The sequence below is a fragment of the Mytilus trossulus genome, chromosome 9, assembly GCF_036588685.1.
Source record: "Mytilus trossulus isolate FHL-02 chromosome 9, PNRI_Mtr1.1.1.hap1, whole genome shotgun sequence".
Lineage (NCBI taxonomy): Eukaryota > Metazoa > Mollusca > Bivalvia > Mytilida > Mytilidae > Mytilus > Mytilus trossulus.
Genome location: NC_086381.1, coordinates 47,460,050 through 47,595,390, shown reverse-complemented (window position 1 = coordinate 47,595,390; position 135,341 = coordinate 47,460,050). Strand labels below are relative to the sequence as shown.

At 31.0% G+C, this 135,341-nt stretch overlaps 2 protein-coding genes and 2 long non-coding RNA genes across 4 annotated transcripts; all 4 read right to left on the bottom strand.

Annotated features, from left to right (window-relative positions):
• Window positions 1-52,509: 52,509 nt before the first annotated feature.
• Window positions 52,510-65,643, bottom strand: LOC134684685 (uncharacterized). The gene is made up of 6 exons (XM_063543989.1): window positions 65,557-65,643; window positions 64,742-64,984; window positions 63,938-64,120; window positions 63,231-63,446; window positions 55,051-55,233; window positions 52,510-52,742 (listed from the first exon to the last, which is right to left on the bottom strand). The coding sequence occupies exons 1-6, from the start codon at window positions 65,633-65,635 to the stop codon at window positions 52,510-52,512; spliced, it is 1,137 nt and encodes a 378-aa protein (XP_063400059.1). The 5' UTR covers window positions 65,636-65,643.
• An 11,306-nt stretch (window positions 65,644-76,949) lies between these two features.
• On the bottom strand, window positions 76,950-81,499 carry LOC134684684 (protein crumbs homolog 1-like). The gene is made up of 4 exons (XM_063543988.1): window positions 81,346-81,499; window positions 79,484-79,579; window positions 78,411-78,590; window positions 76,950-77,208 (listed from the first exon to the last, which is right to left on the bottom strand). Exons 1-4 carry the CDS (start codon window positions 81,497-81,499, stop codon window positions 76,976-76,978), a joined length of 663 nt encoding a protein of 220 aa, XP_063400058.1. The 3' UTR covers window positions 76,950-76,975.
• A 3,914-nt stretch (window positions 81,500-85,413) lies between these two features.
• Window positions 85,414-89,735, bottom strand: LOC134683952 (uncharacterized). The gene is made up of 4 exons (XR_010101123.1): window positions 89,632-89,735; window positions 88,843-88,938; window positions 87,259-87,354; window positions 85,414-85,492 (listed from the first exon to the last, which is right to left on the bottom strand). It is a non-coding gene; the product is annotated as an uncharacterized LOC134683952 (long non-coding RNA).
• A 574-nt stretch (window positions 89,736-90,309) lies between these two features.
• LOC134683951 (uncharacterized) lies at window positions 90,310-114,440 on the bottom strand. Its single transcript, XR_010101122.1, has 3 exons — window positions 114,272-114,440; window positions 96,739-96,993; window positions 90,310-90,352 (listed from the first exon to the last, which is right to left on the bottom strand). It is a non-coding gene; the product is annotated as an uncharacterized LOC134683951 (long non-coding RNA).
• Between the last annotated feature and the right edge of the window lie 20,901 nt (window positions 114,441-135,341).

The following is a 135,341-nucleotide window of genomic DNA, read 5'->3' as shown; positions in this document are numbered from 1 at the left end:
GACAGGCACAATGAAGAATTTGGTCAGGCTTGGTCTTTGACAATCGGGATCATTGAGTTGATCTATTCGGCAGTGTGAATTTCGCTTTATATCTGAGTTATCTTTCATTATATGGCATAGCTGAAAGGAGGAATCAAATTAAAATATTCTATTTTTTTGGTAAACATTCAATCAACATAAACATATTTGTTTATACTACATGAAAAGTGTTGCTGCTGTTGCACCTTAGTTATATTCTTCTCTCGAAATTTTCCAAGATAGAGAAAAACACCCCATCGCAGCTGCTTGCTTAACTGGCTACTTATTTTAAAGCATTTTATTATGATTTCATCAGATGAAATGATTAATTTCTATTTAATATGATACCTTTTACTAAACATCTTAATTGTTTTTGATGTTTTTATATTAAACTGAATGTCTTATAACTGTAATATTTGTTACACAACAAGAAGTAAAAATTAAAACTGTTACAATAGTTTCAAATAAAGTATATAAATATCTACATGAGCTCTACAAGGATAATGGTAAAGTGCAATCAATGTAGGAAAACCAAAAGGAGTCTAATCTGAAAGTCAGTATTTGTTTATATGTACATGCTGTACTAGAAGTCATATCCAATTTGTTGTAAAAACAGATGCATGAATGATAACACCATGGAAATCAGATGAAGTTGAGATGTACATCTATCAAATAACATTTTAATTCAGATTATATGTTTGAATTTGCAAAATTATCCGTTGAAAATTTTACTTTAATAGATCTTTATCTGATTATTTATTCTAATTAAAAGTAAAATCATAAAAAAATACTGAATTATGTGTAAATATCATGTTTAAATAAAAAATTTTTTTTTTACATTAGTCAATAAATTAAAGCAGCTATTCTAATTGCGAAACTGTATATATGCAACAAAAAATATTGAAGAATCGAATAAAAATTGTTATCTACATATTAAATTCGTAAAAATTGCCAATCAAAGAGGAATAAATCCAATTGACATTGTCAGCTGTGATGGATATCATTTTGTAAATGCTTGCTGTATCAATAAATGTTTGTGATACGATATATTTATCTTTAGGTAATTCTGTATTAAAACAATACAAATTATTGACAATTATGTGAATAATTTAATCTCTTGTATATGTTGTGTACACGTTGTAATATTGTACAAATTATCATTTGTACAGATATTTTGTACAAGTTATCAGTGTTTTATGAACTGCCTAACACAAATGGATGATTCAAGCACACAGTCTTTTGTTTTGCATATTTCTGTCATATTTTCACACCTGCATGCTACAATCTAATACTGAGCTTAGATACAAAAAAACAGTATAAGACCACAACAAGACTGTTTATGGATATGAATATGGTACCAGAAGAAAAATAAAATTTGAATTTAAACCATTCAGGTATCCTCATTTCCAGTTGGACGACAAGTAGAATAGCACTAAATTTTATGTTGAAGTATATAAGTTTGAATTTAAAACATTAAACTAGTTCATTTTAGAAGATAAAACTGTATCATCTGGTGCAAGAAGGAATGTGCCAAAAGTCATATAACTTGTATAAAAAACTCTGTACACAATATAATTTGTACAAACTTACATCTTGTACACAACATATATATCAAATAAAACATATTCATTGAATTGACCTCATATACCGAAGTGTAGGTAATTTACCACTTTACCTTGACAACTTTCATCATATATGATAGAAAAGACAAACTGATAAATAGTTGTAACGGAAATATAGATCAGTTTTGCCAATATTCCATTTATTTCAATTTAAAATAAAGTCTTCAATGTCCTTTTACATTTGATGATTTTTAAGTGACATATTCTAACTTTAAATATTTATACTACATGAAAAGTCTGGACATTAATTACATACAACTCTCGAAATTTGCACATTTCATTTAAAAATGAAGACCGATTGTGATCTGATATTGTAAAATCCAAGAAAGAGTAAGACACCCCACCCAATTTGATTGCTTAAATGGTTACATAGATTTATGCATACAAAGTATCACTACAAGGTTTAACACCCTTACAGTTCTGAATTGAAGCGTTACAGATGAAATGATGAATTTGTAATCAATGTTTTATATTAAATTGAATATTTCATAACTGTGTGGTAGTATTTGATAAATTAAAACACTACAAGTTGTTCACACGAAAACAATTCAGTCATTTATAGAATATTAAGTAAGCTTTGATCATTTGTCGATTTCCATTATCGTTTTAGAAATTCTGATCACAATTGCCAATTGAACCATTTCATCTTTTCAAATGCATTCAATAATACGTGTGATATACAGTGTCTTTGTTTTGTTCAATTAATTTCCATCGTGTCTTTCTAACAATATTTCCTACCGAATGTCGGTTATTTTAGACGTTGACTCCGGCTTCGTCCACCAAATAAAAATCTACCATCATGACATGGCACAATAGTTTTGAAAGTGGCGTTTCAAACTTATCAGTAAAAAAAAGCACAAATAGCACCGTGAGAGATAAATATCTACATAGGCTCTACAATGATAATGATAACGAGTCATCAAAGTAGGAAAACCGAAATGAATATGTATATCTAAAAGTCGGTATCTGCTTACATGTACTTCAAGTCGTATCCAATGAGCCGTAACACAGATGTATGTAACGGACAGAATACATATTGTCCTCACTAACAATATCAATGATAACACCAAGCAAATCAGAAGAAGTTTAGATGTGCATATATCAAATGACATTTTAATTGAGATTCTGTGTTTTAACATGCACAATTATCCATTGAAAAGATAAATTTAATAGATATTCTGATATTCTAATTTAAAGCAAAAACATAGAAATTCTTAATTATGTTTCAATAACATGGTTTAATGAAAAATTCAAACTTAGATTAATCAATAAATTAAAACAGCTATCATAATTACAAAACTATATAAATGCTTAAAAAAATAACATGAATAATGTAGATTCGAATAAAATTTACATTAAAATTCTCGAAAATTGCCAATCAAAGAGGAATAAATCAAATTGACACACTCAGCTTTGATGCGTTTTATATATTAAATGCTCGCTGTATCAATAAATATGATACGGTATATTAATCGTCAGGTATTTCTGTATTAAAAATCAATTATTGAAAATTTTATGAAGAATTTAATCATGTTAATCGCTATTTAAGTATATATTAAATAAATATATTCGTTGATTTTTTCTCATATACACCGACGTATCGGTGATTTACCACTCTACATTGACAACTATCATCATGTATAATAGTTAAAAAAACTGTTGAATATTAAATTTAGATCATGTTTGAAATATTCTATTTATTTCAAATTAAAATAATGTCTTGAATTTTTTTTACAATTTATGACTTTTAATGTTAAACTACTTTTGCTGGAAAAAACTGGTTAATTAATTTGATGTTTGAAAACAAAATTTAGATTTCTTAATTAACCTTGACTATGATCAGTAAGAAGAAATCTTATAATGAAATATCTTTTTATCACCTTCGATCAGAAACAGGAAAACTAAAAGAAAAAATTTAAAAAAAATATTAACTTGAATTATAATGTTAATTTCTAAACAGGATTTTAATCATGAAATATATTTTGCATGGTCCATTACAAAGTAAAAACAAAATCTCATTAAACATAAAATTCTTTGTGTTGCATTGTAGCTTTATTCACGCTTGGATATATTTATAATATGTTGCGGTGCACTGGTAAAAGTTAAGTGATCAGTGTTAGGTGCAATCCGATTTTGATATCTTTTGTATTCCCAAATGTATAAGTGTAATTGCATAATCAAACAAACTGTCACAACTGCAAAGTTATATTGTAAAAAGGAAAAATCAAAGTCAAATTAAATTTCCGATCAACAAATATTCTATTTGTAAAGTTTGCTGATCCAAGACAAATAAATCAAATTTGCAGTGTCAGCTGTAATTAATTTATTCCTCTTCAAAACAAACTAGTGATTACACATCGAAAAAGAGAATCCATGCATGATTCATTGTATTCAATGAAAAATGCTTGCTGTACAAATATTTCTTTAGAATAAAATATCTTTATAGTTAGTTTGTATTAAAGTCAACAATAATTGACCACACATTTATGAAGAATTAAATCTCATGAAAATTAAAAATATATTGCTGTAAAAAGGGTATATTAGGACTTATTCGTAATTGCTGAAATTCAGGAATCCCTGACGCACTCGGTAAATACAAGTTATTGCCGAACTGTCCAGTTATAACCAGTAATTGCTAATTTTTAAATGACTTTTATGAGTATTTACTAACTATCAAAAAAAAATGTTGTAATATTAAAAAGTTATCATCCTAAAATATAACTGATGATAATTTTTCTAAAACTTATTTGGTTAAAATGGACGACAAACAAACTATTTATTGCGATTTTTTGGAAAGCGTGAGAGCTGAACAATATTATCAGCCGATTCAGCATTTGTGTTTGTAATTGAAATAACCATTTTCAAGAATAACCTAATAATACAGTTCCAAGAATTTTTCCAAAATAGTTTTTCATTTAGTTGATGTTGAATTATGTGGAATCACATATATTGAGTTCAGTTCTTTGGCATATATATTTGTTTAAATGGTTAAGAAACAGATTTCTAACTTACTTTATAGTTAACAGAAATTTTGCTCTCGTCATTCACGCTATATCATTTTAACTTTTTAACAAACATCAATCTAGAAAACTTATTTTTCTCATTAGGCACGTATCTCCATGTGGGTTTTAATGAAATTCAAATTCAACAAATTAAGACGCAATAGCGTGGCCAATTAAGGGTATTTGCGACCATCAAATCACCAATGGATGCCGTCGGAACTTAAAATCCAATACGTTTATCTCAATCTAATGAAACTGACAGAACACAAAAATAAATCATACATTTAAAATCTGGCAAGTATCGGCTGCAGACGTACTTTTAATAGTATTACATTTATGTAATTGTTAATCGATGCCATAAAAATTGGCGACATTATCCAATCAGAATGAGCATTACAACCGATTCTGTATTCTAATTCAAAATATAATTCATAGTTAAGACACTTAAAAGATACCACACGTAAAATATACATCAAGTTTTATCCTTAAAAGACTCAATCATGAATCTCGGCTTTAGAACGTTGGATGGACAATTCGTCCTTATGACATGTTTTTTTTAATCATAGACGGATGTTTGGTATTTTTTCATATTTTGTTTATTTTTTGGTTTGATTTTTTTATACTTCTATCCGCCCAAAAGATAATACATCTTTATCTTTTTACCTTTTTAGATTCTAGCGTTATTAATGAGTCTTTTGAAGACGAAACGCGCGTCTGGCGCAAACACATTTTTTTTTATCCTGGAATCTACGATGAGTATATTTATGCATTTGACGGTGTTTTTTTCGCTGACAAGTGACGTTTGTTTTATGTTCTCATTTTCAAAACGATTACATATTGTGGTAATAATTTTTCAAGTATAACTTAGAGATTTAATTAGAAACAGGGAACCTACCGGGACACTTGTAGACACACTCAATACGTCAAAGAAGTATAATAAATTCAGTCCCGTAATGGCCCCAGTTTTTAGTTCATTTGCTAAAAGTTAATTTGTCAATTTTAGTTGTAATTTGTTTGTTATTCAAAACAATATGATTTTGATTCTGACATGATTAGAACATTAATTATTCATCGGTTGCACTTAGACCTATTATGATTCAGATCATTTTAAATTAAATTCTCTTTACATGCATCTCCAAGGCTTTGATAAAAAAAAAAACAGTTTTCGTAATAAGCAATATAATTTTTACCGCCTCCAATAATATAAATTTGAAATTGTAAATATTTAATCGTGCACTTTTGTATCACCAGCCCAGTAGCCAGTACTTCGGTACTGGCATGAAAATACGGATTTTTTGTGTTATTAAAATTTGCTGTTACAAAATATTAGAAATTTATTATAAATTAAGGAATGTATCTCCCTCATGCAAAGCTCTGATTCCTTTCACGAATTTGGCTATACTTTTTGGACCTTTTGGATTATAGCTCTTCATCTTTTATATATACTTTGGATTTCAAATATTTTGGCCACGAGCATCACTGAAGAGACATGTATTGTCGAAATGCGCATCTGGTGCAACAAAATTGGTACCGTTGATTTTATTTCGACAAGGTTAATATGATATAATGATTATTTCAATTGAAAAATCAAGAAATATGACTAACTTTTTAATAAAAACTTCTACTTTAAACCAATGTAACGAAGAATATTTATTTAAATTTCAGTTTATAAATTATGTTCATCCTAATGCTTGTGTTGTGTTATCATAATTCGGATAACTGAAAAATACATGTATGAACCTTAAATCATCAACACTATCTAAATTGATCAGTAAGTACAATTTGCGTAGTGTTTGCACTTTGTTTTTCGTTGTTCGTCAAATCTGAAATACGTGCTGCTGAATAATCAAAAGACACAAACATACAGCTTTGTAAGGCTAATTTGTTTTAGCTTCGTGATCTAAAATGATGGTATTCAATAAATAGACATGCCTTTTATTCTTCAAGTTTTTTGGTTAAGTTGTGTTCTTCTCTCTCTCTCTCTCTCTCTCTCTCTCTCTCTCTCTCTCTCTCTCTCTCTCTCTCTCTCTCTGTACATTAGTGGGAGTGTAGTTGTGGGTGTGTCTAAGACATTTCTATCTTTCAGAACATATTAAGATATTTGGATTATCATGACTATGCAGTTATGATTTATCTATTATAGAATCTTACAATGGCGTACAAGGGCAGTAAGAAAATATTTAACATTTACAAGGCAATATAATTTGGGTCTCTATTAATGGTTTATTTTTTTTATTTGAAGAAACAAAAATAGTTTGTTCTATTCCAGTCATTACCAACAGTTTTACCATCTGCATATGTGAAATAAAGGTCAATTTCTTTTAATCAATTCTTACAAGATAAAATAATTAATCAAAAGTTAAGTATAAAAATTAAAACAAAGGCTTATATTTATATATAAAAAGTCGATGTCTGTTTTCAAGTATTACAATCCAAACCAGAGTACATTATTTGTGTTACGACAGATTAATTTTTACGACATTGCTATCATTTTAACGTCTTAACCCCATAAACATAATCAATGTCTAGAACATGCAATACAACTGAAACATCAGAGTAAATCTCTTAAATGATATTTTACATGCGATTATGTGTTTTAGTTTAGAATAATGTTTAGACTTATATATCGTTGATTTTATTCCTAACAACCTTTGGTGTTCTTATAGGATTGACGCAATAAAAAAATGTAAGGCTGAGTTTATACACTGCTAATCAATCTTATTTATTTGTTATATTTTGTAGACTGTTGTCAAAATAAAATATACCTTCCATTTCACATATAAATAAGTTGATTAACTGTTATTGTAATTCTGTTTTACAAAAGAACATGGATATATTTCAACTTATGAGTGCTATATCACTCAATTAGACTAATCACCAAAGTTGCTTTTTACCGGGTACTATTTATGTAACAGGATTTGCAAATATTTCATTAAATCATGAAATAACCTCCTAATTTGGGTCTTAGTATTGTTGTTTTGTCTTTGCGTTTTGGATTTGATCTTCAGTGGACCAACATAATTCAAACTCATAAAAATTCGCACTTTATAAAAAGAGAAACAAAACACTTTTAATTAGGGGTGGTATATAAACGTACGCATATAAATCTATATTAATGTATTAAGTCGGATATTTCGTTTGCTCAAATCGCATATATCTTTATTAAATTGTTTTATATATGCAACGATTTAGACATTTAGTTCGGCTTTATTGGTGAAATCTTCGGGCAAAATATCCTTTTTTCAGTTATGTTGGTTAAAGAGTTCGCAGGTTTCAATGCAATCCGTGTGAGCTTGTCGATCCGTCATTTAATCTTATACAAAAAGGGTGGAAAATTAATATTAATATTATAACAACTTTAAGGTATTGAAATATTGTTTTAAAACAAATAACTAACTAGTATTTTGCAACACCTATACACATTTCGTCGATACATTGTCATTGTACATGTACAATAGTATATCCCTGACTGTTTATGACTTCTCTACTTTTTATTTACTTGAAGTGAAGTGATTATATCTTAGTTGTGGAAACATGTTGTTCTTTTTAAAAAAATTATCAATTGTTTTTGGCATTTATCTAGCTTCTGTAAACCGCGAGTACTCTAGAATCTATACTGTTTAAAACTTTTTGTCAGTTTGCTTGTGGGCCTTTTGTCGATCAGATGAGTAAAGCCTTTTCTGTGAATTTCATTTTATTTGTTCTTTTGTTGCATTGGTCGTCACTGAAAATGCCTGTACCAAGTCAGGAATATGAAATTTGTTGTCCAATGATGTGTTTTATCATTTGGTTTTGCCATTTGCTTATGGACTTTCCGTTTTGAATTTTCTTCAGAGTTTAGTATTTTTTTTCTTTTTCTTTTTCGTAGCAGATAGTTCATCAACCCAGTATTTAGCGCTCCTTTGTTTACTCTGTACTATTGTTGAACATCATTTCAAGAACCAAATGAGTCAAGACAGATTTGAGAGAGGTGCATTTTTATTGTAAATACTTTTAATCTTTTTTTATTGATTTGGCTTCGTAGAGTGCAACTGATGTAAACGAATTGTCCGGCTACTGAACCAATGTCTCATTCATTTAACTTTAATTGGTCCTTTTTTATTTCAAATTATTTTGATATAACCATGCCTTTCGAAAAACAAATAACCAAACACAAATTACATTTGATTTGAGGACAACCTTTTAACATACTGATTACTCACTGTTCTGTAAGTTTGAACTTTATTTCGACTTAACTTTAGTGATTCAAACATCACTGGTTATTTTATATAGACATGATAGAGGATCCATCTGTTTTTTGTTAATATTTACAGTCTACTTCCTTCTTGTTTTATATTGAAATATATACATATATAATGTATATGGGATTGGTGTGTATATCTGTAGATGCTGGTTGAACGGTGTGTGTGTGTATAATAATAATAATAATAATAATAATAATAATAATTCTTTATTTTAAGAGGGTTACACATTTAGCTATAAAGCTAATCTTCCCTGAGGCCCTCACGAATTACAATGAAATATGACAAACAATTACAAAATATCAAACAGACACCCATACATGAATAATGAAATAAAAAATGAAGTATACAATTTTCAAAACAGGTAAAAATTACAAATTAACATATGACATATACATCAAATTCACATATGACATATGACATCATAATCATGTATGTGTGTGTTTTGACGTGTATGTTGGATTGGCTAGTGTGAGCGTCTAAATAACTTTAGAATACATTGTTATATGGTCATTTGCATTTGGTGAAATCAATACCAAACATTTGAACATAAATTAATAGTGATACAGTCAAAATTAAATCGTTTGTAAAATGATCATGCTCAAATTTGTATTCATTCAAATTTTAAAAGATAACTGTTTTTAAAGTGTCTTTTCTTCAGCATACTCTAAACAAAAATGTTATGGTTGATCCTACTATATTATCAAACAGATCAAATCACAAAATGCTGTATATGCAGTTATATATAACGTTTACAAGAATACAAGGTCATTAATGTCACGTAAAATTGACTTGTTTAATCACACAAATGAATGATTCTAACATGCAACGCAAATGGTATGTTGATGTAAATCTCTTGGAAAGCTTTTCAAACTTGTTTACTGATATACACTATTTACCAATGTATTGCCATGATTGTATGTGTTAATTAAGGTCATGAAATAATCCACTTATGAAACATACTGTGAATATTTATTCAATGTGTTCTAGTATTGATGACATTATTTAATGTATGCACTTATTTTTTTCAATTTGAACAGGACCATTGTGTAATCGTGTCAATTGAAATGTCATTTAAGACAACCGTGGAGAAATTTGTTATGAAACAATTGGTTTGTATTGCTCTTCAACGTCATACGAAGAAGTGCGAAAGTGTTTTAGATTATAAACATGTTAAACAGACACCGTACGTAATGCAACTACGTGAGTCGCATAATGCAGAAATGTCTAATTAGGGAATATGACAAACCAAGCAACGTCGGAAAAGTGTGGGGTTCATGCAGATGCTTTTTTATCTAGCCAATGCACCATTGATTCATTCGACGTATCGTCTTCTATGGCTACATACTTGGTGAGAGTATTTATTTTTCGACATACAATATAAAATGAGCAGAAAAAGTACCCCAATTATAACGACGACTTTGTGCATGATAAGCAAGAATTTTATCTAGATAACTGTAAAAATCATTTCATTAAGTTTCAATTATGACAATAGGGTCTTATTACATAGGTAAATATTTATTAAAAGCGATTTTGTACCAACTCAAATTAATTTGATAACATGCATATATGTCTGTCGTAGGGAAACTATTAATATTTCAGCCTTTTCTATTGTATCGTCTATATGGAGTCATGAAGCTCCTTTTCTAAAAAAAATAAAATTGATACATCAACTATAATATTATGATGAAAGAGATATACGACTCCCAAAGTGCCATGTGTATTACTAAGTCACGGGGTAATAGCTTTTACCAAAAATATGTTTGCCTGATATAAACCAATATGTACATGTATATGGAATGTTGTTACACAACACTATTTCTATTGTAAGATGTTGTAAAGACTGGAGTTCATAACTGAATTGTATTCTAGATCACAAGTGTGTATAGTATTTCTAAATTTGTTAACGTTTGAAAGCTGAAGGCAATAATCGCATCATAGATACCAGGATAACATGTGTTCAAGGTATTTCAGATCCTAAGTTTTACGGTATTATTGTACTAAAATTGCGGAAATCATTACGTGATTTGTGTAAACTCATCGAACCTTTAAACAAACTTATCAGTAAAGGTAATCTTACCAATGATGTAATTATATCTTTTAATAAAGTTTACATTGGCAATTACATCAATGCTGTTTATTATTTATTTGGGTTGTGGTCCTGTTGTGTTGTGTTGTCATTTCAGTGTTTATATTTGCCATTGCCATTAAAGTGCGATGTTGGGCATTCCACAAAATCAGGTTCAACCCACAATTTTTATCTTTAAAAATGTCCTGTACCAAGTCAGGAAAATGGCCATTGTTATATCATAGTTATTTTCTGTGTGTTTAACATTCTAACACTGTGTTTCCGTTGTGTCATTTTCTCCTATATTTGAGTGTGGGTTCACATTACTATCACTATAGACGTGTCACGGTACTTTTCTATCCCAAATTCATGTATTTGGTTTTGATTTTATATTTGTTATTCTCATCGGATTTTGTCTGATGCTTAGTCCGTTTCTGCGTGTGTTACATTTTGATGTTGTGTCGTTGTTCCCTTATATTAAATGCGTTGCCCACAGTTTTAGTTTGTTATCCCAATTTTGTTTTTGTCCATAGATTTACGAGTTTTGAGCAGCGGTATACTACTGTTGCCTTTATTTGTCATCATCAAATTGAAATTTAACTAATATTGTATTGTTTTCAAACAGGATGTATATAGACACACGCACGTTAATTTATATATATAAGTTTACTTCTAACAATCCTTCTGTCTGTCGATACAGTTATATTTTGGCGTTGCACAAATCATGTCTTCTTTGATTTTCCATGACGTTAAAATACTTATTTCCTGTGATGTGTTTTAGTGGATTTTAGTATTTCATGCATTATATACAATAACGTAAAACACTTGTGGTTGTCGTTGATGATTGGATGAATTTAAGGGTTATTATTTCTATCAGCACACATGATGTATCAGAATATGCCAACAGGTGTTAATGAAATTAGCAACGTGGGGGAGTGTGGAAGGCACTCAAAGGGATATTCATTTATAAAAAAAATATTTAATCCTTATAGAAACAGGCTATGACATAGTCACTTGTTGATTATCGGATTTATCTAATCTCTATATAGCAACTAATTTTCTAAATTCAATATTGATAATTTTTATTCCTCAATTGGATAAATCCGATAATTCACCGGTATCAATGCAACAGTCTATGGGTCGATGCCACTGCTGGGGGATATTTGTTTCCCCGAGGGTATCACAAGCCCAGTAGTCAGCACTTTTTGTGCTGACATGAATTATTATTGATATAGTTATATTTATATCACTGGTGAGTCTTTTGTAGACGAAACGCGTGACAGGCGAATTTATAAAAAATAGTCCTGTATCTATGATGAGTTTATCTATATTTCTCTCTTAAGAGGCAGAAATGAGGCTCTATCTTGCATTTACAAAATAAAGTCAAAATTGTGGTATGTTAGAATAAAACATTTGAACAAAAAAACTTTACCACTCAAATGTGTTGGCATCATATATGATATCATGTCATTCATTACTTCCTGAATATAGCTGAATTCTCCTTCCTCTGCTAATAAAGTATAAAACATATGGGTAATGTATAAAAAATAAGAGCGCGTTTTAATGATGATCCACTATGCTCAAAGGGAATATCTAAACGAATTTTAAGTCCAGAATATTTAAATATCGGCAATAACTATTCATGAAGTCTGTTTTTAAAATACGTTTGGTGATAAAAACATGGAAAAGGTAGCTACACTGAGTTTGAATGCTTATTCATACTAAGTATTTAGAAGTGATATTATATTCCGAAGAACAATAAATATACAATTGAATTGCATTAACGTTTCAATTAAACACTATAATTACGTACATTTTCATTCTTTATCTTCAGGAATATACTGCTACTAAATTTTTGTTATCATTACAGGAAGTACCTTGACATAACAAAACAGAGGGGGAGTAACGCGATAAACAAGGAAAGGTGATCAAACGAAGAAGTGCGAATGTGTTAACTGATGATATACATATAACAATATGCATATTTTTATTGATACCTATAACTGAATATATGACAATTAAAATGCTACGGAGGTCATCTGGAAGGATAATGAGATAGTGTTTAGTCCAAACAGGAGTCAAAAGATAAAAAAGGACATTCAAACACGGAAATAGACAATGATATGACAACGTCATTTTTTAAAAAGATAAAGATTGGTATTCAAAACACAGTACAGGAACCATAGAATGAACAATCCGATCCCCAAAAATACGAGTACTGATCCATGGAACTATTACAGGGTACACATATCCTATTCCAAATGTCAGCCTATGTTATGCTTATGTAAAATTTAATTTAGCACGTTATGTAATTTATGACACATAATGAATTAAATTGATTTTTTATGTTTAGTTGTTGAATATTTAAATCATGTATTGTTTACATTCGATATTTAATATTAAGTTTGGCTTGTATCGAATGTCAAATGCAAACTAATAAGGAAGTTAATTTTGTATTCATGGAAAAACTTGTATGTGAAGAATTTAACAAAGGCTTACGCTACTTCCTCTAACTGTTTTCTTTTCTTTGCCGAATTAATGTAAACAGAAATTAAATATTCTATTTTAGTTAAATCTCCAACAATATGTTAAAGATAGTATGTCTTTTTGAAGAAAAAAAAAATAGTGCAATGGAAGGCATGAAATTACACATCTATTTGCCAAAGCACTGCACTGATTTACAATAACATAAATGCAAAAATAGCTGCATTACATATACGTGCACTTACTTGGACAAATATAATGCATTACCATGCATTACCATGCATAACACTTACTTTGCATGACCAGATGTCTGATATTTTACGTATAATTTCATGCAAGAGTTAGTTAACTAATGAGACATATCGTTATATCAGTAACACGATACGAGTTAGATGTGTAACAACTCTGTTTTTATCCAGTTGACGGTGGATTAATTGATACGCAAATCAGAGTATTAACCTGTATTTTGTGTTTGCCGTTTATTTTTTAGTCGTGTTTTTTTTAAAACAAAAATGTTTCTTTATAAAACAGAAGATGTGGTATGATTGCCAATGAGACAACTATCCACAAAAGACCAACATGACAGACATTTAAAACAACTATAGGTCACCGTACGGCCTTCGGCAATGAGCAAACCCATACCTTATAGTCAGCTTTACAAGGCCCCGATAAAATAATGTAAAACAATTCAAACGGCCTTATTAATATAAAAAAAAATGAACGACAAACAAATATGTAACAGATTAACAAACGACAACCACTGAATTACAGATCCTGTTTTATCTATGTGTCATCTTAACGTAATAGTTCACATGCAGTCATCAAAACATGTCACAAAGATTATCTTGTAACATTTAAGGAATAACTGTAATATTTTTTCTGTCTGTGAAGAAATAACATGAAAAATTTGGTGCACACTGAATAATGCGCGTAGCGGGTTTTTTAACAGTGTGCACCACATTTTTTATTTTATTTCGAATAGACAGAACAAATATTACAGTCATATCTTATCAATTAATTCCAAATTCAATTTAAACCGTAGAAAAACCATGAAAAAACGTTGATGACGTCACAGTCAAATGACTATATTATGTCTATGGGCTCATAACAAAATAACATCAGCCAATCAGAAGACGCGTAACATCCAAAATTAAATAATAACCAAATATAGAAAAAATCGATAATACAGAATATCATGTCGAACAAAACCAAAGTGGAGTATTTTAACTCAAGCACATTAATAGCCACTGTTATACTGTGAGAGGTTAAGCAAGCTGTAATCTCAGGTTTAATCCACCAATTTCCACAAGAGAAAAATGTCTGTACAACGTCAGGAACATACAAGTTGTTATACATTCATTAGATGTGATTGGCCGTTTGATTTCGTAATTTGATATTGGAATTTCTGTTTTAAATTTTTCTAGGAGTTAGATGTTTTAGTGATTTTATTTTTTAATATTAAATTCAGAAGATATGATTTAAAGGTAATAACAGGAATAAAAAAAACATAAAAAATATAAAAAAATATTTTAAAATACAAACAATAAAATGATTTGAAATTCTTTTATTGTAGTTAGTTAATATGATTTTGCTATGATACCGAAAACCCAATATGTTACATTACCTGATGAAACGTTAACACTATTGACTCTACAATATTCATGATATGCTTCGAGAATGCAATGTTCATACTGCATTGTAATTAATTCAGTTGAAATGAACCCATAACTGTGTGGTTCTACACATGTATCCATATGTTGCAAAATGTGTCTCTATACAATTTAAAACTTACACTCTACACTTTTGATGCAGATAAGAAGTCTCGCTATTCAATCACTACATGATAACTAAACGATATGCATTGCAAATATAAATATATCCCTGTGATATATTTCACCTCTCGTTATGGCTTTCACACATGTGTTGCCTCTTTTAATTGCATTGCCTTTGATTAGTCGAATGTTAATGAAAAGTCTATTTGGCGAACATAATAATGACCCGTGGAATCTCTTTTTTTTAAATATCCATAGAGAATTTATATACAATTAAATGTATGCAAAATAAACATCAACAAATTAAACATACTGTTTGAAATAAAATGTGTGTTAAAAGCATTGTTTAAATTGCTTCTATATCATTACATTTTCACAGCCTAGGCATGTTTTTCATTCAAATCGGTATGACTAAATTTTAAAACAATCCGCTGTAGATTTGTCCTATAATTTCACCATGCAAACCCTTAATGCCCAATTTTCGCACCCAGCATCATCAAGTCTGTATTCAGATGTATTACACCATGCTTCTGATGTACCGGCCAGGAACAAACACACATCTGATGTATTAAGTTGGTCTGGAGTGTATTGGCAGAATTTGGATATATTGACTTCTTCTCCAGTCTCCCAATATGCCACATTGTTTAAAAGTTTACCATTAACTGCAAATCTATCAGCTGAAAAAAAAGAAATAATGTCGTAAAATTTATAGGTTTAGCGCTATGAAACCAGGTTAATTCCTCTATTTTCTACATGTACAAATGCCTTTACCAAGTCAGGAATATGATAGTCGTTGTCTATTCGTTTGCTGTGTTTTGTAATTTGATGTTGCCATGTAATTAGGGACGTTCCGATTGAATTTTCCTCGGAGTTCAGTATTTTTGGGATTTCACCTTTCACTTAAAATCAGATATGCACAGAATAATTAAACTATTATATTGAACATGCGGATAGATGATTTGTATTTGATACTCGAAAAACAATCGGACATTAGGCACATATATGTCATTATTGGAGGTTTGCATAGGATTTTCAATTATAGAAAAGATTGCATGAATTATTGTAAATTGTCTTTTATAAATCTCCTAAAAGCATATTGATATATCAACCTAGAGTTCCAAAGTGTTTCAACAATAAATAGTATTATCGCTATTTTGTGCATTTTTCCTTTGATGTTTTTTTGTGATAATTTTAATATCATGCTTCTCGCTTGAGATGGAAAAATTATCACTAGAAACTAAGGAGGCCACGTGGCGTTGTCAATGAAATTGACATGAAATTGACAACGTCGTCATAGGAAAAATAGCGATAAACAGATTATCATTGGTCATCTCAACTCGATTGATTTTCTCACTTTCGCTGTACCAGCTCAAGCGAGAAAATCAATCTCGTTGAGATGATCAACGATAATCTATGAATAAACACAAGACTACCGATATTTATAGATTATCGTTGAGCATCTCAACGAGATTGATTTTCTCGATTGAGCTGGTACAGCGAAAGTGAGAAAAGCAATCGAGTTGAGATGACCAATGATAATCTATTTATCGCTATTTTACCTATGACGACGTTGTCAATTTCATGTCAATTTCGTTAGCAACCACGTGGCCTCCTTAGTTTCTAATGATAATTATTTCATATCAAGCGAGAAGCATGATATGAAAATTATCACAAAAAAAGATCAAAAGAAAAATGCACAAAATAGCGATAAATATATATATAACTAAAACACACTAATTGATACATTAAAAGGTTCTATTAGATGTTAAATAGAAATACGCAATATTTCGCTAAACAAATTAGCTTCATCAGGCGTGTGCATCTCTCAAGGTGAAATCGGATGCATGACAAAAAATATTTTTGTAGCTTAATCTATACAAGATTTGAGGGAAAGTGTAACATATGAATTCGGTCATAAAATATGTTTGTAGCTACAACTACATGAAGTTGGAATAAAAGTTTAACACATTTGTAGATGTTCGATTAATTGTATGATTTTTTATAAATTTATTTGTATGATTTCAAGATAACTATGGTTTTGATTTGTTTTGAAATCTTTTTTCGTCTCTCTCATTGAGTCCATCAGGTTCAAGAGTTCGTAACTGGTGCATCCAAAATCTCTCTCTTTTTTGTCTTCCTTGTGTATCCCAATTTTGATTTTTCTCAATGATTTGAAATGTGATGTTTTCAAAATCATGTCCTGCTCTTAAAAGGTGTCTTGTAATTGGGCAGTTCCTTTCTTTTGTATAACATGACCGATGGTTATTTAGTCGGATGTTAAATGGGGTTTCTGTTTCACCAACATATTGTAATTTGCAAATTCCACACGTTAGAACATAAATGCAATTTTGCGTTTTGCAATTTGATGTTATAAATATGTTGTAATTTTTCTTTGTGACTGTACTGATGAACTGAGTTTCTATATTGGCGACTTTGCAGCACTTGCAATTGCCCCTTCCGCATTGTTTATAACCTCCGATTGTTGATATCTCCCGTTTAGATACTTTGGATGATACTAGAATATCTTTGAGGTTTTTTGGTCTGCGGTATGCCATAACGGGAGGTGATGGATAAATCTGGTTTAAGGAAAGATCATTTTCAATAAGACGCCAGTGTTTGTGGACAATTGATGAAATATTTGTCAGATGAGGATGAAAGCTAACAACAAACGGGATTTTATTTGTCTGGGCCGTCTTTTCTTTGTATTCAAGTAGGTTTGTTCGTTCTTTTTCGTTTGCTTTTCCGAAAGCTTCGGAAATACTTTTGTTCTTATAACCTCTTGATTTGAGTTGCTGTCTGAGTTGCCCTAAACGATGGTTTAACTTTGATTCCGATGAACAAATCCGTTTTAACCTGATGGCTTGGCTGTACGGAATGCTCCGGGAGCAGTGTTTCGGGTGACAACTCTTCGGAGAGAGAAATTGGTGTTTATCAGTTTTTTTGGTGTGAAGGTCTGTTGTCATGACTCCGTTTTCTAAAGTTATGGTGGTGTCGAAAAACGCAATTTTCTCATTTGAAACTTCAGATGTGAACTTTATCGATTGATGAAAGTTGTTACAGAAATCAAGAAATTCTTGCAGGCGTTCTGCAGTTTCGTTCCATTTGATGTCGATATCATCAATATAACGGAGCCAAGACAAGGATTTGTATGGTACATTCGAAAGGATGCGTTCTTCGAGACTCCCCATGAAAATGTTGGCAAAAGAAGGTGCCATTTTGGTTCCCATACTGGTTCCGTCAACCTGCAAGTAGTGCTGGTCGTTGAATACAAAATTGTTGTTTTCAAGCACTAGTCTCAGCAACTGAACCAGACAGTCTGTTGGGGGATGTTTATTCTTACGATTGTTCCATACCTGTTCACAAGCGACTATTCCTTCATTTTTCGGAATATTTGTGTACAAAGAAGACACATCCATCGATACCAAAATTGTGTTGTTTGGTAAGGGGTTTAATGAATCCATGTTCTTCAAATAATCTGTAGTATCTTGAATGTAAGATGGCATTGTTCTAACATGTGGTCTGAGATGGTAATCCACGAATTCAGATATTTTTCGGTTGGATGGCCATTTGCAGATACTATCGGTCTTCCCGGAATCCCTTCTTTATGGAGTTTTGGGAGCAAGTAAAATCGACCGGCTGTGCAGGTTTCATCAGGGCGTAGATAGTCGTACGTGTCGTCATCAATATGTTTTTTGCTGTTCATGTCTGAAAGGACCTCATTAATTTGTTTACTTATTTCTTTTGTAGGATCACTTTCTAAATGTTTGTAAAATTTTGTATTTAAAAGCTGACGATTCCCTTCTTCAATGTAGTCGGTTTTGTTGATCACTACAACTGCACTTCCTTTGTCTGCTTGTTTAATAACAATATCATCACGGCTTTTTAGATTATTTATGGCCTGGCTTTCTTGTTCAGAGAGATTCCTTAAACGTTTGCCACTGACTGATGATTTTACTTCAGTTTTAATTGATGATATGAAGGATTCTAAATTGTCGTTCTTACTCCTTGGTGGATTCCATTCGCTTTTCTTTTTAAATCTTGGAATGCACTTGTCCTCTTTATCACTCTCATATTCCGAATCATTCATTCCGGCTTCTTGTGTTATATATACATATATGTTTTCGATTATCATCCAAAAATCCAATACGTATTCCGAAGTAAAAGGATGACAAAAACATTCTGTCAAAATTATATTTACAAGTTTATTTCTTTCAAAATGTTGCCATGTTTTATCACCTGTAAGTGTCGAAATATTTAAATAGTTCAAAATGTATCTTATAAATAGGGCATATACATCAAAGTTTGTATGTCCACTTGTGTTCATATGTCTTTTAATTGAGTTAAGCCATACATTGATATTTTATAATATGTCTTTCCATGTTGTGATGTTATACTATTGTTTCAGATAAGGGTGAAGGTTTCGGAATTTAGTATGACGTCAATTATCACTGTACTGGTATACTTATTTTTTAAGTGGCCAGCTTAAGGACGCCTACGGGTGCGGGAGTTTCTCGCTACATGGAATACCCATTTGTGACCTTCGGCATTGTCTGCTCTATGGTCGGGTTGTTATCGCTTTGACACTTTTCCCATTTCCTTTCTCAATTTTAATGGTAACATTAAAACGTGTAAACCCGCTGTTAATGTTTGCACTTGTCCTATGTCAGGAATCTGATGTTCAGTAGTTGTCCTTTTTATGTGTGATTTATAAGTGTCTCTCATTTCCTGTCTTTTTTAATATATATTAGACAGTATGTTAGCCCGTGTGAATGGTTTTACATTAGTAACATTTCGGGGCACTTTCTAGCTTGATGTTCGGGGTAAGTCAGTGTTCCGTGTTAAAGAATGTACTTTGACAAATAATGGTTTATTTTTATCAGTTGTGACTTAGATGGTCAGTTGTCTCCTTAGCACTCATACTATACCTCCTTATATCTATTGTAGTTTTTACAAGAATATTAATCAAATGTGTTTTTATACAGGTAAAGCTTACGACATAATTCCAAAGTCAGAATTGTATATGTTTCTTAATTCGATGTTTAATTTACTAGTTGCAGTTAAGTGACAACTCTAAACCTAAGTTATGGATGCAATACTGCAATCAAAGTGGTGTAGGTTATGTACCACAAGAGTGGAAAAACAAAATGAGCCATACACCATAGAAAACACCCACAATTACTACACGAGAAAAAGACGAACACACCATTGATACATATCATTTACCGAACACGGCGTAAAAGTAATCTTTTACGATTGGAATTTGCATCCTTTTTTTCTATTTTGACAATAATGAGACATCTGCAATTTGAATAATTAGTTGGTGCTACTTTTAGAAGACAATAAGTAAGGGCCTTAACCATGTTAACGACATTCTCTCTAAAAAAATAATTATAAATATTTGAACGCATTTTATAACAAATAAAAGTAGTTTAAATTTAAATGAAACATACATTTGCTTGCAACCACACCTGGTTGATATATTTGCCCGCTAAACATTTGCGCGTTCCTCCGAATAAAATAAAACAAATACAAATTACTCACATGACCGCAAATCCACGTAGTCTTGAAATTCATCAAATAAAATGTTTGTATCCAGTACAGGTAGATCAGCGTTGTCATTTTTACAAGCAGTGTAGCTGTCATTCCATTTAAGCCAATCCGGAAATAACTTTACGCATGTGTTGCTTCCATTAAGATGATCGTATCCGGTTGGACATTTTACTAAAAGAGAAAAGGACGTAATTCGGTATTTAATATTTTAATATCCTTAACAAACGTGGTGTGTCAAATTTTTAATATTTTAAAATATCAAATTAAAGCCAGATTGTTTTAATAACAAGGAACATAAAATATATGTTATCCAAAATGTAATGGATGTAACACTGTTATTTTTGTTTTAAAATTCTACAAAATAAAAATATTTTTCTCATTATTTTCTATTAATTTTCTATATAAACGTTAAGTTCATTTGATACATACCTAATGTTTTGCTGTAATGAGAAATTTGAATACTCTTATAAGTTGCACTTGTTATATTTGACGCATATAGTAATGTACAATCTTTTGTTGTATTGTCATATTGGAAGGATCTGCAGTTGGTACTAACGGTGCAATGATGAGCGCATTCTGGTACCGATCGGACATTTAATGTCCATGTGATTTCTGTGTCAGAACTTGATCCAGGTAATTGTGATTTGTACCATGTTATACATATTGTCGTGTCTGAAATTAGAGTTATCAACATTTTATAATAAACATATCTTATTTATTCATTTCTACTACGGTTTTCCATTTTTATGTTTAATTAATAGTATTACCAGCATCATATACATATTACTTTTGTTTTATTGTTGTATTAATGACAAAATGTAAGGTTGTAAGGATAGTTCAAATTTCCAAACAAAACTGGTGAGATACTGGGCGAACGTCAATGCGGATTTCATGAACACAAACAAACAAGAGAGTTGTAGTACACGATATCATGTTGATGAGACATCCTGTATAGAGAGCAGACAACGAAATTTATTCCTGAATGAATATTTCTAGACCTGGACAGCCGCATTTAGGAGTTTGCAATGTTATGAATGAAAGTGAGGTCTAAACGTGCACTCCAACTTCGAAAAATGTTGTAACGGCACAACATAATACTAAACTAGCAATAGAGCATTCTAATATTTCCGACTTTTGACCCCATCATATATATTTTTCTCCAGGTGACATCCAGTTATTTGGTCAAGCAGGAGCAACGTACATAAGTAAATTCAAGATCGTAATCCGTACAATTTTAAGTGATTAATTGATTAATGCTTTCTATACATGAGTAAATACAAAAACATTCTACACAAATTGCGCCATTTAAAAAAAAATAATTTTACTGTCTCCGGTTGCTCGTATTTGACCGAGTAGCAACATGTCCTACCCCAGAAGATATTGTTTCAAAAAAATAATAGAAGACGAAGTCTATATTCGGTAATATAAAAATGATCCATTGGTTTTCCCGTTTGAATGGTTTCACACTAGTAATGTTTGGGCCCTTTATATTTATCTATTTTGGATGGAGCGTTGTCTCATTGGCACTCACACCACATCTTCCTATATGCATTCAGATGAAAATGAAATAGCTCGACTGATTTGTTAAAGTATTAAGCACCGTTATAAGAGTACCGTCTCGTAGTTACATAAACATGTTAAAGCAAGCATCAAGCCAATTACGACTCATAGCTGAATCTTAAAAAAAAAGTAATGATAATAAAATTGAGAAAGGAACTAGTGAATATGTCAAAGCGACAACCACACGACCATAGAGCAAACAACAGCCGAAGGCAACCAATGGGTCTTCAATGTAGCGAGAATTCCCGCACCCGTAGGTGTCCTTCAGCTGGCCCCTAAAATATGCATAATAGTACAGTGATAATGGAAGTCATACTAAACTCCGAATTATACACAAGAAACTAAAATTTGAAATCATATAAGACTAACAAAGGCCAGAGGCTCCTGACTTGGGACAGGCGCAAAATTGCGGCGGGGTTAAACATGTTTATGAGATCTCAACCCTCCCTCTATACCTCTAGCCAATGTAGAAAAGTAAAAGAATAACAATACGCACATTAAAATTCAGTTCAAGAGAAGTCCGAGTCCGATGTCAAAAGATGTAACAAAAGAAAATAAATAAAATGACAATAATACATAAATAACAACAGACTATTAGCAGTTAACTGACATGCCAGCTCCAGACCTCGATTAAACTGATTGAAAGATTATGTCTTCATCATATGAAAATCAGGTACAATCCCTCCCGTTAGGGGTTTAGTATCATACTATCATAAAATATATGAGAAGAACATAACCCGTGTCATGCCAACAACTGTTTTTTTAAAGAAATAAATGTGTTTAGTTCCGATGCAAAGACCCTATCAGTGAATCAATGTTAAAGCCAAAATATGCAATCTTTAATGACCTGACAACAGTATCGTAACTATATATATATCCCCTTTTAATAAGTCTATTTAAAGGTTTTGTTAGTTTCTGAGGAGAATACTGACATTTTTGTGCTTTATAAAGAATATTTCCATAAAATTTTGGATGTGAAATACCTGAACGTATAAATTGTTTGCATGTTGAGTTATATTTACGAAATATTTCCTTATACCGGTGATAAAATTTAGTAAATGTTTTGACCAGTTTGTGATATCGAAAACCCTGGTGTAAGAATTTTTCAGTAATGCATAAATTTCTCTCGCTAAAATCTAGTACGTTGTTACATACACGAGCGAATCGTACAAGTTGAGATATATAAACATTTTATACGTTGAGATATAAGTACACACCTTATTGATTTTCGGCAAAAATGGCATACACAGTAAAAACCAACATAACCTTATGCAAAACAAAAACAAGTAAATGAAAATTAGTATCGAAAGCGTGAGAAATACATTCGTGTTGATTTGATTTATGAAAAGAGGAGAACATATGTTTATATGTAAACGTTATATTATGGCAGGTTAGATCTTGTGTACTCCATATGCATGTTGTCCCAAACATTATTTAGTAAACAAACAAAAAAATCACATATCCATAAAAGAACATGACACTTATAGATACAACATTTGAAAATTCGTGACATTATTAGATCCAATTTCAAAGTTGTCTATTACAGGACGAATGCAGCATGACAAAAACGATAAGACATGCATATGAATAAACTTACTGTAAAACAACTTATTTTTGCGTATTCTTTATTTCTCGTTCCACTATTTCGTATATCAAATTCTTGATTTTCTAAATTACTTACTTAGTATTGTAGTTTGATAAGGAATGATTTTACATATTCGCGACGATTTATATTCGTGTTAATTTCCCAACCGCGAATGTCGCAAAAATAAATTAGTAGATGTTATTGTGTCCTGTTAAATTGTTCCCTTTAAAAAGTTTTGGATTCTCATATATTCTATGTATATTTTTTGGACTAGTTTGAATCTCGGTCTATTTCTGTAATTTATTCTTACATACTTTTGACTTTTTAACTCTGTATGCGTACATTGCCTATGAAAAAATTTTAAAATTGTTTGTATGCACATTGAACAACAAATTTATGTGACGTATATAATTTTTCTAACGTCAGACACTCAAATCAATCCATGTGTTCTTAGACAGTAGATGTTATTGTGTCCTGTTAAATTGTTCCCTTTAAAAAGTTTTGGATTCTCATATATTCTATGTATATTTTTTGGACTAGTTTGAATCTCGCTCTATTTCTGTAATTTATTCTTACATACTTTTGATTTTTTAACCCTGTATGCGTACATTGCCTATGTAAATTTTAAAATTGTTTGTATGCACATTGAACGACAAATTTATGTGACGTATATAATTTTTCTGACGTCGGACACTCAAGTAGATCCATGTGTTCGGGGATAGGTTTTTGTGTCCTGTTAAATTGTTCCTTTTAAAAGTTTTGGATTCTCATAAATTCTATGTATAACTTTTGGACTAGTTTGATTTCTGTAATTTATTCTTACTAACTTTTGATTTTTTAACTCTGTCTGCGCTCATTGCCTATGTAAAATTTAAAATTGTTTATAATCCAGGTACTGTTGATAACTATTGTATGCACATTGAACGACAAATTTATGTGACGTATATAATTTTTCTGACGTCAGACACTCAAATCAATCCATGTGTTCGTAGATAGTAGATGTTGTTGTGTCCTGTTAAATTGTTATACGATGATGACTGATGTTCCCATATTTTGACTATTTTATTGATTGTGACTGTTTATTTAACGCATCATGTAAATGTAACGGAATTTGATGAGACTGTTATTAAAGTGAGAGGGTTAGCGCTATAGAACCAGGTTTAATCCACCATTTTCTACATTTGAAAATGCCTGTACCAAGTCAGGAATATGACAGTACTTGTCCATTCGTTTTTGATGCGTTTTGTTTTTTGATTTTGCCATGTGATTATGGACTTTCCAAATTGATTTTCCTCTGAGTTCAGTATTTTTGTGATTTTACTTTTTACTTGCAAAAATAATTTGTTTTACAGTATTATATTGTATAAAATGTTGTAGTTAATAATGTAGGAAAACGTTTACGAAAAAACATAAGGTAAACACCGTAGAATATATTGTATACGGAATGATATTCGTAAATATAACTGTAAAAAGACACTTGTGTTGTTTTCCCTTTCGGTACATTTACAGTACATTACACGAATCAATGCAATTCTTGTATTAATGCGGATGTTCATCTTCTAGCTATTCTGGCTAAATGGTGTTTTAATATATTGCAAAGGCATTCACTTGCACTTTTTATATTTATGACAAAAAAAGGCACACGTTAAAAACAAATGAACTTATAGTTTCTTTATTCAATCAATACACTTTAGATTTTTTTCCGCTTTCTTTTCTTAAATAGTTATCGTGTTATGATAATTATAATTATTACATATATTAAGTTCCTTAAAGCAGCTAACCGCATTGAATAAATGAGGCTGGAATAATTGCTTACATTCATGTCCGATTGTCTTCGACCGTTAGTTGTCGAAATTGAGATACGAACGTAGACTAAAAAACGGAAGCAGAAATAATGATGTAGTTTGATTTTTATATTTTCTTGCTATTTAACTTTTTAAAGTATAAGTTCACTTAATTTAGTGTACATTTTCTTGATATTTTGTCTTTTTTAAATTATAACACTAGGATAAGCGTTGTTTAACGAACACTCATATATTGTACCGGTATTAAACACTTCAGTTTATATTATGTATTACCTGTTATAAGAATTATCCATGGAAATATTAGTTCAAAGAGAATGAATTTCATTTTTAATTAAATATATTCCGTATACAATGTTAGCCATACTTGATTAAAAAAATAGAGATACAACTAATGAATAATCTTACAGTATTTTAAAGCTTAATTTTTAACGTTGTTAAAATAAACTGTGCAACAACCATGCAACCCTTGCCAACAACAATATCTATTGTACTCACCAAAAATATATAATAAGCAAACTAGTATTATATTCCAAAAAACATCCATCACTGTAAACTATATGACATGTATCGTTCTTGATGATGTTTTTGATAGACAATTTGTTTTTAGAAGGTATATCGATTATTCAGCTAATTTAGATTGATATCATTATAAGCACACAAGCATCTATTGACATACCGATACGCATAAAACAGAAATCTGTTTTTTGAAGCATTGATAATTTTTAATTGAAGAACATTATTTTATAATCGGGACAGTATATTCTCTTAAGATTTTGTTACAAAACAAATTGATTAAAATTATTGAAATCACTGCTTGACAGGTTGGAAAATTTCTGTAAATATTTAAAATCATATAACAGTTTTCTGTGAATGTATTGTGATGTACAAAATAAATCTATACATACATCACATTGCAATTCCTAAAAAAAGTAATGTTGGACAAATGTTTCACCAATAACAACTTAACAAATATATAAGACTCACTTAACCTTGGCTTTTCCTTCAGTTATAACATCTCATCTTATTTAACAAGGTTTACGTTTTGGCATATATCTTAATCTCTAGCCACAAGGCCTACAGGAATGTTAATTGTAGTGAACTATTTCCAAGAATTGTGTAGCTGAACTTGTATAACCAATTCAAATAAGAAAATACAAATGAATATTCAATATATAAAATAAACAAATATTTTTAAATGAATAATTTGAAAAATATTACCAGTAATATTGGTTTGTTTTATAATAATAACACTCACATACACAACGTAGATATATATGTACAACAACTTGCTCTGCGTCTGTGTCCGTATCATGGGATCTCATTTAAAAGGCACATACAATGACAAATGTCATCCCATAAATATTATAGAAAACATACATACACCCGAGAACAAACGTCAATTAAAAAGTTAAAATTAGATAAACTTTGATAAAAACGATTATAACAAATGTATGTGTTCTAATAATAACATGACTAAATGCAGTTCACACACATTCAATAAACATCCTAAACATACAATTATTTTCTCAAAAATTTAAAAGATAGAAAAAAATAGATATATCTTTGTTTATATAGGTCAGACATTTGGTTTTCCCAGTTAAACAGTTTTACACTAGAAATTTTGGGGCAATAGAGAGCTTATTGTTCGGTGTGAGCCAAGACTGAAGGCCGTACTTTGACCTACAATGGTTAACTTTTATAAATTGTTATTTGGATGGAGAGTTGTCTCATTGGCACTCATACCACATCTTCCTATATTTATGAGTTGTATCAGTGATCATGTTACAACCAAAGAACGGGATGTGAATAACTATAAAAGTGTAGTCCAAGCTACCAAACAGCTCTTATTTCACACTTACAACACCACAACATCAAACAAAAAACGCCGAAAAGACTAAAACAGTGCACAAAACACAAAATATATACCTAAATAATCCGCAGCACGACAGGCAAGATATGGTACCAGATGCATCAGATTGTTAAGTAACTTCTGCTCCTTATTGTATACGTTGAGGTGTTCATGTAAGTAAACATTCGGTTTATAAGAACAGTGATGACACGTTAATGTAAACACAAACGGTTATGGTATAAGGGTCAACTCATTCGTGATTAGTACGCAAACTTTTCGAAAAAAAGGGCTTTAATTTTGCTCCTTTGAAAGCCCTTAATCAAAAACATCATGATCTCTGGAATATCAAATTAGTTTGAAAATAAATGTTCCATATAGAACAAGAAAAGTTAAAAATATGAAAGCTGCAAAACTCTCTTTTGTCATTAAGTTTTGATCCTTAACCGACACTTACTGGTTATTTTGAATCTATGCAGTAAGATGTAAGCCAAGATGAAAAGCCGACTTAACTATATCCGTTAAATCCTTTTTGTTGGGATAAATGTGTTCCACAAAGTTAATTGACATTAAAACATTAAGGGATATGACATTAGTGTTATAGTGGAACAGAACATAATATGTTCATTCGATCTTGCTTTCATTCTCTCTTGCAGGATACGGGTGTTTCGTTGAATTTAGAAACATGAAAACACATGGTGCACATGTTGTTCTTGTAGTAATACCGATTGCTGATAAAAAAAAAACTACGTCCAAATAAACAAGTATATCAGTTATCAAGCATCCTTTTGATGAATAATGTTTAGTTTGAATCAGAATAGTTTTTTTATAGAATGGCATCATTTCTAACGTATGCATCTAACTTTTCATTTTTTTAATTGAACAAAGTTGGCACTGCACGACCTTCAGTAATACTTAAAACCCATATCAAAACTGTATACCTAGTTGACTTGAATGAATGAATGAATATTTTATTTGCAAAAAGCATATAGAAAATGCTATGGCAATACATAATATATACATAATGTGACAAAGACTGGTAACAGAGAACAATAAAATAATAACATACATTTTGTAGCTAACCAATAATATCAGATCTAGCTTTCCATACACACTTCAATTAGTTACAGAGCTTATTTGTGAGAGATCTATAATTAGCTTTCAACAAACAAGATAGTTTAAAAATAGTAGGCCATGAACAATTATAGCGTGGCAAAAACACTTATGCTACAGTGTTAACAATTCAATTGAGAAAACTAAATGCCGTATTTATGCTTTTACAACGACAACATCAACAAAAAATGCTGACGTGTTCGTGTGTACATGTAAACTGTATAATCAGTTGTTGGATGAACAAAAACATACATCATTTAATCAATTCTTTGTAACATGTCATATAAAAGTGTATTAAAAGGTTCCTAGTTTTAGATCTAAAGGACAAACACAGAATTTTGTTAATCCATCCATGACACAAAATCAGTTCATGCGCAGCACAATAATCGCAGTTTTTATCCAAAAAAAAGCAGCATTTCTTTCAATTGATTTTCATTTTTTTACACGCCGCTATATTGAGTTACCTCTGGTTGTAAAGGGGTTATATTGACACGATTCAAATCGAAGTTATTGAAATGTAAGATATAAAATGGTATATTAATAAAATATTATATTAGCGTGTTTTTTTTAAATGCGAAATGTCATGTCAATGTACAATTGCTTTAATATAGTTCGACTCAAATGTTCCGTGCTTCAAATCATTAAGTTTTTTATATGTTCATGTTTGATCACATACAGGCATTGAGGACTCTTAAATCGCTATAAAACACTAATACTGTGTTGCTACACCTCACTTGATATCAATTAATCTTAAATGGAAAACATATGTTTGTAGTTCCAACGATAGATGGTAATGACAAAATAATAGCAAGTTATATTGTGACTTGATTTAAGCATTGTATAGGAGATTGATTAAATTACAATTTATTTTTCCATATACTACTTTACTGACCATGACACAATGACATTTACTTGTTTTGAGTATTTCGTTTCGTTTTTGATTTTGTAGTTGTTTTTTGTTTGTTTAATCGATATAAGGATACATAGTATGTAGCAAAACGAACGATACATGCATGCAAATGAAACAACACAATTATCTTTCAGATACAACAATAATGAAAACGAGAACAATGAAAAACACTTTTTAATTTGTAATGCGCTAAATAAACCCAATACTAGTAACTGTGGCATACAAGAAACAATAACCTCATCTGAACTCCATAATGCTGTGTATTTGTTGGTGGTGATTTGAACATGCATATACACATGATGCAAGTGGGTAATTGTAATCAAAAATGTAATAATTGTTTAATTCTATTGATACATTTAAAGCAATATTAATATTTTTTCATTGATATGTGTTTACTTGAGAATAAAATAAATACATTTACAAAAACATTTGCATTATCAATTCGACGTAGTACGATCAGCTATAAGCCATTACACTGATTTGTACAAGTAATAATCTTAGTGTAGCTATAAAAGATCCAGGTATGAAAATTGAAAATAGAAAAGCGGCGCCCTTTATATGCTAAAACAATGATGACAAAGAGCAACTAACGACAACCCCCAATTAACAGGTAAGTGACTTGAACCATGTTAGATAGTGCAGAACATTACCGTTCCGCTAACATGAACTGGTATTGTAACAACTTAACATTTTTAAACAACTGATCGACTTCTTGAAGCAGTTACAAACCCTGATAAAAGCCAAAAAAAACAAAATATAACATACCGAGTGGAAGAACTTGTGGTTGCCGTAAGGTATTAAGAAAAAACTTCGACCTTGTACAATGTCAAATAGAAATATCAACAAGGTGAAGAGACAACCTTATTTAGACCTCATATCGCTTTGTTTCTCTTTTACAAAAAACTTAATCTATAAAATTCATATCTTTACGAACAATTATTTTGTTTTACATTTTAATGTTTCTTATTGAATATTTAAAGTTTCATTCTTACGGATATCAACCAGATCAAAGATGTTAATAAGTTAATCAGGGTGGTTATTTATACTTTATAATGTAAAAATATCAAATTCATCAATTTCCATGATATCAGAGGTTAACATGAATAAAATATATATATATATATGTATCATAAAATCCATTTGATACACAATTAATGTAATTAAATGCAATTTCAAATTGAAAGGCCGGATTTTTTCATCAATTACGTATACTGAATGTGATAATAATGTTTTGCTATCGAGCAACTTTTATTTCTTTTGTTCTTATAACGTGACTCTGTATGCTATTGTTCTATTATATGTCATTATGATATATTTCTATTATGAATTACAATATACGTTGAACCACAAACGTCAAAATCATTCAATCGCGTAGTGGAATTAACGTTTTGTGGATTATTATAAATTCTATATATAACTTTTGGAATAGTTTAAATCTCGGGCTATTTCTGAAATTAATTCTAACATACTTTTGATTTCTAACCCTGTATGCTACCATTGCCTATGTAAATTTTAAAATTGTCTGTATGCACATTGAACGACAAATTTATGTGACGTATAAAATTTTCTGACGTCAGACACTCAAATCAATGAATGTGTTCGTAGATAGTATATGTTTTTGTGTTCTGTTAAATTGTCCCTTTTAAAATTGTTAAACGAGGATGACTGGTGTACCCATATTTTGACTATTTTATTTATTGTGTCTGTTTAGTTAACGCATTAATGTAAATATAACGGAATTTGATAGAGACTGTCATTAAAAAGAGAGAGTTAGCGCTTTAGATCTAGGTTTAATCCACCATTTTCTACATTTGAAAATGCCTGTACCAAGTCAGGAATATGACAGTTCTTGTCCATTTGTTTTTGATGCGCTTTGTTATTTGATTTTGGCATGTGATTATGGACTTTCCGAGTTCATTTTCCTCTTAGTTCAGTATTTTTGTGATTTTACTTTATTAATGAATATTTTTTAGTAATCTTGAACCAGTCTCACAGACAAAACAGAGTTTTATATCATTTAATCACAAATGTAGCCATTTCATATTTAAGGAATGACTGTAACAATTTTCTGTCTATGACGAAATAAAATGAAAAAAATTAATAATATAGCCATCTCCACCATCATGACCATCTCAATCAGATAGTAAATTATTTCAGTCATATACTTAATAAATATACACTTAATACCAAATTTAACACTTTATATTTAATCTAATTAGCTATTATTTATGAAGTAATTTAGCATTTGAATCACATTTTTCAATTAGAATGAAATTATCAGTGCTTTACAAACGCTAATCGATAGCAACAGAAAACTAATTAAAACCTCCTTTAAGTGATCATTTCTTCATATAGACTAATCAATTGAAGTCACATTGTAAAACCCAATATTTTATGTAATAAATTGATTCATCATGATATTTGTCAAAAAAACCAAAACGTTGTATTGTTTTATAATAGGCCGTAAATTTTCGTATATGAGGTCTGTCACATTTTAATGTCCGGGCTGGTTTATGCGGTATGGATATTTTAACTGTGATGCATAGTTTTCTGATTGATAATCATACTTTTGCTCCTGTTTGCTATTCAAAAGTTATTTATGTTGTTTTGACGCTCAAGTGTGTTTTTTAACGAGCTGAAGTTCGATGGTGGCATTGTAACGTTATCATGTTGATACCTATGCAGCTTGAGTCCAATACAGGACCGCTGCAGTGTGATGATGGTCACACGAAAGTGTCATTAAATAAGTCAAGTCTGCGTTGGAATGAATTAACTATATTTCAATGCATTTTATATCGATGCAAAATCAAAAAACTAGATGACATGGTATGATTCCTAATACAACTATAGGTTACAGTGTGGCTTGCAAAATGAGCAAAGCCAATGCCACAATATAAAAACATACTTTTTTGGCGAAATTTGCGTACGGTCATTTTTTGTAATGAGCGTGGGATTTTCAAAAAACATACGGATTCACAAACAGACTTTGTCTTTTATTTTCATCTGACAGACGTATAGCATGATATGAACATATCTAATACATACAAATATATAGCAAGCACTTTAAAACTATTATATTCATGATTAATATGCTTGTTTAATTTTGGTAACATTACAAAAGTTAATAGTATACGTGAGTCAACGTTGATCTGTTTGAAAATGAATTTTTGAGGACCAGATTAGTAAACAAAATTGTTAATCCTTATGTTTACATTGTTTTAATGTTCCACTAACTGTCAATTTAAAAGGTTAAATGACTACGGAATAAGATGAGTTGATGTTTTTTATTTGCACTTTAATAATATATAAGAACTGTTTTAAACCTTTTCACCAAAACGAGCAGCTAATATCGAAAAAGTATTTGCAAATTCAGCTTTTATAGGAAATATTTGAAAGAAAACAATGATATTTTATTTGTTTAACTAATTTGCAGCTAATGTACATTCAAACTATATATTTTTTGTGACATCAAATAAGAAATAAATGTAAATACAACACATGCACCAACAAATAGCTAGATAGTTAAAACAATATCGATTTGCAAAAAGCTTTGAAATTTTATTTGTGATTATTTTTCTAATTACAACTTTTTTCTCCAGTTTTAATCTTAAGTTATTGTTTGTTTATACCAAACTGATGCATATATAACATGCATAGTTTCATTTATTTCCAATCTATCCAAGCTATTGACTACATTGTATTCGAAACAGTGGTTCTTGCACTTTGTACACTCATATCAAACATGTGCAATAATGTTATCTTCCCTGGAGTACATCATGGTATAAATTATAGCGTTTTTTTTATAAATTCACTTTTTTATTATGATTGATACAAAAAGACATATAACACTAGTTTTCAAAATGTGTGTCATATTGTTTGTTATAACTGACCTTAAGTATATATTTGCCTGTCACGATGGAGAATTATTTTCTTGTTTTGTTCTTCTCAATAAGGATAAGGCAGAAATTTACTCGATAGATTTGGATAGGATAAGTGTGCTCCTGAATCATTTTACAAAAAAAATTGATGCAGAAAACAGAATTTTTATGGATTTTATGTCATGATTTGCAATTTAATTTTAAAAGGTGGAGGATATCAAGGGGATATTGAAATCTAAAAAGTTGGAACACATGACATAAACATGTAAAAAACTACGGAACATTATAAACAGTCGCAAACACTTAATAGAAACTATGTTCCTTTTGTTCTACATGCCACTATTTTCTGTGAACTTCGTTGTTAATATGAAATAATACTAAGGTTAATGAAATGCAAGATTATAAATGTTTCTACGTGTGTTTAATTTCTGAAAGGCTTAATGTCATTTCAATGTTCAAATACTTGAAATATAATTCGGCTCAAATGTTCCATGCTTCAAATCGATATGTTTTTTGGTATTTTTTTCTATTTTGATCGGTTCCTTTTGTTCCTGTTGTTGTATAGTATACAGGCATTGATGACTCTTAAAACGCTTTAATGACACATATACTGTGCTGCTACACCTTGGTTTTTATCAATTAATATTAAATGGAAAAATATGTTTATAGTTACAACGATATATGGTTTTGATAAACTAATGACAAGCTATATTGTAACTTCATTTGAGCATTATATAAAGGGTTGATAGTAATTGCAATGTATTTGTTTCCTTCTAATCTTGCCATGAAACTATTATACGCACCTGTTTTGTTGCTTTCATCTGTTTTTGTTTTTATTGTAACAGTTGTTGTTTTTAGGTGATTTTGTTTGTTGTTGTTATAAATGATATATATCTACATTTAGAATGATATCCGCATTACAAAACCCGACACTTTTCAAGTTAAGATCTAAAAGGCTTACCTAACATCATTTGATGCGACTGTCATATAAGTGACTGTCATAAAAGTGAGAGGTTTAGCTAAATATAAGTCTAGGTTCCATCCTGAATAAGATAATGCCTGTACAAAGTCAGAAATATGACAGTTATTAGGCATTCGTTTGATGTGATTGAGGTTTTGAATTTGCCATTTGATTAGGGAATTTTCTTTTTTCCCTCAGATTTCCGTATTGTTTTGATTTTGCTTTTTTCATACTTTTAAAAGAATAATAATATTTGTTTTTTTATTTACATATTTTGTTTCATGCATTAAAACTCATACATTAACTTTTATTTTGCTGAGTAGATTCACTGTAGCATTATCAGCTATGGGCCATCACGATTTGACAAAATTGGAAACAATTGACAAGAGAAACGCGACGTTTTGTATATGCCAACACAATTTATATAGTAGAAATGTGTCAAATAGCGACAAACAGTAATGAATAAGCTTGTCACTTAAAACAAACACACATCCACTTAAACATATATTAAACTATAGTACGCACAAAAACATACCTCTATCCTAAACTGGTAATACAACAGCAAAACATTAGAATAAACTCCGTGACTCATCAGATCGATACGAAGCAATAACAAACCGTGATAAAACCAACAATACACGATACTGATCAAAGGTATCTTGCGGTTATTAAATGATGTTAAGCAATAAAACACCATCGTTTTTCTATACTTACATAGCACATCCTCATTTGAACAGAAATGTTATATACTGTGCCAAGAAATTTAGAAGCGATCCTGGCAAACTTATCGATCCTTTAAATTAACTTATCCTAATAGGTTACCAATTCAACACTAAAATTAGATCTCTAAATATTGTTGTTATTGGTATTAATACTGCTTTTGTTATCAATACATTGTAGATTTTAACCAAACATAATAATCTTTTTATACAATTATACATATACATGGATCTTCAATCTGTCGATACATGTATCTTGGCATGCACAAGTTCATGTTTTTTCTCTGACTGTTTATGACGTCTTTACAATAAATTCATTAGATGTTGGATGCGTACTAATTGATAATTTAGTCTTAAATGCATGATCATTTATTAGTTGTTAGTGGATTTAACTAGCTGTCAGTAGCTGCAAGTACTCTCTCATATCTGTTTCTCATAAGTGTTTTGCTGTTTGTATGTAAAAGTAATCTGCCACGTCTATTTTTTTTTATCTATCTGATGAATTCAGCATTTCTCAACTGATTTTTATAGTTCGTTCTTATGTTGTACTGTTTCACCACTGTCCTAGGTTAGAGGAGGGTTTGGATTCTGCTAATATGTTTAACCCCGCCACATTGTTTATGTCTGTGCCTCTCCATAACCAGCAGCATGTAACTAAGCGGTCGTCGTTTGTTTATGTGTAACATATATCAGTTTTTGTTCATTTTTTGGCACATAAATTAGGCCGGTAGTTTTCTCGTTTGAATTGTTTTACATTGTCATTTCGGAGCCTTTTATAGCTGACTATGTGATATGTGCTTTGCTCATTGTTGAAGGCCGAACAGTGATATATAGTTCTTTATTTCTGTGTCATTTTGGTCTCTTTTTGAGAGTTGTTTCATTGCCAATCATACCACATCTTCTTTTTTTATATTTACATACCCCAAGTAACCGGAATTAAATATTAACTCGTCATAAATTATCGAGCGACTGTTTCATGAACATTTATCGAGCATATTGAACTAGGATCACAGACAAATTGGTTGTTTATATCATCTGACTACAAATGTTGCCATTTCGTATACATCTATAAACAAACACAAAAAACACCTTGACCTTGCAATGATGGCCATCTTCACCATCCAACCAGCAAGTCAAAGTTTTTGAGTCATACACTTAATATCTAATTCAACACTTTATATTCAATGTTATTAGTTATAATCTGTGAATTCTGTATAGTAATTTATCATTGATATCACATTTTTCAATTAGCCGATGAAATGTTTTAGTGCTTTACATTTCTACAAACAGTAATCGATGGCATCAGACAACTACTTAAAAATTAAGTGATAATTTCTACCTAGAATTAAATCAACCTAAGTAACAATTTAATATCCCATATTGTTATGTAATACATTGATTTATTAAAACATTTGTTCAAAAATCCAAAACGTTACATTGTTATAATCTAGGCCGTAAGTTTTTGCATATGAATTCTGTCACATTTTAATATCTGGGCTGTCTATATGGTATGGATATTTTAACTCTGACGCATAGTTGTCTGACATGTAATCGTACCAATTTTTTATATTCAAAAGTTTTGACTCTGAAGTGTGTATTTTAACTAGCTGAAGTGAGATTGTGGCATTTAAATGTTATCATGTTAAAATTAACGCAGCTAAAGTTCAATAGTTTAAATGCGATAATAGTAACGTTGAAATGTGATGGTAGTAACGCAAAAGTGCAATGGAGATAATGAACGTTTGCGATAGGATTCATACAATATATTTCAATGGTTTTTTTTATATCGATGTAAAAAAAAAAAAAAAAAAAAAAAACATGTGGTAGGTTTGCCTTTGAAAAAATTCTGCAAAAGAGACCATGAGACACATGATTTAGCAACTATATATTGGTCACCTTACGGCCTTCAACAATGAGAAAAGTCAATATCACAATAAACAAGTCAAATACTTTTTTCTCAAGTTGATTCAGGGTTTATGAATTTTGAATTCTACTAGACACTGTTTGTTATTGGTTAAAAGGAGAAGATAAATTTTTTGAAGTTGTGTTTTTTCCGAAATCTTCGTATCATCCTTTTATATGTAAAAGAGCCAACATTTTTTTAACCTATACGGATTTACAGACAGAATTTTGTATGCAGGTATCGCTGATCAAATTTATTCGTTAAGTGTGTGTTGATTGACGTTTTTTTATTCAGTTAAGCCTTCCAATTGATAGTATATTGTGTGTTTTTCTATGTTGTGATGGTATACTATTGTTTTAGAATTCAAAACGGGAAAAGGTTTGTTTAATCCCGCTGCAAATGTTTGCACCTGTCCTACGTAAGGATTCTGATGTACAGTAGTTGTCTTTTGTGGATGTAGTTCATGTGTGTTACTCGTTTCTCGTTTTTATATTGATTAGACCATTGGTTTTTCCCGTTTTAATTTTTTACATTACTAATTTTTGGGGCCCTTTATAGCTTGAGGTTTGGTGTGAGCCGTACCTTGGCCTTTAATTGTTTACTTTTATAAATTGCTATCTAGATGTAGAGTTGTCGCATTGGCACTCATACCACATCTCTCTATATCTATTTAACTTGTTTTCAGCCGACGATCATATAGTCGTCTTATAAATACAAATATATAACAAGCATGTGAAATCGATTTTAACTATGATATCCAGACTTGTTTATTTTTTGTTTCGTTTTAAAAGGTTTAACATATATTTAAATCATCGTTTTGTTTTTATGAGAATGAAAGTTTGAGGACCGGATTAGTACACAAAATGGTTATTTCTTATGAATACCTTGTTTTAATTTTTCTGCCGAGGTTCAATTTAAAAGGTTGCATGACTATGTAATAAAATGAGTTGATTTATTGAATGGTACGTCTATGATATATGAGCGCTGTTTTACAAAATTTCACCTTACGAACAGCTTATACCTAAATACTAGTACTTTGTAAATTCTGTTATTATAGTAAATATTTGAAACAAAATAAGCAAATCTTATTTGTTTAACTTATTGGTAATGTACCTTTGAATTAAATATTGTTTGTATGATAGCAAATACGAAGTCAATGTAAATACAACTGTTTTAATAATAACAAACAATAGAAAATTAAAACAATATCGATTTAGAAATATCTTTGAAATTCTTTTTGCGATTATTTTTCTGATAACGACTTGTGTCTTAATGTTTTATATTGAATTTAATTTATTGATACCAGCCTGATGCATAAAAAATGTGCATAGTTTAATTATTTCCGATCTTTCGTATCTATTTACTTCCTTCTATTCTTAGCTGTTATACTTATTATAAAGGTGGTATGGGTGTCTTCCTCCATCTTGGATTGTAAAATACAGAGAACCAAAGGTTCAGATTTTCTATCAAGTAAGCAAAATTTGATTCAGGAATGCAGATATCCAATGGAAATTTTCAATTAAAAGAACCAATTTATAAAAATATAACTTATTAATATTAATATTTTTGCAAATGTTGATTATTTTTGGTTGTTAAAAAAAATGAATTAGCATTCTAAAACAGTGCATTTTCTGAAGGATTCTAGATGACATTTTCCTATTTTGTATTTTAGCCGGGAAAAACGTACGGTGATCCTATCTTTTCTTTTGATATTCTCAAAGCATTGTCCGAAATTAAGGCAACAGTAGTATACCGCTGTTCAAAACTCATAAATGCATTGACAAAAACAAAATCGGGGTAACAAACTAAAACTAAGGGAAACGGAGAGTTTATTTGCACCGTACTATAATCTATTGGTGAATATTTTGTTTAAAACATCACCAAAACTTAATTCTGGCCGAATTTAAAACGTTCATAACAGATATGATTGTATACGTATAAATCTTGACCAGTGTGTGGCATTCAGCCTCTTCATTTGGTTCCATACTATCCATCTTGCCTACAAGGAATAAAACCAACATCATATTTAACAAAATGAAATCCTGCATTAAGCCGATTATTTAAAATATTGTTGTCACAGAAATTAAAAGGTCACCAGACCCAATTATTACAAGGCACAAAACATTGGACACACGTATGCCTTGTATTAGATAAAGATAAGTTTTTTTCAAACTCCAACAGGATACATTGCATTACATTAACACCTAAAGCAATTTACAACTGTAATACGATTAATTTTATTCTAACCTCAAAACATAGATTGCGAGGGTTAGAACTAAGTGAAGAAACACGTAATTTTTAAATCAGCTTATTTCATTATAGATATGTTTATATTGCTGGTTTATGAACTAATGAAATACACTTTTCAATATCAAATCAGTGAAAGCTTAGCATAGTATTGCAATAATAGTTTATGACTGTACTGCAAAGACAATTACTTTATTTGTCAATGATTCATTTAACAAAAGGGTCAATAATCTTACATAAATGCTTTCAAGTACACATCCTTAAAACATACACTTTGAATGTTTATGTTTATATATGTTCAATATTGAAGTGCATTTTCATATTGTTTTTTCCCTGTTGTTATGTTGATGTAGCAATGTCACATTTGTATCTTGCAAAACAAATATGAATCTTTGAATATATAGTAGATAAACAAAATATATTTAGTCAACAATATCCAATTATAAAAATGTATTGAAACATACGTCACTGATTGATGATTAATTTGTATAACACAGCAACAAGATAGCAAACACTTCTTGTGTTTGTCTAATGACTTAGCATGGCAACATTAAATCTTAATTATTGAACAAAAACATATACACCACCTATATATTAGATTACGAACCATTTAACTTAACATTATAACACAGCTTGGCAATTAAAAACTGGTATACTAAAGGGGGCCCAGTAAGCATTTTTTCAGAAGTACTTGCTTATCAATCCAAATCTTGCATACATTTAGGTAAATTCGGCTCCTGTTGTCCAAGTTTGCATTGAGTTGCAAAGACAGGTGAATATATGAAAGTTGAAGCATCTTGAAAATAAACAAAAACAGCTAAAAACAAAGATGAGTTTGTTAAGGACTTGGAAGGTTGATTTAAATTTTGCAATGTCTCGGATTGATTACAAATGCAAAAGTGAAGTACTTAATTGCATGGCGTTTTATGACAAAGCTCTCCGATACTGATATTTACATAAGAAACGCAGTAAAGGATGACTTCATTTGACAAGTCTAAGTACACATATTTTTTAGTTCACTGAACTTGATGAACGAATTTATTTAATATAATCAAATTCTAACATTGAATTTAACATTCAATAACATATCTGTTGTACATTGCAAAATTAGAATAAAATCATACAGAAAAACGATGAGTGTTTTTTTTTTTTTTGTTATATCACTGCAAAAAATAACATACACTGATTTTGTCATGTCAATACTGAATTTTAAAAATTCAAGAAACAAATAAAGCAAAATACAACAAGCAACACGCCACTGTCAAAACATACTATGCATACAACATTTTCCAAATTAGTGGCATCATGAGTTATTTTTTTTTTACTTTTTTGAAAAGTCACATATGGTCACGAACACAGCCACATCAATGTGAATACTTTAAACATTTGTTTTCAGCGTTGATTGTATTTGATACAAAAGACATGACAAATGTCTTTGTCGTAGAAATATAGGGCTAGTTGACGGTCACATAAAACAATCTGGATATTGAATCTCAGTTTGTTCATGTTTATTTGTCTTTGTTAAATAATTATCTAACACTGTCAGAAAATTTACATTCTTACTAATAAGTTGATTGTTTGTACGATTTTAGAGTATGTTTTCTATTGGGCTTTGTCGCTTTGTAGATTTTTTGGCGTTTCTATAAGTTAATTAATTAATTAATCAGTTCACTCATTCATTCATTCACTCGTTCATTCATTCGTTCATTCAGTCGTTCATTCGTTCATTCGTTCATTCATTCGTTCATTCATTTAAATTTAAATAGAAATCATCATCGAATGTCCATGCTATCAAGGCAATTGTTCGTGTCATACGACTAGGTAAAATGACTTCCTACCCTACAAATTGCATCGTACAATGTAAAAAAAAAAGCCTGGCACTCTACTTAATTCGAACTTTACCTGCAACGTATCCATTGACATTTATAATTGGAAACTCGTGTTTGTATTTCAGAAGGTGGTCTAGTACTAGTGAATTGCATAAATGTTTGCCATAATGTGTTGTCGTGTTTCAATATTAAAACTACTGACAAGTGCTACCAGATATAGTTAATAACTATGGAATTGTTACATGCATGAATGCAGACTGGATATATAAACCGTTTGGTGGATTTTACAAATACACAAGTGCAATTGCATGATATAAATTTTGAAGTATCGGTGATCTTCTTCTATGTACAGTTGCGTGCAGACCAAGCCTCGCATGTAGACGGGAGGAAAAAAGTTAACGCGGCATTTCATAAAAACGCCGCGTTAACTGCGCATTTTCGTCCGATATTTACTTTCTATGGACATAAACAGTAAGCGGGCGTTTACTTTCGCGTTTACCTCCGCGTCGACCCCAAAACGGCGCATCTTCTAATTTTGTAAAAAGTTCATAGGCATTAACTTTCTCGTTTATTTCCGCGTTTACGTAAAAAAAGGTAAAAATTAAAACAATATCGATTTGAAAATAGCTTTGAAATTATATAGTCGATTATTTTTCTGATTATAACTTTTGTCTCATGTTTTAATTCAGATTAGTGTTGGTTGATACCAACCTGATGCGTTCAAAACATGCAAAGTTTCTTTATTTCTGATCTATCCCAGCTATTGACTACATTCTATTCTTAACAGTGATACTTGTACTCCAAACATTCGCATTATTCCCGATTCTTCCACATGAAAAGTTCTGCTTGTCCCACATTATTTCATGAAGTAAAAATGCTCTTAAATATACAAGGTAACTATTGTTTGTTTTGTTAAATAAACACGAATAATAAAATATTGCATGTTTTACTTAGTTTTACTTAGTTTTATTTGTATAAAAGTATAAAATATGATTTTTCCCAATCATCAGATTAGTGCACATTTTATGAAATAATTTAATATTTCGGCTTTCTGAAACATGTTTATAAAGTTACATTTATTCTTGAAACAAAAATCTATATTAATTATTTAATGGTACTTTTGTCTCATTGCCAATGATTGCCTGCTATAATTGCAAAATGTGCCCTGTTTTCTTATTCAGCTTGCTGCACTGTGTATTCTGTCAAATCTATTATATTTTTTATTTGTTTATTTTAAATATCAAGTAGGTTAGGAGCTCCACAGAACTCATGTTCAGTATGTTTATTTGTGCATAAAATGCCCAACTCTAAACACACTTTACTTGTTTTACTTACCATTATTATATTTATACTTTCTCTAAAGTTTTAAGTTTGTTTTTTTTTTAGTGGAAAGATGTTCCCACCAGTCTTTGCTACTCTATTGGAAAAATCTGAGGACATTAACACAACATTCTCTAAACACTCCTGAAGACTGCTTACACCAAAACCAGACTCACCTTAACCACAAAACATTCTTTTTGATAACAAAAAAGCTGCTGCTCCATGCATATTAAACCAGAAAAATTCAGACTCAACAGCATATAATTATTGCCACCTAATTTAGTCTTATTTGCATGATTTATCTAATTTGTTGTTTGTTCTATCAAACGTTAATATCTATTTTATCTTCTCTTGAGTACGCATAGGTACTTTTTTAGGTAACACACATTATGGTGTTTTCTTATAATTAACTTTTGTATTATGATTGTTACAAATAAAACATATCACACTAGTTGGCTCGATAATGATTTTTTTTTCTGTCCTACTTGATAAAGCAAAATCTTCATGGATTGATTTAAAAGTGTCCTCCTGAAGCATTAAAAACAAAGTTGTAAATAGATCACCTTATTTGTATTGGACAAAACTTATGAATATTTGGTGCTACTTCGCAGTTTATTTTGCCTTGTTAACTTCTTTTGATTCCAGCGTCACTGGTAAGTCTGTTGTACACCAAACGCGTGTCAATCCTAGTATCCTGGTCTCTATGAGTACAGGTATACATTTTTGAAATGTGGAAGATACAAAAATGACCAAAGGGGACATTTAAATCTCATAAGTCGAATCAACTGACAGACAGTTTAGAAACTACGACAGGCACACAATTACAAAAAGTACACAAATTATTCAAAGTTTTTTGAGGCTGTGTAATACAAACACAACCAAAAACCAAAAGGTTACCAAAAGGTTACCAAAAGGTTGCCTTGCAATAAAAGCATATTTACACTTTTCAACTGCAAAATATTCATTTGTGATTAAATGTGGCGACATGTAAACACATTGCATTCAAGGTCATTCAATTTACTGCATTTTGCAAGAAATATAAAATTTAAATAGACATCATCATTGAGTGTACATGCTATCAAGGCAATGGTTCGTGTCATTCGACTATGAAATCAAACATTCTTCTACAATACAAATGTCATCGTACAATGTAAAAAAAGCCAGCTACTCTACTTAAGACGAACTTTACTTGCTACGTATCAATTGACATTTATAATCGAAAACTCGTGTTTGTATATCAGGAGGTGGTCTAGTACTAGTAAATTTCAAGAATGCTTGTAAAATGTAAAATGTGTTTAAATGTTGAAGTGGTTCTAGATTCAGTTAATTACTGTGTATTTGTTACAAGCATGAATGCACACAGGAAATAAAAATGTCAAGTGCATTTAACAAACATTCAAGTGCTTTTGCAATATAGAACATTTTGCAGCATCGGTTATACATCTTCTTCTGTGAACATATACCAGGGCGGAAATTCCAACCAAAACATTGCAATCGTTAATTTTAAAGAAAAAAAATGACAGTAATATAGGGTTATTGCATGAATATTGGGGATTATTGTCCTGAGTAGAATTTAATATTGCATGAGCTTGGGAGTGCAAAATATGTTCTACGAGGGTCAATATTCCCCAATATGCATGCAATAACCCTGTTATTGTATAGCAGTATAATATTTTAGTAAAAATGCTTTAAACTAAGATTTTTCCGTTGATGACGTCATGAATTTTAAACAATTATTACTAGCGCAATATTGGAATTAATTGCACTTACTTTTGGTTACTTATTGTGGGAAATATTATATTCCTGTGCAATAATATCCTTTATATAATCAAAATACAAAGTTGAAGTTTATAATTATCTTAAACAGAAAGTTTTATTTTTAATTAAGCTATCATTCAAAGAATACAGTGCAATGATGTGATAAAATACAAGTCATCGTTATAAATAAATTCATACTGTATCGTAAGCAATTAAAAAAGCAGCAATGCCAAAATACTGATAATGGTATTTGTCACATGGATGACATATGTGGTAGAGGAGGAGTACAAATGTACATAGTATTGATAAGCATTTAACAAACCCTACAATTGACTGTGTTGCTACAGCAGAAGAATAAAAGCTGTATAAACCAGTTGGAAGAGGCTTGACTCATCAGATTGGTACAAACAAACAAAAAAACACAGAAACAAATAAAAACGACATAACATATCAATCACAGAGTATTTTCAATTACTGTAAACAAATCCAATGTCTAATTTAAAAATAAAAATATATGCATTTAATGGTTTTTAAACAAATGACTTAACACCGGGTATTTGCTTACATAATCAACTGGATGAGTGCCTCTTGGTACCATTTAAGCTGCATTAGGTTAAACTTTTATGAATTTCTTCTTACTTAACTGGCCTTTTTCATTTTTTTTTATTCGAGGGTCACTGATTCTTTCACAGACCAAACGCGGGCACAATTTTTGAATTTCGATATTGGTGTTTGTTCTGTTTGCGTTGCTCATTTTTTACTGATGTTTACTGTTTCGTTATTTTGGCTTTTTGTCATGGCAATTGTCAAGATATTTCCGACTGATGTGTTTGAATTGTTGAATCCACTATTTTCTACATAAGAAAATGTCTGTATCAAGTTAGGAATATGACAGTTGGTATCCATTCGTTCGATAAGGGACTTTCTTTTTTGAATTTTCCTCGGAGTTCAGTATTTTTGTAATTTGACATTTTATTGTCTGTTGTCTTTTTACCAAAAGAACTCATTAAATGCCAAAAAATATAAGGCGACGAGACATTAAACGGTAATCAAATAAAACACAAAAAGTAGGGCGTAGATCAAATTATAAGTACGCATACACAGTTGTGCCCTATTAATCACCAAGTATATGCCATTGCAAATTAAGGCTCTATTAAATAATATTAGCCAGATCAGAATAAGATCATAAGATGTATGTATAATGTCAGGTTGAGTAAATTCACTACAATGAAGTTAAGAAAACAAAGTTAGTGTTGTTTCACTCTTGGAAGGGATATTTGCACCAATTGTTTGCAGAACATTTTTTAGCATATTATTTTAAATGCTTCTCAAAACTAAAATTGCTTTATGACTTTGATGTACAACAATCAGGGATGGGGTAATCGTAATCTGTATTCGTAATCGATTGTAATTGATTATATTTTTTCAAGTAATCGACAGTAATCTGTAATCGAAGACATTTTCGATTACATGTAATCGTAATTTAATCGATTACAGCAAATAATTGGATGTAATCATCAAGTACTTTTCGATTACATTTTGATTACTTTATTTTTTTAGTTTGATGAAAAATAACCTATTTAAGAGGAAAATATGTATGTAAAAATGTATGTAAAAATATGATAAAATAGTATGCATCAACAATACTTGAGAGTTAAGCAACTGTCTTATTTCTAACTATTGTCTCAAGCTGCATTATGAGCAACCAGATCCCCTACCTAAATTTACTTTACATCTAGCTTTTTAAAACAAATAGATGTATGTGCTTGTCAATAATTCAAGAGCTTTAATATTAGAATAATAAAATAGATTTGAAATAATAAAATAGATCTTAAATAAAGAAATTTGTCTGTCTTTCGTTAAGTTCTGTACTACATTTTTTAAAGTAGTAAGTTTATTTGTATTATATTTCCTGAAAACATCATTTTCAATCAGAGTTGAAATTAAAGCTTAGAATAGATAATCAGTTGATTTCTTAAATGTTATGATATACATGTATATAAATTGAATTAAAAAAGAATAACAAATCGTTTTAACATTAATGAACCAATGGCAATGCATTGCAATTCTTTTTAGAAATAGATACATGTATCCTGTTGATACTATAAATATATTTTGTATATAATTTGATTGGAGAAGTCAACAAATCTTAACAACATTCTTGCCTTACCTAATAAGATGATCAAAGTCTTCTAATCAATAACAAACATAGCTTGTTTTTATTTCAATTATCTTATGACTAATTAAGAAGGAAATTTATAGTATTTAGCCCCAGGTTATAAATTGTACTCCAGTGGCAGTTAAATAATCTGTAATTAGGGTGGTTATCCAAACAAAAGGTTTAAAATATGCATGTCATTATAAAAATAAATTTTGATCTTAAAAATTAGCTGAACTTGTTAATTATTCTACATTTCTTTTATATTTCCTTAAACATTATAATTAACTATGCTAACATAATTTGTTTTTAAAGAGTAAAAACAAAAAAGCTAACTGAAGTCAGTAAGAAAGCAATTGGTATCCAACGAATAGTAATGAATCCACAGTACATGATTTATCGGCTGGGCAAATACCAATTTCCTTGAAATTCATAAATCAGACTGGCTATAAGTTTTATTCTTATCTAACTATATAGATGTTAACAATACAATGTAAAGCACACTATTATCGTTATCGTGGAAACAGTTCTCAAGATCATATTAAGAGAACACAGATAGTAATAATGTGGATTCATTTATTTACGTGGGTAATATATTCATGGTTTAAGGAAAACTTGCATACTCGTGTATATTTATTTTCGTGGTTTTGACCGTCTGCATACATTGCTTTAGAAAATTTGCACTTCATTTAATATTCAAATTCGTTCCCTTATTCCCATGAAATTCACGACAATTGATATCCAACGAATTTCAACGAATCTACAGTATAGTCTTGACCTGACATTAATAACAACTTGTTACACCGGATTGTAGCTGCTGAAACAAGATACCAACGTAGACTCCCTCTAAGTGATAAACTCTGCAGACGAACTATCCAATCTTTTAAATATTCTTACTACATCTTTAACTGGTTTTTTTTATTACATTTTGATATATTGTAAACCCATATCGCTAGTGATTTAGAAAAAAACCAATATAGTGATATCCTTAGAGCTTAGATATCCACTGAGCTAATACATAGTACAAAATTCCGAGTCACTTATTTTACATTATTTTTATTATATATACTAGTCAACAAAAGAAACAATACACGACTTTAGAATACAATTGATCAAAAAGTGTTAAGACTAAAACAAAATGAGATACACTAGTTTCTTCAAAAGCTTTTATTTGCAATGTATGCACATGTACCTGTTGGTGACTTTCTGCTGTTGTTTTTTATATGGTCGGGTTGTTGTCTCTTTGACACATTCCCCATTTCCATTCTCTATTTAACATATGATAATGAAAATCAAAACCTTTCGGAAAGTAACTAAATTCCGTGTAAACGATCATAGAGTGCAAATATTTTTTGCAGAAAATTGGAAACAAAGTCGACACACAATTTTCTAAGTACCGAAATGAATTTTAAAGTTTGTTTTAAAATATTCAATATGCTAATCAAGTCATTTTCATGTTGTAACTAATGTATTGAAATATTGTTATTAAAATTTTGGGGAATTTCTTTTTTTTTTAATTTAAAAAAATGACAAAAATAAAGTTAAAAATTGTTTTCGTCTCAAATCAATGTTTTAGATATGAAAACAACACACTGTAAATTTGGAACCTCTCGGATTAGTTTTATGATTGATAATGGTTTTTTTTAATATCAATTTACACATACTGGTCATTAATTATCTCTACCTTCAATATTAGTATATTATATAAACGGAAAACTTCATCTTTTATTTGAAAAATAGTCGTGTATCGTTTCTTTTGTTAACTAGTATAATAGTCCAGTCGAAATGTGAAACAATTGCTCAGAAGGTGGTAAAAGCATCAAACTTTGCAGAGTGTTAGTTGGGGTCATAACTAACATTTATAGCTATGGACCCAATTCAGAAAATCAAAATGGCGGCTCTGGGCAGCCATTTTGAAATCATGTCCAAAAAGTCAATAAAAATTATTTAAAAAATATGACAAATCTGTTACTTAACTAATTTTGATAAACTTTCGTGTTTCTTATGACAAAGAATATAAACTGGGGACTATTGAAGTATTTAGTGGCCATTTTGGAAACGTAAATTTGCAATATATTATTATTCGCTGTCCTAAATTGTTTTTTGAATTTAATTTAATACTAAGTTTTATATGCATTTACAACTAGTTTTGCTAATCATTTATTAACGACTGTTGCTTTTCATATAAGATATATTCACCAAGTGCTCAAATAAGGTATGCTTATGTTAACAAATAACTGTATTTAAAGAAATACGTAAATTCTTTTAATTGGAGTTTAGTATGTAGGGCTTAGGTAATTTTTGACCATTAAAAAAATCCGTATATAAAATATGAGCATTGTATGTTGAACAGGAAAAAATACGTAGGTATCAAAATCACTAGAGTTGAACAAATCTAATAAATGAATAAAGAATTCCGCATCGGGAAGAGAGGGCACGTGATGATTTACAATGCCAAGCAAATACAAAAAGAGCAGACATAGACATTTGAGCTTGTAATCAGTCATTTTTTGTAAGCATACAACTGTTCAACGATGATGAAGGCCATACAATGGGAGAATCACAAGGCAAAAGGTACTAATCCTGTCAAAGCAAATCTTAATATATATAGTCAGAAAAAACAAAATGAGTCAAGGATTAAAAAACCAAGTAGAATAACCAGCCACAGTGGTGATGAATCAACAAGAACAATGATTGCAGATATTTCTTTATTTCTTTGTGATGATGTATCTGACTATTATCATGAAGCATCAACAATTGTGATTGACAATAGAGTATGTGACTGTCACTTGAACTACTAACCATTGTTCTTTGAGCCAGATACAGTGCTGAAGATTAATATTTCAGGAGCCGATCTCATGCTAAATGTGTGTTAAAACTGCACAACAAGTCAATAAGACAGAATTCGAGACACAGAAAGAATAACAAAAATATGTTATCCATTGCAATAGGGGTTGCCAAAATAATAGAAAACAGTGATGGCTCACAGTCTGGAACAGATATTGTTTTAATATTTGAAATTGATGATATGGAAATATGGCACAGTAACGTCCTTAGTAAACACTAGTTGTCATGGATGGAATGATTAATACAACATTTATGAAAAATTGAATACTAGCTACAATAGATGATATGCAAGCACACATGAAAGGTTGCGTCTTTCTCTGGATTCTCAATGAGTATGTCGGGGAAAATCTGAAACAGGCCATGTCTTTTACAAAATGTTTAAGTCGTGATGGGGAATGCCTCTTCATAGTCAAAGTAACTAGAATAGTTTGAAGGGTTAGGCTTGCTACTATAGAAAGGTTTACAGTGACATTCATTGTAGGCTTTCAAAATGATTCCGTTCCTCAATCTTTGAGACATCTTACTCTCTATTGGAGGACTCATCAGTTGCAGTTGCATCTCTTCAATGACGAGTTGCACAATTGAACTATTATAGCTGAGAAATGGTGAGTGTTGTCTTCCACTCATCGATATTACAGGATTGTGTCTCGATGGTTGGCCATCCTTTGTTAGTTACATTCCTATTTTGTTAGATGCGTTACATCAGTCCTTCCTTCCATGATAACTACAAGTTGTTCCAGGCGTTTATTGTACAATTTAGCGTGATCTGCAAGCTTGGAGATTGGTACAATACCTCTGCCAGACGGTGTGTCGTCAATCTATTTTATATATTTTTGAAAAGCACAACTCCAAGGATAAAAGATTCTTGGCTTTCTTTCTATGTCTTTTATTCTGCCTATTTGCTATGTCAAGTTTTATCAATCATTAAGCAGGATACTGGTGCTTTGAAATCTCCAGCTCTTTCTTTGGCTAAGGAAATATGTCTTGTAGTACAGTTGCACAGTCATGTCCCATTTTTGTCGATTTTTAAATTTCGAAGTATCATGGAAATCTTCAGATACATCACCACAGAAAAAATACATTGCAGTCATTGTTTGTGTTGATTCAGTATCACTTAACAGTGTCTAGTTACTTCTTGTTTTCTTTCAACTGGCAATTTATCTCCAACATCAGAAGAATGTTTTCCCTTTTACTGATGAAATATTTTGAGGTCTGAAAATTTGTTTGACAGGATGTGTGCCGTCTTGAGTGCTTCTGCAGTTCCATAACCCTCATTCAACTGTTTCAAATTGAGCGGAAGAAAAACAAATTCAAGACCCAACATTGTTGTATGCCTGCATCAAAAGGAGTGATTGCCAGCTCAAATGTCTATGTCTGTTCTGTTTGGATCTGCTTGCCATTGCATGCAAACCCTCGCATGTCCTCTCTTGCCGTTTCACACATTCCTTCTACTCTAAACGCTCATTATTTTCTTCTGATATCTAGCTCCAGTGTTTTGGAAATCTATAATTTTGATATTTTCCAACAACAACGTTCAGTCATAAATAATATTACATTCGTAATTTCTGTTTTACAAAGTTACTTAGGCAAACGTGTAGGTAACAGTTAGAAATTCTTATACTGATATCTTTATTGTGTAAACATGTGCATGCCTTATCTGACCATTTTATAAATATCTAATGCATATTAGTAGAAAAAAAGTGTGAATGCAATCAGTGAATAAATAAGATTAGCGAATAATGTTATATTGGAAATTCATGTTTTCAAAATGGCCATTATTCAAAATGGCTACCAAAAAATCAATACATATGAAGTCCTCAGATGACAGTCCTTGTCATCTGGGATGAATATACCATATGACTTTATAATAACTTCTTGCAGCAAGCGCTTAACTGATAAGTAAAAGTGAACACGGTTACTAAGGAAATGCAAATGTGTAAAGGCAGTATTACGTATGTAAATGTGGAGGACAATGTGATAGAACATGATAGACAGAGTGAGGAGGTTTGACACATCATGCACATTTCATTTTTTGTTAAATATAATTGAGAACATTTGAACAGTTGGTCTTCCTATAACATTAATTACTTGTATGATATGAAATTCATTATGTCTGCAATCAAGGTTTTTGAAAGTTGTTTCAAATGAACAATATCAACAAAACGAATTTTCCTGTAAGCAGCCAACTATTATAAATGACAGTCATACAAATATTTTTTTTGCTTTATTTATACTTGTAAAATAAAATTCTCCTGTTATTCTATGTTGAACAAGCGGTGGCAGGAATATTGCTTTTAGAGTTATACATGTTATAGTTCATTTTATGATATTCTTTGTGGTCGCGTTTTAACTATGTCGATTACTTTTGAACATTAGAGACATGTACATTGTCGGAAAATATAAAGTAATTTGTACCCTCTACGAAACAGAAGAAAAACTCGGGGAGGGGGGTTCATAGGCTCGCTTTTCGTCCTGTTTATATAGCTCAAAGAAATACATTTGTATATCTTCGACATTGGTTTTTTTTTTAATTTTCATCGAATAATGACTACTTTTTTTGGCTTAAAAAACAAAGATTTTTCAAGATGGCCGCCATTCACTATGGGTAATATTTTCAAAAACTTTGTTCAACAAGACAATTGGAATCAGCACTGTTATTATATTACCCAGGTTTCATGTCAATATCTTCTCTAATATTTTTTTTAGAATTTTGTTTATTAATCTATAGAGATCAAACGGCCGCCATTTTAAAATGGCCGCCTCTTCCGCAAATTTTGACTTTCAGAGTGGGTCCATAGCTTAAAATGTTGTCCATGACATATACTTCCTGTATTCTAAATTTCATGCTTTTACCACAATCTGAGCAATTTTGTCAAAAAACTGCACAAATCGACTGGACTATAAGTTGGCCTTACATGTATATGTAAATTAGAAATCTGTTATGTCTGCATTGCCTTGTAAACTAATTGGTTGCATAATGGAACGATTTTTTCAAAAATGGTATTGTTACATATACGTTTTTTAATAATGTATGTCTTGAGTTAAAGCTCAAATGACTTTTTAAACTTATATGTTATAATTGCACAAAAATTCATATATTTTGATTAGTTGTTATTTATTTATTTTATTAAAGGAACAGCAGACTGGAATAAATAAATTTCTGTACAGTTTAGACATTTTAGCCTTTAATTGTTTTGCGCTTATTTAACTTAATGATAATGTGTGATATTTAATTGGGGAAAGAAAGCAGAAATACAAAATATACATTTCACTTTGATAAAGACATCAAATTGTCTATTTGTTGTTAATCCTCTTATAACTTGATCATACACATTCGTAATGTATCATACACACATTTAGAGTCATCAAGTCTGTTAACAGGTGAACCACACCAGGTTTCGTTCGAATGAGCTATAAATAGACATATGTCTGGGTTGCCTATTTCGTCTGGTTGGAAAGCACAAAATCTCGAAACGTCAATAACATCACCATTGCCCCAATAACCTATATTATTAATTAGTCTACCATTAACTGCAACGCTGTCGGCTGTAAGATAATAAAGTAATATTTGTTAATAAAGGCTAGTTGTAACATGACTTATGGCATTTAAAGTATATATATCAAAGACAATTATACTTTGAAGTCCATGGAATGGGGATTATTATACATATGAATAAAATTAAACTTGATTTCAAATACAATGTAACGAAGTATAAATGTGTTTAGAAGAAGAATTGAAAATAAAGTCCTTACTGTCAACCGGAACATATTTTCTTTGTTAGTACGTTTTGTTTTATATTCTTAAGGTTTTCTTGGTTTCAATCATGTCAAACGTTTGTATTATGATTATTTATGTGCTAACTATGACTACATTGTGAAGTTCATATTCATGAAACGAGTTCCGAAATATGTATCAAATGGTGCTAGGCTGCAACTTGGCTCAAACTTAACAATTTACCTTAACACAAGACAACTTTTAAGACAATATATCTGCGAGATATAAATCATTCTATTCAAAGTGTTAGATATAAGAAGATGTGGTATTAGTGCCAAGCAAACAACTCTTCACCCAAGTCACAATTTATAAAAGTATACCATAATTATACTAGGAGGTCAAAGTACGATCTTCAACACGGAATTTTGACTCAAATCAAAAAGATACCAGAGAGACAGTCAAAGTCATAAATCGAAAATATACTGACAACGCCATGGCTACAATTGAAAAAGACAATCAGACGAACAATAGTCACATGACACAACATAGAAAACTACAGAATAAGCAACACGAACCCCACCAAAAACTAGGGGTGATCTCAGATGCTCCGAAAGAGTAAGCAGATCCTACTCCACATGTGGCACCCGTCGTATTGCTCATGATATCAAATCCGGTAAATTGTCTAATATTTAAGACAGGGTTCATCATAATTTTGCCTGAATCAAAAACCTGTCCAATGTAGTAAATTACTACGGTACAATTTAAATTGTTATAATTCTTTTAATGTGATTTTAAAAGATCTTCGTAAGAACGAATACACGCAGTTCACTACAATACAGTTACACGTGAAAACAAGCTTCAACTCAATGAACACGATATTCATGAAATAGTTGATCGTTGCAACGTTTAATTGCACAGTTGCATGTTTTGATTTCTATCATCCAATTATCGCCAACTAATAATGCAAAAAAGTTTCATTTGATACAACATTTCATCGCTGGATATTTCTATCATGATTTCCTTAATGTTTTTTTGTTTGCATATAAGGAAGCTATTGAACCAAGAGGTTCAAGTAATTACATTGAAGAGCTCCTATCAGAAGATTTGTTTGGGATATCTGTTACACAGACGACCCCGTTTCCATTGTCGGAAATACCTTTCCGTCCTTATTTTACTCAAAGAGAGGCAAAAGATACCAGAGAGACGCTCAAACTCATAGATCAGAATTACACTAATAACGCCATTGCTAAAATTGAAAAGGCAAACAGACAAATAATAGTACACAATACACAACATAGAAACTGAATACTAAGCAACCAAAACCCGCAAAACACTGGGGATAATCTCATTTGTTCCGAAAGGACAAGTTAACCAATGTGTAATTATATCTTTAACCAAAATAGGTGCAACTATTTCGGTGTAGGAAATAATAATTGGACCAATCGTACACTTTGACCAATAGAAATAAATGATAAGAGTCTTTGAACATGAATCAGATATATAAAATAAGATTACGCTTAGAAGAAAAGCGGAGGTTCCATCAAGGATATTCAAATTAATAATTAAAAGTTGACGTCATATTCACACAACAAATATATTGCAGGACCTCATGTGTTTAAATAATATATACAACATGACATGGATGTGAGTATTATTAACATATCATAGGAAAATCAAACATGCAGTATAAATATAACAGTATTTAAAAATATGACAAATTCATACTTAAAGACAATTTTACCAACTGTATGTATCACTGATTTATGAGACTTAAAAATAATAGAAAGAAATTACATTTTTTTATACTGTACATGGATCACCTTTGGATCTCTTATCCTTATGATCTGACATTCTTTGATTAAAACAAAATATAAACCTTATTATTCGTGACGGAAATATTTCACGATCTTTTGTTTTGAACCCTTACGTGTGTATGTATTGTTCTAATCTGTTGCGAGTAGGAATATAGTTATTGAGAAAAATATTATTCTTTGAAAAAAATATTTGAGAATAATTTGATTAATATTTGAGAAAAATGTTTTTGCTATTTTCAATGTAAGGTAATTTCTTAAAAAAAAATAGTTTTGAGTATACAATCAATTGGTCTTTTATTTATTACACATTTACAAGTACACTTACGTGAAACAACTTGGTTGTCAATATAATCTAGGAACTCGTTAAACAGAGTGTCTGTATCTAGTATTGGAAAGTCGGCACCTTCACTCTGGCAAGCAATCAAACTATCATGCCATGGCATGTAATCCGGATATAGAACTACGCATGCATTACTAACAGATAAAAGATAATATCCTTTGGGGCAAACTACAATTAAAAAAACATGATCATATGTTTATTTTTTAATTCAAATACCTATAGAGCTATCGAAACAAAAAAACAAATCTGTGTGATAAATTTGATACTTCTAAATTTTTGACATATATATGTACCTTTTCGGTAATCTCAAAAGTGAGTGTTATACACTGATTGCGGGCGGAAGCGGAGCATTTAAAGAATTGAAAAGTGGTTTTCTTTTTTTGAAGTTTTGCATGTAACATTTAGGATTGGCGTAAGTAAAAAATCAAGCTAAACGCTCAAGTCGAATAAGGTTAAAGAAGGGTTTATATTTCTATAACAAAATCATATTCTCTTATTAGTTTTGCATTTTATTTTGCAACAGCCATCCATGCCAACACATTTTATAGTATTTAATATACATATAATTATGATAACAGATACGGCAAGATGAAATGGATATACTTGTATTGCATACGTAGAAAATCTGTTTTTTTTTATATTTACAATTTCTACAAAAATAATTTTGTCAAGTCTAGAAAAATTTGTTTACAATTAAACTGTTGCAACATCACCATGGGTTTTAACGAGTTGAACTTTTTCCAAATCCCTAACAATCACACAATGAAATTTTGTTTAAAAAAACATTATGTTAAACTACAAATCAAGGCTATAATACTTAAGATCAAGGACATTTTGTTATGGCTTAAAACAAAAAGATTACAAATTACATTTGTCGACCTTGAAAATTGCAACAAAAAGTATGTTTCTATTTCTACCATGATAAAAAGCGCTATGAATAGAAAAATAATTAAACGTGGTTCGGATTAGTCACTTTTTTATTTAATTATCTTGATTAAACAAAGCTCTTATGATGGTGATCTTAACATTAAAGTTTTGCATCAAATTCGTTTGTGATAGAAACATAATGCCAAAGCAGATCTCTATATGAAAATTTATCAGTGATAAAAAAAACACACGGTTACGTCAGTAATCATAAATATAATGCGATTTTGCATGGTTGTCTCTGCGAAAACTATTCACTGCACGAATGACTAAAATAAATACTATAGAGCATTGCACCGTCTTCAAAAATGATCAAAACGAGCACAAGTAAATGCTTGTACACTACAGTCAGAAATATGGCATTTGCTATCCGTTCGATTGATGTGTTTGGGCTTTTGATTTTGCCATTTGATTAGGGACTTTCCTCGAAGTTCCATACTTTTGTGATTTTACTTTGTATTCAACCAGCTGGACACAGTTATCATACCAGGAGTATTTGCCCTTTATTCTAAGTGTTGCGAGTTTTGCAAATACACATCAGTTTGCTGTTGTATGTATTTGATTTGTACTCATAACTTCCCGAAATCTATGTCTACAAGCTACCAAGAGGCTTCAGTTGCTGAAAATATACCTGCTTGTATTTCAAATTTTATTGTATTAGTCGAATTCAAATTATTCTTTGTTTTTTTTTCTGATTCGTTGGTCTTTATTTGGGTATTGATTAAAGTACCAGAAATGAACTCTGCTTTCCTTAATTTCAACATGCTTCTAGGTGGTGTAAAACATGTAAACCCGTTTTTCGATGTGAAAACTTGTCGGTGACAAACATAGTTGAAAATGAAATAAACCGATAAAGATATAGAATATCTAAACATCTATTTGACTTATTTTGGCTGATTGTTTACAAACACATTGCTTAAAATATTGGTATTAAAACACATGTAATAATTACCTAACTGAAATGTTTCATGGTTTTAAGATGTTAATCATATTACCTAAATAGTTACGATAATGCACAACATCATTGCTGTTGACAAACGGACCTGTCTGACCTAATGCAAACAGTAAGGTACATTTTCCTGATTCAGTGTCATATTGGAAAGATCTGCAGTTGGAATTAAAGGTACATTGGTAGCAGCACTCTGTTACTGAACGGACTTTTACTGACCATTTGATGTCATTATTATTGATGGTTCCTCTAAATTGGGATTTGTACCAAACGGCACCAGTCACATTTCCTGTAAAGTTCATTACAAATGGTATAATGCACTTTTATTAGACAAATGTTCTACATACGATCGTTTAAAAAAAAATAAAGGGTGTTTAACATTGAACACTTTAATGTTACAAAACTAAACATTTTTTTACTTGCAATTCTCACTATTTGTGAGCGTGACCTTTTTTTATTACGTTTCTCCATTGACCTATTGTAATCAAAGTGTTTTTGGAAAATGAGGTACAAGATTCATTTACTTTAAAAAGCGCTATAAACTGTCGAAATTTTAAATCAGATTCATGTTTACAAATTGTTTTCGAAACGTGTCATACACATAGTTTTTAGACTATCGAGCGTACAAACTTATTTATGCAATCACATTTATGACTATGATGAATCAATTCATTCAACAGTTTTTCCAAGTTCCGTCCAAAAGATCTAGATGATAACATGAGAATGAAAATACAAAAACAATCACAAAAATGATAAAACCTGAACATAATCATTTATAAAATTGATGCAATAAGCATCTGAACTAGAACGGGTCTTATATTCGTCCCCGTCATATAATTATATTAGTATTAAGGCAAATGGTCATCAATTTGTTTTTGGTTATTTCTTTAATAATAGCGCTATCAAATATTTTATACTTACCAAATGTTGTCATCAGCAGAATAACTCCGACCTGAATCAAAATTGCGTTCATTTCTGTACTGATCGTATATATTAACGTTGGATTATTTCGAATCTTAATAAATTTATCGATCTGTCAAATGACGAGCAAATAGCTATTTAACAAATTAATTTATTCAAATGTCATTACATTAAAAAGCGTTTCCAAGTTAATAAGCAAGCAAGCGGAAAATATTTTTTCTAATCACAAGGATTTTTTCTTCGAAAAAGTAAATATAAATCAGTCGCATTGTTAGATATGTTGTATGACATGTATTCATTTGATCTAACTGCTTTCGTGATATTCGGTCAAACGTCGCATTGACATGTAGGGTAATTAGAACTGACTGTTACTAGTTAATAATCCGCCTGGCCATTTTTCCCTTCTCCATTGTGTGTATGTTATTAACGCTGAATTTTTGTTTTCGGATTTTAACCATCATATTAATATGTTTTCTTAGAAACTTATAAAACCTCTTTATTATATTAGCGTACTCACCGTGTTCTATGACTGGGATTTGTAAGAAAACGAACCACGGTATGAATATTCCTTTGACGTTCCGGGAATTAGTCTCTATCATGTTTACCAGTTAACCGAATTTTCAATTAATGATGTAAAACAACTTTGATATATCGTTTTTGATATTTTGATCGAGTATTGCTTTTGTATTAATCTACATATAAAATTTTCAAAGGTTTATGTTTTTATGAAATTAAAGTACAAATGTACTTGCAGTCCAGTCTGAAATATAAAGATATTTTACAATCTTATCAAGATTATAAATAATACCTGAACCGCCACTAGCATCCACTTAGTTGTTTAACTGTTGATGATTTTCAATATTTTAGCCCATTGGAGAACATGTTTTTATGATGTACTGTTACACAACTGTCCCATGTTTGGCGAGGGTTGGGATTCCGCTAACATGTTTAAACCCGTCACGTTCTACATGTTCCTGTCCTAAGTAAGGAGCTTGTAATTCAGTTCTTGCCCTTTGTTTATGTGCTACATATCTGTTTTTCGATATTTTTTTGTTCACAAATTGGGCCGTGTGTGTTCTCGTTTGAATTGTTCTACTTTGTTTTTTTCGAGGCTTTTTATAGCTGACTATGCGGTGTGGGCTTTGTTCATCATTAAAGACCGTGCGGTGACCTACGGTTCTTAATTTCTTTGTCATTTGGTCTCTTGTGGAGAGTTTTCTCATTAGCAATCAAACATCATCTTCTTCTTTATATTATACGTCCTTAATCCTGCAGTAATATCAAATAACGTAGTCCATTCAGTGCAGTGCGTCTATCAATTCGTCTAACGTCGTTTAACAATTACAGAAGGTTAAGATCGAATTGATGGAGTTTTAACTATAGAAGAGGAGCTACTTCAATTTCGATTCGTCGCTTTAGATAAATGAAAATTCAATTGTCAGATTAAATGAACTGTTTCGAATTCGAGAGTATTGAATTCGATTGTTTGGACTTTTGTCGATTAAATCTGTAATGGTTACACTATCAACATGTATTGTTTGTTTGTACATCGCTGTAGGTGTTTCGCGAAGAGATTTGGGTCAATCTGTATGAGGTTGAACACAAATAGTAAAAGTAAATTCGAGGCCGATTTACACAACGTGTTATACTTCTATCATGTCTATTGTGGTTTAGGAAAGTAGGGTATATACATTTTGATTAGTATTTTCTAATATATAATGCTGAAGTAATGGGGTGTGATTTTATTTGATTGTTGGCGTTTTTTCGTGGCAGCCAGTTTTTATTGAAAAAAGTAATCCAAGTGCCTTGAGAAAACAATCGATCTTCTATATGAACACTGAAAAACTGACAATCCTATTCAATTGAGAGTGAAGTCGAATGCATCATTAGAGTTAACTGGCTAGTGACTACAGTAGTAACTACATAGGCCACTCTGCGGTCGAGTCCCTCGTAAGTATGGAAATTTAACAGCCTGGTTTAAGGCAATTATTTAATAGTTGCACATGTACACTTTCAAGACCATGTTTAAATGATTTGTCTCAACGTTTATATTTTTCAACAAATTAAGTTAGCTGTCTATGAATTTTTCAAATCTTTCATTTTGTGGTTTCAAAGTTATAAGACAAATTTACTGTTATGTTTCACAAAATGCATAATACTATTTCAATAAAATATACTTGAATCTTTTATATTTAAATTAAACTCGTATTGGGATTGATTTAAGTTATCTATCTTTTTATTTCAAAATATGTATTTCTATAAAACTCCAAACGTATTGGCCTTTCAACGTCAATATTTGGACATTGTGCTCATTCCAAGCATAACATTATATACCGCAGTCTACCTGTTCTCATATCCAAACATTGTTGACTAACCAGAGCGTTCTTTTGTCATTCTTATCGGTACTTGAATATTGAGTCGGGGCCTAGAATTTCACTTTTAATTGTCTTGTATACTACAATTGTACTAATGAAGATAGTTCATATAATTTGTTTTGTGTAATTAAGTAATGTGTATCAACATACTCATTCGACTCACATATTAATGAATATAAGTCAATCATCTACATGTAGCTCTGTTTAAAGTTAATTGTTGGTGTCTTATACATTGTCACATTCAAGTACTATGGAAGGCTGCTTAATGAAAATAATTCCGTAACCTTGTAAACAAAATACATTTGGCCTTTTTTCATTTATATTAAACTAGTCTATCATATAGTCTAACTGTAATGTTATTGATTTTTAATGCAAATAAAAGTTTGAAATAATTTTTAAAAAAAATTGAATATGCTTAAATCGCTACAGGATTACAATAATAAAAAACTTTCTTTGGTAGTTTCAGCATTTCTCATCAATTATAAAATTTTATCAATCGCTTTATTACAAAGAGATCTTGCGTTTCACCAGTTAATAGAATTTCAAAAAAAAAATGCACTCAAATATTTCTGAATTCATAGGACTTAAAGCCATATGATTGATTAGAAGAGGTCACTTTGTATTTATTTGAATAATGAATATAATCAATATATTTTAAATTTAACCCTCCATCAACATGTTTGGATTGTATTTGTGTGTCATTACTTACTGTATGTCAAAAGGGTTGTTTTACTTTGTATCTGCCAATTTTTTAGTTATCAATGAGGAAAGTTTCCATCACCCAAAGGGCGAATGACAAAACTTTACAGGTCGCTATTTGACTTCTACAATAAGTATATTTAGTTCCGTATGGTCACTTTGAAAATAGACAGAAATATCATAGTGCTTCTTGACTAAATTCACCAGGACCAGGTGACTTTATAAAAGCACAAAAAAAGAATGCGAAAGAGTCAATTTAATTATACATTATATAAAAAAAGAAGATGTAGTATGATTGCCAATGAGACAACTGTCCTCAAGAGACCAAAATGACACAGACATTAACAACTATAGGTCACCGTACGGCCTTCAACAATGAGCAAAGCCCATACCGCAAAGTCAGCTATAAAAGGCTCCTATTAGACAATGTAAAACAATTCAAACGAGAAAACTAACGACCTTATTTATATAAAAAAATTATGGTCACATATTACTTCATTATTTAACTTTTATGTATAATCATGTTATGAACATCGTGGAAACAATCGTCAATGAGATCAATTATCCAAATAGAAACAAAAATGTGATCAAATGGGGGAATTTAAATAGAGAGCACTTGAGACTGATTAAGAATTTAAAAAAAAAAAAATAACAAACCATTAAATGAATCAAAATATTACGTCATGATAATTTGTTACTTTTATTTCTTTGTTTTATTATTTGAAACATGTATATCTATAAATGCAGAAAGGTGTCACAGGTTAAACATTATTTGTGTTTCCACTTCGATTGCTGCTGATGCAAATTGAGCTATTTTTATGATCTCGATGCGTTTCATTCGAAATTAATCTAAATTATTCAATATCACTGCAGGAAAAATCAAATCGTATAATGATATCCTTTTGTTAAAGACATAAAGTTATACATTTATTCCAATAATAAATGGATATCAAATACAAAAACTAATTTACTTTTGTCAATAGAGTCTTAAGAAATAAAGCATATCGATTACAGCTTACAAAAAACGAAACTGTTATCGATAAGTTTATTACAGATGTTTTTGTAAATTATTATAGAAATGGTGATTTGAGATTCTTATCCTTTGATATTGCCATTTGATTCGGGACTTTCAGTTTTGAATTTTCCTCGGAGTTCATTTTTTTTTTGTGATTTTACTTTTTTCAGAACTTATTCTATTTTTATTATTATGTATTCACTTGTTTTACAATTCAGAATGAAACATAACTGGAATATAAAAAATGACACAGAACAGTACAAAAGATAAAATTAAGAATTGAAATGGGGAATGTGTCAAAGAGACAACAACCGACCATAGAGCAGACAAAAGAGTATGCATACGAACAAACAGTCTAAACAGTTTTCTGCATCAATGTTCTTCCCTGTTTCAATCATCTTTCCTTTTCATTATAAACAGGATTCGAATTCTTATACAGAATGTTTTATTTTAGTCGATGTTGATTTATAAGAACATGTAACTGTATGTTATTGAAAACAATTCTGATTTTAATTTCTCTTTTACATTAAGTTAAATAATTCTTTGTTGACCGGGTAAATCTCTGTATTAAGTCTGTTTATAAGGACATAGGAATATGTGAGATGAGTGCCAACGAGACAACTCGTCATCAAAGTAACAATTCGTAATAGTAAAATATTAAAGGTCTAAATACGGTCTACAATACGAAGCCTTGACTCATAAAGTGCATGCAGTGATGTGTCTATTAATATCTACACACTTTTCTTTTTGAAAGTAACAACAAAATGATGGTCATATTAAAGGATTTGGTATGAGTACCAAAGAGTAAACTTGTCATCAAAGTCACAATTAGTAAAAGTAAAAGTAAAAGGTCAAATTACGGCCTTCAAAGGAAAGCTCAAACCAAATAGCAAGCTATGAACGGCCTGAAAAATAACTAGTATAAAATTATTAAACGGACTAATACATATATACAAAATGAGAGACGAGAACCACAGATAGACCACATAAACAAATGACAACCATGAATCTGCACATCATAGCATGCAGTCGTTTTTAACCACACTATAACATGGCTTAACTCAATCAAAAGAACAATAACAAAAGAAGTTAACACACACAATATCAGTAATAAACTATGACCTTAAACATAATGCATACAAAAAAATAAGGTAAACAGTTAAATAAAAATGTTTGTTGTGTTAGGAGTTAATGGAGTACAGAATAGTTTTTCAAAATGAATATTTTTTTTGTTCATAGTATGAGAACAGAGGTGAAATATTATTTCATAATTCAAGCATACAAATTCGTAACGATTGATGGTCACATGTAGCGTCATCAAGTCTGTTAACAGGAGAACCACACCAACTTTCATCAACATGAGCCATATATAGACATACATCTTGGATTTTTAACTGGTCTGGTTGGGATACACAAAATTTCAAAATATCTATTGTATCGCCGTTGCTCCAGTGTCCGATGCCGTTAATAACTGTGCCATGAACTGCAACTCTGTTTGCTGTAAAGAGAGTAAACGTTGTAAATTACAAAAACAATGATTACGTACGACTTATGACATAGAATGGATATAGGCCTGTAGCAAGTAAGGCAGTCTTTATAAATTTATATTGATGTTTGGTATTTGACATGCTCTCAAACGTCAAATACAAATAATGAACCCGTCTTTTCATTCTATAGATCGTTTATCGAAGCTAGAAAAAAAAGTTACACTACTGGATTCAGAACATTGAATTGTTTTGTCAGACATGAATAATTTCTATGATGAGTTGCAATGATTTTCTCCATAACACCTGATTAACAGACTTTTGCCAAACCGATTTGCATACACCCGCCGATATAGCCACATACTCAATATAGATTTACCGACAAATCTCTCGGTTAGCCGAGCCGGCCGAGCAGTGACAGTTGCCATGAGATGCATGTTTCGATTACCACTCTTACAAATATCTAACTGGTGTCGCCTTATGACAAAATAACAATTGCACTTACCAGCAACAGCCTTGTTGTCCATATAATCTACAAACTCGTAAAACAGAGTATCTGTATCAAGTATTGGTAGGTTAGCACCTTCCTTCTTGCAAGCAATCAAACTATCATTCCAAGTTCTGTAATCCGTATGTAAAGCTACACAAGCGTTACTAGTAGGTAAAGAATCATATCCATGAGGACATACTACAATTGAAAACATGTTTTGTAGTGCCTGTAGGCAGCTGTTTGTATAAGGAGAATGTGGATTGTGTTCTGTTGCGTGGCTTCGTCAGTGATTCTTCCAGTGTAACATACTCTTATATTGATACTTTTTACTCATTGGTCAATTATTTAATCTTATTTTGATATCTTTTTACTTTCATTTGTAAAACAAAAAGGTCACAACTTACTTGTTTTGACTCCGACTTCTATCATAAATTATAAGGCGATATCAAAGTAATCTTTGATTCTGATATCGTTCAAATGAAGATAAGAAAACCATTGAGTATAGCAACGTTATTTTCTCTGACTAAATTGTACGACAAAATTCCAGATTTGCTTCACTTGAGATAAGAAACAAGTATATATAGCGTTGTGGTGACATATGAAATTATCTTGATCGCCTCAGTTTTTAAAAGAAATTTAATCATAAAAGAAAGTCAAACTAGTAACATTTGTTTTGCTTGCATTTTTTTTTTATTTACATGTGCCTCCGTTCATCTGAATCGTTCCTTTTTATTGGTTCTCTTTGTATTCTGATTAATGTATTTCTAATTTGTTATTTTCACCATACTTTCTGTAATGTATATAATGTATTTATAGTACCTAGATAGTCACGGTAATGTACGATTCCACTGCTGTTTACAAATGGACCGGTCGGACGAGATGCAAATAACAATGTACAGTATCCTGCTCCATTTTCATATTGAAAAGATCTGCAGTTGGAATTAAAGGTACATTGGTAACAACATTCCGTCACTGAACGGACTTTAACAGACCATTTGATGTCATTTGCATTATTGGTTCCTGTTAACTGTGATTTGTACCAGGTGACACTAACCACATGACCTGTAATATTCAGAATTAAGGAATTGCTCACGTTTAGAAGACCAATTTTAACTTTAAAACATAATTTAGAAATGAATCAAATTAGTAAATTGTCTAAGCTTTATATCGTTGAAAATGCATACTTCTGTGTGATTCTATTGAACGGTTTCTATCAGCAAAGATAATTTCCCGTGAAAGCAATTTGTTGTATTTCCAATTTGTTAAAAAATTTATTCTTAGAAATTACAGAAGTTTAAAAAAAAAAGGAAAACAAATCGTTTCTTAACTTTCTAGAGTATATGTCTGCTTTATATTTTCGAAACGCTTTCATGTTGTACTTTTTCGAAAACATGTAAAAGTTTTTAAACAATTTACACCATGAACCGATGTGATTTTTCAATGTCACTCCAAAACACCCAGCATCAACGATAAAACAAAGCTACAAATTATATATAGATGGACCGTTATACATTGACAAACTTTCGATTTTCCCAAAATGATACAAAAACATTCAAAATAAACGAAATGAGTAATCTTCCTTTCGTAATATTATATCCTGTAGATAACTTTAACGATGTTAATGCAGCACTTACCAAATTTTGTTAGCATCAAAATAACTCCTACAATCAAAGATGCATTCATGTCTGTAATGATTGTGTAAACAGGTATCATAGTATTTAAATAATAGAACAAATTTGTCCATTGATTAGTCTAACAACGAGTTAAAAGCTTTAAATATGTTTGTTAAAGTAAACCAGTTTCGCGTGTAGCTGCCTGAAAATAATTTTACGGTTAATAAGCAGACAGGCAGATCTTTATCAGTTAACTTTATGTTTCTACAAAGAATGAATCACCTTCAGGTTTCTGTTTAGGTTTTCTATAAGAAATTTGTTTATATGACAGATATATATTCGTAATTTTTCGTAAAATGTCGCATCGAAATGTTAGGTTATAAAAATTTTAAGTTATTTAATATAACATGTATGATGAGAATGATGTCTTAATATTTTCCCCTTTGCTACTCAATGCTAGTTGTTGATGAATCACTTCTGAGTTTTTTGAAGACGAACCGCGTGTATGTCGAAAATATAAAATTTCAATTAAGGAATTTATAATTAGCTTATTTACAACCAATGTGTCGAGTCTAATGCTGAAGGAGATTTACTCCCCGAGAGTTTCACCAGCCCAGTATTCTGCACTGATATTGACATGAATTATCATTGATATAAATTAACTTTCTAAACAATTATTTTTTTCAAATACTAAGGCTTTTCTACATTAGGAATAGATTACATTGACATGTTAGCTGTATTTGGCAAATCTTTTTAGAACTTTTTATCCTGAATGCTTTTCCATTTTTTTTTTTGTATATGAACGCCACTGATAAGTCTTTTGAGGAAGAAAAACGCCTCAGACGCAAAATACAAATTTTCAATGCAGGAATCTTTGATGAGTTAATTTGTTATATATTTACAAAATAATATGATTTCTTATTGACATTTTTTAAGCACCATAGTCTACAAACATTAATAAGGTATAGTAAAGATAATATTTGATTTAAAACGGACACGATCTTATATTATTTACTGCCGTTTCATGTTTTACTAGGAAACGCATTTATCAATTATAGACGAAAGATTTAAGATGCAGTTTTTGTTTACATTGTGAAAGAAACTTTACCTTCGCACACATTTGTGTATAATTAAAAAAATCATTGGTTTCATTGCCATCGATAAAACTATTCACAAGAGACCAAAATGAAGTTTATAGCTATAGGTCACAGTATGGAATGAGCTATGCCCATACCGCATAATCAGCTATAAAAGTTCCCGTTATTACAAATGTAAAACAATTCAAAAAATACAAATAACGGTCTAGGTTATGGACCAAAAATGAATGTAACACAGAAACAAACGACAACCACTTGATGACAGGATTAATGTTTGCAAAATGTTAATTTCACTTTATATAATTATGAAATTATATTAAATTGTTAAAAAGACCAACGTGAAAATAAGACTGAGCAACAGAAAATCCACCAAAATCCTGATAATATTATAGGTGTTTCTTGAGGGTAGATAGATCCTGCTCCACATGTGTCGTTCGTTATGACGCAATGCATTCTTTTGAACCAAAAGTCAATACCGTTAAAATTTATGTTACGTTAAATTTAGCGCCGCACTTTCAACTTTTCAACTACTAAGCGTTTTCTCAATAAAAATATATAGAAAACCGTGGTATGAGTGCCAATGAGATTACTCTCAATACAGGTCACAATTTATAAAAGTATATAAACGACAACAGGTCAACGTACGGTCTTCAACATGGAACCTTGGCTCGACTCACACCGAACAGCAAACTGTTCATTGCTCCAAATATTACTGGTGTAAAACCATTCAAACGAGAAAAACAGCGGTATAATCTATATAAACAAACGGAAACGAGAAACACTTATGATTTGCACAGCTGTTGCTTTTAAACTTTGTGTTTGAAGGTTGGGTGCATCAAATAACTGTTGGTAATGTGGGGACTGTCGTCTTCCTTTAAATAAAGCAACACCTAGCCAAATGTCAATTGTCTATGACTGTCTTTGTTTAACAGGGAACTTGTTATAATTTCCGTTCTGATTTCCGTGGGTTGGACAATATAATATGTTAATTTGCTTATTTAAAAGAATATAATGGGTTTTTTCTTCATAGTCATTTAATTAACTGACAGATGAGTGCTTTACTCATCAATTCAGTGCCTCTTTACTGAAACTGACAAAAACTGACAAAAAAGATGACAGAGTACTTGGAATAACTGAAAAGAAGCGCAAAAGCCAAATTTAAAAAGAAAATTACATGTTCCCTAGACTTAGAACACTTCAATTCAACTCTAATCGATACTGTCTAATTACCCATCATACCAAATGTATTTGTTCTGATAAAGTGGGGTATGCTGCTCTGCCAACATATTGTGTTTAGCGAACTAATTTGATATTATATTTTGAGCTCAATATATCTGGTCTAGAGAGATGAACATTTGCAACCGTTTCGAAAACACTTCAATTTATTATAAATCTAATGCAAGCCGCCAAATACTTTAGTATGTTTAAATAATTGATGACAAAATGTAATCATGATTTCAATTAGTTTAAAAAAAAACAACGTTATAAGACCTATAATGGTTTTAAACGTACTTTTAATCGTACTTTGGTATCTTCTATGGTTTTTCTTTGAAAATTGAGACTAGAAAGGACAGTCGTCTTAATGGCACTCATACCGCATCTTATTACGAAATTCAAATTTGTTACAAGATAAATTCGCGCGCAAAGTCACTAGATACATTCACAGGTCAAAATGTCCGGAAATCAAGTGGGCGCTCACAATTAAAAACAAGAGAGTTCCTCATATCAGTAAATATGAATAGACTGTAATGGGGAACAAATACCTTATCCATGGTATCGGATCGGTACATATGTTTTAGACAGCTGTATTATCGAGTATTATCGCCCATACAATCCATTTGTCAATGATGTCACGAGTTGAATGTATCCGATATGTCTGTTGCAAAAACGAATTGTGCCAATTTCACATTCGAAAGTCGGAGATGAAGTACGAAGTAAGATGTCTTTTTCTTACATATATATACAAATTCAGTGACTGCAGTGGATAGTAAACTTAGAATTTACAGATAACACCAAATGCAAGTGTTTTGTAGTATATTTGTGTTTTTGTAATGAAACAAAAATAAGCAGAAATAATTGAAATATATAGAAAACGAAAAAATACATGTAACGGATTTTGGTTAACACGGGGAGTCAAAATGAAAAATTCCGGCCCGAAGGAAAAATCTATTATATCAAAGAACTATTACGTTATTTTAATCATCTTTAAGTTTCCGTTTTTTTTATCTTATTCTCAAGTAAAGCAATCATTTATACAGGAAGATGTAATATGATAAAAGTCATATCTGAGTCTGCTATAATTCAGCAAATCTTATTAATGTTATCTGTATGATACAGTTCCGTTCACTTTTATCAAAAGATATTATGTGTATAAAAGCATAAAAATTGAATACCGTAAAAGTCTTCCTTGAAGAGAACATGGAATTAATATGTATCTATTCCATGGTACCGATATATTCTTTTGAAATATTTTTAATTTTATTCAGTAGGATTTCAACATGCTGAACAGATTAAAGCGATTTGACAGAAAATTGAATTTATAAGCTAATCATCGAATGCTGAGGTGAAATAGTCTTTGTAATGATAAAAGTATTTATATTATGTAAATATTTTAAGTGAAATATTCAAATAAAAACGATGACTTTAGATTCCGTAACTGACATTTTTATTTTTTATATACTTCAGCTGTGTTATTTGCGCAGTTAAATTACATTGACTATATATTCATTTGTTATATACCGTCACTGACCATGTATCACCTTATGTATTTCGTTATCAATGCCTCTCCTTATAGTTTTATTTATGGTGTCAATAAAACATACAGGATCGCGGAAATTTTACGGCGTCCGCTTCAAAATTAAAAACGATGGTTTCTGCTCTAAATATTTTACTTATAGCAGTTATAGGAGTAACGGTATGTAAAGAATAACCATGCATTGTCTGCAGCTGTGAATATTATTTGCACTAGGATCAAAACAGGACAGAAATGATCGGCCCCAAAAAAATAAAGAATGAAAATGAAAATGGGGAATACGTCAAAGAGACAAAAATAAAAACGGAGACCAGATAACTGCCGAAGGTCACCAATGAGTTTTCAACATAGGGAAAACATCCTCAGCTGGCCTCTAAATAACATGGTGTACTATGTAAGTAAAATGTGTCACTAATCTCCAAATCATATAAATGCACCTAGATTAAAAATAAACTTACAAGACTAACAAAGAAAAAAGGCTCCTGACTTGGGAGAGGCGCAAAGATGCATCGGGACAATATTTATTGTTATTCTATATCTTTTTGAACGAGGGATGAAATATACCAGAGGGCAGTCACACGAATAAATCAAAATTAACTAACAACGCCATGGCTAAAATGAAAAAGTCAAACAGACAAATAACAGTACACATAACACAACATAGAAAACTACAGAATAGGCAAAACGAACCCCACCTAAAACTGGGGTGATCTCAGGTGCTCCAGAAGGGTAAGCAGATCCTGCTTCACATGTGGCACCCGTCGTGTTGCACATGTTGATTTGCGCCTGAATCTGAGATACGTCATATGATGTTAGTATTCACGTTCAGTAAGTATATTATAGTTTTACGTTTGAATTTGATGGATAGCTGTTTTATTGGTAATCATGCTACACCTCATTATAGAAATAATATAAGGAAGCTACGTCTACCATGTCACATGATCATCATGTATTATCTCGCTGTACTTCTAAGTCACAATAATAATCATAATAGCTACGTAGTTATGTCGCTTTGTAAACAGCCTTGATGTCTGTTTAATTTTTGCTTTAAAGTGCATGTTGTTTCTCAGCAATATATTTTTTTAGCTGTAATTGGCAAAACCTTTAGAAAATATTGGTCTCCAATGCTCTTCAACTTCGTACTTTAATTGGTCTTTTTATTTTTGCTTATTAGAGTGTCACTGATGAGTCATTTTTAGATGAACCACACGTCTGGTACAAACACAAACTTTCAATTTTGGTATGTATAATGAGTGTGGTCACAACCACTGTTTCGATGCCACGCTGGTGGAGTTTATATTTATTTAAACGTCACTGATAAGTTTTTTGTTCAATCCTGGTATCTACGATAAGTGTATTCATAAAGAGACATGTTTCCGTTCACGGGTGACTTTTTGCAATGAAATAAGTCAAGTTCAAGGTGAAATGTATTTGGTACTCTATTTATGATCTATCTTAGAGTTGACACACTTGTAAAACGTTGTCTGATAATTTCACAATTTTTACTTATCGATTGTCATATTTCAAGTCAAAAGGCTGATATTTGTATATTTTGTAAAACTACGTTTAAAATTTCTATCTATTCTGCAAATTGGCATAATTTGATCAAAAGTTACAAAAGGTAGTGTATAATACTGACATCAATGCTGAGGCAATTGATCAAAATACATCTTACTCCATATATATGACTTTCTTTCAGTAGAATAAAAGATAATCAACGCTATCATCAGTTCCTTTAAGGTAAAACTTTAAATAAGAAAATGTTGATGCTCTATTTTCTACATAAGAAATGCTTGTACCAATGCAGGGCTATGTCAGTTGTTCTCCAATGATCTTTTTATAATTTTGAGCTTTTGATTTTACCTTTGATGAAACAGCTCCGTCTTTGATCACAAATAAGCATTCAAATAGCTAACTCTCCATACGTTACCTTACCTATTTAAGTAATAACTTGTGATTTTCCATGAACCTTTTATCACTCGGCAATACTTTAACATCAGCCGAAGCAATAAATGTAGAGAATTATGAAGCCTGTTCACTTAAGATCAATCATATACTACGTTTTATTTGTGTACAAGTAAAAATAAGTCGATACGATGTTCAGGACCACACAACGTTCACACAAAGTCCTCTTTTAAAAATGAGCAAATAAAATATGTTACCAGCATCAATTTCTTAAAAACTAGTAAGCATGTACTCATGTCAAGGTGTACTAGATATTTGAAGAAATAAAACCAAACATTATGTTGTGAATGAAAGCATGGATGCAATTTGAGTACTTCTAAATACAAAATTATGAATTCTTTGGAGGTCTCTTCAGACAATTGTTTCTTTGATTCAGTATGGATTTAAAATATGCAAAATCCAAATTTGGTCATATAATACAAAAGAGAACTTATACAATGTAATATTGACATCAATGCTGAAACAATTGATGAACAAATTACTTTTCACTCCATATGTCGTTATTACGTTATATACTAAATTTCGTCCTGGTATCTATGATGAGTTTATTTTTCTATTAATATAACAAATTGGTGTAACTATATATATATAATAAAGAAGGATACGTCTACAAAATAAGCGCAGCATGGCAAAAGTTATCAAAGGTACCAGGATTGTAATTTATTACGCCAGACGTGCGTTTCGGCTCATCAGCGACGCCAATATCAAATCATTTCCAATTGTTGTCTGGATCATAAAAAAAAACGTGGGAAAGAAAATGTCAAAACAGGTACAATTTGGGTACCCTCACGTTGAATTTGTTTTATTAATTCATTTCAATCGTTCATTATATGTACCATTTTTTTGCTCCGTTGGGACCTTCCAAATGTCGTTTTTGTTTTGAAAGGATTGTAACTTATTAATGTCAACAATAAGAACTCGTTACCTGCAAATGTGTTGTATGAATTAGTTTTGATCCTTCATCATCAATTTCGTCGTCTTTTGAAATCTTTCCGATTTTTCCTCAATACTGTGTTGTTTTTTTAAAGGGATGTGCCCACTTGTTTCGTTTTGAAAGGGAAGAAACTCCGAACAAACTCCATATTGTAACTAACCCTATATGGTGATTAACCCCATATACACATATCATACACAAGTTTACTTTGAACAAATTGAAAACATATTATTGATGCTGAATAATTTCAGCATATTATGCAGTTTTTTAGTTCATTGTATTTAGGACACCCCAAATCATACATATATAAATTGAGGGTACTTTTTCCTTAAAATGAGGGCACTTTTTATATGGCTATTCAATTACCATTTTGATCCCTAACATCACTGATCAGAATGTCGAAATCCGGATCTTGTGTACTAAAAAAATATTGACACCGTATGTTTGTGGCATAACCTCGTGGCCACAAGTTAAAAAAATATTTCTGTTTAGTATTAAATTTATATTAAGATCCTTTTTTTTACATCTTGTGATCATTTTTTTTTTTGGCAATCACCAATGGCTGTCTGCAGGGTTAAAGAACATCAATTGTTCGACCTGTTAGTCAAATGCGTTTTGTTAAATTATATTTTTTCACTTTTTTGGTCTTTTGGAAAATGTTGTTTGCGCTGTATTTAAACCCTTCTACAACGAAATTTGTATTACATGCACACGTATAAAAATTGCGGTTTTTATCCAACGCAAACATAGGTTTGAACGTAGTTTTCAATTTAGACTCGTATATATATTGTTACGTCATGTTCTCTGATATTATGCAGTTGTTACGACACAAATTTGCTAGCCGCCCATGTTACACGTCAACAATTTAAGAGATGCATTGTATTAACATAGTATTATAAAACGCTTTTATACAAGTACTAATTAAACTTACATAAACTATTGACGTAAAAGAATGTTTTTCAAATAGATAATTTTAATTTTCACATGAATTTAAATTCATAGTTTTTTATAAGCATAAATCTCCAAATCAATTCATGTTTGACGTTTGTGGTGATTGAAATTCAATTGCTCTGTAAAACGGTTTAATGAACCCGTTTATGTTGCATCTATTTCAAGGTTTCAATTCCTGATTTATTTCACGGATGCATGCCATTGATAATGAAAACAGTAGCGATGATATATTAAATGTCATCTGTGATGCAAACCTGATGCAGTTACATTATATAACTAATGTTGTAACCAGGTAAAATTAGAACCGCGAAGTTTTTTTATTGATAGTAATTGTATACTTATCGTGTAATTGTGAACAAATATTGAAATCATTGACACACTTAACACTTCTTGATATCACAAACTCGTTGTATTATACGTTATTTAAATATCGTATTTTGTTATACTCTTAAAAGAACATATGTATTAAAAAAATGCGATTTTTGTTGGTACAGTGAGTGTAAAAATCTGCATAACATATGTTTTTATAGGAAAGGGTTTCTTTTATTGAAAAGTATAATCTTCACAGAACAAAAACATAATATATATCATGTGTTATTACATCGCCTTTTTGAGTTGTTAGAGTAAAACTGGTTAATGACTGTTAGGGTAAAATTTGCCTATAATTTAGAACCAAAATGTTATTTTAAGATAATAGTATTTTAAGGATTGCATACATTTTTAATTTGAGAGAGAGAGTGTAGGTATCAACCGAAACCGTTTACTTTTCACCCCGTATAGGCAATAGAGATTTCATTAAATTATGTTTGTACTTACACCCCCTTTTTTACCAACATTCACTTCGAACAGAAATTGAAAGAAATGAACAGGAAAGTATTGTATTTATGAGTCTTTTTTATAATGAATTTTCCTTATTGCAACAAAAAGACTAGCACAACATGTATGAACAAAGGTGTACAGAATGACATATAAACACAGAGGAAGTATTAAATAACAACAATTGTAAAAATAATGGTGCAACAATAGGTTAACAATCAATTATTATCTAAAAGCAATGGCATCTAATTCTTTTCTGAAATATCTATTGCGATGTTTAAATCAAAATTCGACATTTATTAATTATTCTGTAGGGCCAAGGGACTCCAGTATTTTTTTATATTCCTCTAGAGGGAGGTATTTAAATGAAATATATTCTCTTATTTCAAGTATTCATTTAAATATTTTTTCTAAAGCATTTAAATTTGGCAATACTTCTAGTAATTTTCATTTGTTTTATTAAATCTTGATGATTTAAAGTCCAGAGGAAATATTTTATAAATATGATTATTCACTTGCTGCAATTCTTGTCAAAGTAAACTGTACTAATTAAACTCATGCTGAACATGCAAAGCATGCAACTTCGATTACACAGTTTTAATATTTACGATGAACATGCAGTTATTGAATAAAAGTTATTCCTTCACGTTAAGAAAAAAGCAAGATAGAACACACTCTTTCTGCAAAATCGTGTTATTTCATGTGACGTTTAAGTGTACTCCCTTTGATACGAAAGAGTGAATTGTTTAATTTTTATTATGACATGTATAATTTTGTTCGACACTTTGGAAATTCCGAGCATACAAGCCATCTAAGACCGCACTTTGGCGTAAATTTCATCTGTTAATATTATCCATAATGCTTTTTTGTTATTGAAGATTTACTTATTCATGGTCATATCTCGTTTATATATCAGCTCTGATAAGTGTTTAGTATTACTATACATTTCATTTCTTCTTACTATGAACAAAATCAAAATGAAGGACTGCAATGTTTGTAAGCACCAAATTACTGTAAGTCTGTTCGTTCATGCTTCACTGCAGATTATGCATACCCACCTTACAGCAGTATCAGAAGAAACCCCATACTGTAACACAACTAGCAACATATCCAGTCGTAGGGCAAATGTTGTCTTTGTTATAAGAAGTTTTATTTTCCCACCAAACTATTATCCTGTCGTCTTTTGGTCGTTACAGAAATTGACTCTCATTTGACCAATGAACATTTTGCTAGCTTCTCATGTTCCAGGGTCGATGGTCATTAATCCTTTGAAACCTGAGTATACAATGCCTGTCTGTTAGCACAGGTTCCTTTACAACACGACATGCTCTTAGATAGCCTCTATGAAGTCGTAAAACCAATGTTCGAACACAATCACGACCACCTTGATGCCAATAGTGTCTGGGCAGGAGTAAATGGGTTGGCTTAAGCACGACAAATACGCAGTCTGTTATTACGATCGGTAGTTAAACGGGATCGTCCCGATCTTGTACTATCTGTTTTAGTTCCTCTGTCAAAATGACGTTGTAAAAATCTGACAATGACGGTGTGATTAAAATTAAAATGGAAACCTATACTCCTAGTGCTCCTATCAGTGTTTGATATGTCAATTGTTTGTCAATGTTCAGTCACAGATAACTTACGCCTTGCCATATTTCACAGTTACTTGGTGAAGGTCAAATTTCACCTGTACGCGGACAGTAGGAAAATGATTTAAAGGCATCGAAACAGTGTATTCGAAAAATTTAATAAAAAGTTGGTTGGCGTGTTTATCTGAGTTTTATTGCAATAGTTAAACAAATATTGCGAATTATACTTAGGTGGTGTTTAACTTTAGGCGGACTCTATGTAAGGGTTCGCGAAGTAAACTTTGACTTTGAAAAAAAATATTACTAAACCGACTTAAAATGTGTTGACACAAAAGACATTATAAATTCTCCTTACTATTCGTTGTCATAATGAAATATTTCAAGTGAGAGCGATTGTGGTGATTGAAACGAGTCTACTTTAAACAGTAGTTAATAATTAATGAGTTTCAAAATTGATCTATTTGAAGATTTGACATGTTGTCTTGTCATTTGGGTGCGTGTGATTCATTATTAACGAAAAGTAATGATGAGCTTCATCTGATGCGTAAAGCTGTAAAAAATAGAACCGTGAAATATTATCATACATCATATACATAGTGATTACAATATAATGTTTGTTTTAGAATCCTTCCTTTCTGAAAAAAATAACTGGAAGTTTGTCAACCATCCAAAAATTGTGCATACTAGAGAATATGTAATAGTTAATAGATATCAAAGGTACCAGGATTATAATTTAAGACGCCATGCGCACGTTTCGTGTACATTAGACCAAACAAGTACAAAGTTGAAGTGCATTGAGGACCTAAAATTCTCAAAAGGTATGCCAAATACAGCTAGTAAGGTAATCTATTCCTGGGATAAAAATATCCATAGTTTTTTTTTAAATTCAAAGTGTTGTAACAGGAAATTTATAAAACTGACCATATAAGCGATATTCAGTTAAGTTATGTTCATTAAAATTCGACAACAGAAGTGTTCTTTTATTTGTTGAACTTAAATTCTCCAAAAATTGAAAAGAGTACAGAAAAGAAGGATGACTGCCCGTCAGTATTCTTAAACATACATAACAACTGTTAAACAGATTTGTTAAAGTTTCTACAGAATGATGGATTGTATTTAAGTTCTGAATTCATATAGACATGTCAGAGATCAGTGCAAGTTGTTAACATAATATAACATGTATAACGATCAAATGTACAATTGTTCCCACTAATGATGTTGTAAAACAGAGTTTCTATAGATTTTCAAAACATTGTAAGTCTCCGCAACATACAATATTCCAGCGAACAATTTATATTTGGTAAAACATTTCCTATTCAAACCCTTTTTAAAGCATTTATAATTTTTTCATACAAATTCTTAATGCAGATGTTGAACATAAAGAATCGTCAATTCTATTGGTAGTTGTTCCACAATAACCAGCAGCTGTATCCTCAAAGTATAAACACACATTTGGTTGATACGTCAGATCGGGATTCCCGGAACAAAATCTATTGCTGCTCAATACATCCCCGTTTGACCAAATACCTTGGTTTCCGCTCAACGTTCCATCAACAGCAACTCGATCGCCTGGATAAGAACACACAACATATTATCATGCTATGCAGTATTTGTTTTGCTCATTGTTGAAGACTGTACGGTGGCATGTAGTTTGCTGATTTATGTTTCATTTGGTTTCAAATAAAGAGCTGTCGATCACACCACATTTTCTCTATTATACTAACTTATTAGTAAATTAATGAGTTATATGCATCCACTCATTTTACATAACAAGCTGTATTTGTTATCATTCTCGGGGTTTATTGACAGCAATGACACCACACTGAACAACTGGGTGTTACAAATTTACTGGATCGTGTTTGTTGATCAAGATTTTCATACCAGATGAGAAAATGTTATATAAATAACAATCAACCTAAATTACTAGCGAGAGATTAATTTTTTTCTTGTTTACCTAAAATGAATTCCGTGATCGTTTTATTATGATCCATAATGCAATTTATGTACAATGTATGTACATGTATACATTGTTTTTGTACATACACTTGCCGTTAGTCTTTTTGTTTAAATTGTTTTGCATTTGTCTTTTCAGGGCCTTTTCATATCTTAGTATGCAGTATGGATTGTTATTCATGGTAAACGATAGTTATTAATCTATATGTTCTTTTGGTCTCTTGTTGATATATGTTTTGTAGTTGTCTCATTGTCAATTATAAAGCATATTAGTTTAATTATAAAATCATGCTTATTAAGCAAATTATTGATACCTTAAACGTTTGATTTTCATTCTAAATTTATTAAGGGAATACTAAGTCATTGTTCGCGAATAAGACTTCTTGAGTGTTGTTCACCATATTTGCGTTTTGCTTGTCACAATCATAATCAAACTTTACCTAACTTGAAGACCAATTACATGACGTTTCATGAGTTTCATCAAGTTTGGTATTTTAACGATGATTAACAAATAACATATTATATTTTGTTACTGTTCGTCACGACCTGGTTTAGACTTGTATGATATCAAAGTCTTTTCTAATTTTGTATCAGTTAGTTTTGATTGTATGTGTAAAGTACTAGAATATACATGCAACCTAAAAACGTTATTTTTTTTCTATTTTATTTTGTTTTTGAAGGTTTAGGAATCTAAGACGGCATTATGCGTTTGAAGAAGACAAGAGAGCTTCTATATGTCCTTTTTCTTACAGACTTATATTTTTTTTGTATTTTTGTTCAGGTGTGAAATGATGGTGAATATTAGATTTTGAACTTACTTGATTTTTGATCCATGTAGATCCTGAAGTCATTAAATAGCGTGTCTGTATTTAAAAGAGGCAAATCTGCACCATCAGCTTGACATGCCGTTTTGAGGTTAGCCCAACTTCTGTAATCACCTCCATAAAATTTAACACACGTATTGCTACTTGAAAGCCAATCATAACCAGATGGACATGCTAAAATGTATAGACAAAAGCCATTTAACAAGAGCTTTGACATACTTTACAAAATACTATTATGTTCTGACGTAGTTTTATTATCTACTGCTACTTTCAATCGAGACGGGATGAGGAAAGTGTATAAGTATCAGGGTTCCTGGTACTGCGTTCCAAGTATTATCTGATTGCCATACGCTATCACGAGGATATATTGATATATGTGTAACATGCAGAATATTGCGGGAACCAGTCTAGTGGATAAACAGTTTCTTGAAAACTTATTGTATGATTAAGCGATTCTTGTAAATAAAAAAAATAATAATTTTACTTTGAAAATTATAATAAGAAATATTCTAATTTGTTTGTTGATTCTTTGAAGTTTTTTTTAATCTAAGTTGAAAATGCAATTTGACAAAACAATATCCAGCCATATATAAATGATGTTTGTCATAGATAATAGATAACAAATATGTTTAAAGAAAACAAATATACTTGTTTTGTGAAAGGGATTCATTTCTTAGTATTTATTCGTTCAATTAATTTTGTTCTTGAATTTTTTATTTATGTGTTTATTTGATAGTTCATCTATTTTATATGTATGTCAAATCTAAAATTATACATATTGAAAAATCAGTATGACATACAAAACAAAACAATGTATAAAATTGATTCGCTCTTCGGACTATATGATAGTTATCATTATTTAACGCCACTTTAACGCTTAATTTTCCTACAGTCTAATTCGTGGTTGATTTCGTTTTACATAAGTGATTAAGATTGCAAAAAGACGCCTTATCATAGGAGAGTAGAACATAATATTTGATTATGTGTCTATGTGTGTGCAATAAAATAAAATATTTCAATATTTAAACGTACAAATGGATACAGAAACAAAATATATCAATGCTCACAGTTTTCGCAGGTACTGCCAGAATATCCATCAGGACAAGAACACGTTCCACCAGAGCAAGTACCGACTCCACAATTAACATTGTAACACGGATCATCTGCAACAAAAACAGAAGAGGCAAAAAACTCAACTTTTACAAATATTAAACATAGAAAACAATTTCATAACATCATAGGTTTTTTTTCTGTATGTGAAATAATGTACATTATATATATAACATTGAGTAAATGATATTATCGACGTTTTTATTTTGGATTGTGCGCAAAACTACGTAAAACTACATTAACATAGAAGCATACTTTGTCCTGTGTAAGAATAAATGGTTGCTTATATTAATCATTTGATTTAAAACTCAATAGAATGAAGATTTGCAGCAAATGTTTAAACAACTATATTCGCGAAAAAAATAATGTTTCATTTAACAAATAAATAAGTTTTTACTTTCGAATCAAACTATCAACTCAAATAATTTTACTGTGACATAGACGGTATAGATTTTCTTGTTATTTTTATTGCTGTTATTGTTTTTGCTTTTGTTGTATAGTAAGTTGGTTTTCTGTCGGCATACATAAAATAGAGAATGGAAATGGGGAATATGTCAAAGAGAAAACAACCTTACAAAAGAGCAGATAACAGCCGAAGGACACAAATGGGTCTTAAACACAGCAAGAAAATTCCACAATAGGAGGTGGTCTATAGCTGGCCCCTAAATAAAATTGTGTACTAGTTCAGTAAAAAAAGACGTCAAACAAAACTTCAAAACACATTTTTACACTAAACATCAAATCATATAAGACTAACAATGGACAAAGGCTCCTGATTTTGCACATTCGAAAATATGAGGCGGGTTAAAACATGTTTTGTTAGATGTCATTCCTCCACCTTTACCTCTAGCCATTGTAGAAAAAATAGACACATAGAAAAGATCAGTTTATAGAAGACCGATCCCGATGTCATTATAGGTAACAAAAGAAACTAATCAAAATTACAACGGTACAAAAATTAACACAGAATTACTAGTAGTTATTTAAATACAAGCTTAAGACCTCAATTATACTGATTGAAAGGTTATGTCTTCATCATATGCAACTCAAGTACAATCCCTCCCGTATATGTTTGGTATCATACCATCATAAAACATGTGAGAAGAATATAATCCATGTCATGCCAACACTGGTTTTACAATAAATGTGTTTATTTTCGATGCAAAGACCCAATCGATATTCTAACATGAAGTTCTATAAACGCTTTGAGTTCACACCCGTGGTAAAATATGAATATATTGTCAGGCTGTTGCAATCGTACTCCCATGTCATATGCTTTTTTATGAATGAGATACCCGACGTCATAGAACGATGACGTCAGAATATGAGCATTTTACTTGAAAATACACGCTTATTAAATCAAAAATCAGGAAACGTAATCATACAATGCTAAGTGTGGTATAAGACGATTTCTTCAAGTAAGACATTTTAATTAAATTATAATTTAAATTCACCCAAAACTATCTAAATACGTTATTGTTAAAATTTTAAACATGTCACAAATTCAGTTTGCTCCGTTCTTTTACACAAATTTATCAATATTCGTGTATAGATGTTTCGAAAAACACTTATATTATGTGATTGAAAATGTACGATATGCTAATATGTTAAGCAAACACTTAGGTGCAGGTCATAGATTATTGATATGTGATATGCTGCTTTCTCGGAAAGTAAACATGTTTTTTTAGGGGGAGGGTTGTTTTATAAAGTGTGTTTTCAAGACGGGTATTAGTTTTATCTCATATTCACAACATTTTTCATTTATACTGATGTATAGATAACACTTCTTTACATGATTGAAAATTTGCGATAAACTTACAAGTTTGACAAATACTTCCAGAGTATCCTCCTGGACATGAGCAGGTTCCACCAGAACAGGTACCAACACCACAGTTTATAGTGTAACATGGATCATCTGTATGAAATAAATCATAATCAGAGTTATCATAGCTGTTTTTAATGTGCTTTGACATTTCATCATTAGCCTGCTTTCATATTTGAAAAGATTATCAATCAGCAGATAGTTAGTTTATAGTTGGAATTTATTAGCATAATTGCACTTTCAAATGTAGACTATAAGTCCTAATAGTTCCAGCAGCCCAGTAGTCTGAACTGGCATGAAAATACGGATGTTGTTTGCATTGCTATTGACTGTTATTTAATCTAATACATCATTTCCAAATAATGTAGATGTTTTTCCAGTATGCAGAGCTCTTGTTTATGTCCAGTTTCAGCTTTACTTAAATTTACAAAAACTGTTTGGAATAGCTCTTACACGTTTGTATTTGGTTATGGATTTTTAAAAATTCAGTTTTAAACCTCACTGAAGAGATATTAATGTTGAAATACGCATCTGGTGCAGTAATATTGGTACTGTTTTTCCATTTGTTTGATGTGTTTGATGGGTTTTGGTTTTTCCAATTGCATTTGGTAAGGGACTTTCCGTTTGGAATTTTCCTCGTAGTTGCAGCATTTCTGGGATTTTACTTTTGATATTATTACTACCACTGGGTCCATACATCTGCTGGTAGATTGTTAGAACCCGTTTTTATCGCACGCAAAGTAGCCACAAAATAGGTACTGAACTAAATTCCGATATTGTTTTGATTGAAAAAATCATTCTAATTTATGAATTATATCTTCATCATGCAAAGCCCTGATTCTATTCCGGTTTTGGGCAGTCTTTTTTTTAGTTGATAAGCTCATCAATGTTGGTTATAGGTTTTGGATATTCAAATATTTTTCCATCTAGCATCACTGTAGAGAATCGATATGCATACATAGGGCAGAACAATTGGTACCTTTAAAAACATTATATTGCCTGAGAATAATGTTATGTGATTCATTAAATTGCCTGAGAATAATGTTATGTGTTTCATTAAATTGCCTGAGAATAATGTTATGTGTTTCATTAAATTGCCTGAGAATAATATTATGTGTTTCATTATATTGCCTGAGAATAATATTATGTGTTTCATTATATTGCCTGAGAATGATATTATGTGTTTCATTATATTGCCTGAGAATAATATTATGTGTTTCATTATATTGACTGAGAATGATATTATGTGTTTCATGTTATTGCCTGAGAATAATATCATGTGTCGACCGAGGGACATCAATAAAGAAATCATCAAATGAATATTCAAATTTATTGAATACGCATGACATTTACGACACAATGGATGACTGACGTTTTTATAATGTTTTCAATTGAATCAAGGCAATCCAACCAACATCCACGCGCGATCAAAAAAATCTGAAATTCGTCGTGCTATGCTGTTTGACTACTTTAATTATGACGAGTCAAGGCAAAATTTCAAAAATAGATTAGAAAAATAGTAAAAACAACAATTGTTTTAAATACTTTTAAATTTTAATATGGCACGCTAAAAACCGTCATTTTAATGAAATAATTACAATGATCGATACTTACAGGTTTGACAACTACTTCCGGAGTAACCACCTGGGCATGAACATGTTCCACCGGAGCAGGTACCAACACCACAGCTTACACCGTAACATGGATCATCTGTGAAGAAATTAAACTTAGCATCGACATTGCATAGTGTGTATGAAAATTATTTTTGTATAGCAAGTAGCTTTGTTGTCTACATTTATAAATGCCTGTACTAAGTCAGGAATATGACAGTTATGGTCTTTTCATTTGAAGTGTTTTATCATTTGATTTTGCCATTCGATGAGGGACTTTCCTTTTTAAATTTTCCTCGGAGTTCAGTATTTTTGTGATTTTACTGTTTGTTTCAAAATGTAATGACAAGGAATTATGTTATGTTGTATTATGTAAGCTTAATTAGAGACGCAAACATTATTAACAGTTTCAAACTTTGCTGCACAATAAAAGGGTTAATGCATGCATATCTGTGAATGTTGTCTATACTATAACAACCTCTATAATTTACACCTTTTAATATATTATATGTTTTAGTGCATAAACAAGCCTTCATAGTTAGGATCTAGGTCTTTTTTCATTTATATTCATAATGACAAATGTATCTAAGCCTAACAAGGAAAATATGTTTTTAAAAATTTGCGAGTATACCTAAAAGTTTGCATGGTTTGCTGCTCTCGTCTTTTATCTTATCTATTTTAACATTTAGTTTGCATAAAAGAAAAAAAAGTCATTTTTAATATGTTAATTTTTTTTAGTTGGCGTCACTAAAAATTCTACAAAATACTTCTTTTACATAAATCACATTTTAGACATACTTACAAGTTTGACAAATACTTCCAGAGTATCCACCTGGACAGGAGCAGGTTCCATCAGAACAGGTACCAACACCACAGTTTATATTGTAACATGGATCATCTGTATGAAATACATCATTATCATCAATAATATTATATTCGTTTTAAATGTGTTAACCATTGTCAAAGCAAATAGTCGTTAATTTGCTATCCGCAATTCGAAAATTAAATTTATCCAAAATAAAAGTGTTTCTTTTTTAAGAAATGGAGTTAGTTTGCAAACCTTCATGTTTAATTGAAAACGTGTACACGTAACTATATGTTTCATAATAATTACTGAGTGAAATATATGTGTTGGCCGAGTGACTTTGGATATCTCAAATGAAAATAAAAATGTATGGAAAAAAAGATTGTCCTATACTATCTAAAAGTTTGACCGGAATATTTGATATATAGTCAGTATGACCTATCCCATTATACAGTAACAATTCTTCAATCCATTTGTACAATTTGTTATATGAAATTCTATTTGCCATGCTATCTACATGTTTGGGGAATTCTAAATCTGAATAACGAGTGCGTACTTCTTCTTTTGCAAGGCAATTTTCAAAATCAAATGAAAGATTATAATTTTGGTGATACAGTTTAACTTTGCTCTAATGTAAACAAGGAATCACACTTACAAGTTTGACAACTACTACCCGAGTAACCACCCGGGCAGGAACATGTTCCGCTGGAGCAGGTGCCAACACCACAACTTACACTGTAACATGGATCATCTGTGCAATAAATTACATTTTGCAACTCAATGTGTATAGATATTATAATGGTATACATGTAGCAATGTAATATTCTTATATAACGGTATGAAAAGCCAGCCTGCAATCTTTCATAATATTTATGTTCTCTTAATTTGAAAAAAATATATATATCATAACAACAATGACACTAAACTTTTGTCTTTTATGTTGGTTGGATGTTCAAGTAGTAGAATTTTATCGGTTGAAAATTAACTTACTCTTCAATGTATTCTTAATGATATTAAGATGATAACACACTGTTGACTGCTGTACCCCTATTTTTGACATTTTTCTAAGAAATATTCTAATCTGTTTGTTGATTCTTTGAAGTTTTTGTTAATCTAAGTTGAAAATGCAATTTGACAAAACAATATCCAGCCATATATAAATGATGTTTGTCATAGATAATAGATAACAAATATGTTTAAAGAAAACAAATATACTTGTTTTGTGAAAGGGATTCATTTCTTAGTATTTATTCGTTCAATTAATTTTGTTCTTGAATTTTTTATTTATGTGTTTATTTGATAGTTCATCTATTTTATATGTATGTCAAATCTAAAATTATACATATTGAAAAATCAGTATGACATACAAAACAAAACAATATATAAAATTGATTCGCTCTTCGGACTATATGATAGTTATCATTATTTAACGCCACTTTAACGCTTAATTTTCTACAGTCTAATTCGTGGTTGATTTCGTTTTACATAAGTGATTAAGATTGCAAAAAGACGCCTTATCATAGGAGAGTAGAACATAATATTTGATTATGTGTCTATGTGTGTGCAATAAAATAAAATATTTCAATATATAAACGTACAAATGGATACAGAAACAAAATATATCAATGCTCACAGTTTTCGCAGGTACTGCCAGAATATCCATCAGGACAAGAACACGTTCCACCAGAGCAAGTACCGACTCCACAATTAACATTGTAACACGGATCATCTGCAACAAAAACAGAAGAGGCAAAAAACTCAACTTTTACAAATATTAAACATAGAAAACAATTTCATAACATCATAGGGTTTTTTTCTGTATGTGAAATAATGTACATTATATATATAACATTGAGTAAATGATATTATCGACGTTTTTATTTTGGATTGTGCGCAAAACTACGTAAAACTACATTAACATAGAAGCATACTTTGTCCTGTGTAAGAATAAATGGTTGCTTATATTAATCATTTGATTTAAAACTCAATAGAATGAAGATTTGCAGCAAATGTTTAAACAACTATATTCGCGAAAAAAATAATGTTTCATTTAACAAATAAATAAGTTTTTACTTTCGATTCAAACTATCAACTCAAATAATTTTACTGTGACATAGACGGTATAGATTTTCTTGTTATTTTTATTGCTGTTATTGTTTTTGCTTTTGTTGTATAGTAAGTTGGTTTTCTGTCGGCATACATAAAATAGAGAATGGAAATGGGGAATATGTCAAAGAGAAAACAACCTTACAAAAGAGCAGATAACAGCCGAAGGACACAAATGGGTCTTAAACACAGCAAGAAAATTCCACAATAGGAGGTGGTCTATAGCTGGCCCCTAAATAAAATTGTGTACTAGTTCAGTAAAAAAAGACGTCAAACAAAACTTCAAAACACATTTTTACACTAAACATCAAATCATATAAGACTAACAATGGACAAAGGCTCCTGATTTTGCACATTCGAAAATATGAGGCGGGTTAAAACATGTTTTGTTAGATGTCATTCCTCCACCTTTACCTCTAGCCATTGTAGAAAAAATAGACACATAGAAAAGATCAGTTTATAGAAGACCGATCCCGATGTCATTATAGGTAACAAAAGAAACTAATCAAAATTACAACGGTACATAAATTAACACAGAATTACTAGTAGTTATTTGAATACCAGCTTAAGACCTCAATTATACTGATTGAAAGGTTATGTCTTCATCATATGCAACTCAAGTACAATCCCTCCCGTATATGTTTGGTATCATACCATCATAAAACATGTGAGAAGAATATAATCCATGTCATGCCAACACTGGTTTTACAATAAATGTGTTTATTTTCGATGCAAAGACCCAATCGATATTCTAACATGAAGTTCTATAAACGCTTTGAGTTCACACCCGTGGTAAAATATGAATATATTGTCAGGCTGTTGCAATCGTACTCCCATGTCATATGCTTTTTTATGAATGAGATACCCGACGTCATAGAACGATGACGTCAGAATATGAGCATTTTACTTGAAAATACACGCTTATTAAATCAAAAATCAGGAAACGTAATCATACAATGCTAAGTGTGGTATAAGACGATTTCTTCAAGTAAGACATTTTAATTAAATTATAATTTAAATTCACCCAAAACTATCTAAATACGTTATTGTTAAAATTTTAAACATGTCACAAATTCAGTTTGCTCCGTTCTTTTACACAAATTTATCAATATTCGTGTATAGATGTTTCGAAAAACACTTATATTATGTGATTGAAAATGTACGATATGCTAATATGTTAAGCAAACACTTAGGTGCAGGTCATAGATTATTGATATGTGATATGCTGCTTTCTCGGAAAGTAAACATGTTTTTTTAGGGGGAGGGTTGTTTTATAAAGTGTGTTTTCAAGACGGGTATTAGTTTTATCTCATATTCACAACATTTTTCATTTATACTGATGTATAGATAACACTTCTTTACATGATTGAAAATTTGCGATAAACTTACAAGTTTGACAAATACTTCCAGAGTATCCTCCTGGACATGAGCAGGTTCCACCAGAACAGGTACCAACACCACAGTTTATATTGTAACATGGATCATCTGTATGAAATAAATCATAATCAGAGTTATCATAGCTGTTTTTAATGTGCTTTGACATTTCATCATTAGCCTGCTTTCATATTTGAAAAGATTATCAATCAGCAGATAGTTAGTTTATAGTTGGAATTTATTAGCATAATTGCACTTTCAAATGTAGACTATAAGTCCTAATAGTTCCAGCAGCCCAGTAGTCTGAACTGGCATGAAAATACGGATGTTGTTTGCATTGCTATTGACTGTTATTCAATCTAATACATCATTTCCAAATAATGTAGATGTTTTTCCAGTATGCAGAGCTCTTGTTTATGTCCAGTTTCAGCTTTACTTAAATTTACAAAAACTGTTTGGAATAGCTCTTACACGTTTGTATTTGGTTATGGATTTTTAAAAATTCAGTTTTAAACCTCACTGAAGAGATATTAATGTTGAAATACGCATCTGGTGCAGTAATATTGGTACTGTTTTTCCATTTGTTTGATGTGTTTGATGGGTTTTGGTTTTTCCAATTGCATTTGGTAAGGGACTTTCCGTTTGGAATTTTCCTCGTAGTTGCAGCATTTCTGGGATTTTACTTTTGATATTATTACTACCACTGGGTCCATACATCTGCTGGTAGATTGTTAGAACCCGTTTTTATCGCACGCAAAGTAGCCACAAAATAGGTACTGAACTAAATTCCGATATTGTTTTGATTGAAAAAATCATTCTAATTTATGAATTATATCTTCATCATGCAAAGCCCTGATTCTATTCCGGTTTTGGGCAGTCTTTTTTTTAGTTGATAAGCTCATCAATGTTGGTTATAGGTTTTGGATATTCAAATATTTTTCCATCTAGCATCACTGTAGAGAATCGATATGCATACATAGGGCAGAACAATTGGTACCTTTAAAAACATTATATTGCCTGAGAATAATGTTATGTGATTCATTAAATTGCCTGAGAATAATGTTATGTGTTTCATTAAATTGCCTGAGAATAATATTATGTGTTTCATTATATTGCCTGAGAATAATATTATGTGTTTCATTATATTGCCTGAGAATGATATTATGTGTTTCATTATATTGCCTGAGAATAATATTATGTGTTTCATTATATTGACTGAGAATGATATTATGTGTTTCATGTTATTGCCTGAGAATAATATCATGTGTCGACCGAGGGACATCAATAAAGAAATCATCAAATGAATATTCAAATTTATTGAATACGCATGACATTTACGACACAATGGATGACTGACGTTTTTATAATGTTTTCACTTGAATCAAGGCAATCCAACCAACATCCACGCGCGATCAAAAAAATCTGAAATTCGTCGTGCTATGCTGTTTGACTACTTTAATTATGACGAGTCAAGGCAAAATTTCAAAAATAGATTAGAAAAATAGTAAAAACAACAATTGTTTTAAATACTTTTAAATTTTAATATGGCACGCTAAAAACCGTCATTTTAATGAAATAATTACAATGATCGATACTTACAGGTTTGACAACTACTTCCGGAGTAACCACCTGGGCATGAACATGTTCCACCGGAGCAGGTACCAACACCACAGCTTACACCGTAACATGGATCATCTGTGAAGAAATTAAACTTAGCATCGACATTGCATAGTGTGTATGAAAATTATTTTTGTATAGCAAGTAGCTTTGTTGTCTACATTTATAAATGCCTGTACTAAGTCAGGAATATGACAGTTATGGTCTTTTCATTTGAAGTGTTTTATCATTTGATTTTGCCATTCGATGAGGGACTTTCCTTTTTAAATTTTCCTCGGAGTTCAGTATTTTTGTGATTTTACTGTTTGTTTCAAAATGTAATGACAAGGAATTATGTTATGTTGTATTATGTAAGCTTAATTAGAGACGCAAACATTATTAACAGTTTCAAACTTTGCTGCACAATAAAAGGGTTATTTCTGTGAATGTTGTCTATACTATAACAACCTCTATAATTTACACCTTTTAATATATTATATGTTTTAGTGCATAAACAAGCCTTCATAGTTAGGATCTAGGTCTTTTTTCATTTATATTCATAATGACAAATGTATCTAAGCCTAACAAGGAAAATATGTTTTTAAAAATTTGCGAGTATACCTAAAAGTTTGCATGGTTTGCTGCTCTCGTCTTTTATCTTATCTATTTTAACATTTAGTTTGCATAAAAGAAAAAAAAGTCATTTTTAATATGTTAATTTTTTTTAGTTGGCGTCACTAAAAATTCTACAAAATACTTCTTTTACATAAATCACATTTTAGACATACTTACAAGTTTGACAAATACTTCCAGAGTATCCACCTGGACAGGAGCAGGTTCCATCAGAACAGGTACCAACACCACAGTTTATATTGTAACATGGATCATCTGTATGAAATACATCATTATCATCAATAATATTATATTCGTTTTAAATGTGTTAACCATTGTCAAAGCAAATAGTCGTTAATTTGCTATCCGCAATTCGAAAATTAAATTTATCCAAAATAAAAGTGTTTCTTTTTTAAGAAATGGAGTTAGTTTGCAAACCTTCATGTTTAATTGAAAACGTGTACACGTAACTATATGTTTCATAATAATTACTGAGTGAAATATATGTGTTGGCCGAGTGACTTTGGATATCTCAAATGAAAATAAAAATGTATGGAAAAAAAGATTGTCCTATACTATCTAAAAGTTTGACCGGAATATTTGATATATAGTCAGTATGACCTATCCCATTATACAGTAACAATTCTTCAATCCATTTGTACAATTTGTTATATGAAATTCTATTTGCCATGCTATCTACATGTTTGGGGAATTCTAAATCTGAATAACGAGTGCGTACTTCTTCTTTTGCAAGGCAATTTTCAAAATCAAATGAAAGATTATAATTTTGGTGATACAGTTTAACTTTGCTCTAATGTAAACAAGGAATCACACTTACAAGTTTGACAACTACTACCCGAGTAAGTACCAACACCACAAAAAACTGCATAACAAGGATTAGCTGAATAACAAGAAAAATATTTCCCTTTTACCTATTCAATCTCGTCAGTTTGATTACGTTGAAAACTTGTTGGAAAAGTAATTCACTTGAAACTGACATTTATAGTCATGAAAGTTTGAAAAAGAGATGTTTCAAGAACTACTTTTCAAAACATAAAAAAACACAAAAAGACAGTTAGAGAACAAATAACACTTGGCAAGCTCTAGTATATGGGTCATGTTTTCAATCTCCTTATGGCAGAATAAATATTTGGGCAAAAATTATTGTAATCATATATATATGTCTCGAAATCTAGATCTGGTGTACTAAAGAAATATTGACACCGAATGTTTGTGGCACAACATCGTAGCCACAAGTTAACAAAATTTTTTTCTTTCTGTGACGTATTAAATTTATATTCAGATCCATTTTGTTACATCTTGTGATCAATTTTATTTGGCAATCGTCAATGGCAGTCAGCAGGGTTAAAGAACATCAGTTGTTCGACCTGTTAGTCAAATGCGTTTTGTTGAAATATACTTTTTCACTTTTTGGTCTTTTGGAAAATGTTGTTTGTGCTGTTTTTAGACCCTTCTACAACGAAATTTGTTTGACATGCACACGTATAAAAATTGCGGTTTTTATCCAACGCAATCATAGGTTTGAACGTAGTTTTCAATTTAGACTCGTTTATATTTTTTGTTTGGGCATGTATCATATTTTCCCTCCGGTTTATATGATCCGTTCATCCTATATTGTCTCTTAAAATTCAAGAGTCAATCTTAAATTGAGAGTAAATTATATGGCCTTCCAAATACCGTTTCGATCCCTAACATCACTGAAGAGACATATATTGTCGAAATCTAGATCTGGTGTACTAAAGAAATATTGACACCGAATGTTTGTGGCACAACATCGTAGCCACAAGTTAACAATTTTTTTCTTTCTGTGACGTATTAAATTTATATTCAGATCCATTTTGTTACATCTTGTGATCAATTTTATTTGGCAATCGTCAATGGCAGTCAGCAGGGTTAAAGAACATCAGTTGTTCGACCTGTTAGTCAAATGCGTTTTGTTGAAATATACTTTTTCACTTTTTGGTCTTTGGGAAAATGTTGTTTGTGCTGTTTTTAGACCCTTCTACAACGAAATTTGTTTGACATGCACACGTATAAAAATTGCGGTTTTTATCCAACGCAATCATAGGTTTGAACGTAGTTTTCAATTTAGACTCGTTTATATTTTTTGTTTGGGCATGTATCATATTTTCCCTCCGGTTTATATGATCCGTTCATCCTATATTGTCTCTTAAAATTCAAGAGTCAATCTTAAATTGAGAGTAAATTATATGGCCTTCCAAATACCGTTTCGATCCCTAACATCACTGAAGAGACATATATTGTCGAAATCTAGATCTGGTGTACTAAAGAAATATTGACACCGAATGTTTGTGGCACAACATCGTAGCCACAAGTTAACAATTTTTTTCTTTCTGTGACGTATTAAATTTATATTCAGATCCATTTTGTTACATCTTGTGATCAATTTTATTTGGCAATCGTCAATGGCAGTCAGCAGGGTTAAAGAACATCAGTTGTTCGACCTGTTAGTCAAATGCGTTTTGTTGAAATATACTTTTTCACTTTTTGGTCTTTTGGAAAATGTTGTTTGTGCTGTTTTTAGACCCTTCTACAACGAAATTTGTTTGACATGCACACGTATAAAAATTGCGGTTTTTATCCAACGCAATCATAGGTTTGAACGTAGTTTTCAATTTAGACTCGTTTATATTTTTTGTTTGGGCATGTATCATATTTTCCCTCCGGTTTATATGATCCGTTCATCCTATATTGTCTCTTAAAATTCAAGAGTCAATCTTAAATTGAGAGTAAATTATATGGCCTTCCAAATACCGTTTCGATCCCTAACATCACTGAAGAGACATATATTGTCGAAATCTAGATCTGGTGTACTAAAGAAATATTGACACCGAATGTTTGTGGCACAACATCGTAGCCACAAGTTAACAATTTTTTTCTTTCTGTGACGTATTAAATTTATATTCAGATCCATTTTGTTACATCTTGTGATCAATTTTATTTGGCAATCGTCAATGGCAGTCAGCAGGGTTAAAGAACATCAGTTGTTCGACCTGTTAGTCAAATGCGTTTTGTTGAAATATACTTTTTCACTTTTTGGTCTTTTGGAAAATGTTGTTGGTGCTGTTTTTAGACCCTTCTACAACGAAATTTGTTTGACATGCACACGTATAAAAATTGCGGTTTTTATCCAACGCAATCATAGGTTTGAACGTAGTTTTCAATTTAGACTCGTTTATATTTTTTGTTTGGGCATGTATCATATTTTCCCTCCGGTTTATATGATCCGTTCATCCTATATTGTCTCTTAAAATTCAAGAGTCAATCTTAAATTGAGAGTAAATTATATGGCCTTCCAAATACCGTTTCGATCCCTAACATCACTGAAGAGACATATATTGTCGAAATCTAGATCTGGTGTACTAAAGAAATATTGACACCGAATGTTTGTGGCACAACATCGTAGCCACAAGTTAACAATTTTTTTCTTTCTGTGACGTATTAAATTTATATTCAGATCCATTTTGTTACATCTTGTGATCAATTTTATTTGGCAATCGTCAATGGCAGTCAGCAGGGTTAAAGAACATCAGTTGTTCGACCTGTTAGTCAAATGCGTTTTGTTGAAATATACTTTTTCACTTTTTGGTCTTTTGGAAAATGTTGTTTGTGCTGTTTTTAGACCCTTCTACAACGAAATTTGTTTGACATGCACACGTATAAAAATTGCGGTTTTTATCCAACGCAATCATAGGTTTGAACGTAGTTTTCAATTTAGACTCGTTTATATTTTTTGTTTGGGCATGTATCATATTTTCCCTCCGGTTTATATGATCCGTTCATCCTATATTGTCTCTTAAAATTCAAGAGTCAATCTTAAATTGAGAGTAAATTATATGGCCTTCCAAATACCGTTTCGATCCCTAACATCACTGAAGAGACATATATTGTCGAAATCTAGATCTGGTGTACTAAAGAAATATTGACACCGAATGTTTGTGGCACAACATCGTAGCCACAAGTTAACAATTTTTTTCTTTCTGTGACGTATTAAATTTATATTCAGATCCATTTTGTTACATCTTGTGATCAATTTTATTTGGCAATCGTCAATGGCAGTCAGCAGGGTTAAAGAACATCAGTTGTTCGACCTGTTAGTCAAATGCGTTTTGTTGAAATATACTTTTTCACTTTTTGGTCTTTTGGAAAATGTTGTTTGTGCTGTTTTTAGACCCTTCTACAACGAAATTTGTTTGACATGCACACGTATAAAAATTGCGGTTTTTATCCAACGCAATCATAGGTTTGAACGTAGTTTTCAATTTAGACTCGTTTATATTTTTTGTTTGGGCATGTATCATATTTTCCCTCCGGTTTATATGATCCGTTCATCCTATATTGTCTCTTAAAATTCAAGAGTCAATCTTAAATTGAGAGTAAATTATATGGCCTTCCAAATACCGTTTCGATCCCTAACATCACTGAAGAGACATATATTGTCGAAATCTAGATCTGGTGTACTAAAGAAATATTGACACCGAATGTTTGTGGCACAACATCGTAGCCACAAGTTAACAATTTTTTTCTTTCTGTGACGTATTAAATTTATATTCAGATCCATTTTGTTACATCTTGTGATCAATTTTATTTGGCAATCGTCAATGGCAGTCAGCAGGGTTAAAGAACATCAGTTGTTCGACCTGTTAGTCAAATGCGTTTTGTTGAAATATACTTTTTCACTTTTTGGTCTTTTGGAAAATGTTGTTTGTGCTGTTTTTAGACCCTTCTACAACGAAATTTGTTTGACATGCACACGTATAAAAATTGCGGTTTTTATCCAACGCAATCATAGGTTTGAACGTAGTTTTCAATTTAGACTCGTTTATATATATATATATATATATATAGGTTCTAAATTATTCAACCTGTACCAGTACGTTTTTAGTATAAAATATTAACAAATCTAAATGAATTACAGAACTATTTTTTGTGTAAAAAACAACCAATACTTTTTTTCCTCGATTACTAGATACCATCAAGTCTGAATTAACTAACAATTTCAACGGAAACGTTTTGATTGGATCTTTAAATCAAATTAAAATCGAATCCCTATAAACTTTTGTTTTATTTATTAGAAATTAGTAAACGTATGTATTATGAAAATCCTAAGTGACATGCCCATGACCTACTGCAGTAGACCATATTCATACTGCCGACTTTTCAACCCGGGTTTTATAATTTATATAGTGTCAACAACTACAGTATTATGTGGTAGGAAATCCTGGTACTCTGTCAAATACGAGCAACCTAAAGACGAAAATTCGAATTTACAATCGGTGTAATTTTGGGGTAAAGTTTACTGTTTTTTTTATGAATTAGGTTTGTATAGTACACATTACACAGTTACTTTTCCCTAAAAAATATCGTTAAAATCTATAGTTTACTTATTTAAGTTGCTCTTGCTTGGAGGAGTACCAGGATGTCCAACCACAGAAAAGGAAATCTGTCAAAAAAATACATTACGCAGTCAAAAGTCGGTAATTTGAAAATGGGCTATTGCCCCGAAATCTGTGATGTCGATAGCCAGTGTCATACCCGATCAGTTTTCATAATATTGATTAGTTTCACAAAACTTTGACTAAAGTTGATAAAATAAATACTGAATTTGTCATGACTTACGATCAATTTTAAACATTTGCCATGTTATTAGTTTTTTAACTTAAAACGTACGAACATGTAGTGTACAAATTAAACTTCATGGTGAGGAAACTAGAACACCCATAGAATTGTAAGGTATTGTTGTAAAAACAACTTGTCCAAGTATAGGATCAAAATACTAATACATGACTTGTTTTCCATATTAGCCCATAACCTTAATCCTAATAGTTATCAAAGGTACCAGGATTATAATATAATACGCCAGACGCGCGTCTTAAGCTATTATTGAGGTCTTCTAAGGATTCATGATCCCATATTGAAAAGGCAATTTAATATTGTTTCATTTTTTTTAATTTATTTTAATCTCTAGATATAACATCCTATTATTCTTCTTTTATCACTTTGTGTATTATTATCAGAAAAAGTTTTAACTTGAACTTGAACTAAATTGATCATAAAATCAATCGTACTATAATCAGTGAATCCATTCGTTTTCCAACTAATACGCTTCTGAAAGCATTGAACAGATTAAAAAATTATATGTTAAATAATGCAAAAAAGCAATATAAAAAGACATTGTACTGTTTTAATGAACAAATATATTTAGAAACATCGTCTTTGTGTTGTCGGAAAAGCTTTTTAAGAAATTATGTTTGATAAGTACATATTAATCATGAATGGCACACTCCCTTTATTTCATTCTTAAGAATTCAATATACGATTAATATTTTTTTTAATATGCAATCGAAAAGATAAACAAAAAAACTATGCCAGCTGAATTACTTATCCATCAAAATAACAATCTTCAATTTGTGTATTACATTATCAGAACAATAGTAATACAATGTAAACATTTTCACAATTATTTTCGAAAATATGTTCTTGTATGAGAAAAAAAGAAAGCTGTCATTTCTTTTTTTTTTTTTTAAATCAGAGCTTATGTACGAGATTGACACAATATGTGTACATGTCGTCAGAGAGTTAAAAATAATTATGTGTGGAATAAAAATGTTCGTATGAAACAAACAAAAACAACAACTAGTATTGCATGTATTTGCTTTCTAGGTCTGTTTTATGTTTACAAAGAATTATCATATTTTCTTTTATAAAGAAAAATAAAAACATGTATTATACATGAATGAAACAGTAGTATTATGACCACATAACCAAAAGGCTTGTAGAAGTAAGTCTACAGTTCATATATTGTGTATCCCTACTATAAAATTTATTCTATAATACGTTTTTACAACATAAAAAACTAAAACTGAGCAACACAAATTGCACAACGAACCGTGCAAATGTCAGTTGCTATAGAAGTGAAACAGATCTGGCTTCAAGTGTAGCATCCATCGTAAAACTCGAATCAAATAAATCATGGAACAAAGACGGGGAAAATCTATCATCGGTAAATATGCATACATAAAACCTTAAAATCTAAGACAATCTCGGATAGATTGTCAATTAAATCTAACTAGGACACATTTCGTGTAAGGCTATAAATCAAACACTAGCATAAGAGTAAGAGATTTACCGGTGTGACACCTTTTCTGTTGATTAATTAAATATCATTTTTTCTAATCAAACTAACTGTGCATGATAAAATGAAATTCATCTGTAATAATACTAACAAATGTTAAACATACTCACTTGCAGGATTGGTTGGAAGGTAATAACAAATATCACTGTTGTTCACTAGCGGGAAACTTTGTTCCGAAACTACCAATAGACTGCATGTCTTAGTCAATATGACATATTCAAAGGAGGAACAGCCAGGGTAATTAGAACACTGTGCAGAACATTCTACTTTCGATCTTGATTTCGTTTTGACCAGGACGTCATTTGCGGTATAAGAACCAATTAGAGGAGCTTTATACCAAATGACAAGTTCCGATGAAGCAAAACCTTCAAAAAAAGTACATATATGAGGACTTTGAATTCAAAAATGTTGTTCAAGTTGTATGGGAAAAGCTGAATTGACCAAATACAAATTACAAAGTTTTCATCTCTGGAAAAGGCATTTAGAACTTTTATTCACTACTTTTGTGAATCCTTATGATCAAGTGTACGCTTTTCTTTTTTTCCGAAGTGTAGAGAATAATGCTAAGTTATACTAAACATTCTACATGATTTTTCAACTAATCTGAACGATAGTTTGAAAAATCTTAATCAACTCTTCCAAAGAAACAGGACAAATGTGAAATTAGATATGTTAAATTAGAACAGATAAAGCAGTATCCTACGTAAATAAATCAAATCGTTTTCAAAATGTGGTTTATTTATGTCGGAGTTGATTTGTAAGTGTTTCCGGTATAATAAGTACAATATGCATTATTTGTTTGAATCTGCACATTATAGTTAAAACATACACATCGTATCGCTATAAGTCTGTCATTACTGGCTTGACAAAGGTTCCCGTAAAATTTTGTCGTCGAAATATAAAATATCTGACGCCAAATTTGAAAAGTGATTGATTTACGACGTCAATAGTTAAAGCGAGAAAGATTCCCAGGTGAACTAGACATATTTCCAAATAGCGATAATAACATTAACGTACTAATGTTCCTGCACTATAAGAGGTGTATTAATGCAGGAGTAATGTAACAGTTGAATTATAAAAAAATGATCGATTATACTTCCAATCTATTGTAGTTGACGTCAAAATGAAATATTTAAAACATATTTAAAAGTGGCAAATATCAAAACCTCATTTCCTTTTTTTTTTACTTTCAGTAATTATGGTGTGGATTTAAAACTTAAACATTGCAGTTAAAGACTGATAACTCTTGGCGAATAAGAGTTTTGTAATTATTTAAAACAACATATTTTTTCAATTGGTCATTCTAACGTAGAAAGGGAAAGAACTTAACACATGAAGGATGATAATTCTATAATAGCAGTCAGCTAATTTATCTTTGACATATTATATGTAATTAGGGCTTCAGACTCACAATATTCATAAACTGTTCATTTAAATTACAATCATAGCTTTTATATGTATGTCTAAGACACTTTAACTGGTTACTTCTGAAACGATTTTTTTTTTTTTTTTTTTTTTAAATTTTGGTGCCATTAAAAGCCAAATATCTGATATCGGTTTTGATTGGACGTTGACATTAGTTGCTTATAACTGTAAACCTTCTGGATTCTGTTGGATAGTTGTTTTATTGGCATTCATAGATTACCACGTTATATATATATATATATATATATGTGTTTAAAATAAAGCATTCATTTTAAGAAACGTGAGCATTGTAAAATAAATTCTTCTTATAAGTGATTTTTTTCAGTATAACATATCGACACAGTTGGAATGCATACTTATCCAAAACCTCAGTAAGTTATCAAGATGTATGCTTTTGGTTGAGTTTACAATTTAAGTTATAAGTGCATACATTAGACTTAGTAGGTCAAGGTTTACTACGTTTCGGGATCAAAACGTCGTAAGCTAGGTACATACATAGTGTAATGACCATTGCAATTTATTCCAATATTCTGTGATTTAATAAAACCAAGATATAAACCCACACGTGGTTGTTCATTCTTTTCTTTTGGCCACTGTTCGATCATCAAAGGTGTTGATATAACGTGTTAGAATAGAAGAAATTCGTTAGATAAATATTTATTTTGCCAGAAATATCCATTTGCTAATGATAATCGATATATGTATATAATTGTCCTATTCGTCTGTCATATCAATTCCGGTTCCAAACTAAACAAATAAATACACATTAATTTATAATCTATTACTCTTTTTAATTATATTTGAAGATCATAATTATAAAACTGTGTACTTCATGTAATTTAGTGATATCAGTTCATTTGCAATACTCATCAATTGAATTTTTAAAATAAACAATATAAATTTGAGAATTGAACAATATAGTTCAAGTTGCATCTGTCGTCGTTTTTTAATAAAATGTTTGTGGAATCAGTGACCTTTGATAGAAAGCATCTACCTTGAAAGTTTGAAAGCCGACAGCGACCTCGGTTGTCGTAAACGGGTCAACAGTGAGACTCATAAATCAAATACTCCACTTGGCAATTTCAGTCGTGTCCAATCTTCATTCAGTAAGAGGCCTCGGTGGCCATATGGTCTAGATAGTTATACTGCTGTAATCATTAGCCAGTCAACACTGAGGTTGGGAGTTCGATTTCCGCTCGTACGGGTTCATTGAGACAAATATTATTTGCAAGTCTGCCTAAGAATTAGGCAGTGGTGAAAAAATGACAAAAAAACACCCAATTTGACATTGATTTTAGTTCATAATATGTAGTTATGCACAAAAATAACATTCATTTCCGTTTTCTGTTCTAGTAATAGAAGATACAATTTGGTTGAAATGCACTAGTAATAAACGAATAAGGGGAGATAACTCTGTAATTTGCTATCATTCTAACCAATTTTTTAACCAAGTTATTTGATATTACCAGACACACACAAACAAAAGACTAATAATTTTTACTCAGGATGATGGTTAGTGTTAAATAACATGATCAGCTGGATGGGTTTTTTTCTGATCATGTTTTAATTCTTACCTAAATTGCCTGATTCGCACAAAGACTGGCACTTAATTCAGGAGGATTGTCAGTTGTCCTACCGAAGGTTTGTTGTTTTTGCCGGAGACTGCGGTTTCCTCCATCAATAAAACCTGACCGTCGATAAATATTCCAAACGTGGCGTTAAACACCAACAATCATTCAGTCAATCTTTATTGATAAGAATTTTCATTTTCCTTCCGAGGTTCTATGTTTCTTTCCGCCTACTCCGCATCCTTTCACTAATGAAAACTGACAGCAACTTTATATCAAAATAGTGCTGATTGATGCGTGAAACACCTATCACTCAACTCAAATTAAATGCCGATATAAATACAATGTAAATTTAAATGCAACAAAAACTTGAAATCATGCTGTCAATTCCAAAATTATTTTTACGAAGATAAAACTAACAGAATTGTGGTCTTAAGTGGATAGTTGTCTCTGTTGCAATCATACCACATATTCGTATCTTTATGTAACAGTTTGCTTTACTTACCAAAGTATTTAAAAAGTTCAACAATACCGAGTAGTTGTGCCCAAAATGCAATCATTGCTGTTTTCTCACAAACTCGCTCTAAATGTCCACTGATATAAATCCCGAAGACAACATGTCTATTGAGCAAAATTTTTATGGTTTCTCACAAAATAAGAGAAATCGCACAACTGATCCATTTAAAAATTGGGATCAACAAATCTTAAGAATTACTTTTTAAAGGGGAAAAATATCGAAGAGATTTCTGAATTAAATTATTGCTAATGATCTACCCACTTACTTTAAATTTTCAATATACAAACACAAATAATTTCAATGTGCTAATTAGATCAGGTTTGTACGAACAGGCAAACGCAAACATCGAAATATGAGTATTGAAATTCTGAAGTTTCAAAAAGAGAGAAAATGAGATAGAGCGTTGTTTAACTGAGGATTAGTATTTAGCAATTGATTTGTATTGTTGTGAAATATCATCGTAAAGTTCTAGGATAGTGAAAGGAGGTATAATTTTGAAGTCATTGACACGTAAATCAAAATACATTCATTCAATTATTCCATTTTTTTTTGTGTCAAATCTTTTATCTTTCAGCATGCTCAATAACATATGCAATACAACATCACAACTAGTGTTTAAATATTAAAATATACAGGCTAAAAAAAAATCATTCTGTAAGATTATCATAAGAGACTATTACATTAAATCAACATAGAAAATTTGTGTCTACTAAAAAAACAAGTTTATAAAATAATTTTTTTTTACAGTATCAAACATTTCTGCGTCTAATTGAATTAAGATAACATGCTTTGACACAGCAACGAAATTTATTAGTATGTGTAAACAAAAACACTTCATTGAATAGTTTGTTTTCGGAAATTCGTCATATACTGGACCCTATCAAATAACATGGGCTCCTATAATGTATTTACAATCATCACAGTCAAACATCTCCGTTTCAATTCTTAATGATATCGCTTCACATCGACAAAAGTCGTTCTTTGTGAGAAATGACATGATAATTGTACAAGATTTCTCAGTTTCAAAACTGTTCTTTATAAATTATATATTATAATTTTGTTCATACCTTTAACGCCAAATATGGAACAGAAATCACGTAAATCATGTACGTGGTTAGCCAAAAGGTACAATGTAAGACGGAAAATAACATTGAATATGTCTAACTGACTTTCAAATCCACATAAGAAAAGAGAACATTGATGTACAAAGTATTTAAACGTCTATCAATTGACCTTTTAATAATAATTAGAAGAGATAAGAGTGCCGATGAGTCAAATCTCGCGATAAAAATACTGACAGTGAAAAAAAAACATAATGCGATATCGCATAAATGTTTAAATAATATTGTATAAAAGAAATGATAAAAGAGACGATTTTTCATTTCCTATTGTTAATTATCCATTTTTAGATGATGACGTTTCCTTGTCACCATCTTGCGGTGTTTATATATCTCAACTTGTACGATTCGCTCGTGTATGTAACAATGTTTTAGATTTTAACGAGAGAAATTTATGTATTACTGAAAAATAATTACACTAGGGTTTTCGATATCACAAACTAGTCAAAACATTTACTAAATTTTATCATCGGTATAGGGACATCATTCGTAAATATAGCTAAACATGCAGACTTCCTATACATTTAGGTATTTCAAATCCAATTTTTATGGAAATATTCTTTATAAAGCACAAAAATGTCAGTATTCACCGCAGAAACTAACAAAACCTGTCAATAGACTTATTAAGAAGGGATATAGTAACAATACTGTTGTCAAGTCATTAAAGATTGCATAATTTGGCGTTAATATTGATTTACTTATAGGGTATTTGCAACGGAACTAAAAACATTTATTAAAAAACTGGTTGTTGGCATGACACGGGTTATGTTCGTCTCATATATGTTATGATGGTATGATACTAAACCCCTAACGGGAAGGATTGTGCCTTATATTCATATGATGAAATCATAATATTTCAATCAGTTTAATTGAAGTTTGGAGCTGGTAGTCAGTTAACTGCTAGAAGTCTGTTGTTATTTATGTATAATTGTCATTTTGTTTATTTTCTTTGGTTACATCTTCTAACATCAGACTCGGACTTCTCTTGAATTGAATTTTAAATGTACGTATTGTTGTGTTTTTACTTTTCTAAATTGGCTAGAGGTAAAGGGGGATGTTGAGATCTCATGAACATGTTTAACCCCGCTGCATTTTTGCGCCTGTCCCAAGTCAGGAGCATCTGGTCTTTGTTTGTCTTGTATTATTTTGTACAATTTGGAAATTTGCTGTTGCGTTTCGGTGTTGTGTCGTTGTTCTCCTCTTATATTTAATGCGTTTCCCTCGGTTTTGGTTTGTTGCCCCGATTTTGTTTTTTGTCCATGGATTTATTAGTTTTGAACAGCGGTATACTAATGTTGCCTTTATTTGAAAATTAGTAGGGCGTTCATTATCACTGACCTAGTATATATTTAATTGAGGGCCAGCTGAAGGACACCTCCGGGTGCGGGAATGTCTCGTTACGTTGAAGACCTGCCGATGACCTTCTGCTGTTGTTTTTTCTATAGTCGGGTTGTTATCTCTTTAATACATTCCTCATTTCCATTCTCAATTTTATTAATTTAATTAACTGAATGACCAAAATCTTTTTTGTGTGTGGTTTTCCAAGCTACAGGGTATCATTAAAACATGTGTATTGTAAAAGTAGCTTTCACTCAAAGTGACGTTCGTTATCATTTAGTTCGATTTGCTTCTAATTTGTGTAATACTTTTGTTCCCCTTATCGCACTTTCTGAAAAAAATCCGGACAGACACGTCAAAAACGCAACAAAATGAAAAAAACCGATCTGAAAAGAAACGCAATATTGATTTGGTGCAATATAGAATACCTTACGATTTATTCCTACATTAGCAATTACCACATGTACTTACAATACTTGACAATACTTGGCAATGTCTGTAAATTTAATTATAAAAATTAACATGATAATCTAATTAAATTGTCTGTGATCACACGGGTGTCTACCAATATACAATTATGTATTGTAATTGACATTTTATCGTTATTGTATGAGTTTACATTGAAGGCATGTGCATTGCGGTGCAGTCATAAACCTGATTGTTACATGATATACAAACCTTGCATGGATTAAATATTGATAAGGTTCTTTAATTAATCAACGCACTCGGGTGGTGGCAAAATAAATTAATTATCTAATCAATCAAATAAATGTCGATGCTTTCAGATGCATATGCAATTGTCAAATCCTGAAAGCTGACAATGCCTATATGTTACACAAAGTTATAAAATTATTTTTTAAAATGATTGGAAAAGAATTGTTTGTCTACATAGTCGCCTCTAGTAGTGATTTCGAAATGTAACTTTTGGGGTTTAAAAAATAACGTGTGCACATGATGCAGAGATAACGACTATATGATGATATAATAATCTCCGTAAATACACGATAGAAGAGTAATGTCAATGAATATGATGCACATATTTTCTTCTGTTCAACACAAACATATAAAAAAGAAGATGTGGTATGATTGCCAATGAGACAACTATCCACAAAAGACCAAAATGACACAAACATTAACAATTATAGGTCACCGTACAGCCTTCAACAATGAACGAAGCCAATACCGCATATAGTCAGCTATAAAGGCCCCTATAAGAAAATGTAAAACAATTCAAGAGAGAAAACTAACTGCCTTATTTATGTAAAAATGAACGAAAAACAAATATGTAACACATAAACAAACGACAACCACTAAATTACAGGCTCCTGACTTGGGACAGGCACACACATAAATATTGTGGCGAGGTTAAACATGTTAGCGGGATCCCAACACTCCCCCTAACCTGGGACAGTGGTATAACAGTACAACATAAGAACGAACTTTAAAAATCAGTTTAAAGGCTTAACTCATCAGATAGACAAAAAATAAAAGTGGACGTGGCCGGGTACTTAAACATCCCGACACAAAAAGACACCATGGACAGATCTGAGAGTACTCGCAGTTATCTGACAGCTTGTTCAAAGCCAGTAACAACTAATAAAAAAATTCATGCCTCTAAGACTAAGCAATCAATCCGTACATATCCATCATACAATGGATTTAGTGTAAAGACGTCATAAACAGCCAGAGAAAAACATGACCTTGTGCAATGCCAAGTTACAGGTATCGACAGAGTGTAGATCCATGAAAATGTATATGTATATAACATACTAGTAATATTTAGTTAGCTTTTAATCTACTTATAACAAAGTCAATATTAATACCAATATTCAATGATCTTATCACAGTGTTGAATAGGTAAAGTTTATTTACAGGAGCAACAAGTTAACATGGATCATTTCTAAATTTCCGGGCACGGTTAACAACATTTCCGTAAAAAATAAGGATGTGCTATCCCGTTTGAAATAAGTTTTCTACAGGTACAACCAAACTTCAAAACCAAATCTTTATATCTATGGAAAAAAATAGTAAAGGTTTTAAGTAATTTATGGTAACGATACCCCTGGTTTAATAATTTACCTGTAATACTTAGGTTGCGTTCGTTAAATCAAAAACGTCATAACAGACACGGGCATAGCGAACAAGTTGTGAAATATAAACACCGTAAGATGGTGCCAAAGGAACATCACCATCTAAAAAGGGAAAATTAACAATAGGGAACGAAAAATCCGTCTCTTTTGTCGTTAATTTTAGTGTGTAGTTTCCCGTTTAAAACTGAAATATCTAAATCCAGGAAAGGACAGTTATTACCGAATACATTTGATTTATTTAAAGTAAGTTCCTTGGGGTAAATTTCAGCAGTGTATTGAGAAAATTCTTGATTATTTAACGAAAAAATATCATCAAGATAACGGTAAGTGTTGTTGAATTTATCAATTAAATGCAATTTCGACGGGTCTTTACTGAGTTTAGTCATAAACTGTGCTTCGTAACAGTACAAAAACAAGTCTGCTATTAAAGGGGTACAATAAGTGCCCATGGGGATACCTACAACCTGTCGATAAACATTGTTGCCGTAAATATTATCAAGAAGAAAATTAACAGCCTCGATCATTTCATCACACCTCCAGTATGAATATCTAGCATATTTACCTTTCTAATTAGAGAAGAAGGCTTTAAATGAGTTACGGCAAATATATCTACATTCAGCTTTACCAAACGACAATTTAATTAAATAGGAAAACTTTTGTTTAATAAGATATTGTGGAAGTGTAGTGTAAAGAGTAGAAAAATCAAAACTATTAACAGAATCAAAAGGACCATCAAAAGCTTGCAATTTATCTAAAACATCCAAAGATTTTTTTATACCATTATGTTCATATATTTTATTACAATAATTTATGATAAGCTCTTTAATAGTAGTTAATGAACTAGTTAAGAGCACTGACAGATTAGTTGTAGAACACTTACTAGAGACCGAGATGAAACGATATTTAGATAATTTTTAGTGTAGTTTAGGTAGCCAATACATAGTAGGGACCTTCAAATGTTCAGAAGAAGCTTTGATGTGGTTGTGATTTGCTTGTTTACTATATGACTCTCTGTGAAGCGGATGGACTTAAATGTAGATGAATTAAAAATTGTATTCTTAAGAACGTCAGTGTAGTATTTACGTCATACCACAACCACATTGTTGGCTGCTTTGTCGGCCGGTACAAATGACTGATAGTCTTTGTATCTAGTCATTTATGAAGAAAATTTATGTATTTTCATTGACTTTGTATGTTTAATTGAAAACAAAATATAGTAACTATATATATGGCGCTATCAACCATACATGTAATCAGGAATACTTTTTTTAAATTTTATTTGTAATATCTTTTAATGTTTTCCATATCATTGTTTACTTAGAATCCCATCTTTTAACTAGATAAGTCATTAAGAGAACTTTACTGCTGATTACACGTACTTGCAATATGACATGTTGCATCGACGTCTATTTTTTTTCAATGCGTATGTCACATGTTTTACACTTAGAACTTTAATATCTGTATATGCCTTACTTCTCCCCTTCCTAGGCCAAGCTATTGTATTCTGTATAAAATTATTATCGTTTTATGTTTTGCATTCATAATCTTCCTATTGTGAAAATGTACAAAAGTCATGTTTATGCATGTTATGTATATGTATATTTATATATATTGTTTATGTTTTGTATCAGAAACATGTTTGCCCTGATTAAACAACAATATTGCACTTCTCCTTCTAATTTCATTTATGCATTGCAAAAATTAAACACTACATGTTTTAAAAAAAACATGCGAAACTCGCTGATTCTTTCCGGTGAATGTTACCCCTGGTAGTTTGTTTGGAGGGAGGGAGGGAGAAAAGCATACATAGAGGTAAATATTTACCTAAACATCTTGACATTCGTCAACTTTAAAACAGATGTTCTCCATCGAATAACTCCTGAACATACAAGACTTACACCATAATGTAGTTATACTTCGTCCGAAGTTAAGACCAACACTTTTAGATCTGTAAATTTAAATTAGGATATCGGGACAATACTACCTGGACTGTGTTCACCATCAATATACGATGCATCAATTTAAGTTTTATAACGTCATTAACTTAGAAATTTTACTTCGTGTAATATTATTGAGGCATTCAGAAAATTTAAACATATTTCATCTAAGCATTTTAATTACTCGTATTTACTGAGCCCAGATTGTTTATGTCATTTCAAGATTAAACATGATTTTTTATTCAATGTTGTGTTTCGGTGTCTCTGTTATAGCGCCTGAATCGGTTTCGTATCTGCTTACGTGCTTATGCTCTTGGTTGGAATTGAAAGCCTATTGACATACAAATTCTGTTTTTTTTTAAACCATTCGTACTTGATGAATGAGATTCAATAAGAACTTGAAGACACGAGTACTGTAATTACCAGCGTACATGTAAACAATCATACAATTTTTTAGACCAAATTACTTATTTAATAGTATGACTATTGTGTGTATGGTATATGTCTACCCAAAATACTTTCAAGTAAATGTACTAATTATGTTGAACTAAGAACACAAATATTTATTTTGAAAGAAAGTTTTCTTACAATCGATATGTTTTCTCTTTCCATTGACACTCTCTTTCAATTAATAATCTTAATCAACCATTCGTGTCAATACAATTATTGTTATATTCCATTACAAATAGAGATATTGATTAATGAGTATATTTAAAATTATAGATAAAAACATATCAGAAATTTGTTGTTCAATATAGATTAATACAGATTAAAACAAACAGATTTTTTGTTCCATGTATTTAACATTTGGTAGTTTTAAATCGAAAACTAATAATTCTAAGTCTTCCAAATTTTAATTTCTTATTTTTTATTTCATTTTTTATACATAAAAAAACTGACTTGTTATGCACTTAGATTTTCTTCAAAACTTAAGCCTCATATCAAAATCATCATTGATCATAGTTGTACCAGTGAGTGTAACATTAGATGTAGGCTTACTACGAAAATATCTTAATTTATAATCGATGCAAGCAAAATGTTATATTAATGATCTACAAATCTTTTTTTTTTATTTTTCTGGTGGAATACGTCTAGAATATTTGTGCATTTGAAAATGTCATGTATGCATATTTTGTAGTATCGATAATTTACTAGTTTGGTTTCCAATATTTCAATCCGGTTGGTTTTTTGGGAAGCATGCAAGAAATGTATTTCCATTTGTGTTATATGTATATATATTCATGCCCTTTTTGGTTAATATCTTCTCCACGATTTTGGTTCGTATGCAGCATTAGCTTTTAAATTTAAGGATTTGAGCGTTTCTGGGGATTAAGGTAACTCTAGAAAGGGGCTTCGGACGCTTTACATTTAAGACGTGCGTTTTTTTATATCTAAGGTTTTGTTTATTTAAAGTTATTTTATCTTGACATTATTTATTGAAATTTGTCATTGGTATAATATTTGAAATGAGCTTTACGGAATTTTAAACTTTTAAACTGTAAAAAAATAACAAATGATAAATTCATTGTATTTCTTATCTCAGTGGATATGCATGACTTATTATCGGTTTCGTATGGTTACATGCATTTAACTATTAAACATTAATAAGTTGCACTATTTCAAGTGCTACGGTATATTGTTGCAGACCACTTGCATATCAATATACTTTAGTAAACTGTTAAGGTTAAGAAACTCGCAGTATTGCGTGGTGAGTGAATAGTGTATTATCTTACCAATGTTGTCATTAGATCTTTGAATATAGTTTACATTGGCACTAATATCGATTTTGTCATTAGCAAATTAAAACATAACAAAATCTGTACTCTCTTCAAACAGGATGTATAGAAACACATGAGACACACACACGTTCATTTTAATTTTAGAGGTTAACTCCAAAATATCATACTCATTGTCGATAAATACATTTTTGACATTACACAAGTCATGTCTACTTTGACTGTCCATGACGAAAATACTAAATCCCTGAGATGTGTTTTAGTTGATTTTAGTCTCTGATGCATAATGTTTTATCATCAATTGGTTTGGCTTTTCACTACATGTAGCTGTCAGTAAAAAGTAAAATCACAAAAGTACTGAACTCAGAGGAAAATCAAAGTCCATAATCACATGGCAAAATCAAATGACAAAACACATCAAAAACGGACAAAAACTGTCATATATTTGACTTGGTACAGACATTTTCAAATGTAGAAAATAGTGGATTAAACCTAGTTTTATAGTGCTAAACCTCTCACTTAACAGCGAGTACTATCAAATCGTACGTTCTTGTTAATTTGACCTGTTGAGACTATTTGGAATGCATTTTTTTGTTATTTATTTTAACATGTACCTGGTCGATATTCCATCTTTGATTGCTTTCATTTTTTACAAATTGTCACTTCTTCGTACTATGAACATCAAACTTACTTTCTCTTTGAATACTGTTTCGGCACCTTTACATGAATAACAAGAAGTTTATTGGGGCACTAATTGCATAATTTTATTGTTGATATTCATCCACCATGTACCAAGTTTTGGATTAGATTTATTGACATACAAGAAATGTGTGGTATTACTAAAGGGACGAATTAATTCTCATTTACCTGTTTATAATATGACGTATTTTTCGTAGAATTAGTGTTACTAAGTGTTTTGATAACGCTAAGTCATTCCAAATAATGTTTAATAGTTTGTCTTTCTATGTTGTGATGTAATACTATTGTTTCAGACAAGGGAGAAGGTTAGGTTCCACTAACATATTTATTCCCACTGCAATTGCATGCACCTGTTCTAAGTCAGGAATCTGATGTTTAGTGATTGTCGTCATTTATGTGGTTCATAAGTGTTTCTCGTTTTTCGTTTTTATATAGATAATAGGTTTGAATGGTTTTACATTAGTAATTTTGGGGGGTCTTTATAGCTTGCAGTTCCGTTTGAGCCAAAGCTCCGTGTTGCAGGCCGTACCTTAACTTATAAAGGTTATATTTTATGAAGTGTCACTTGAATTGAGAGTTGTCTCATTGGTTATCATACTTCTTTATCAATAAATATCTATAAATAGTATATCTTAATCTGATGTATTTTTCCAATACGGTTACTTCACTGGATAAAATATTCATTTGTCTTTGGTTTTTTAAATGTGTCAAGAAAAATAATTGTCGAAGTGTTCCCATGGTAATGATATCTTGTTGAAAATCATTTGTATATTTTAGATGAAAATGTTTAGAAAACAGCAGTATTGTTTAGAAAGTATATAGCAAATGAATACGCTAGAACTTCAATGCGAATTATTAACACGGTAAATTTATAATTTTAAAGGAGTATACATAGATTAGCAATAAGTTATTCAATAATCATTGTGAACTTTCCGCACTCCATAAAAGTATAAAAATAGAAATGTTCTACTAAATATGAGGCTTTTAGCTGCTGCATGTCATCATCTCGATGATCTCTTTTACGGATAACACGTACAATATATACAAATGATTTTCTAATGGTTAATTTTGCAATTGCGTGTTGTGATTTGTGCGATTAAATGAAGCACGATAGTCGTTCTTTTACATTTCAATTAAAAACCTGCAATTCAACTTAGTCATAACAAAATGCAATATTGTGTTTTAGAATTACACATGCAGAGTCTTTTCAAAACTTTAAGGAAATCTTTTTAAAAAAAACTCCCAGGCAATCTATTTAAAATAATTACCAGGAAATCTTAAAAGAAAAAACAAAAAAACAACAACGTTAAAATAGACACAGCCGTTGTATCATGTTAATCATGTTTATATCGGTGACTCTAAATCACACAATCGTTATCTATTAAAACAAACTTTAACATATGCCAACTCAAGATTCAAAAGTACAAAAAGCAGAAACTGCATTCAAAGTTTTGAAAAGGATAATATTTCAATATCGATGACCCTGATTCAGACCATCTTCATTACTGTATTGTACTGAATATGAAATGTTTTAATTCACATAATGTCTGATTCTTATGAACATAGACGACTTTTCAAAAGAAAAACTATATATGAAATATCAGTTAAAGCAATTCAAAATTACAACATTTTACTTTTAGCATGGTAAGTACTATAAAATATCTATAAAAACTGTTAGAATAAGTTTCATCACAACATTAAAGTGGAGTTAAAGTCAGATAAGATTGTAAGGATGTTTTATTATATAACCTTGAACTTTTATTTCTTGGTTGTTGTTTTCTTAAGGAATTTGGTAAAGTTTCTGACCAGTTGAACAATTTGGTTTTAAATACAAATTGCAGTTTGGTCAAACTGTTTTAATAAAATGTAATCGGTGGAGATCAACACTAACAGTCAAGTCACGGTATTTTAACAGTGTACTCTGATTGTCAGTGACGATTTTTCATTTCAATACATAAGAAAATGCGTGTATGCTTGTACCCAGTCAATAATATGACAGTCATGTCCATTAGTTTGATCTTTTGATTTTTTCCTTTTATCTAGGAATTTCCGTTTTGAATTGTCTTGGAATTCGGTATTGTTGTTATTTAAATTTTAAGCAGCTAATTTCCTAATTAATTGAAATTGTAAACTCCCTGCACTCCTCAAAAGGAAAAATTGTTATGCAACACTTAATACTAGTATCCAACTATATAAAGGTGCATGTTATGCATAATATCGTCCCCTTTCATCATCTTCACGGATAATGATCTTCCCATGCAATTTATTATGGTCGATTTTTTGTTGTTGATGTGTTTTATTGGCAAGTGCGTGTTGTGATTGCATTTGTCATTACAGAATTCAATAGTGTGTTCTAAAATATGCACAGTCAAGAGATCTATAATAAATCTTTCCGGAAATCTATTGCAAAACTTTCAAAATATCTATTCAATGAATTATCAGGAAATTTATCACAAAATACCTTTATAACATACGTAAAAGCAGACAGTTCTATCATAGCCTAAGTATATCAATAACTCTAAATCATCTGGACCATCTTCATTTAGTAAAATTAACTATTTATAGAATGTAAATTCAAGATACAAAAATATGAAAAGCAGAGTCTGCACTCATAATTTTTTACAGGATAATATTTTTAAATCGGTGACACTGATACGGACCTTCGTCAATACTTCCTTGTTTAATAAAATAACTCTAAAGCATCACGCAAACAAACACATCGGAAAATGTAAATGAATGCAAGAAGTCTATATTTTATGATCAGGTTAAACCTAAAATATACTCTTTGCAAAACATTTTGTGAAACATCTATGCTTCATTCAAATAATTTGATCTATTTTTTTATATAGTAAACTCCAAAACATGCATATAATTCCAAAAGATAATTTCATATTTTAATGCATATCTAGGTATTTTTTAGTATTTTAGATCGATAAATAAGTTTAATTCAATACAAAAATGATTACTCACGATGCTGGATATAAAGACGAGCAACACGATCCCTGCATAATATTGGGGAGATCAAATGGGTAAACAGATCCTACTTCACTAGTGGCAATTGTCATGTTACTCATGGTTAAAAGATACACGGTGATGACAACATTCAGAGATGTCAGGATCAAGGACATTTGCAGAAGGTTACGACAATTGGAACATATTTTGTAAGGGTCAATATTTTCTGAGCTGTCCAGATAACCCTGGAATTAGTTTTTCAATAGAAACTCATTTCGAGGCTAAAACTTTTAAGTTTCGTTAAAGGTTATATCCTAGACTTCAAGTTTATATGCACTACCATTTTTTTCCGTCATATTACATCATTAATAAAACTGGAATTTCTAAAAGTTGAAAATTATACTAAATGTTGTACTCCCTCCCCCTTTTTCATTCTCTCTGAATCTTCTTCAGAATCTAAGTTGGTCGATATCCATGTTTATTTATATTGTAACATTTTAAAGTTGTATTTCTTCTAGATGAAGTATAGAGATCATATCTTGGAATCAGAATCTAAACACAACAAAATATATGTAAATATTAAAAAAAATCCTCACAAGAAGCGTAGATCTTAAATCAGCTGTATTTACAAAGTTCAGCCTATAGAAACGAGTATTATTCAGTTTTCGTTGAAATAATTTTGTGACTTTATATACTAGTACTTCAAATTAGATAAACTCATCTTTCAATGTCATGAATGTGTAACCAAGCCAGATTCAATTTTAAGCCATGTGGTTTGTTTTCTTTTTTCTATAGTTTCCTTTGATGGATTTAAAACAAACAACTACATATGTCATCATTATAAGTGTCATTCTAATCAAGATCGGGATGTTCGAGTTTTATTGAGAATCTATTTGTTACGTACGACAGTCAGACGGATTGACAAAGCAGTTATTGGACCAGAGGCGAAATATACCAGAGTGACATTGGAACTCATAAATAGAACAAAAACTAACAACGACATGGCAAAATGAAAAAAACACAAACAGACAAACATAGCACACAAAACACCACACTTAAGCCTCATAGATCTGATTCCTTTCACGGATTTGGCTATACTTTTTGGACCTTTTGGATTATAGCTCTTCATCTTTTATATAAGCTTTGGATTTCAAATATTTTGGCCTAAAGCATCACTGAAGAGACATGTATTGTCGAAATGCGCATATGGTGCAAGAGAATTGGTACTGTTAATTTTATTAAGCAACCCCCCCCCCCCCCCCCAAAAAAAAAAGGGTGATCTCAGGTTTTTTTGAAAAGGTAGGTAAATCATGTTTCATGTGTGGCAACGGTCGTATTACTCATGTTTAGAACAAACCTGGTTATAGGTATAAGGTGGAAGGTCACATATACTATCTGCTCCCTAACTTTTATTTTGATAAACTTTTTTATACTAGAAACAATTGAATCAGGTATTTATTTTTCCGAATTAAACATCGGGTACCTTCTGGCGCCATAACACTGTGTCCTTGCTTAAGCATGACTGATCGTATCGTTATGACCAATGAAGCCCAACTTGATCTTAATTTTACAATGTCTATCAAAAGCAAATATATTGAACACATTTTTTTTCATATGTTTGAAAGTTCGTTTTGTGTAAATATCAAATTCTTTGATAAATCTTAAACAAGCAAATGACCCGTTTCTTTTCAGCTATTTTAAAATGACGGAACTTTTGACTCATATTATCATACTCTCTTTTATATACTCTCATCCTGGCAGTGTCGTCTTATGTTTCCGATAGTATCGTTTTCTCAGCAGTATATACAATACACATGAGTATATTAGACAAACACTAAATACTAATATTTCAAAAACAAACTAAAAAAAAATTGCTACAATTCCTCAAAAAAGATTAAGATATTAAACATGTAATAATAACGCACATAAACTACTATATAAAAGACTGTCTCACATGTTGTACAGAATTAATTGTTTTTCTTATTATTTTTCTTATTCTTACTTTCTTTATCTATTAATTTGTTACAATCGTGCGTTTGTTGTGGTTCATTCTTTTGATTTGTTTTATCATTTGATTTTGCCATCTGATTAGGAAGTTTTCGTTTTGAATTTTTCTCGGAAATCAGTATTTTGGGGATTTTACTTTTGATTAATTTTGATTAGCTTTATGTTCTATCATTTAGGTTTTTAAACACATCGACATAATAAATTGCTCAGCGATATTTTTAAGAAAACAACAACAGATTGTATAATTTTTACTTACCAAGATAATTTAATATATGAAGTAAAGCAGCGTAAATCCAGCAGATATTCATAGCTTCAAAGTAAATCTACTTAAACATGTTCACTTCTTATTTCCGATACCAATTTACTCAACTGGTTAACAGCATTTGTATATGTTAATTATTCTGAAAATACAATTGTATTACACGTAAAATGCAAACACCGTTTAAGCTTGGTGTACTATTGATTTTAGGTTAACAACACTGGTCAGTTCGATAAAGACAAATTCAATTTAAAATATTCGATAGGGCTACTTTTTTTTATTTTACTTTTTTATTTTTTATTTTTGTATATCAAATGATCAAGAACTTGTTTAAAATATTTCATAATGTTTGACAAACATAGTTCTGTTCCTCATCACAAATAGTGTATTCTAGTTCTTCATCTTTTAATAACTTTAAGTTTTTAAATATGTTGGACCCGAGTTCCACTGAAGAGACATTGATTGTCTAAAAGTGTATACGGTGCAGAAAAATCATGCCTTTTATGTTATTAAATTCTTCCTCCCAAATTTATGGATAAAGGAAAATATATGAATATACAAATGTACATCATGTTCATTTTATTAAAAAGATTTCGCTTTTTGATGAATAAGTGAAAATATGGGATACACATTATGGAGCGGCACTTAGATTTAAACTCATAAACATAAATTGGATGTATAGAGCAAAGCTGTTTGAAATATAACTGCTTTAATGATTTTATTTTCTAAATCTACATATAGCATCAAACGTCTACCCTTTCCAAATACAATTAAAAAAACATGAAAATAATAATAATTGATGGATTCTTCACCGCAGCACATATCGAAATAAAACCATACTAAAATTATTACGTATCTTTTATGTAAGGTTGACATGTATGCCGAACAAATCAATTCGAAGTGTTGAGCTACCCGGAGAGCCAAAATTTTCCGCAATATTTTTTTTCTTATTATAATATAAACACTGTGGGTCACGGTCCTCGGTTTTATCTTTGAAATACATTAAAATGGTAGCATGATATTTGGTAAAATGTGAGTAAAATAAAAAGGTATATTTAAAAGGGTTACCCAGACCCAAAATATACATTAACAGTAATTGTGTATATAAAAACCAAGTTGTGGTATGCTTGCCTATGAGACACCTGTCAACAAGAGACAAAAATTACACAGAAATTCACAACTATAGGTCATCGTACGGTTTTTAATAATGAGCAAAACCAATACCGCATAATCAGCTATAAAAGGCCCCGGTATAACAATGTAAAGCAATTGACACGAGTAAAACTGACGGCCTTATTCATATAAGAAAAATGAACGAAAAACAAATATGTAACACATAAACAAACGACAACCACTGAATTACAGGCTCCTGACTTGGGACAGGCACATACATAAATAATGTGGCGGGGTTAAACATGTTATCGTGATCCCAACCCTTCCCTAACCTGGGACAGTGGTATAACAGTACAACATAAGAACGAACTATAAAAATCAGTTGAAAAAGGTTAAACTCATCAGATGGACGTGGACGGTTACTTGTACATCCCAACAACAAAATGACACTAGGACCATATCTGAGAGTACACGCAGTTATCTGGTAGCTAGTTCAAAGCCACTAACAAGTAATAAAAAAAATCATGCATCTAAGACTATGTATATTTTAACACTTTTCAAAGATAGATTATAACAACTTTATTTTTTTTTTCATCATAATCATAATATGAAAGTTCCCATTTTTTCAATATGCATCCAATGCCTTGACGTTGGTATTTTTTTTTTTGGGAGGGGAGGGGGGGTTCAATCAATTCAATTACCAAAGTTCTTAAGATTGAGACTCTGAAACAATGAGTACACATGTAGCTCTTTTAAGCAAATAGATATAAGATAAAGTAAATGTTTTCAAAAAGACTACGTTTACAAGCCCAGTAGCCAGTACTTCGGTACTGGCATGAAGATACGGATTTTTTGTGTTATTGAAATTTGCTGTTACAAAATATTAGGAATTATTATAAATTAAGGAATGTATCTCCCTCATGCACATCTCTGATTCCTTTTACGAATTTGGCTATCCTTTTTGGACCTTTTGGATTATAGCTCTTCATCTTTTATATATGCTTTGGATTTCAAATATTTTGGCCACGAGCATCACTGAAGAGACATGTATTGTCGAAATGCGCATCTGGTGCAACAAAATTGGTACCGTTGATTTTATTACTACCACTGGGTCGATGCCTCTGCTGGTGGACTATTAGTCCCCGAGGGTATCACCAGCCCAGTAGCCAGTACTTCGTTACGGGCATGAAAATACGGATTTTTTTGTGTTATTGAAATTTGCTGTTACAAAATATTAGGAATTATTATAAATTAAGGAATGTATCTCCCTCATGCACAGCTCTGATTCCTTTTACGAATTTGGCTATCCTTTTTGGACCTTTTGGATTATAGCTCTTCATCTTTTATATATGTTTTGGATTTCAAATATTTTGGCCACGAACATCACTGAAGAGACATGTATTGTTGAAATGCGCATCTGGTGCAACAAAATTGGTACCGTTGATTTTATTACAAACTTTTAAGAAATTATTGCAAATCGTATTTGCCATGTTTTATACAACTGTAACACAATCTTATTCAAAACGTAATTCGATAATGAGTCTATTTTATTAATACATGCAAGTACAGTGTTTGATCGTATTTTCTAGTTTCCATTTTCTTTTATATGTTTTTGATTAATAACTAATTACAACTCGTGACCTGGAAAGTAGCTTTATACATATTTTTGTATTTAACATATATGCAGACCTTTAAAGGTATTATGCCATAGGTTTTCATCGCTTAATGAGAAAATGTCACTATTTCAGTTCATTGTTGTCTGCTCTTTTTACTTTTGATTAAAATGGTAATTTTTTATTTGGGTCTATAAGTTTTTACCATACAATATACATGATATACAAAGTGATAATGATTAGACGCGTCTACAAGGAGGCACACGTTATTGCAACCCAAAGGAAAATGAACTTTCATTTCCTACACATTGGTTTACCAGGAATTTAATTATTGTTTTAATTGAAGGTTAATATCTTTACATTAAACCGAACTTATGTTTTCACTTATCTTTCTCTCTATGAATATTGCTGTAATTTTTTTTGATTTGTTGTGTTGAGTTTACCCAAATGTATTATGACTGTGTTAAGGTATTCTGGCATGATAGGCCCGAGAACACAGTTATTTCGTAGTGCATTTCTTTTAGACAATACATTCAAATTTAAAAAATCGCAACTGCTCTTTTTCAAAAAGGTTTTTACAGTGTAGTGTACTACCAGTGAGACAAATAATATCAAAATTATAGAAATTTATACCAGCTCTAACTCAAAATATTGACAATTCTGTGTTAAGGGGTTGTAATATTCTGTTTGACAGATTCAGACGTGATAAAATTTGACCTTTTAGAACTGGACCGATTCACTACTAAACAAAGATTCAGCACCCAAAGTTTCGTGACATGTAATTACATCCTCCTACTTAATATTTCATGCATTTAATATCAACAAATATATTGAGAAAGTGTATTAAATAAAACATGCAAGTTATACACTGTTTACACTAGGGACTATATTCGTAGACAACGAAAACCAAAGGACGATAAATGTGTCCTTGGACCAGAACAGATATTGTTTTGATCAACATTTACTGTAATGAAAGTTAAGAAATCATTTTAAATTATACATTGGCTTGTTTGGGTTTACCTTATGTCCTTTTGGTTGATCGGCTATTTAAAGTTTCTGACAGGTATTGTTTTTTCAAATAGTTTGCCCACGAACATCACTGAAGTGACATTAATTATCAAAATACGTTGTGACATTAGTACTGTTTATAACTTTCGTAACGACATATTGTTTCGCCTGTAACACATATTGTGTACATCTACTTGAGAAGAAGCTACAACAGCATTACCAAAATGAAATTGGTCAACTTTAACGCAGATGTTAAAACATATACTTACAAGGAATCAGTGGTTGGTATCAAATCTTAATTGTATGGTTAAAACATGAAATGATATCTGGTGCTGGAACAACAAAAAGTTGTATCTACATCAAATATACAGGTCAACATTACTTTACACATGATCTGGATAAACATCCATTTACAATTTATCGCTAACAAATTATTTTCATTATTACCAAAAAAATTATTGAGAGGGCGTTATATTGACTGACCAGGTGAATTGTGAAACATGCATACGGGGTATATATCTCCCAATTGACACGATATTCCCGTGCTTGCGTTATCTATCATGATTTTCTTGATAGAGGGTTACTGCTCACAAGGACGCTATTAGTCCAAGAGTTCCAAATGGTGAAGTTTAAATCATCCCTTCGTAAATTTTACAGACGCCATTACGAGTTGTTTGACCGTTATGGAATAACCGTTTCACAAATGATATCGGATATGTTCCACACGTCGTAACTTCAATTCCCTTCCTTTTCATGAAATTGACCTACCGAATTAGACTATTTACCGGATTTGTAATCACATAAGCAACACGACGGATGCCGCATGTGGAGCAGGATCTGCCTACCCTTTCGGAGCATCTGAGATCACCCCTAGTTTTTGGTGGGGTTCGTGTTGTTTATTCTTTAGTTTTCTATGTTGTGTCATGTATACTATTGTTTTTCTGTTTGTCTTTTTCATTTTTTAGCCATGGCGTTGTCAGTTTGTTTTAGATTTATATGTTTGACTGTTCCTTTGGTATCTTTCGTCCCTCTTTGATTGGATCGTGTGGTATTCTTCGTGTGATACCAACCGAGGATGTCTATAATGACGAGTCTTATGCAGAGGAAAAGCGCGTCTGGCGTAATAAATTATAATCCTGGTACATGTGTAACTATATATGTCAGTTTGTTCGAATGATAAATCGGTCCTTATTTTTCTTTAGGTTTGTTTTTGTATGAGCATATTGCTATATTATTAACACTACACGTACATATGTATTCCTTACTTTAATAAAATAAATAAACGCAAAGTGGAAGAGACTATATACAAGAACAATAGTGTTAAACAAATTTGTATTCCTATAAAGTGTGTCAGCTAATCTTTATAACAACTGTCTATAGAATTGCAAACTGTAAAATTTTACTTTAAGTAGGTATAAATTAACTAAATGTTGGACATTCAGAAAGCGTTTAATTTAATATGTCATCTTTATTACAGGGTATATATCAAATAATTTAAACACAGAAATGTATACATGACATTTCCAAAATATAAACTAAAACGCTCCTTTTCGATGTACTGGCCTCGGTGGTAATCAGAAATCACTTGCTTGTCAACATTGAGGTTCACCTCAAATCTTTAATGACTACGACTTCAATTTTCCCGAACAAAGTCGGTGATGCTATTCGGGCACTTTGGTTCTCTTCCCCTTAAATTGGCCGGCAGCAGATGCCCAATCGTGCTGAAATAGTTGTAAGCATTAACAATCGAGCAGTCAATGTATAATACTTCATATTTTAATATGTATTCATCTATTAAAAACACTCAAATACAAAAAACAAATAACAATGCAAAAATAACGGTAGCATGGAGCCCCATAAACTGGTTTATATGTGAAGCATAATTGAAACATTAAATTCCAAGATGAATTTCAATAAAACTTTGCATGTCATGTATGGACACATGTCAATTCAATAGTATACAAACAGGGATAACATTTAAAGTTAACTTCTTAACTTTTATTCTTAAACTTGTCGGTCATTTGAATGACATTGCTGTCCATAAAAGTTTTACCTATAGAAATTAATTTGATGATGAAAATTGTCGAGAAGGCTTTAAAAAAGTAAAATAATTTTATCAATTAGAGAAAAAGTGTCTAGTATATACACAATGAACTTATTTAACTAGGGTGCATATCATACACGCATAGGCATACTTTCGTGTTTTTTTTTAAATATTAATATCGTAGTTTCTTTTCAAATAATAAAAACAACGACAGTCTTAATTGTTTTTTTTATTTCCGGTCAAAAGCTAGTGATAGGATTTGGTTCTTCAGAACTATTACATCGTCATTGATAATAACATACACAAACACCAAAACAATCAAGATCCATCATAACAAGATTAAATAATAATAGCAATTTGTAGATTTCTCGTTTGAGATGAATAAAAACTAAAATTATTATTTTTTAAATAATTTCTAATTAACAAATACACACTATCTATTACGTAAGCCGTAAAGGGCCACAAACAAAATTAGAAAATATTTTTTTTAATCGAGATCAAGATACAACATTACCGTTTTACCGAGATATCGATACAAAATATATCGTTATCTTGATAAGACGAAATTGTTGTATCGAGATTTTGGATTATTTTATCGTTATCTCAATTTTATTATATAGAGATTTCGGTTTAATATCGTTATCGCGATAAAACGAAACTGTTATATCGAGATCTCGGATTATCATATTTTTATCTCGATTTATTATATCGAGATCGCGGATCATTATATCGTTAACTCGATTTATCATATCGTTATCTCGATAAAACGAAACTGTTATATCGCGATTTCGGAGTATTATATCGTTATCTCGATTTATTAAAAAGAGATCTTCGATTATTATATCGTTATCTCGGTTAAATATATTAATATATCGATAAAAATATATCTGTTTCTCGATAATACGAAACTGTATATCTCAATTTGTCATTTTGATGTTACCTAACAAATATTCAAAAAGATATCAGAAAAAAACAGTTCATAGCACTCTTTAAAAATTTTAACATAATTCATTCATTTATTTAGTTTCGGAGAATAAACTAGTGGATTTCCCTAACTATTTTAAACAGCAATTCCTTGGTTCAATGTATGGACGACCTGAATACCAAAACAAAGATTAAATATTAAAATACACAACGTTATCTTTTATTTTATTTTCACGTTAACTTTGCTGTTCTTCATCCCATATTTATAGATATAACATGTTCATTGTGTCGCAATGACCATTAAGGTTTTTTTTCAACAAAACGCAGCAGAAAAAGTCTAGCGTCCGATAAATTTGTTATACAGTTAACTACCTCCGGCCTTACCCCCTATGACTTTTACTAACCCTCCATGGATCCGTAGGGGGGTCAGAAGCGAACCATATAACTTATAATATTTTGGGTTTTGAAGGGCCCATTTAAATGTAAATGAGCCAGAGTTCCATAGCATGTGCACTGGAATTAATATTGCAAATACCGGTTCTTGAGAGAAAAAACGTTCATTAATTGAGATATGATGAGAGATATTGAAACAAATGTAAAGTTCTAACTCTTTGTATGTTTATTGGGTTTTGTCATACTGCCTTTTAAGTTTTCGATTACTCAATATATATCATTGGCTGGTAATTGTGTGCTTTTTAGCTTTCCCGTTTATGGAAATTCACAAAACGCGTTATACACAACTGATTTATAAAGTGATATTACGTGTGTAATTTCATTTACATAATCATATATTTTTCTGTATAATCTGTATGTGTCATTAATTTTTTTACAGCTGATAATTGCTTGAATCATTATTGTGTTACCGTATGAACAATTTTTACTATATATATGTATATATGACTTATGTCGCTTCTCCGACCACTAAAGTCAGCAAATAAAGGTGCTGGTGGACGTTTCGTCCCCGAAGGTATCACCAGCCCAGTAGTCAACACTTCGGTGTTGACATGAATATCATTAATGTGGTCATTTTATAAATTCCTGTTTACGAAACTTTGAATTTACCGAAAAACTAAGGATTTTCTTATCCCAGGCATATATTACCTTAGCCGTATTTGGGACAATTTTTTGGACTTTTGGATCCTCAATGCACTTCAACTTTTTACTTGTTTGGCTTTATACATATTTTGATATGAGCTTCACTGATGCGTCTTATGTAGACGAAACGCGCGTCTGGCGTACTAAATTATAATCCTGGTACCTTTGATAACTATTTACACCAATGGGTCGATGCCACTGCTGGACGTTGCGTCCCCGAGGGTATCACCAGCCCAGTAGTCAACACTTTGGTGTTGACATGAATATCATTAATGTGGTTATTTTATAAATTCCTGTTTACAAAACTTTGAATTTACCGAAAAACTAAGGATTTTCTTATCCCAGGCATAGATTACCTGAGCCGTATTTGGCACAACTTTTTGGACTTTTGAATCCTCAATGCTCTTCAACTTTTTACTCGTTTGGCTTTATACATATTTTGATATGAGCGTCACTGATGAGTCTTATGTAGACGAAACGCGCGTCTGGCGTACTAAATTATAATTCTGGTACCTTTGATAACTATTTACACCACTGGGTCGATGCCACTGCTGGACGTTTCGTCCCCAAGGGTATCACCAGCCCAGTAGTCAACACTTAGGTGTTGACATGAATATCATTAATGTGGTCATTTTATAAATTCCTGTTTACAAAACTTCGAATTTACCGAAAAACTAAGGATTTTCTTATCCCATGCATAGATTACAGTACTACCTGTGACTTTATCTTATTAATGGTGGCCATAAAAAATATGTTCACCATGGTGGCCCTATATGTTCATCATCATACCCCTTGTTACTTTTTTAATACACAAGGTATTAATCAAAAACTAATCAAAGATAAAAAGAAATCCTGAATGCATTGAAGTGTTAAAATTATATATAACTTACAGGTCAGGTGTCTCAGGAAAAATATACATGTATGTGTTTGTCAAATTTATTAACTGTAAAAATAACAAGAAATTGAAAAATTAAATGAAATAATAAAACCAGTTGAACAAATACCTTAATGAAAAAATTGTCTCATGGCTATTACTTTTAATATGATCCCTTTTATATGATTTTTAAACAATTAAAATCATTTTTTTATATGTATTTAGTCTATTTTTTGGTAAGTGAAGAATAAATAAATATCATTTTCAAATATAACTGATAACATTTACAGTGCCTGCCTTTTTCTTTTGAAAAGGTGTTTCTCAAATTAATTTTCTAAAATTAAAATGGTTTATTATTGTAGATAGACTGATCTGCCTTCAAGATTGTCTTTATGCCATTCTATCCTTTCTGTGAATTTTAAATTGTCAACTATTTTCTATTTCTAAATAATGACCATTTATTCTCTACCTATTGACACAATCAAGTTTACAGTTTATATCATAAGTTTTTATTCTTAGATTTTTCTTTAAATTGTTATTTTATGAAGGACTTCAAAAGTCTTATATTAATTCATTCAAGTCCCTGCAATTATTCACTTTATCTAAAAGGCCTAGGTCGAGTGACATATTCTTTGCAAATGTATACCAAGAATATGTATCATGCCAGTCCAGCACTTTCGACAATATAATACACCAAAAAAATTGATTATATTAATAGACCATAAAAGTGTCACCATTTTTAGAAGTGTACTTTATTTTTTCTGGAAACAAATTTTGACAGAAATTAACTAAACTGAAAATAACATATTTGATAATTTAAGACAATTTCTTTAAATAATTTCTTTTCATAAATAAGATTCACTTTATTCAGATATAAGAACATTTTTCAATATGATTAGCATTTTTAATGAACATTTATCAAATTTTGATGATAACTAGGTGGACATTTGGAAAATAAGTCTTTTCAGTGATTGTTTGTGCACAACTTTTGTTTTGAGATTTTAAAAAAAATAGATAAACAAAATTAGTTTTTTCCTTAACCATATACATGTAATGATACTTGTAGTTTTACAGAATAATATTACATGTATTAGATGTTATCAAAATTTATTGCAAAGGGATTGATATTGATCATCTTATTTTGTTAAGAAACTGACTTCCTTTCTAGATTTTATTGTTTAATTACTTTCATTTTTTTTTAAATGTCATTGGCATGATTATTAGTTATTATTAATAGAAATAATGCATTTAATAATGCAGACAAACAATTCAATACAATCTACATCATGTACATTAACTTTTTACTAAAAAAAAATACTTAAGTCTTACCAAGAAGAAATTAAAAGAATAAGAAACAAAAAAGTAATCAGTAATGAAAAAAACCAAACATAAATGAAAAAAAAAAAATTAAAAAATAGAAATTTAATCAAATTTAAGACAAAAAAAATAATAATAAATTGAGTAAAACAATATTTTATTCTACATTTTCAATAAAAGGTGAAATGTCAATTTTAAAAGAAACCTGAGTAACCTGTACAGGTAAATATGAATGAAATATACCAGCTGAAAACTTCAACCCTGATTGGTGTTAACAGGTAACATAATCAGATAACCCATCTACCTATGTTTTATGACCCCCAATAAATGGCCAAAATAACAAGATTGAATACCCCAATAGATCACTGGGGTAAAGCTGATGACCGTCACTGCATTCACGGTCATCCCAAGATGTCGGATGAAAAATTAGGTCAGTATTTTTATTGTCTGTTAAGGTGTTTCTACATCATTTTCTTTACAAAGCATACTTTGATACGATGTAAATATACAAAAGATTCACACGGAAGTCACAGATCTCTACCGAGGAACGTGTATAAAACGGGAATTTGGATTTGAAAAATTCGCGAGGATGACCGTAAATCGTAATCGAGATGACCGTAATAGGATTGGCGATTCATAACAAGGCTGACCGTAATTGGTTATAAGATGACCGTAAATTGTTAAGGATGACCGTAATTTATAAAGAATGACTGAATTTAAAAGGATGACCGTCAATTGAAAGAAATATCCATATTTGTATGCATTGTTTTTGTTGAGTTTGTCGCAATAGGGGCTCGGTTAGTTCTTTTTAACTGTTTAGCTTGTAGTTGGAGGCTACATATGACGAACCATGTATTTGAAGCACGTCTTATTTTTGTCTACCTTTAGGATAATATTGTCTTAAAAAATTACACCTTTGTTAAGCCAATTTAGTCTTACTCAAATGATAGATGAACCTACTCATTTTACTGAATCGTCGTCATCATTGTTAGACCTTTTTATAACAAATGATGCTAACATAATAAATTACTGTGGAGTCGGACCACCTTTATTAGACCAAATACGTTTTCACTGTCCTATAATTAGTCTTTTGAACTTTCCAAAATGTCTTCAAAAAATTTTTAAGCGGAAAATTTGGCTATATGATCGTGGAGACTATGACAGATATCGTAACATTTATCTGAAAAAAAATTGGATTCCGTAATTATCTTAAATAACGTTGCACAATTTACAACCGAAATAACAAAACTATCATAGAAACTGCTGAAAATTGTGTTCCAAATAAAATAATAACTGTTCGCAAAAATGAACCTCCATGGCAACTAACAAATGATGTTAAAAAAAAGATAAGGAAAAAAAATAGAATCCACAGAAAGGCTAAAAAATATAATAACCCATCGGAGTGGTGAAAATTTAAGAAAATACGAAATGAAGTTACTAGTTTAATAAGAAAATCGAAGGATGATTATAAGAACAATTTAATTAAAAAAATCACGAATAGTAACCCGTCCACTACTAACTGGTGGAAAACGGTTAAACAAATATCCGGATTAAAAACAAACGACGCAAGTGTACCCCCATTAATGGTTAATAACAGCTTAATATTTGATGAAATCGAAAAGGCAAATGAATTTAATCGATTTTTTTCTTCCCAGTCAAATATTGATGAGTGCTGTGTTACCTGAAGAACTTCATAATATTAGTGATGACATTAGTTATATAGAACTTAATGTTACTGAAGTTGAAGATATATTGAAAATTGTTAATCCCTCAAAAGCTTCTGGCCCAGACCTCATAAGTCCCAAATTGTTAAAAGAAGCATCTTCTGTTTTAAAGTATCCACTATGTAAACTATTTAACTTATCGTTAAGAACGTCTACTTTTCCAGATCAATGGAAAAGAGCAAATGTTACCCCAGTTTATAAAAATAGTAAACCGATTGACGTTAAAAACTATAGACTTAATTCCTTGTTGAGTGTAATATCAAAGTATATGGAACGATGTGTATATAAACATGTTTACAATCACTTTATGCGCAACAATATTTTAACGAAAAATCCGTCGGGCTTTACAAGGGGGGATTCAGCAGTTATTCAATTAATTAACATTTCGAATGATTATGGGAAGGCTTTAGATAGCGGTAAAGAAATAAGGGTAGTATTCTGTGATATAAGTATTAAACGTTTGATCGAGTCTGGCATACGGGACTGCTATTTAAACTTCAACAAGCGGGCATACCGGGTTCTTTACTAAGGTGGTTTGAAAATTATCGTACAAATAGAGTCCAGCGGGTGGTTATTAATGGTTCAAGTTCCGAATGGTTACCTGTAAATGCAGGCGTCCCACAAGGGTCCATTCTAGGCCCTCTCCTTTTTTTGATACTTAGAAACGATATTGTAGAAGACATTCAAGCTCAAACTAAGCTATTCGCAGATGACACTTAATTATATATATATTATGGCTGACAATCCAACAGAAACAGCTAAAATTTTGAATGACGATCTAGATAAGATTTATAATTGGTAAAAAAAAATGGCTTGTTAATTTTAATGCCCAAAAAACTGAAAGTATGATAATTTCAAAAAAAAAATTAGACCCTTTCATCCTCCATTAAATATGAACACCCAAGAGCTACAAACAGTAAGTAAACACAAACAAGGTGTCTTTTTCTCTAACAACGGATCCTTGAACCAACATATTGAATATATAGTTTCTAAATCTTACAAAAGAATAAATATAATGAGAAAAATGAAAAAAATTCTTCATAGATTTTGACTTGCAAAAAATTCGCCCAATTCTTGAATATGCCGATGTCGTTTGTGACTATCAAAATCAGAATTTGATTGCTAAACTTGAAAGTATTCAGCTTGACGCTGCGCGTATCGTCACGGGAGTACTAAACTTACCAGTATAAACAATTTGTATGTTGAAACTCGATGGCAAAAAGTATCTGAAAGACGACGCAATCACAGACTAACTCATTATCACAAGATTTTGAATAATAAAACTCCAGAGTATTTAAGAGACTTATTGCCTGATTTAGTAGGCAGTAGGCATGATCATAATACAAGACAGAGAAATAATATTTCACAAGTCAACACACGGACCCGTTTATATTCTGAATATTTCATCCCTGCAACAACAAAACTATGGGACACTCTTAACTTAAACATAAGAAAATGTGATTCTTTATCATTATTCAAAAAACAAGTTAGTACCCAAAATAGTAAGATCCCAGCGTATTATGATATAGGACATCGTTTTTGGTCAAATTATTCATGCTCGCTTAAGAATGGATTCAAGCTCAATGAATTCTCACCTTTTCCTTCGTAACTTAGTAGGCTCTCCAAATTGTCGTTGTGGTGATGTAGAAAAAAATTCTCACTTCCTGTTATCTTGTCATATATATATACTAATTTGAGAAAAGAACTATTGGATTCTGTTTCAGTTCTTCCTGTCCAAGTTAACACAAGAACTTTGCTTTTTGGATCAACAGTACTCTCAGATGAGCAAAATAGTATTTTATTTAGTTTGGTGCAGAAATCTATTATTAAAAGTACACGTTTTAACCCTTGATGTTAATGCTTCATCACTCTATAGGAACCAAAGCATTTCACACTATACATTACAATAATTCATGTTTATTTTTTTTATCATTTAATTTTTTCTTCTTTCACCTTTTTTATCTCCATATATTTATTACAGAGCATGCCAGTATTTCTATTTATGTATTGTTCAATAAGTGTATTATTTTTGTAAAGGAGACAGATTTGTAAAAGCAACTTGCTTGTTTCTGAATCCTGAATATTATTTCCTTTGTATAATATCGTATCATGTTGAATTATCTGAATAAATATTGTTAAAACAAATGTTGTCTTAAAAATACGTCTTTCATCAACACGATTAATTATTTGATACAAAAAAGGTAATACAAATACGGATATTTCTTAGAAATGACGGTTATACTATGAAAGGTACGGTCATCCTTTATAAATTACGGTCATCCTTTCGAAATTACGGTCATCATTTTACCAATCACGGTCATCCTTATTATATGTTACGGTCATCTTGAAAATATTTTAAAGATGATTTATGGTCATCTTAGCGAATTGTTCAAATCCAATTTCCCGTTCTATACACGTTCCTCGGTAGAGATTTGTGACTTCCGTGTGAATCTTTTATAAATTTACATCGCACTAATGTATGCTTTGTAAAGAAAATGATGTAGAAACACCTTAACAGACAATAAAAATACTGACCTAATTTTTCGTCCGACATCTTGGGATGACCGTGAATGCAGTTACGGTCATCAGCTTTACCCCAGTGAATAGATGTTCACCATTGGATGTTGACCATGCAAGAGGGTGGACATTACTAAGAGGATGTCACAGGCTGTACTGTACCTAAGCCGTATTTGGCACAACTTTTTGGACTTTTGGATCATCAATGCTCTTCAACTTTTTACTTGTTTTGCTTTATATATATTTTGATATAAGCGTCACTGATGAGTCTTATGTAGACGAATCGCGCGTCTGGCGTACTAAATTATAATCCTGTTACCCTTTATAACTATTTACACCACTATGTCGATGCCACTGCTGGTGAACGTTTCGTCCGCGAGGGTATCACCCGCCCAGTAGTCAACACTTCGGTGTTGACATGAATATCATTAATGGGGTCATTTTATAAATTCCTGTTTACAAAACTTTGAATTTACCGAAAAACTAAGGATTTTCTTATCCAAGGCATAGATTACCTTAGCCGTATTTGGGACAACTTTTTGGACTTTTGGATCCTCAATGCTCTTCAACTTTTTACTTGTTTGGCTTTATAAATATTTTGATATGAGCGTCACTGATGAGTCTTATGTAGACGAAACGCGCGTCTGGCGTGCTAAATCATAATCCTGTTACCTTTGATAACTATATATCCAAGAATGTGCGTTGAGCCATACTGTTAGCATTTTTTTAATGTAGATATGTTATATGTTTTAAAATGAAATAAATAAACAAATATCTACATTTAGCAGCTATCAGAAAATATATATGTTTGAAATATAAGTTTGAAAACAGCAATGTGACATTAATAAGTAATTATACATGTATTTTTTGAGAAAAAAAAAGTGGCACATATCCTGGCCATATCACTATCTTTGTAAACAACAAAACTGAAAACCAACAAATTTTGGCACCACACTATAAAACTTTCATGCAAATTCCCGGGACCGCTCCTTGACCGCATTGGCCATCGATAAGTCTATTAATAGGCTGACACCATGAATCATCGACTGGTAAAACGTAAATACAGTAGTTCGCCTTGTTGATAAATTTCGGGTACCCTGGACAAAATTTATTCGCATCCACAATCTCGCCAGATTTCCACAATGGATCACTACCAACTATTTTACCAGCTACAGATACTCTCAGTGCTATAAAAAAAAATGAAAACACCATCATTATAAGTTGAGAAGCAGATGTATTTCAGTGGTGGTTGCAGTCAATTTCAAAATGGGATTCTAACACATACAAGTCATATAAAAGGAGGTTTCAACCATAGGTTTCTAGACAAAACTTGTCAAACAAAAAGGTATGTTATTTAACAACAAGCGGTCAGTGTGAGCATGACGTTCAAAGTATATAAATACAGTTACTGTAACAGTATCTGACAAACATGTATAATTTGAAGTTTTGTGTTATTCTATTTTAATGTATTCATTGAAGAAATAGTTTAATTCTTCCGTGGTCTTCATGTTCCGGTGTCTCTTCGGGTGTAAAAGAGACTTGTTCAAAATGGTTTCCCGTTGGTACATTTTAGTGGCTGGCACGACAACAGCCTTCTTGCAGTGACGTCGCGGCATTAAATAAATGCAACTTATTCTGAATTTGTAATTTTTTTAACACGGGTATTTATCTAAACAAATCGATCAATACTCTCTATTTATTTCAAATATTTATTTTTAGAAATAAATAGACAATAGAGATTTAAATCGGGAAATGTACTGTTATGTATACCATGGATGGTAAAATATCTGTTAGGGTATTCCCATCGTAATGCCATCAATATCAAAAATATGTTTGTATTTTCAATGTATAAATGAAATATTGTTAGCTCTTGTTTTTAGAAATCTTGAACTGGCATTCGTACATGATCAACTGGTACTGTGCAATATGAAGTTGAAAGGTTAGTTGTAATATATATCATTGATAAGTCTTGTTTAATTCCTTTCCAATATTTGCATAAAATAAGGTTTTTAATGCACTTCTCGTGGTAGAGGTCATCCTCTTTAACTAAGTAAAGTATTTTGATTTCAAAATATGTTTCCGGGTTAGTGTGCTGTGTTTTGTTGGCTCATTACCGATCTCTATTTATTCCTGTTTACATGGTTTAGGTTGTATACGAAATAAAACCATGATAAAAAATAGTCTTACTTAGTTTAGTTACATTATCCATGTAGTGCAAAAATTCCATAAACAAAACATCTGTATTTAGAATTGCAAGGTCTGCTCCCTCATTGAGACAGGTTGATTCACTCTCTGGCCATTTCAAGAATTCAGGCAAAAGCTTTACGCAAACTTGACTTATACTCAACAGGTAATAACCATCGGGACAGCCTTAAACATAATAGTATGCATTTTGTAACTGAGGAGGATTCAAAGGTACATTTTTTACCATCATGGGAAAACAAGTGAACAATATGAATAAAAAAATTCGTTTTCTAGATATTCAAAGTACACTATTTATTTCAATCAAAGTAACTTTTTTAGCGTGTATAATCCGAGGTCCAATTATAACAATAAATACAGAGATTTATCGGTGGTTATTTTCTTTTAAAAAATAACTATAATTGTCTTTATATTCGTAAAAAGTCAAGCATAATTCAGATATTGTGTCACCTTATAGTGTTGAATGATGCATTAACATATGATCATGGACATTACACTTCTCCCTGTGTGCCAGTAAATACATTCATATATATTGTGTGTCAAGCCACGTGTGGTAGGTATTATGAAATCCATTCAAAGTCTCTTGTATGGTTGGTGCTTGGCTCATTGTATGAAAACGAACCCTACCATTAGGCATGACATGTCATTGTCTACCATAAGAGGATTATTTAATAGTTTCAAAAACCTTTTTTTTTGGAATATGAAATATTTACGGGAATCATACATTTTCTCTTAATTAAGAGTCAGTGTGACTTTGGTTTATGTTTTTTGCACGATTAATGCATTGCCAAACCTGAGCTGGTTCTCGGCTGACTACTTCACTGGTAACACAAGCGGATTTCAGTTTATGTCCAAGAGATATTTTTAACAATCTTTTTTTTTAATTGAGTTTAACTGGACATACAAATGTTTGATTAAGATTTCATTTTGTAAAATGACCCTTATTTTGTCATAAATCGGATTTTTTTTCCGTACAGGAAAAGATTGTGTTCAACAAAATAAATTAATTTTACATTATGCTGACTTACCATTAGAGGAGCATTTGCTAAAATGAAAACTGACGTTACTAAATACCAGTGTCCCAGATTGTGTCGCGACAAACAATAACGTACATCTTTTGTCGGTCTGCTCATAAAGACAAGACTGACAAGAAGAGTCATAACTGCATAGTACAATACATTCTGTTTTGGATCTTACTGTCCTTCTATATAAAACATCATTTGCCGTGTAAGAACCAATCATATCTGATTTGCACCATTTCAGGGCATCAGCAACAACTATAAACAAATCAGAAACATTGTTGTGCTGAATTTATATAACACAAATGTGCTGTAGAATTAAAATCAAATTGGTACATGACATTCAATATAAACGACTCTATTGACCCTTATTGGCCCGAATGACGAAGGGGTTCGGTTAAAGGATGATTTCTACCGTGCAGTTAGATGACGTATACTAATTTGATTGTAAGCGTATAGTACTATTCTATACATATGTTTGTGGTTTCTTAAACTATCGGAATATGGTATTGGTAAAAACCACTTGACGCATTGATCCTTTTTTTTTTACACTTACCTTATTTTGAGTGCAGTTTTTTCTTTTGTTTTTTTTTTCAATTGTATTATGTGAATTTGTTCTTACCAACTTGATACGATATTACATGACCTTAGCTTGTATATGCTATCAACTTAGTCCCTCGTTTTTATAAGATATTAATTGTTTTAAAGACTTTTATAGTATTATAGACTACCTTTTTAGCATATGATTTTATTTTATTTTGTCATTTGCAAAGCGGTGTTTATAATATTTGTCTTAAATTTGATCCGTGCTGAATGTGTATGTATATATGCCAATGAACGGGTTTTTAAACAAAAGTATTTCCGATAGATATACCGAGTCCTTTCATTATTAATCAAATGTGGGAATCGGTGAACATAATGACACATCTTTGAGAAAAATAGACGTCATTATTTTATATCGTCTTTAAAACAGTAGATCATAGTCGTAGAGTACGTGGTTTATGGTGGTGTTCTTGATGATACTGATGTTTGTTTTCTAGTATCCTAAAAAAAAACACGATGACCCGAGTTCTTGGTTGGAACCATATTCGTAATCAACCCACATAAATCATTTGATGTAAAAACATAATAAAATAAATAAAGAAGAAACTCACCACAGCTACAGAGAATACAAAAAACTATGTCAATGTTCATTCTGAATATAAAGCAGACAAGATTCCCGTTATATTATATAATAAATCACTAATAAGGATTTGCAGGTGTGTTTTTAATCCTTTATACAATTTCTCTGTGCTGAATGATTAATCCATTTTCCTCACATGGGGTTCGAGATTGAGGTTTACAGAATTGAATTTGATGGGTAGTAAGTGCAGTATAAATGGCTAAAATTAAAGAAAAGAAAATGAGCTGCTAATATAAAAACAACAGAGAAAAATGTGCAAAATAAATAAAGAACTGAGATGAATGGTAAATAAAAATAAAGAAAAAAGACATGCGGGTACTTTCTTCTAGACCCACTTACGTCATATATCTGTGTTGTCAATGCTAGGTTTTAAGTTTTTTATAACTATTTTATTAAAGTAAAAGTACGTTTCTAATAACTTGATAGCAAAAAGTGAGTAAATCACATTATCACTAAATAATCTGTTAATAGATGCAAGCCTATTTTCAAAGAGAATTAATCTTTTTTCTTAACAAAAATATATATGATTTGCAAAAAAAAAAGCTTATCACAAGCTTAAGATACCACCACCTTTAATATAGTTAAGAATGTAAAGATTTCTTTTAAATCTTCCTTTCAATATAATTTTCCAAGGTTTCAAAATTATGATCTCAAATGGACAAGAGTATTCTGAAAGAATTAGGACATTATTTCTTAAAAACAGGAAGTGCAATCATAATAAGATTAGTTTATATTGAACGAGAAAAAAGACAACTAACTAACGGCGGAGAAGAACATTTTATAACCGAGAACTTTAGTATAAGTTTATCAGTGTTAAACAGGTTAGATAATAATAAAGCTCGGCAGTTTCTATTCATTTCTGAAGAAATTTGTCAAATGATAATGTTCGTAATAACATACAAGTACTACACCTAGAGGTTGACCATGATAACAAGGCATCCTAAATGTGTGTATTTATTTTCTTTTATTCACGCATATTTTTGAATGACCTTACATCTTCAGCCATGCTTTTGTTTTCGCTCTCATGTTCGCAACTACATGTATGACAAAGAGATTTTAAATATAATCAACGTGTCTTTTTTTCCGATGATTGACAGGTTGAATGCATCCAAAATAACTAGATTACATGATTTTTTTTACCTCGCCCGTCGTACGTCGTAGCTATACGCTGATGTGTAACGCCGGCATTAACAAGCAACTGAATCGGATTGTTTTTTTTAAATATTGAAATATTTATTTAAAACATATTTTCAAAAGCTGAAATTGACATGGTTGTTTTTATGACACAGTCATACACATTTATGTTTTGAAATCGATATTTGTCATCGTAGAGAAGACTGCTGTTCATGTGTGTATGTTATCAGAAATTTGGTGCGATTCTTATTGCTCTCAAGAAATATTTGAAAGCAAACAAAACGTATAAAAGAAATCGTTAATTCGCAATTGATACGTCATTGGAATGCGACTCGATACACATTTTAAGGTCACGCAGGTTCATGCAATACTCAGTCCGGCAGTGGGCGGAGCTTTTAAAAAGTAAAATCACAATAATACTGAACTTAGAGGAAAATCAATTCGGAAAGTCTATAATCACATGGCAAAATTAAATAACAAAACGCATAAAAAACGAAAGGACAAGAACTGTCATATTCCTGACTTGTTACATGCATTTTCAAATGTGGAAAAAGCTATATCTGTATAGTATTCAGATACAGCATAGCGATATCTGTAGGGTTGCATCTGTATCCCAATTGCAGGATAAATACATGCAAATGCAGAGTTACATAACGGGCATTTTTGAACATTGGAATACAATACTGTCACTTTTCAAACTAGAAACAGTCAATATACTAATGATAGTAATTTTGTGTTTAACATTGACTATGTCAATAGCTAGTGCTCTGATCTGTATTAATTCATCGAATTTTGTCTGTTAAATCAATGTATTTATTCTAAAAACAGTTGTTGGCATAACACGGGTTATGTTCTTCTCATATATGTTATGATGGTATGATACTAAACCCCTAACAGGAAGGATTGTGCCTAATGTTCATATGATGAAATCATAATCTTTCAGTCAGTTTAATTGAAGTCTGGAGCTGGCATGTCAGTTAACTGCTGGTAGTCTGTTGTTATTTATGTATTATTTTCATTTTGTTTATTTTCCTTGGCTACATCTTCTGACATCAGACTCGGACTTCTCTTGAACTGAATTTTAATGTGCGTGTTGTTGTGCGTTTACTTTTCTACATTGGTTGGAGGTATAGGGGAGGGTTAAGATCTCACAAACATGTTTAACCCAGCCGCATTTTTGCGCCTGTCCCAAGTCAGGAGCCTCTGGCCTTTGTTAGTCTTGTATCATTTTAATTTTAGTTTCTTGTGTACAATTTGGAAATTAGTATGGCGTTCATTATCACTGAACTAGTATATATTT

What these genes read in the sequence shown, in the direction of transcription:
- LOC134684685 (XM_063543989.1), bottom strand. Translation starts at nt 65,635, where the DNA reads ATGATACCTGTTTACACAATCATTACAGACATGAATGCATCTTTGATT. An exon ending in TTTGATGCTAACAAAATTTG is followed by an intron (nt 64,985 to 65,556) that starts GTAAGTGCTGCA and finishes TGAATATTACAG; the next exon opens with GTCATGTGGTTAGTGTCACC. An exon ending in ACATTACCGTGACTATCTAG is followed by an intron (nt 64,121 to 64,741) that starts GTACTATAAATA and finishes TTTCAATTGTAG; the next exon opens with TATGTCCTCATGGATATGAT.
- LOC134684684 (XM_063543988.1), bottom strand. Translation starts at nt 81,499, where the DNA reads ATGTCAAAGCACATTAAAAACAGCTATGATAACTCTGATTATGATTTA. An exon ending in TGGAAGTATTTGTCAAACTT is followed by an intron (nt 79,580 to 81,345) that starts GTAAGTTTATCG and finishes TTTTTGTTGCAG; the next exon opens with ATGATCCGTGTTACAATGTT. An exon ending in TGGCAGTACCTGCGAAAACT is followed by an intron (nt 78,591 to 79,483) that starts GTGAGCATTGAT and finishes TATACATTTTAG; the next exon opens with CATGTCCATCTGGTTATGAT.